The 128,389-nt window shown below is 44.5% G+C and overlaps 3 protein-coding genes across 4 annotated transcripts in view; 1 reads left to right on the forward strand and 2 right to left on the reverse strand.

Annotated features, from left to right (window-relative positions):
- The window catches only part of LOC141121934 (uncharacterized), a 103,538-nt gene extending 97,283 nt beyond the window's left edge, over nucleotides 1–6,255 (reverse strand). The window contains exons 1-6 of the mRNA XM_073611686.1: nucleotides 5,456–6,255; nucleotides 4,212–4,334; nucleotides 3,998–4,095; nucleotides 3,712–3,918; nucleotides 3,447–3,588; nucleotides 682–1,675 (exon numbers count right to left, since the gene is read on the reverse strand). Coding sequence (XP_073467787.1) covers nucleotides 682–1,675; nucleotides 3,447–3,588; nucleotides 3,712–3,918; nucleotides 3,998–4,095; nucleotides 4,212–4,245 — 1,475 coding nt within the window. The 5' untranslated portion in view covers nucleotides 4,246–4,334; nucleotides 5,456–6,255. The remainder of the gene's footprint in view (nucleotides 1–681; nucleotides 1,676–3,446; nucleotides 3,589–3,711; nucleotides 3,919–3,997; nucleotides 4,096–4,211; nucleotides 4,335–5,455) is intronic.
- Nucleotides 6,256–21,068: 14,813 nt separating this feature from the next.
- LOC141121948 (uncharacterized) lies at nucleotides 21,069–33,605 on the reverse strand. Its single transcript, XM_073611711.1, has 6 exons — nucleotides 33,522–33,605; nucleotides 25,111–25,233; nucleotides 24,897–24,994; nucleotides 24,611–24,817; nucleotides 24,350–24,488; nucleotides 21,069–23,246 (listed from the first exon to the last, which is right to left on the reverse strand). The coding sequence occupies exons 2-6, from the start codon at nucleotides 25,142–25,144 to the stop codon at nucleotides 22,168–22,170; spliced, it is 1,557 nt and encodes a 518-aa protein (XP_073467812.1). The 5' UTR covers nucleotides 25,145–25,233; nucleotides 33,522–33,605; the 3' UTR covers nucleotides 21,069–22,167.
- Nucleotides 33,606–38,108: 4,503 nt separating this feature from the next.
- LOC141121939 (uncharacterized) lies at nucleotides 38,109–106,825 on the forward strand. 2 transcript variants are annotated; one of them, XM_073611702.1, is made up of 7 exons: nucleotides 38,109–38,225; nucleotides 98,929–99,054; nucleotides 99,141–99,264; nucleotides 99,381–99,478; nucleotides 99,559–99,774; nucleotides 99,898–100,039; nucleotides 102,657–106,825. In XM_073611702.1, the coding sequence occupies exons 3-7, from the start codon at nucleotides 99,180–99,182 to the stop codon at nucleotides 104,405–104,407; spliced, it is 2,292 nt and encodes a 763-aa protein (XP_073467803.1). In that variant the 5' UTR covers nucleotides 38,109–38,225; nucleotides 98,929–99,054; nucleotides 99,141–99,179; the 3' UTR covers nucleotides 104,408–106,825. The 2 variants fall into 2 exon arrangements, with proteins under 2 accessions (XP_073467803.1, XP_073467804.1); XM_073611703.1 differs by lacking the exon at nucleotides 38,109–38,225 and adding an exon at nucleotides 69,370–69,448.
- The last annotated feature ends 21,564 nt before the right edge of the window (nucleotides 106,826–128,389 follow it).

Raw genomic sequence — 128,389 nt, forward strand, 5'->3', positions numbered from 1 at the left:
AGGATAAAAATGTTTTATAGGTACAGTGTTACATGACCGCACAATTGTCATTCAAAATGTGAGAGTGCTGAAAGATGAAAATTGCCCCGGGGCAAGGGGTTAAATATGTGGGCAAAAAAAATGGCAAAACCGGCTCTGGCAGTGAAAGGTTTAAAGGAAGTGTTCACTTTCGGGAATATGTTACATGTTCCTGTTCCTGCAGCGGCTCAGAGATCCGAGTCCTCTGTGTGACAGCAGTGTGGGGAGAAGTTCCCCGTACCGGCTGTCACTTTATGAAAAGAGCGCGACTGTGCCATTCATTCACAGAGTTCTGTCCTTTGCCGAGGTCGGCTTGTAGTTTTCAATGAACTCCCACACCGCTGCTGAGCTCTCTGGTAGATGAGGAACAAGGAGATTGTCATAAGGGACAAGGAGATTGGGACCCGATTTAGTCCCTCGGACAAATCGTTTTTTCAAAAAAATGCCCACACCCCTGGAACTATTTCTTACATGATGGAGATCAGCCATGGAGTATATCTGAGGTGTATATCAGGGTGTGCTTCTTCCCCACATGAGAGATGTGATGTCCAGCAACATTCATATAGAAGACATTTCCCACACTCAAGGCACTAATACACCTCGAGGGTTGTGTGGGATCCCTGATGTACAGGAAGATAGGACTTCAGTGACGAACAATTCCCTCACTCAGGACAGGAAAGTGGCTTCTCCTCCGTGTGCAATCTCTGATGTTTGGAAAGATTGTACTTCTGTGAAAAACATTTCCCACACTTAGTGCAGGAATACGGCTTCTCCCCCGTGTGAGTTCTCTGATGTGTGGAAAGGCTGGCCTTCTGTGAAAAACATTTCCCGCACCCAGGACAGGAATACGGCTTCTCCCCGGTGTGAGATCTCTGATGGGTGTAAAGTTTGGACTTTACTGAAAAACATTTCCCGCACTCGGGACAGGAATACGGTTTCTCCCCCGTGTGAGATCTCTGATGTCTGTAAAGACTGGACTTGTCGGAAAAACATTTCCCGCACTCAGGACAGGAATATGGCTTCTCCCCCGTGTGAGATCTCTGATGTTTGTAAAGATGGAACTTCTGTGAAAAACATTTTCCACACTCAGGACAGGAATACGGCTTCTCCCCCGTGTGAGATCTCTGATGTCTGTAAAGATCAGACTTCACTGAAAAACATTTCCTGCACTCAGGACAGGAATGCGGCTTTTGCTCAGTGTGAGATTGCTGATGTATGACAAGGTCTGATTTTTGTATAAAGCATTTCCCGCACTCAGGACAGAAATACGGCTTCTCTCCTGTGTGAGATCTTTTATGCACATTAAGATGTGATTTAGAATGGAAACATTTCCCGCACTCAGTACAGGAATATGGCTTCTCACCTGTGTGAAATCTTTTATGCCTAATAAGATAGGATTTATAATGGAAACCCTTCCCGCACTCAGTACAGGAAAACCTATTCTCTGTTGGAAGGACAGTACCGTCCCTCACAGTCTGAGGTTCCTCAGGATAAGAGGAATACGATGGTCCATCTACACTGTGTGGTGCCGGATGGACATTTGAGGTAGTCGGGTTTTCTCCTGGACTATACTGTGTGATGTCCTCATCTTCTACTTTACAGTCTGGAGACAAAGTGAGACAATCCTCTGAGGTTTTCCTCATCTCCCGTCCATCTACTAAAATAGAGATAAAAAGATTATTACTAGACATGAGCAGATTGGTTCCCCTAAACCAGGACTCCGCCCACATCAGACAGCTTTGTCTCTGAAGATCTTACAATTCCACCCTCAAGGTAACTAGTAAATGGGTCCTCTGTAGGGCGGCAACTAATGATTATTTTCATAATTGATTCGTTGGCCAATTATTGTTTTGATTAATCAACTAATTGGATAAAACCCTCAAAAAAAGGTTGGTGTATAATTGAGTTAATATTCTTGAATATCTATATACAGCGGTAAATATAAATATCCAGATATATAGTTGGATATTTAATCCACTCTGAGAATAACAGACAGATAGATGTATTATTAGAGGGAGAATCTGCTACATATCAGAATCAGAGATCAATATTATTAAATTGTAAAAAAGACATAAAACTCTGTTTTGCAGATGATCAGACAGGAGTGTAATATAATATGATGGATGACAGACTCCCTTGTCATAGACAGGTAGGTGGGTACAAGCTCCCTGCACCTGATGTCACTTATGCTGGCTGTATATAAACTCATTTTTCTTTAAAAAATGTTTTGTTGTAAGAAGTTTACAGTCTGGAGACAAAGTGAGACAATCCTCTGAGGTTTTCCTCATCTCCGGTCCATCTACTAAAATATTAATAAAAAGATTATTACTAGACATGAGCAGATTGGTTCCCCTAAACCAGGACTCCGCCCACATCAGGCAGCTTTGTCTCTGAGGATCTTACAATTCCACCCTCAAGGTAACTAGTAAATGGGTCCTCTGATCTCCTACCAGTTCATTTCTTTATTCATGGACCTTAGTCAGAGTGCCCCCACCCCCTCTATCACTCATTACCCTCTTCCCAACACAAGAAGTCCTGCACTTCCTTATTTAGTCCATGATTTAATCATAAATAACAGCGGGGCTGAGCCCCACCAGAGGTCAGAGAGTGAGGATGGGGGAGAACAACCAAGATGAAGACTGGACTGATCCTGAAGACCACCATCATTGGGTTATTGACTCCTCCCTCATTATCACTTACGTTATTACATCAGGTATAAAATGTGCAGCTGGTAGAAAATGGGTGTAACAAAAGAGAATACATATTATGTATATATAGCAGTGGGTAGAGGGAAGAGAGTAGAAGTCAGGACTATGTAATGTACAACATATTGTATAAGATACAACAGATAGTATGTCATAGTATCAGAAGTATGTAATGTACAACATAGAGTATATAGTGCAGGGGTCAGGAGTATGTAATGTACAATATAAATTATACAGTGTAAGGGTCAGGACTCATAATATTGGTATTCATTGGTAGATTCATTTTTTTATATGAGACAAGGTTCAGAGGTCCCACACCGCTGCCTCCCATCTCCTGAGACTGCACTCAGTGACTTGAGTCTGAGACTATACAGACATATCCCTCCACTTGGCACAGCCAGCAGACAACAGATTAAGTAACCCTGGGAGAATTATCTGTCAGAGATCTTGCCATACCCGGGTATGGTGCAGAAGACCCAAAACACATACCCCAGCTTCCAGCTGAACCCCAGAATCTCCATAAATCCAGTCTAGATACATAAATTGTGTCTGCAGCACAGAGAAGGAAGATTATCCGAGAGAAATACAGGAATACAGGACAGGGAACACAGCTCAGGAAAGTGATCAGGGGATTACAGGCTGATATCACCCAGTCCCCGCCCTACTCTGGACCAATCAGTGAGCAGTATGGGTGGAGGAATGTATTTAGTGTTAATGACCCACCTGTACTGATCTCTGTAGGAGTGTCCTCCTCTATAAATGTCCCCGTTATTCCATCCTCCTCCATAGACTGCTGATCATCCCTCACATACCTCTCTTCTTCTTCTGCTTTAACCTCAAATTCTATATCGATTGGATCTCCACTCTAAATCAAGAAAATGAGAGAAAATATCATCTGTAAGATATATGGTTTAATATTGTGACATCACATATAAAATCCACCCATTGTATCTATAAGTCTGTGCTTTATAAGCTCCGTCCCACCAACCTTGTAACAGTGAGGGATGGTGTGATCTTCCTGTGTGGAATCCCGGGAATACAGAGGACGGGGACATCTCTCTGGTGGGTTCCTGGTATTTGGTGGCTCCATCATATCCTTGTGTCCTTCTAATAACTCCTCCATCACTCCATACTCCTCATCCTCCTCTTTATACTCTTCTTTAACAACAATATTATCATCTCCGAGGTTTCCAATCTGAATATATAATAAAACATTCATTGTAACAAACATGCTGTGTATAAATCAGAACTACCAATAATTGTCAATCATCTACCTGATGATGATGAGGGATGGTGTGACCTTCCTGTGTGGAATCCCGGGAATACAGAGGACGGGGACATCTCTCTGGTGGGTTCCCATTACTGGATCCATCTGTAGGAAACACACACACTGACTGAATACATTGTTTCTATGTGTTTATCAGATGATGGGGGATCTAGGTGGATCCTCTGTACTGCTCTCTCCTTTACAATAAAGTCTCCTCTTACCCGGTGATGTGAGGGGCGGCCGATTCTCCATCATGACGTCCTTCCCAGCACCACTCACATCTCATGTCAGTAGCTCGATGATCTCTCTGGTGACTTCTAGAATCTTCTTCCTATTTCTCTATTCTATCAGAAAGGGAGGGAGGTGGAGGCAATGTGATTATCATAAGATCTTCAGACTTCACAGAAGGAAAACTCTAGATTTGAACACATTATGTAAAATTAATTGACAATCCCAGAATCCTCCTCACCTCACCAATCAGTTCACAGTTTTTATCAAAACCCCACTGTGATATAATTTACCCAGACAGGGTCCCCCACTCTGTAGGTTAAAAGCTTGTTGCAAGGAATTTTGGGACCAACAATCTTGCTTTGCTTGTGAGAGAAACATTGGGAGGAGGAGCTGTGAGGTCATTGTGATGTCATAGGATTCTCTGACTCTGGATGGAGGGACATTGGGAGGAGGAGCTGTCAGGCCAGTGTGATGTCATAGGATTCTCTGACTTGGATTGGAGGGACATAGGTAGAAGGAGCTGTGAGGTCAGTGTGATGTCATAGGATTCATTGACTCTGGATGGAGGGACATTGGGAGGAGGAGCTGTCAGGCCAGTGTGATGTCATAGGATTCTCTGACTTGGATTGGAGGGACATAGGTAGAAGGAGCTGTGAGGGGTGCTCTGTGAGGTATCTGTACACACAGAGTCATTTCTCCCGGGTGCGTCACACCTCTCCTAAATAAAAGATGAACGTTGTCTTTAGGCTTTGCCAGGACACATCATATTCCTGTGATCTCCGTGTACTCCGGAGACTTTGCTGACCACATTTTAGGATAAATATCTGAGACTGGGATCATTATGGAGACATTTGTTTTCAGGACATTTACTACAAAATTATATATTTTCCCTCATTCTTCCTATTTGAATCTTATAAAATAAAGACATACATATTCCAATCCTCCCTAAATAACCCCCCCCCATCACTAATAAAAGTCATATAAATCATTAGTATAGACTGATGAGGTGAGAAGGTGATTGGTGGGAAAGGTGACACATCTCCAAAATGAGGAGAATGTTCCGGCCCCACAAGTGGAGAAATGTTCTGCCCCTGAAGGGGTTAATCTAGGTTTCCACACTATATATGTGTGTATCATCATCTGCTGGAGATAAAAGACATCACAGTGACTATGGAGGAAGAGGACGGACATGACGGGGGTTACTGGGTGTAAATAGAAAATAAGATCTTATTACCTCCTCTGCTGCTTCTTCCAGCAATGTCTTCTCTCTACTTCCTCCCGACTCACCTCTCACCCGGAACTTCCTGTCTGTACCTGACATCACTTCCTGCCTGTTCCATAATTCTTTCCATCTTCCATAGAGACTCCTGTGTAGAAGTGAGATCTCCACCTTGTGGAGCTCAGAGTAACTGCAGCCCCGAGAAACATCTCACTTTCTTTTTTTTTTTTCAACAATAATTTTTATTTATTTTATCAAACAAATACAAATCATTTGAAGTTGCTGCATATATTATACAACATTTGTAATACAAAAACTGAGAAGGCATAAAGTATAGTACTGATATAAACTTTGATGGCCTAGTCCAGCCTACCCCGGTTGGGTTCAAGCTGTAGGACTGGAAGGTCACCACTTTAACTATGCTTCTTACAGTATAAACTATGAGTATGGAAATAATGTTGGGAAGGGAAATTAAAAATAATGAATAACCAAAAAGTAATGAATATCAGAGATATTGCTCTACACCGACTAATTGCTTAGGTGAATTTCAGCCTGAAGGGTAAATTTAAATTTTACATTCTTTTAGGTAATTGGAGGCTCTGGGAGGGGATATCCAAATTTTCCATTTTTTACTGAAAGTGGTTATGAAGTGGTTTTTATAAGCTAGCATTAATTCAAAGTGTGCCGGGGTATTCAATCTAGTTATGACAGTAGATAGATTGGGAGCTTCCGTAGATTTCCAGAGATAAGCTATTGTAAGTCTTGAGGCTATAAAAATGTGGAGCACAATTGTTCTATGTATAGTGGGTAGGGATGAGCTCCGGCGTGTTCGCATGGCGCACGTGCCGAGCCCGCCAGGAAGTCGGCACGGCGCAGCGCTAATCACAAGCAGTGAGACATTTCCCGATGTGCGGCTGCAGAGATCGGGAAATGTCTCCCTGCCTGTGATTAGCGCTGCGCCGTGCCGACTTCCTGGCGGGCTCGGCACGTGCGCCATGCGAACACGCCGGAGCTCATCCTTAATAGTGGGGTATTTCTCAAGGTCTATATCTAGTAGGGCTGAGGCGGGAGTAAGCGTGGAAAGGTTTCCTGTAATATCTGCTATAAATGATAAGATTGAGTTCCAAAAGCTTTTCAGGGTTTTGGAACTCCAGAGGGTGTGTATAAGATTTCCAGTTTGCTCATTACACCTCCAACAAATGTCGGGTGTGGAGGGGTAGATTTTGGATAATTTATACGGGGTTAAATACCACCTGTTAAATCTCTTTCCCATTTTAACATGTGAGCATTTTTATTACCTGGATGGAGGAGAGTACCCCATAGAAAAAGGAAATGCCTTTCTTTGTATGGTCCTCATGATAAGACAGATATTCCCATATTATCGATGGAAATCACATCATCAGGATTGAAATCTTTTAAATGTTTACACTTTCCAAGCTTACTCCTAATAACTTCCATAAGGTTGAAGGGTAGATTTTTATATAATCTGATTCCCTGTTTGATCCATTCATCTACTGAAAAGCGGATTCTGCAATAGTTCATCATTTCTGTAGGGAGGCATATTTTAGATTTTTTTTTTAATATGTCTAGTTTTAGAAAGTATGTGTTTCCAAGCAAATAATGTAGTTTTAATAGTCAGTAGATTTGGAGTGATTACTTTAGGGAGAATGGCTGTGGCTATTGCTAGTGGATATAAGTCAGAATTTTTAGTAGATTCTTGTTCTATGTTTGGCCATAATTTATCATTTTTAGGATAGAACCAATATTTCATCTGGTCTAAAATGGATGCATAGTAATAGTTCCTGACATCTGGTAGATTCCTTCCTCCATTAGCTTTAGTGGTGGTGAGGATTGAGAATGCGACTCTAGGTTTTTTTTTATTCCATATAAATTGTTTAAGTTTGGTATTCAATTGCGTGAAGAATTTGGCAGGTATAGGGATAGGGAGACATCTGAAATAGTATAGAATTTTTTGTAAGGTTTGCATCTTGAACGCAGCTATTTTGCAGACCCAGGATAGATGTAATAGATAGGTCTCGATCAATCTGTTCTAAAAGGGTAGGGAAGTTTACATCATATATTTTAGTTGGAGGTGAAGCCTAATTTCTGTACATCTTGGCCAATGATAATACCTTTGATTTCTGGGGAAGAGCGTATATATTCTGCTAAAAGTTCTATCGCTAGGGAAAATATTCGTGGGGATAAGGGGCAACCCTGTCTAGTCCCGTTGGTTAAAGAGAAATTTCTAGATAGCATACCTGTTGAGAAAATGTTTGCAGTGGGATGGGTGTATAATGCCATAATGGCAGAGTGTATGAATCCTTGGAAGCCAAATTTGGTTAGAGTTTGTGAAATATATTCCCAATGTATTCTGTCAAATGCTTTTTCAGCATCTAATGCTAGTAGTAGAGAGGGTGTTTTGTCATTGTGTATTAGGTTGATAATATTTAACATCCTTCTTGTGCTGTCGGGTGCTTGCCTACCTTTGACAAAGCCTACTTGGTCGGGTTTAATTAATAAGGGGGTTATGTTGACTATTCTATTGGCCAGTATTTTGGCGTATATTTTAAGATCAGAATTTAATAAAGATATGGGTCTATAATTTAAGGGGGGCGTGGGGTCTTTTCCTGATTTTGGTAATGTTATTATTATGGCTTCTAAAAGTTCTTTTGAAAAGGTGTTTGAATTTGCTGCTTGGTTAAAAAACATCTCACTTTCAATAAATTTTTCTTAGTTCAGAAAGGGAATACACATTACAGAAACATGTGTAGGACCATTCCTCCAACTAAGGCCAACATGGCCAAAAAAAACATTAATCTAACAATTGTAGAAAAAGATAGGATTCATTTCAATTATATAAAGAAAAAATATATATACCTTCACAATTATTTGGCAGAAAGTACGATTGCCAATGGCTATTTAGCCTTTAAGACTGTAAAGAAAGAGTTTGGCTCAGGGGTCCTGGGGAGCATTCCAACCACCCCTAATGAGAGCATACTGTGGCTGGATATCCTACCCCCCGAGCTCGAGACTCCTAGGTGAAACTTGGTCTCATTCAGTCTAATTACACGTGTGAATACTCTCATAGGTTATGCCAAAGCATATATCTCATAGTAGATGAATAGGTGTTAAAGGAAACACCTTGTGTTAACTAACAACGATCCCACATGTGTGGATAGGACATGGCAATTATCGTTAAGTGACCCAACCTCAGATGGTTGTGTTCGCGAAGGTGTGGGCCTAAGCCCGTCGCCCTCGGAGAGATGAGAAAGAGAGAGGAAAGAAGAAAAGTAAGGAAAGGAAGAAAAAGAAGGACGAGAGGGAAGAAACCGACTAGAGAATAGCTAGAGGGAGAGGGGTTGGGTAGGAGTCGGGATGCAACTGGACCTTAATGAAGGTGGCCCATGGTTGCCAAATTTGTTCGAATTTCTCTGTGCTGTCCAGGAGTAGGCTTGCTATTTTCTCTTGTGTCATAAACCAGGAAATTTTTCTCTTTGCTAGTAGTGCTGATACAGTTGGCTTTTTCCAGGCTTTGGCTAGTTAGTTTGGCACCTAAAAAAGAAAATCAAGCTTTGCTTACTCCTCGATACTACCCCGACCTGAAAGTTTAGAAGGGCAATTAGGGGAGATGTTGGGGTGGGTGATTTGGTAATCTTACGTTTCCAGGAGAAGACTTTGTTCCAGAAACTCCTTATTCTGGGGCATCCCCACCACACATGTAACATATCTCCCCTAAGGTCACATCCCCAAAAGCACAGGGGGATGTCGTCGGGTATGCCTTGGCTAGTCTTGTGTAAACCAGATACCATCTGGAGAGGACCTTTATACTAGCTTCCACAAGGCTGGAGTTGAGAACGCCTTTGTAGGACTGAAAAAAGTTTCTATTCCTAGTCTCTAATTTCCATTGTTGGGAGAAATCTTCCTCCCATGCTAGCATGAAGGATGAAGGAATTCTTGGAGCGAGTGGATGAAAGTGCCCTGTATATTACTGTGATTCCCCCCTCTGCTCATGGGCCCGACCACACCATTGTTCGTATGATGTAACTCGGGGACTATTAGTGTGTGCTTTCCATAGTTTAAGTAGGAGGTTTGAGATCTGGGCTTAGCAAAAAAGATCCAACTGAGGCATGTCCAGTTCATTAAAATAATATGCTTTAGGGTGAGGGCCCATGGGTCTGAGGAAGTGTCCTATTCTATAAAGCCCCTTATCAATCCACCATCTGAAAGCTTTTACATTTAGCCCTGGAGGGAATGCAGGGTTTTGGAATAAGTGTTTTAGTGGGGCAATAGGTGATGTCAGCTGCACATTGTCCTTTAGACTGTCCCAGAGGGCAAAATAGTTGGAAAGTGTTGGGGACAATATAGAGGGTCTCATTTTTTTATGGCACCACAAGAGATAGTCTAGGGTGTGGAGTGGAACCGCCTGGCGTTCCATATGTATCCAATCAGGTCATTCCCAGCGGGAGTAAACCGCCGAGATCTGAGCAAGTTGAGCCGCCTGGAAATACTGAAGTAAGTTCGGGAGGCCCAGGCCACCCTCCTCCCTTGGCCTGAATAGAACCGATTTCGAAAGCCTGTGGCCTCCTCCTCCCCAAATGAATTTAATCATTTTGTTTTGGTATTGTTTTAGATGTGCCTTGACCAGGGAGGTGGGAAGTGCCCTAAAGTAGTATAAAATACGCGGGAGTAGTGTCATTTTTATCGCATTGATTCTGCCCAGCCAGGAAAGAGATAACTGCGACCACCTGAAGAGATCTGCCTCTAGTTTTTGAAATAGTGGGGGGTAATTAGCTTGATAAAGGCGTTCCACCTTGGAGGTCAGCTTAATCCCCAGGTACGTGATGAACTTGTCGCTTCATGTCGGAAGTCCTCCCTAATCCCGGTTAGCAGAGATTCCGGAATATTGATGTTAAGTGCCTGGGATTTACTGAAGTTGACTAAAAGCCCCGAAACTTTCCCGAAGTCATCTAAAAGCCGGCATATGTTAGGGAGGGATATTAGAGGGATGAGATGAAGAGGAGTATGTCATTGGCGAATAGCGCACATTTATGGGACCGAGGACCACATTTAATGCCGTGAATATCCGGATTATTTCTAATGGCTATCGCTAGAGTCTCGATTGCTATGGCGAAGATTAGGGGCGAGAGCGGGTGACTCTGAATATTTGGAAAGACTCTGAGTAAAATCCCTGCAGGCACACCTGGGCCTCTGGGGTGGAATATAAGGCATGTAAGGTATTGGTGAAGGATTCTCCGAATCCCCAGCGCTTCAGGGTAGCAAAAATATAGGGCCAATGCACAGAGTCGAAGGCTTTTTGGAGATCTAGGGAGAGGAGACATCCCTGCCATGGAGAGTCATTATTCCAGTTTGAGTTTTGAAGGGATACAATGTCCATTGCTCGACGGATTTGGTCTGGGCCCTGTCTCCCTGGGATGAAGCCCACTTGGTCCTTATTTACATAAAGGCTGATGAAGGAGGATAGGCGGTCCGCAAGGATTTTAGTCAGAATCTGCAAGTCATTGTTTATGAGCGATATTGGTTGGTAGTTGCTTACTGAACTAGGGTCTTTCCCTGGTTTAGGGAGAACAGTAATATAAGTTGAGTTACTTGCATTGTATAGTGGGTCTCCACGTCGCAGAGCATTGAAGAAGTGTGCCATATAGGGTGCAAGTGTCGTGAAGAAGGTTCTGTAATAAGGGACGGAGAATCCGTCCGGGACGGGAGCAGATTGTGACTTTAGGTTTTTGATAACCGCGAATACCTCTTCAGACGAGATAGGGGCTTCTAATTTCAAGCGATGTCTATCTTCTAATCTGGGGATCTGGATATTATCAAGGAACTGGTCTACCATGTTTTGGGAAGGGTGTTCACCCGTGCTATACAGCGATTTGTAGAAGGATTGGAATTCCTCCACAATACGCTTTGGATTCTGGGATAGAGTGCCACCATTAATTTTAATTTTGGGGAGAGCAAAGGAACAAACTTTCAGTGTGAGCCTACCTGCAAACATGGAACGTATCCCATCTCCTTGGCAGTAGAATCGGGCTCTATTCCAACGCAACCACTTCTCAGCTTTTGTAGTTAGGACTAAATTCAGGGCCTTGCAGGCCGAGTCAAGACGTTCTATGGGGACAGATCTGGGATTTGCTTTGTGTTTTCTTGCTAGAGTAGAAAAGTCTTGTTCTAATTTTGCTATTTCGAGTTTTCTGGCCCTGTATATCTGGGAATCTATTTGAATGAGTTTTCCCCTGATTACGGCTTTATTAGCCGCCCAGAGACAGGAAGGTGTAGTGTCGGGGACATCATTTGTTAGAAAGTAATTTTCGATTGCGCTTTTAATTTCTTTCGTTCTGATCGGTTCACTCAAGATGGACTCATTCAGTCTCCAGCGACCAGGTGACCGTTGGCCTGAGGGGCGCTGCAGGGTTAGGAAAACTATAGAGTGATTTGACCAGACGGAGTCTCTAATGTATGACTTGGAGGCCAGAGGGACTGTAGTGGTGGGAATAAATATGTGGTCTATCCGAGCAAAGGAGCTGTGAGGGCTAGAGTAATGAGTGTAATCTCGCATTGTCGGGTTGATTTCCCTCCAGATGTCAACAAAGTCGTGATGAAAAATGAGTTTAGCAATATGTAAACTCTGTTTAGTGGGTCTAGTGAGGCATCTGCCTGGGGGTTGAGATTTGTCTAGGCCCTGATCAAAAGCAGTGTTGGAGTCTCCTCCAAGTATTACCGTACCCTCCAAAAAGGGGGAAAGGGTTTTCATAATAGATTGAAAAAAGGGGAGTTGGCCCTTGTTAGGGGCGTAGTATGAAAGGAAAGAATAGGTATGGTTATCTAGTTCCCAAATAATCAAAATGTACCTGCCCTCCGGGTCTTTATGTTCCAATTTAATGGAGAATTTGCATTTGTGGGAGAAGAGAATGCCCATCCCTTTTGTTTTATCGTCCACATTGGCCAGAAAAAAAGGTAAGGAGTTTGGAATGTATAAATGTCGGGCAGTAGCATTTAGGGAAGTGTGTTTCTTGTATGAGGGCTACGTCTATTTTTTGGGAATGAAGGTATTGCAGGACTTTTTGCCGTTTGACTGGGGAGTTTAGGCCTTGAACATTTCGGGACACCACCCTCAGGGGGGGCAACTCTGGGGGGTCGTCAGCCATAGAGCAGAGGGGTGGACCCTACTAGCAAAACAAGGGCACTTACCGTAACCTCTCCACAAGCTGCAAAGCATTCCTCCTGCAAGAAGACGGTCTCCAACTTAGCTGGTGTGAGATGTAGGGCCCTTCCCAAGTCGGTCACTGCAAAAGAACAATCATTAGTAAGGTGCAGATGAAAGGAAGAAAAGAGAGAGGCGAAAGAGCCGAGAAACAAGAGGGTTTCCCGGGGAGTAGAGGAAATGGGGTCCTCCATCCTAAAGGTGAACCAAAGTAATGATCCCCTCCGCATAGAGGGGAGCAATCCTGTCGAGAGAAGGGTGTAATACCTGTTCTACAAGACAGGATGGGGTGCATGAGCACCGCTCCAACAACCGTGAGGCCAATTCAAAACATATATATAACCAATTAAAGCGGGCCTAGTGTCCGCAAACATAACGAGCACCCCTAGAAAAAATAACAATAACAGAAAAATAAAAAACTAGAACCGTAGCCTGGATCGGCTAAACTTCCTGAGTCCTGTGAAAAAGGTAGAGAGGGAAGGGTGGAGGGAAATGGGCTGGGATGGGTGGATGGGAAGGGGCAGGGATGGGGTAGGGAGAATCGGCGGAGGGGTGGTGGAGAGGGGAGGGGGGTAGAGAAGGAGTTGAGGCCAACCAAGTGTTCAGGAGCATGTAGAGTGAAAAAATGGAACTAATTCTCCCCTTCCCTCGCCTCACCAGTCAGAGTGTCATTACCTGTAAAAACGGATATATACCAAGAAAATGAGCCCTTAGGGGCGAAGGCCTTATGAGTCTGCCTCAGCTGAAGCAAGAAAGGGTACACGGGGTCAATTTAGCTCAGTGAGATCCGAGAGGAGTCTGAGCTGTCCCTGCTCTCAGGGAAAAACACAAAGAAGGTCCCAGAGACCCGAGCGTCTCAGGGTGGAGAGGTTTCCTTGGACTTCTTGATTTGGTGGTTTCCCAGGCTGGCTGTAGAGGGATAGTAGGTAGCTGTCTTTTCGACGAGTTGAGAGCATGTCCAGAAGGCTGAAAATTCAGGTCTTGTCTGATGAGGCCTAGTTTCAATAGAAGGTTTTCTCCCTCCTGCAGGGAGGCAAATGTATAGGGTTTGCCCTCGTATATGAGCTTTAGTTGGAATGGGAAGAGCAACCAATATTTGATTTCTTTTTCTATCAAGGTGTTGAGCAGTGGTTTGAGGGCTCTTCTCTTTTGAATGCTGGCGGCGAAAATTTGGAGCTCATGTCCCTGGAATGAGAGCTTAGACATGGCTCGTGATTTGCGCATTACCTCTTCTTTAGCAGAATAGAAGTGTGGCTTCACCACAACGTCCCTTGGGAGACCGTCAGACTGTGGTGGCCGCAGGGCCCTATGGGCTTGGTCCAGCTCCAGGCTGTGGAGAGGGATATCAGGAATCAGTTCCTTAATGAAGGAGCGAATTGTGTCAAGGACATCTTTATAGGATTCTGGGAGACCTCTAACCCTAAAATTGTGGCGCCTGTTTCTGTTCTCAAGATCGTCAATTTTAGCATTGGCTGTCTCGAGGTGATCCTAAAGGGTCTGGATGCAGCTGGTATTTTGGTTTGTTCTGGCAATGGTGGTTTCCAGATGGTTTTCAATTATCTCGATGTGGGAACCTATGGTGTGGAGTTCCGCTTTAATGTCTTTTGTGATTTTGGCAGCTGTATTGTGTAAGCCCCTGTCCAGGAGCTCAGCAAATCCCAAGGACATATCTGCCACTGACACAGGCAGAACTAGGCCCGAATCCCCGGGCTGTAGTAGAGCTGCTGGGGTTGGGGGGGACGGCTTCCATGGGGGAGAGACCAAGTTCCTCCAGGGTCTAATCCAGCAGAGACTCTATGGAGGCAGGGGAGACGGGACACAGGGAAGCTGTACTTGCAGTGAGGCCGAGCAGCTGTAAGTGAGATGGAGCTGCTGCCTGAATGCCGGACAGGCGATACGGGGGCTGTGTGAGGAGGAGCGGCCGCCATCTTAGGACTTGTGCCCCCCTTGTTCTCGTTCAAAAAAGTTGTTGAGGCTTCTCCTCACGGTCCCTGAGTACATCGGGGGGTCTGCAGGGTGTCCGCTGCCTGTGGGGGGCGATTTGTGCAGAGAGCGGGGGGTGCTCGTGGCGCTGGAGGCCTCGGTCGGCTGGAGTGGGACGAGCTCTCTGACTAGACGTCCATGTCAGGAGCTGCTGTGCATGCGCCTCCTGAGAAACATCTGGTAGTGTGAACACGGCCTTGTGCTGTGTGTGTATGTACTGTATATCCTTATAGATGGGTCATCTCCACTCCCACCAAGGGAGATAGAGATATATTACTGCCTAGTCCAGCCTTTCTCATCCAGGGTTCCTTCAAAGGTTTCTAGGGGTTTCTTGAGCAATAAACAATTTCTGTAAATAATAATGGTCTAGAACTAGATGAGGGTGTGTTTCCCTGCGCACCAAAAGGCCACTTAACTAAAACTTAACCTTTATTGTAAATCATAAAAGGTATGTAAATGACCATATCACGTATACCTATAGGATGAGGTCAATGCCATTATATATGAATCAACGTTTTTATCTCTATCTTGTAATGTTATCATCTACCAAGTTTAAATAGTGAAACTTCTCTTGATATATACATATAGACAATATAGTTACATAGTAGGTGAGGTTGAAAAAAGACACAAGTCCATCAAGTCCAACCTATGTGTGTGATTATATGTCAGTATTACATTACATATCCCTGTATGTTTTGGTCATTCAGGTGCTTATCTAATAGTTTCTTGAAGCTATCAATGCTCCCCGCTGAGACCACCGCCTGTGGGAGGAAATTCCACATCCTTGCCGCTCTTACAGTAAAGAACCCTCTACGTAGTTTAAGGTTAAACCTCTTTTCTTCTAATTTTAGTGAGTGGCCACGTGTCTTAAACTCTCTTCTGCGAAAAAGTTTTATTTCTATTGTGGGGTCACCAGTACGGTATTTATAAATTGAAATGATATCCCCTCTCAAGCGTCTCTTCTCCAGAGAGAATAAGTTCAGAGCTCGCAACCTTTCCTCATAACTAATATCCTCCAGACCCTTTATTAGCTTTGTTGCCCTTCTTTGTACTCGCTCCATTTCCAGTACATCCCTCCTGAGGACTGGTGCCCAGAACTGGACAGCATACTCCAGGTGCGGCCGGACCAGAGTCTTGTAGAGCGGGAGAATTATTGTTTTATCTCTGGAGTTGATCCATTTTTAATGCCAATATTCTGTTTGCTTTGTTAGCAGCAGCTTGGCATTGCATGCCCATGCTGAGCCTATCATCTACTAGGACCCCCAGGTCCTTTTCCATCCTAGATTCCCCCAGTGTATAGATTACATTCATATTTTTGCCACCCAAATGCATTATTTTACATTTTTCTACATTGAACCTCATTTTCCATGTAGTTGCCCACCCCATTCATTTGTTCAGATGTTTTTGCAAGGTTTCCACATCCTGCGGAGAAGTTATTGCCCTGCTTAGCTTAGTATCGTCTGCAAATACAGAGATTGAACTGTTTATCCCATCCTCCAGGTCGTTTATGAACAAATTAAATAGGATTGGTCCCAGGACAGAACCCTGGGGAACCCCACTACCCACCCCTGACCATTCCGAGTACTCCCCATTTATCACCACCCTCTGAACTCGCCCTTGTAGCCAGTTTTCAATCCATGTATGAGGGTTATAATCTCCTCCTACATTCAATATAAGGCTCCAGGCTGTATAGAGGAGATGTAAATTCAAGGTCTACTCACCAACACCAACTGGTATCAAGAGATGGGGGTATATCTGTCTCTCCTCCCATCTATTGCCCTCATATAAAAATGAGATGAACAGTAAAAGATAAAGTATGCCAGTAAATAATGTCTTACTGAAGATATGGGCTATCTGTCTTCTGCCCTATGAAATGATCATCTCTCAGATATGTAATACGGATACAATTCATCCATGTGGACACAAATAACCACTGATGGACGAGCCCCATATATCTTCATATCCACAAAAAACTTCTCTCTTAATCAAGACTGCATTGACACAAGGCATGGGGTGAGATATGCCTTGTATATATACCTCGGGGGTCTGTGTGATATTTTTGCAATTATAAGTGTATGAGTATGATCTCAGTTATCTGTAGGAAGACATGTCTGATGAAAGAAACTAAGGGGTCTACTTATAGAACATTCATGGGATGAATGTGACAATCACTCATCCAGTCATTACATATTCTGGCCATAATGTAACAAAGTGATTTCCTATGATGATCAGCTCCCTCTAGTGACCATAATGGGATATTTTTCCTGACATACCTCCATTAGTAAAAATATCACAATACTGAATTATGACCACTAGATGGAGCCAAGGAAATCAGTGTATGAAATAAAATACATCCAATATTCATCACAGCCGGGTGAATGCCGCTCACATTCATTTAACTCATTTTTTAATAGACCTCTAAGTGTTTGTGAAATTTTACATCACAAAATGTACTCAGCCAATGAAAGGTAATGACTCCATTTTTATTTTTCTACTGCAATCAATGGCCAACACGGTACAACACTTCATCCATGTCTTTGGTGATCTCTGATCTCCTTATGAACTCAGGGATGTACAATTCCTATCGCCTGACACCCGGGACATGCAGTTCTGAGGGCCGGATAGGTAGGTTTTTTTTTTTTTTTTTTTTTTAACATTTAGTCCTGCTGTGGGCGAGCAAGGAGCAGGTTTACTTGTTGGATGGAAGCATTCAGGTGGCTGAGCGAATGTTTCCACCCCCGGTGAAGTGCACCCCCAACACACACCCGCTATGTATCCCAGGCTCCTCTTACCCATCTGTGGACCCGGGACCAGCATAGCGGGTGATGATGGGTAGAGGGGAGGGAGGAGAGAGAACACACATCCGCTCTCCTCCCCTTCTTCTTCATGACCAGGAAGTGACATGTATGAGGTCACTTCCAGGTGCTCGTTGACAGTTTCCTGGCCATCAAGGCCAGTGTTCCGTCAGATTAGGGGACCCTTCAGAATGTGTAACGGAAGTGATGTTGCGTCGCTGCCATCTTGCTACACCCCGCACTCCTCCATAGTAAGGATACACTGAGAAGGGGGCAAGTGGCCATCTTGTTACACCCACCGAGGTTTTGCATTTTAATTTTTTTTTTAACAGTAAACTCAGTTTATATTGTGAAATACAGTACTTAGAACTCTGTGTAAATGTTTAGATGTTGAATTATAAAATCAGCGAACTTCTATCAGATTAGCAAACCTGTAAGATCACCGGGCTTGCTGCTGCTTTTAAAATTCAACATCTAACCAGTCAGATGGAGTTCTAAGTACTGTATTTCACTATATAAGTTCAGTTTACTGTTAAAAAAAAGTTTAAAATTCAAAACTCCGGTGGGTGTAACAAGATGTCCGCTTCCCCCTTCTCAGTGTATCCTTACTGTGGGCGAGTGCTGGGTGTAGCAAGATGGCGGGGATGGAACGTCACGTCCGTTACACATTCTGACGGGTCGCCTAATCTGATGAAACACTGGGAAAGAATATAATGCAGTGTGGTCTGTAATACATTACATTCAGTGGAGCACAGGGGAGACATTGGGGGTCTTTTATACCCTGGATGTCTCATTAAAGAGAACCTGTCACCAAAAAATCATCACGTAGGGGACATTTTGTCCTCTATGTCAGTGTTCAATCTTTTTTCAGTCAAGGCACCGTCCAAAAATATTGACAGTCTTGTGGCGCCCTCCAAAATTATGGACAGTCTTGAGGTGCCCTCCAAAATTATGGACAGTCTTGAGGTGCTCCAATCTAAAATGTAAAAACTATTCTAATAGTTCTACATAATGAAACAACATCCACACACATAGAACACCCAACGTTATAAGTGATTTATTCTTCCAGAGCAAATACACTTTTGCAAACTGGTACTGACTAGTATTCCAATGTTTCTCTTCTCCCTCAGTTTTTCTCCATCACTCAGCTAATGAGACCCAAAAAACTGATGGAGAGAGGCGGGGGAGGGTCACACAAGGATGATATTCAGACAACTGACATCCTCCTTATCAGCTCATGATGTCATTGGTTGTTAGGAGGTTGGCAGCTAGAAGGTTGTAATGGTGTACAATGAAAACCTGAGGCTTTGTGTAACTAAAAGGCTTCATCCACCCTCCGGATTGTATACAATTTTGGGGCAATTGATCTGCATTTTGCCAAGGCACCCTGGTTGAAAAAGGCTGCTCTATGTGATAAAAAAACATATTTTTTTAATTGTACAAATATAAATTTATAAATTTAAACCCAGGCACATAACCCTTCCCTGCCCCCAAAAAATCTGAGGCCCCACCCCCACAAGTATAAACATAAACTCACACATTGGAGCGCCTCCACCTAAAAACGTTGATTGCGATACACCTGTTACATATCGCCACACAGGCCGGAATGAGAGAAATAATTCTCCAGAAATAATCACCAGACCTCCTGCGTAACACTAAACTGATGACCTATAGGGGGCTTTTAAAGCATCACCTATAGAAAATATAGAGTACTGAAGTCTGTCACCATTTCACAGGCGCCTACGTCTAAAAACGTTGATTGTGATACACGTTGTATATCACCGTGCAGACCAGAACAAGAGCAATAATTCTATCACCAGACCTCCTCCATAACACTAAACAGATGACCTATAGGGGGCTTTTAAAGCGTCACCTATAGAAAATATAGGGTACTGAAGTTCATCACCATTTCACAGGAGCACACAAATTTAAGTGTAGCACCTTCTACCATAGGTAGGTGCTAGAGTGAGGATTTTTTGTAAGGGAAACTGTCAGGCAGGTAAATTTAGGCAGACCTATGCTTCAGGCTAGGCCTGCTTGTTTTGATCTGGGGGGCAGGGAGTGGTTAGTGCAGCAGTGGGAGTGACCACCTGTGCTTCAGTTCTGAGGCGCCTCCCCTGCTTCCAGGTCATAGATGAAGGAGCCTCATCCTTACACGGTCATAGATGAAGGAGCTTCATCCTTACACGGTCATGAATGAAGGAGCTTCATCCTTACACGTTCATGGATGAAGTGTTCTGGGACAGAGGGGTTGGAGAAGCTGCCGGAACGTATGTCCAGTTAAAGTTCTCCATCATGGACTCGGGGCAGAAGAAGGTCGGTGAGTGGACCACACTGGAGTTCTGGATGAGGCATGCCAGGGGAGCTGGGTGCGAGGCCAGAGAAGAGACTGTGGGGACAGGATTTGCAGGCTGGACTAGCTGGGAACAGTAGTCCATTAATCAGCACAGGCTACTAAATTACTAGGCCACCGGGGAGAGGTACTGCAGACCTCTGGCCTAGTACCAGCACAACCAATTCTAGCCAGCAACTGAGACTGTTCAGAGTGGCCTCTTGTCAACAGAGGATGATGTGACAGGAAGAATAATAATCAACAGCGGAAGTTTGTGCAGAAGGGTAGAAGTCCTGGGAGCAACAGTCTGCAAAAGATACGCAGAGGAGGAGAAATAGTCTGCATGGTGTTATGCAGGGGAAGCAGGTGTAGTCCAAGGACCATGGCTATAGAAAGCTCTACCCGCGGACATCAGCTCGGAAGAAAACCATCTGGCCTTCAGGAAGAAGGTCAAGACCCATCTCTTCTGAAGACCCAGAAGGACACTGGCGGCAAAAGCGCCTTGAGGCGATTTAGTTCCCATATGTAGCGCTATATAAGATATTCATTCATTCATTCACAGCTCAACCTTTCGTTCTAATTCATAAATATGATGGCAAAGCATTTGTTCTATGGGCATCTCATATTTCCTTTCCCCCAACCAAGTTATATCACCCAATAAACAAAAACAACACAAATGACTGTTCATTGTCTCAGAAGGGATAGATGGAGGTCTGGTCTGGGAACGGGGTGACATGGGGGATGTTAGTTACTAGTAGCAACATAAGGTTGGACATGTTGGGTATCTATTTACTCGGTGCAACCTCTGCTTTTATATTTTACCAAAAAAATTGGGTAATTTATTGTGTTTTTGTGGCCCCTAAAAAAAAAATTTAGTTTGGTGTGTTTTTTGCTGAAATTTTGCATTTCCTAGACTTTTGCGATAATATTGTGTGACATAAAAAATTGGAACAACCACTATTTTATTCTCTAGGGTGTCTGCTTTCAGAAAATATATCATGTTTTGGGGGTTTTATATAATCCTCAGGCCTAAAATGATTTTTTAACTCCTTCCCCCCCGGCCTATAGCAGAATGACAGCCAGGCAGGAGTTCCATTATCCTGACTGGATATCACGACATCTAGAATAAGCCGCTCAGGCGCACGGCGATCGGTGGTGCAGTGAGTCCCTCTGACACACCACATCTCCAATCTCGGTAAAGAGTCTATGACGGAGGCTCTTTACCATGTGATCAGCTGTGTCCAATCAAAGCTGATCACATGGTAACCAGGAAGTGCCGGTTATCGGCTTTCCTTTATTCATGCTGACAAGGTGCGAGTAGAGGAGAGACGATCAGTGGCTCACCTGACAGGGGGGATCTGCACTGATATTTAGTATTGATTATCAGTACAGGTCCATCAGTGATGATCACCAATGATGACCAAAAGTGTGTGCCAGTGATGCCAATCAGTGCCCATCAGGGATGCTTGTCAGTACCTCCTCATCAGTGAAGGAGAAAACTTATGTATTTACAAAATGTTATAACAGAAACAAAGAGAAAAACTTTTTTTTTTCTAAATTTTCTGTCTTTTTTTATTTGTAGCACATAAAAAAAACCTCAGCAGTGATCAAATACCACCAAAAGAAAGCTCTATTTATGAGGAAAAAATATAAAAATGTAATTTGGGTACAGTGTCACATGACCGCACAATTGTCATTCAAAGTGTGAGAGTGCTGAAAGATGAAAATTGTCCTGGGCAGGAAGGGGGTGAAAGTGTCCATTATTGAAGGGGTTAAACATGTGGGGGGGGGGGGGGGCGGACCTGCAAAGCCAGCTCTGGCAGTGAAAAGGTTAAAGGAAACGTTCACCTTCGGGAAGATGTTACATGTCCCTGTTCCTGCAGAGGCTCAGCGATCCGAGTCCTCTGTGTGACAGCAGTGCGGGGAGAAGTTCCCCGTACCGGCTGTCACTTTATGAAAAGAGCACGGCCGTGCCATTCATTCAGAGTTCTGTCCTTTGCCGATGTCGGCTTGTAGTTTTCAATGAACTCCCACACCGCTGATGAGCTCTCTGGAAGATGAGGAACAAGGAGATTGTCATAAGAGACAAGGAGATTGTCATAAGAGACGAGGAGATTGTCATAAGGGACAAGGAGATTGGGACCCCGATTTAGTCCCTCAGACAAGTCGTTTTTTCAAAAAATGTCCACACCTCTGGAACTGTATCTTACATGATGAAGATCAGCCATGGAGTATATCTGAGGTGTATATCAGGGTGTGCTTCTTCCCCACATGAGAGCTGTGATGTCCAGCAACATTCATATAGAAGACATTTCCCGCACTCAAGGCACTAATACACCTCAAGGGTTGTGTGGGATCTCTGATGTACAGGAAGACAGGACTTCAGTGAGGAACAATTCCCTCACTCAGGACAGGAAAGTGGCTTCTCCCCCGTGTGAGATCTCTGATGTTTGGAAAGATTGGCCTTCTGTGAAAAACATTTCCCACACTCAGTACAAGAATATGGCTTCTCCCCGGTGTGGGATCTCTGATGTGTGTAAAGTTTGGACTTTACGGAAAAACATTTCCCGCACTCAGGACAGGAATGCGGTTTCTCCCCCGTGTGAGATCTCTGATGTCTGTAAAGACTGGACTTGTCGGAAAAACATTTCCCGCACTCAGGACAGAAATATGGCTTCTCCCCCGTGTGAGATCTCTGATGTTTGTAAAGATCAGACTTCACTGAAAAACATTTCCCGCACTCAGGACAGGAATACGGTTTCTCCCCTGTGTGAGATCTTTTATGCACATTAAGATGTGATTTAGTATGGAAACATTTCCCGCACTCAGGACAGGAATGCGGTTTCTCCCCCGTGTGAGATCTCTGATGTCTGTAAAGACTGGACTTGTCGGAAAAACATTTCCCGCACTCAGGACAGTAAAATGGCTTCTCCCCCGTGTGAGATCTCTGATGTCTGTAAAGACTGGACTTGTCGGAAAAACATTTCCCGCATTTAGGACAGAAATATGGCTTCTCCCCCGTGTGAGATCTCTGATGTTTGTAAAGATCAGACTTCACTGAAAAACATTTCCCGCACTCAGGACAGGAATACGGTTTCTCCCCTGTGTGAGATCTTTTATGCACATTAAGATGTGATTTAGTATGGAAACATTTCCCGCACTCAGGACAGGAATATGGCTTCTCACCTGTGTGAAATCTTTTATGCCTAATAAGATTGCATTTAAAACGGAAACACTTCCCGCACTCAGTACAGGAAAAGCTCTTCTCTGTTGGAAGGACGGCACCGTCCCTCACAGTCTGAGGTTCCTCAGGATAAGAGGAATACGATGGTCCATCTACACTGTGTGGTGCCGGATGGACATTTGAGGTAGTCGGGTTTTCTCCTGGACTATACTGTGTGATGTCCTCATCTTCTACTTTACAGTCTGGAGACAAAGTGAGACAATCCTCTGAGGTTTTCCTCATCTCCCGTCCATCTACTAAAATAGAGATAAAAAGATTATTACTAGACATGAGCAAATTGGTTCCCCTAAACCAGGACTCCGCCCACATGAGGCAGCTTTGTCTCTGAGGATCTTATAATTCCCCCTCAAGGTAACTAGTAAATGGGTCCTCTGATCTCCTACCAGATCATTTCTTTATTCATGGATCTTAGTCAGAGAGTGAGGAAACAACGAGAACTGTCTTTTATAGGAGTGACAGTGATGAACGGATTATAGGACGAGTGCCCCCACCCCCTCTATCACTCATTGCCATCTTCCCAACACAAGAAGTCCTGCACTTCCTTATTTAGTCCATGATTTAGTCATGAATAACAGCGGGGCTGAGCCCCACCAGAGGTCAGAGAGTGAGGATGGGGGAGAACAACCAAGATGAAGACTGGACTGATCCTGAAGACCACCATCATTGGGTTATTGACTCCTCCCTCATTATCACTTTCTGTTTAAGGGTCCAAAGTCTGAGGATGTTATCACATTATTATGAACATGTAAAAGTCTGTGCTCCAATCAAATCATCAGATATAAAATGCCCAGCTGGGAGAAAATGGGTGTAACAAAAGAGAATTCATATTGTTTATATATAGCAGTGGGTAGAGGGGAGAGAGCAGAAAAACAAGTTGCAGAGGTCCCACACCGCTGCCTCCTATCTCCTGAGACTGCACTCAGTGACTTGGGTCTGAGACTATACAGACATATCCCTCCACCCGGCACAGCCATCAGGCAACAAACAAGTTACCCTGGGAGAATTATTCTGTCAGACATCTTGCAATACCCGGGTATGGGGCAAAAGACCCAAAACACATACCCCAGGTGCCTAGATCTAGTAACGTCTATGGTGAAAATGAACATTTTGCTGCCAGCTGAACCCCAGAATCTCCTTAAATCCAGTCTAGATACATAAATTGTGTCTGAAGCACAGTGAAGGAAGATTATCCGAGAGAAATACAGGAATACAGGACGGGGAACACAGCTCAGGAAAGTGACCAGGGGATTACAGGCTGATATTACCCAGTCCCCACCCTACTCTGGACCAATCAGTGAGCAGTATGGGTGGAGGAATGTATTTAATGTTAATGTCCCACCTGTACTGATCTCTGTAGGAGTGTCCTCTATAAATGTCCCCGTTATTCCATCCTCCTCCATAGACTGCTGATCATCTCTCACATACCTCTCTTCTTCTTCTGCTTTAACCTCAAATTCTATATCGATTGGATCTCCACTCTAAATCAAGAAAATGAGAGAGAATATCATCTGTAAGATATAAGATTTATTATTGTGACATCACATAAAAAAATCCACAAATTGTCTCTATAAGTCTGTTTTTTAAGCTCCGTCCCACCAACCTTGTAACAGTGAGGGATGGTGTGATCTTCCTGTGTGGAATCCCGGGAATACAGAGGACGGGGACATCTCTCTGGTGGGTTCCTGGTATTAGGTGGCTCCATCATATCCTTATGTCCTTCTAATAACTCCTCCATCACTCCATACTCCTCATCCTCCTCTTTATACTCTTCTTTAACATCAATATTATCATCCCCGAGGTTTCCACTCTGAATATATAATAAAACATTAACAGTAACAAACATGCTGTGTATAAATCAGAACTACCAATAATTGTCAATCATCTACCTGATGATGGTGAGGGATGGTGTGACCTTCCTGTGTGGAATCCCGGGAATACAGAGGACGGGGACATCTCTCTGGTGGGTTCCCATTACTGGATCCATCTGTAGGAAACACACACACTGACTGAATACATTGTTTCTATGTGTTTATCAGATGATGGGGGATCTAGGTGGAGCCTCCGTACTGCTCTCTCCTTTACAATAAAGTCTCCTCTTACCCGGTGATGTGAGGGGCGGCTGATTGTCCATCATGATGTCCTTCCCAACACCATTCGCGTCTCCTGTCAGCAGCTTGATGATCTCTCTGGTGACTTCTAGAATCTTCTTCTTATTTCTCTATTCTATCAGGGAGGGAGGTGGAGGCAATGTGATTATCATAGGATCTCCAGAATTCACAGGAGGAAAACTCTAGATTTGAACACATTTAGAAAAATCAATTGACATTCCCAGAATCCTCCTCACCTCACCAACCAGGTCTCCATTTTAATCAAAACCCCACTGGGATATAATTTACCCAGACAGGGCCCCCCCACTCTGTAGGTTAAAAACTTGTTGCAAGGAATTCTGGGACCAACAATCTTGCTTTGTTTGTGAGAGGGATATTGGGAGGAGGAGCCGTGAGGTCAGTGTGATGTCATAGGATTCTCTGACTCTGGGTGGAGGGACATTGCGAGGAGGAGCTGTGAGGGCAGTGTTATATCATAGGGTTTGCTGACTCTGGTTGGAGGGACATTGGGGGAGGAGCTGTGAGGTCAGTATGATGTCATAGTATTCTCTGATTCTGGTTGGCTGGACATTGAGAGGAGGAGCTGTGAGGTCAGTGTGATGTCATAGGATTCTCTGACTTGGATTGGAGGGACATAGGTAGAAGGAGCTGTGAGTGGCGCTCTGTGAGGTATCTGTACACACAGAGTCATTTCTCCCGGGTGCGTCACACATCTCCTAAATAAAAGCTGATCTTTGTCTTTAGGCTTTGCCAGGACACATCATATTCCTGTGATCTCCGTGTACTCCGGAGACTTTACTGATCACATTTTAGGATGAATATCTGAGACTGGGATCATTATGGAGTAGAGCTGCACAATTCTGGCTAAAATGGGAATCACAATTTTTTTGCTTAGAATAAAGCTCACGATTCTCTCACTGTAACAGCTTTCACATTATACAAAAATATGGGATAAATTTACTGTTTATTTATTTTTTTAATTCATTAAAGTGTATTTAAAAAAAAAAAAATTGCGTTTGAAAGACTCCTGCGCAAATACGGTGTGACATAAAATATTGGATAAAAATAACGTACCCCTGAAGATGTCAGTTGTGACCAAATGGTCATAGGGTCGTCACGTATATACGCACTGCGCATGCGCGAATTGTTTTTATACATACTAGCAGAGCTTTTTACATTTGTCCTTGCAAGGAATGCTTTCTATGTATTTTTGGAAGTTTTAATAAATCTTCAAAGGAATCTCTGCACTATTGGAGTCTCTTTTTTCTCCTCTTTTTGGATAATCCACTGGATGCTCATGCCTGATCCATGGAAGCGCGCGTCCATTGGTGTATAGCGATTGTCTCCTTGAAAGTGCGCCATTGAGGATGATCTTCATTGAAGCTGACCGGTCACCTATTTAGGAGGTCTGTGAGATCCTAGCAGCGTTCCTGTTGCTCTACTAAGCCTGTTTAGACCCCCCTGAGTAAGGGCGGTCGCAGGCTTTCTGGTACACCTCTTTTGGATATTTTCATTTATGAATTGTTTTGTCACCAATTTTTTTTTTTGTGTTTTTATATGCATGTTTATTGCCAATGGAGTAATTACATATGGACTATTTTTTCACTTGACTTTTCATTTTTGCACTGAATTATTGATCACTATTGTTATACTGGTAATATACTGTATACATTATCATTACACATATCACACTCACTTTTAGTATTTATCTGGCTCTGCACTCTTATTTTTTATCTATACCTTTTTGTGCCCTATATCAGGGTTATAGTGTCCAGCTGCAGGATATCCTTCACGGCCCCTTTTATATAATTTTTCACATATATCACGCACCTAGCGCAATTCTTCTTTTTTGTTTTTTGACATAAAATATTGCAACAACCACCATTTTATTCTATAGGGTCTCTGCTAAAAAAAAAATTGATATATCATGTTTGGGTGTTCCAAGTAATTTTCTAGCAGAAAATAATGATTTTTACTTGTAATCAACAAATGTCAGAAAAGGTTTGGTCTTTAAGTGGTTAAACGTCCCTCATTTAGGCCTCATTCATACGGGGCGGACTCCGTCTCCACGGAGCCTGCCTCGGTCCGCCGGCTCGGCGGGAGATCTCTCCGTTGATCTCCGCTGACCTGGCGGATGACAGGTCCCTCTCTGCTCACTGAGCGGGGAGGGGCTTGTCAGGCGCCGCTGCTTCCTATGGAGAGATCGGATGAAAACGGACAGCGTGTCCGTTTTCATCAGATCTCACCTGATCCGATAGCGATGGATCTGGATGTAGGGACATCCGTCTGCTTTTTGCGGATCGGACCGGGTCAGATGTCAGCGGACATGTCTCCGCTGACATCCGTCGCTCCATAGGCTAACATGGAGCGCCCGTTCAGGTCCGCCGTCAAAACTGACAGGCAGACCTGAACGGGCCGATCGTGTGAAAGGGGCCTTACACGCTGGAATTCTTTCCTTTGATAAAAGAACAAAAAATTGACAGTTACTTACCGGTAACTGTTTTTCTAGGATATCTTCCAGGACGGCACACCTGAGATGAGAGGCTCCTCCCTACAGGAAACACAATCAATCAACAGCTGTTTTAAGTCCCCACCCTTCCCCTTGATCCTCAGTTTGTAGAGAAGTAACTCCTGAATCTGGTTCACAAGGGAAATCATTCCTCATAGGTACTCACCTTCTAGTGTTCTACAATTTTCCCTCCTCCAACGGGCGGGAAGTAGGCCTGCCGTCCTGGAAGATATCCTAGAAAAACAGTTACAGGTAAGTAACTGTCAATTTTCTCTAGTCATCTTCCAGGACGGCACACCTGAGAGGATAATCAAGTACCTCAGGCCTACCTTAGGGTGGGACCACTGCAAGACCCTCTTGGCCAACCTTGGTTCTGCAGTGAGTTTTACCTCCACTCCATATTCTTGATGAAGGTATTATAGCTGGATCATGCGGCTGGTCGGCAGGTCTACTCCACCGATGTCCCTGCCTTCTCCGCTTCGGATGCAGGATCTAGGTGGAGTGGGCTCTTAAAGATTGAATCAGAAAACATGTTAAACTTGTAGATTAGCAATGTTGCCTGTCTCACACATCTAACAACCATGGCCTATTGTGCCTGTAGGTGCTACTTAAAACCCCTAAAGATTAATCGGAGACCTGTGTTGTAAGACAAGGACACTACATTGATCACTAAGAGGGCCTGTCTTAACACTACCCTGTTCAGGGAATTAAAACTGCAAAAAAAGGTGGGCCCCTAACAGACAACCTTTTTTGTTCATTTTTATCTTTACGTCAGCAAAGACTAAAGGGAAGTCTACTTAAGGGTAATAGATTAACCGAGGCTTGATCCCTGGGTTTAAGGCATGCCCACTCTGTGGCTTTACTTACGCCTGAGTGCCTACTTCAGGAGAATAAAGTCCATAGCAGGAGTAGAACACTTATACTGCTACATCTAGTTCTGCTAGAAGGGTGAGATGAAGGCCATGTACCGAGCCGTAACCTATTCAGTCGGGTATACATCTTTATACTTCATCTTTAGGTCATAATACTCCTCTGAACAGAACTTCCCAAGTTCTTACTAAGCAGGGTGATTCTTTATCGCCTTCCTCCTGTGTCCTATAACCCTACTGGGCTTCAACCCTAGGAAATGGTTCCAGCATTCCTGAATGTAAGGGGCTGAGGCTTTCTGACATGTGACGTCTGCAGCCAGAACTCCTGGCCCCTCCACGGAAAAGAGGGCTGAAATAAAAAAGGTGATACATGCATTATTAATATCACAAATTAAAAAAGATCATAGATTGTGGGCACAGCACAATGGATTTAGACAGAAGGGACACAAGCATAGACAATAATGTTGTGTATCCGAGTGTGGCTAGCTAAACCAACATATCAAATATGGGAAGAGACCCAAATCTGAACTTCAGTGTAGACAAACAGTCCTCACAGTCTGGTTTTCTGATGTGCAGCCAATCTGTAAAAACATTAAGACACACGCAAACCCTCAGTTCACACTGGGACGACTTGTCAGGCGACCTAGTCACCTGACAAGTAGCGTCCCGTTCTGTGCAATGGAACCGTTCTAATTGGAGTGACGCAAGGTTCCTGTATGACTTTGGGGGCGACTTGCATTGACTTCTATACAGAAGTTGTTTTGCAAGTCGCCACTGAGTTGTGTCCTGGGTCGCTTGAGGCAGTCGCGATGTAAGTCGTGCTGCCTCAGTGTGAACCGACCCTCAATGCTGCGTGTTTCTGAAGTGCAGCTTATCTACCAGGTCCCCCCCTTCGCTCTATTCATCCCTACTAATGTACCACAACCGGACATGTAGGGAGAGGCTGGCAACCTACTGTTGTGATAACCACAGTGTCTCTGCTGTAAGAGGGAGCTGTGGTCGGTGGTTTTAGCAGTAGCTTCTGGGCTATTTTGTTATGGAGACCCCAGGTCCTGCACTGCACCACTCAGTAAATACAGGGGGAAGGGGAAGAAATGCCTTACCTACCTCTTTCCCATCTGAGGTGGTTTAGGCACACTCGCTCCTCTGAACCATCTCTGATGTAAGAGGGAGCTGTAGCTGGTGTTTTTAGCAGAAGCTTCTGGGCTATTTTGTTACCAGACCCCAGGGGAGATTATCTCAAATGCCCAGAAACCATCTGGCTGGGATTGGGGATTTTGCAGCTAAATTCCCAAGGTAAAGGAAAGTACTCACCGTTGTCGTCTTCCCCTTTTGCCACAGCCACCGGGCTTGCTTTTCCATCCTTATGGTCCACACACAAGGAGGATAGCCGCCAAAGTGCCCCCCCAACTGCTGTCCTCGTAGGGAGCTGCAAGGTTAGGCTGTGTCCTGCCAGTCAGTATATACACCTGGGGGGGGCAATGCCGTACGTTCCTCATTCCATTCTGAGGTGGTTTAGGCAGACATCCACCGTAGTGAACTGGTGCCTCCTCGAAAGGAGGATGTGGGCGCCTGCTCCTGCTGACTCTCAGCCTTCCCTCCTGGGTAAGAACGCGGGTCGTTCAGGCGGCGCCCTCCCCAGCAGCCCACGAGAGCTACCAGGGGCCCAGGAGTCGGGGCCCTGGAAAGAACCGACGGCCAGCACCCCTGTCTGAACGGACGCCTGGACAGGTAAGGGGGGGAGACACGAAAAAGGCCCCTGAAGTTCTGGGGACACCACTGTAACCAGGGGCCTTCAGCTCTCAGGGGGGCTCTTCCAGTTTCTGCTGCCCCCCCTGAGGAAAGAATAGGGGAATCCCCCAGGAACGATAAATATCCAGCCAGACCCAGAGGCCCATCAGGTACTAACCCGGCCCGACCCTGCTTAGCCTCCGAGATCAGACGAGATCGGGCAGGCGGCGCCCTCATTCGCTTTCAGGGTGATGTGGCCGTAGGCCTTCCCAGGCATTTGGTCCAGCTCCCAGGGGGGGACCACCAGCCCCAGGCTTCGGGTCATTTGGAAAAAAACAAACGGTTTCGCTGTGTAGGGAGAAACACAATCAAAAACTGAGGATCAAGGGGAAGGGTGGGGACCTAAAACAGCTATCGATTGATTGTGTTTCCTGTAGGGAGGAGCCTCTCATCTCAGGTGTGCCATCCTGGAAGATGACTAAGAGAAAGATACTTTGCTTCTACTTATTCGAGTGTTGTGATTAAACTTGGCAGGCTGCCCGGATTTTTTTTTTTTTATTTTTTTTTCCCCAGCTGTGAGAACTCTCTGCATATGTTAGAAAGAATCGTGACTTGCTGTTTTGAAGATTGGGAAGAGAAAAAGATTGCGATTTAGATTCTTAACGATTAATTGTGCAGCTCTATTATGGAGACATTAGTTTTCAGGACATTTACTACAAATTATATATTTTCCCTCTTTCTTCCTATTTGAATCTTATAAAATAAAGACATACATATTCTATTCCCCCCTAAATAAACCCCCCCAATCACTAATAAAATAATCCATTAGTATAGACTGATGAGGTGAGAAGTAGAGGTGCGCATCTTCACTGGCCTAACGATTCGATTCCGATTATCAGGTCAACGATTCAATTCCGCGATGCCTCACAATGCATCAAGATTACTGCACGCGGTTTTCTTAATAAAAAAATTCAAGCAGTCAGGAGAACTCTTTTTTTTTTTTATCTGTTCTTAAAAAAAAAAAAACAAAAAAAAAAAAAACACAACAGACACGATACAGGAGATGGTCAGAGACTGCAGACACGATACAGGAGATGGTCAGAGACTGCAGACATGATACAGGAGATGGTCTGAGACTGCGAACATGGTACAGGAGATGGTCAGAGACTGCAGACATGGTACAGGAGATGGTCAGAGACTGCGGACATGGTACAGGAGATGGTCAGAGACTGCGGACATGGTACAGGAGATGGTCAGAGACTGAGGACATGGTACAGGAGACGATCAGAGACTGCAGACATGGTACAGGAGACGATCAGAGACTGCAGACATGGTACAGGAGATGGTCAGAGACTGCAGACATGGTACAGGAGATGGTCAGAGACTGCAAACATGGTACAGGAGATGGTCAGAGACTGCAGACATGATACAAGAGATGGTCAGAGACTGCAGACATGATACAAGAGATGGTCAGAGACTGCAGACATGATACAAGAGATGGTCAGAGACTGCAGACATGGTACAGGAGATGGTCAGAGACTGCAGACATGGTACAAGAGATGGTCAGAGACTGCAGACATGATACAGGAGATGGTCAGAGACTGCAGACATGATACAGGAGATGGTCAGAGACTGCAGACATGGTACAGGAGATGGTCAGAGACTGCAGACATGGTACAAGAGATAGTCAGAGACTGCGGACATGGTACAGGAGATGGTCAGAGACTGCAGACATGGTACAGGAGATGGTCAGAGACTGCGGACATGGTACAGGAGACGGTCAGAGACTGCGGACATGATACAGGAGATGGTCAGACTGCGGACATGATACAGGAGATGGTCAGAGACTGCAGACATGATACAGGAGATGGTCAGAGACTGAGGACATGGTACAGGAGATGGTCAGAGATTGCAGACATGATGAACCAAGTAGCCAGCATTGCGTACTAATATGCTGCTGCCATGGAGACAGAGACCAGCGCTGTCAATAGCGGTGCGAGGACAGCAACCCTGGTTGTTCGCCCACTGGTCCACTGTCAGAGGATTCCCCCATCCACCTGGAATGTGTAGATGGGGGAATTGGATCATATTTTTTTTTCTAGTGTAATGACCAAACAAAAAATAAAAAAAAAAAGATCAATATATGGGCTGCATAAGTGGCTTAGTGCTAACTGGATCTTGGAAGAACAGAGTGGGGGAGGGAGACGGATAGGGATAGAAAGGGACAGTTCAGTGATCAATGTGTAATGCAACATGCAATGCTCACTCATTCAGGGACGAGGCTGGAAGTTCACACAGCTTGGAATGTGGAGCTGCTGACTGTTCTTCATATCTCCCGCGCACACCCCCCCTCCCCCCCTCTCCTCTCTCTCCTCTCTCTCCTCTCTCTCTCCTCCACAGCTGTACGTCAGGATAGGAGAGTGCGCAGGCCGGGCAGACACGGGGAGAACGGGGGCTAGAGGAGGAGGAGGGGCAGCTGTATGCATCACTCATCTTCTGTCCGTTGCTGGGAGGGGAGTGAACTTCGCTGGGCTGTGTGAGACGAGTGTCAGAGACACACCGCTCAGCTGCAGCCACCGGCCCCTAAATGTACACAATGATTCTCCTGTCCTACGGATGGGAGAAATCAGTCTGTTTTCCCAAAATGTCACATGGATAATAGGAGGCTGGAAACACTGCATTGCCCCCCACAGTGCAGGATCTCCAGGGACTTTGGCAACCCTGATTGTTCCGCCACTCCCATGGATGTGATGATAGCTACAGTGATCTGTCTCACATATCCGTGGAGCTCTGCGCCCCGCACATCGGGGAGATGAGAGGGGTCCTTGTCCAGTGTCTGAGGAGGGGGAGAGCGTGGGTGGGAGCAGCATGCTGAGGCTACATCACCCATTGACGGGGAACGGCGCCAGGCTCAGCCAGCTGATCGGTGGCTTGTAGCAGACACTGCTGTGCGGGGGAGGAGTCAGAATGACATCATGCATTATTGATTACGCTGGATACCGCATCGATGCTGAATCGGGAAGGGCAGAATCGTGATGCATCGATGCGCGATCATTTTCAACACCCCTAGTGAGAAGGTGATTGGTGGGAAAGGTGACATCTTCAAAATGAGGAGAATGTTCCGGCCCCATAAGTGGGGAAATGTTCTGACCCTGAAGGGGTTAATCTAGGTTTCCACGCTATATAAGTGTGTATCATCATCTGCTGGAGATAAAAGACATCACAGTGACTATGGAGGAAGAGGACGGACATGACGGGGTTACTGGGTGTAAATAGAAAATAAGATCTTATTACCTCCTCTACTGCCACTTCCAGCAACGTCTTCTCTCTACTTTCCCCGACTCACCTCTCACCTGGAACTTCCTGTCTGTACCTGACATCACTTCCTGCCTGTTCCAGAACTCACTTCCCATCTTCCATAGGGACTTCCTGTGTAGAAGTGAGATTGCCACCTTGTGGAGATCAGAGGAACTGCAGCCCTGAGAAACATCTCATAGTGTGAACACGGCCTTGTGCTGTGTGTATATGTACTGTATATCCTTATAAATGGGGTCATCTCCACTCCCACCAAGGGGGATAGAAATATATTACTGCCTAGTCCAGCCTTTCTCAGCCAGGGTTCCTCAAAAAGGTTTCTAGGCGTTCCTTGAGCAATAAACAATTTCTGTAAATAATAATGGTCTATAACTAGATGAGGGTGTGTTTTCCTGCGCACCAAAAGGCCACTTAACTAAAACTTAACCTTTACTGTAAATCATAAAAGGTATGTAAATGACCATATCAGGTGTACCTATAGGATGAGGTCAATGCCATTATATATGATTCAACGTTTTATCTATATGTGGTAATATTAACAACTTCCCACCCGCCATATAACAGAATGATGTGCGCAAAGTGGTTGTTATCCTGACTGCACGTTTTATGACATCCAGCAGGATAAGCCACGATCTCGTGCCCGTGGGGGCGTGCAGCACAGTGATCGTTGGTGTGGTGTGTCATGGTTATGCAGTAATCTTTCTCTGTCAGCTTACCTTCTCCTCATGTGTTCAGACTAAGAGGCCAGCCACTCACACCTGGTTGGTTTTATAACCTCTCCTCTAAGCATGGCCCCACCCTAGGCCCTATCAGGGAACCCTATATTAACCTGTGCACTGCAAGCCAGCAGTGCTGATCAACCATTGTGTGTTAGCTTTCGTGTGTACTTGCTGTGTTTCCTACGGCTGATTCCAGTTACCGACTTTGGCCTGTTCTCGACTTTCCCTGTCTGCTTGTGACCCTGACCTTTGGCGTGTCCCTGACTATCCCTGTTTGCCTGTGACCCTGAACCTTGGCGTGAACTCCTTGTTGTCCTTGTCTGCTTGTGGCCCCGACCTTGGCTTATTCCCTTACTATCCCTATCTTCCTGTTGCCTACTGTGGGTGTGAGCTGGGGACCCTGGCGGTCGCGACCTGGAGCCAGTTGCAGCCCAGTCCATCCTCACCACTAGAGGCTCTGGTGAACACCTGCTGGCTCTTAGACTCCGCGCCCCAGGGAATCTTACGCTCTAACCCCGGTGGGATCCGTGTTGGCTTTCCAGCGGCCCTGCCTTCCTTACTACTCTGACTCCCATCCGCAGCAATCAGCCGTAGGGTCCACTACCTTGCGGTGTACTCCTGAACCCAACGGTGTGCATCTGTCACCTAGCCTCAAGGTGACCTGACAAAGAGTCTCTGACGTAGGCTCTTTACCATGTGATCAGCTGTGTCCAATCACAGCTGATCACAGCATAAACAGGAAGAGCCGTGTATCGGCTTTTTCTCCACTTGTGCTGACAGGCGCAAGGAGAGGAGAGCCGATCGGGTGCTCTCCTGATGGGGGGGTATGCACTGATTATCAGCACAGCCCGCCTGAGGATGCCCACCCAGGACCACCAGGGATACCACCCGGGAATGCCTCCCAGGACCACCAGGTATGACCATTAGAGGTGCCAATCAGTTCCCAGCAGTAATGCCTGCCAGTGCCTCCTCATCAGTGCTGCCTATCAGAGCCCATCAGTGCCACCCATCTGAGCCCATCAGTGTTGCCTATCAGTGCCACCTATGAGTGTCCATCAGTGCCGCCTATCAATGCCCATCAGTGCTGCATATCAGTGCCCATCAGTGCTGCATATTAGTGCCTTATCATCATTACCCATCAGTGCCACCTCACCAGTGCAGATCAGTGCCTCCTTATCAGTGCCTGTCAGTGCAGCTTCATCAGCGCCCATCAGTGAAGGAGAAAACGTACTTATTTACAAAATTTTATAACAGAAACAAAGAAAAACTTTTTTTTTTCAACATTTTCGGTCTTTTTTTATTTGTTTAGCAAAACAACCCCAGTGATGATCAATTATCCCCAAAAGAAAGCTCTGTTTGTGGGGAAAAAAAGATTAAAATGTCATATGGGTACAGTGTTGCATGACTGAGCAATTGTCATCCAAAGTGCGACAGCCCTGAAAGCTGAGGCGGGGGGGGGTTGGGAGTACCCCGTATTGAAGTTTAAATAGTGAAACTTCTCTTGATATATATACATATAGACAATATGAGGGTTATAATCTCCTCCTACATTCAATATAAGGCTCCAGGCTGTATAGAGGAGATGTAAATTCAAGGTCTACTCACCAACACCACCTGGTATCAAGAGATGGGGGTATATCTGTCTCTCCTCCCATCTATTGGCCTCATATAAAAAAGAGATGAACAGTAAAAGATAAAGTATGTCAGTAAATAATGTCTTACTGAAGATATGGGCTGTCTGTCTTCTGCCCTATGAAATGATCCATCTCTCAGATAGGTAATACGGGTACAATAAATCAATATAAATCATGGGGCCCCATACAGCATACCTGACGGGGGCCCCCTTGGCCCCGCCCACAACCCCCCCTGGCTCCACCCCTGACCCCACGCTGTCTGGAAATCTAGGAGGAATGGTGGCAGGAGCTGAAACATGTAACATGTTCCAGAAGGTGAACCTTTAATAACCATTATTATTCTAAACTTTTTACACTATGATAAAGTAGCAGAGATGTCTTATTTCAGAACTTTTTTGACAACAACTAATTAGCTGGGATGAGCTCAGGCGTGTTTGGACCGTAGTCTGAACCCACCTTAGCTATACCACCAGGAAGCTTTACAGCACCCACCAATCAGAACTGGATCTGCATGGGAGGGATGTCAGTGTTTTGACATCTGTGCCCGTTCAGTTTGTGTCTGCATACTCCACAGACTTGTGTCCATTTACATCAGGCTACCTCCGATCTGTCAAATTTAGGTCTGGAAAAAAGAAAAGCATGTTCTATTCCATTTTTTGACCTGAACGGACACGGAGGTAGGCGGATCTAAATGCACACAAGTCAATTTATAGCTGGACTCCTGTAGACCTACATGGAGCTTTCAATCAGGTCTGCATGAAAAACTGACAGGCGGACCTGATTGCAAAGCTTGGATGAAAAATTCTCAAAGGGGAGTGGTTTGGGGTGGTAAAAATGCAGCTTGGCTGTGTGTTTTTACCGTCCCTTCTCCCCCAAATAGGGTTGCCATCGGTATAGGAGTCACCCATACAGTCCAGGATTTGAATCATGTGCCCGTTTTGAGCCCCCCTGAAAATTGGACACATTATCCCCTTGCCGCCGAGCATACACAGATGTGCGTACTCGGCTTTCAGGGGTTATACCGGGATGATACCCGCAGCTGAAGGCATCATCCCGGTACTGTTTTTTAGAGCTGGCGATCGGCTTTCCAGTGATAACAACCGATGTGGCTAAAAGCCGCTCGGCTGTTATACCGGAGGAGCGGGATGGGACGTCTCCCCCTCCTGCCGCCTCCCGCCGCCTCCCGCAGCTCTTACAGGGCCTCCCGTTCCACCAGGAGGCCCGATCAACAATGCACCGCCTCCGGCGGCTGGGGAAAGTCTGGAACGAAGCCATTAGCGGCTTCGGTCCAGCCTCCTAATTGTAAACACGGGAGCGACGTCATGACGTCACTTCCTGTTTACTCAGCTGGCAATGGCGCCGGTTTTAGAAAAATATACAGTATTCAGAATCGCCAAAAACGGCGATCTGAATACTTTGAAGTACAAAGGAGGGATCGGGGGTCTTTTAGAGTACCTGTCACCACCTATTACTGTCACAAGTGATGTTTACATTCCTTGTGACAGCAATAAAAGCGATCATTTTTTTTAAAAAAAAAACAATTTATTAATATTAAAATAAATAAAATAAATAAGAATTTTTTTTTTAAATCGCCCCCATCGCCGCGAGCTCGCGCAGCAAAGAAAACGCATACGGAAGTCACGCCCGCATATGTAAACGGTGTTCAAACCACACATGTGAGGTATCGCCACGATCGTCAGAGCGAGAGCAATAATTCTAGCACTAGACCTCCTCTGTAACTCTAACCTGGTAACCATAAACATTTTTTAAAATGTTGCCTATGGAGATTTTTAGGTACCATAGTTTGTCGCCATTCCACGAGTGCGTGCAATGATAAAGCGTGACATGTTTGGTATCTATTTACTCGGCATAACATCATCTTTTACATTATACAAAAAAATTGGGCTAACTTTACTGTTTCGTTTTTTTAAAATTCATGAAAGTATCCCTTTTCCCAAATAGAAAAAAACACCGCTGCACAAATACCGTGTGACATAAAATATTGCAACTATCGCCATTTTATTCTCTAGATTCTCTGCTAAAAATATATATATAATGTTTGGGGGATCTAAGTAATCTTCTAGCAAAAAATATGGATTTTAACTTGTAAACACCAAATGTCAAAAATAGGCTTAGTCATGAAAGGGTTATTCAGATAGGATCGTGGCTCATAGCTGGAGAGAGGATTAGGCGTTCTCCTCCCTCTAGCCTGCAGGTGACAATAGAGCGCGGCACTGACTGAAAAGTCTCAGCAGCACTGCCGAGAAACGAACATGGAGGGTGTGGAGCCTGGAAAGAGAAATGAGGAACTTCTTTGCAGTTTGTGATCAGTGAGTACAGGGGGAAAGGGGGGGGCTCTGGTGTTATATCTGATGTAAGGGGGCTCTGGTATCATATCTGATGTAAGGGGGGCTCTGGTATCATATCTGATGTAAGGGGGGCTCTGGTATCATATCTGATGTAAGGGGGCCCTGGTGTCACATATGATGTAAGGGGGGGCTCTGGTATCATATCTGATGTAAGGGGGCTCTGGTGTCATATCTGATGTAAGGGGGGCTCTGGTGTCATATCTGATGTAAGAAGGGCTCTGGTGTCACATCTGATGTAAGGGGGGTCTCTGGTATCACATCTGATGTAAGGGGGGCTCTGGTGTCATATCTGATGTAAGGGGGGCTCTGGTGTCATATCTGATGTAAAGGGGGCTCTGATGTTATATCTGATGTAAGGGGGGCTCTGGTATCATATCTGATGTAAGGGGGGCTCTGATGTCATATCTGATATAAGGGGGGCTCTGGTGTCATATCTTATGTAAGGGGGACTCTGGTGTCATATCTGATGTAAGGGGGCTCTGGTGTCATATCTGATGTAAGGGGGGCTCTGGTGTCATATCTGATGTAAGAAGGGCTCTGGTGTCACATCTGATGTAAGGGGGGTCTCTGGTATCACATCTGATGTAAGGGGGGCTCTGGTGTCATATCTGATGTAAGGGGGGGCTCTGGTGTCATATCTGATGTAAGGGGGGCTCTGGTGTCACATCTGATGTAAGGGAGGCTCTGGTGTCACATATGATGTAAGGGGGGGCTCTGGTGTCATATTTGATGTAAGGGGGGCTCTGGTATCATATCTGATGTAAGGGGGGCTCTGGTGTCATATCTAATGAAAGGGGGGGCTCTGGTATCATATCTGATGTAAGGGGGGGCTCTGGTATCATATCTGATGTAAGGGGGGCTCTGGTGTCATATCTAATGAAAGGGGGGGCTCTGGTGTCATATCTGATGTAAGGGGGGGCTCTGGTATCATATCTGATGTAATGGGGGCTCTGGTGTCATATCTAATGAAAGGGGGGGGGCTCTGGTGTCATATCTGATGAAGGGGGGCTCTGGTATCATATCTGATGTAAGGGGGGCTCTGGTGTCATATCGAAATGAAAGGGGGGCTCTGGTGTCATATCTGATGTAAGGGGGCTCTGGTGTCATATCTGATGTAAAGGGGCTCTGGTGTCATATCTGATGTAAGGGGGGCTCTGGTGTCATATCTGATGTAAGGAGGCCCTGGTGTCACATATGATGTAAGGGGGGGCTCTGGTGTCACATCTGATGTAAGGGGGCTCTGGTGTCATATCTGATGTAAGGGGGCTCTGGTGTCATATCTGATGTAAGGGGGGCTCTGGTGTCATATCTAATGAAAGGGGGGGCTCTGGTGTCATATCTGATGTAAGGGGGGGCTCTGGTATCATATCTGATGTAAGGGGGGCTCTGGTATCATATCTGATGTAAGGGGGGGCTCTGGTGTCATATCTGATGTAAGGGGGCCCTGGTGTCACATATGATGTAAGGGGGGGCTCTGGTGTCACATCTGATGTAAGGGGGCTCTGGTGTCATATCTGATGTAAGGGGGCTCTGGTGTCATATCTGATGTAAGGGGGGCTCTGGTGTCATATCTAATGAAAGGGGGGGCTCTGGTGTCATATCTGATGTAAGGGGGGGCTCTGGTATCATATCTGATGTAATGGGGGCTCTGGTGTCATATCTAATGAAAGGGGGGGGCTCTGGTGTCATATCTGATGAAGGGGGGCTCTGGTATCATATCTGATGTAAGGGGGGCTCTGGTGTCATATCGAAATGAAAGGGGGGCTCTGGTGTCATATCTGATGTAAAGGGGCTCTGGTGTCATATCTGATGTAAGGGGGGCTCTGGTGTCATATCTGATGTAAGGAGGCCCTGGTGTCACATATGATGTAAGGGGGGGCTCTGGTATCATATCTGATGTAAGGGGGGGCTCTGGTGTCATATCTGATGTAAGGGGGCCCTGGTGTCACATATGATGTAAGGGGGGGCTCTGGTGTCACATCTGATGTAAGGGGGCTCTGGTGTCATATCTGATGTAAGGGGGCTCTGGTGTCATATCTGATGTAAGGGGGGCTCTGGTGTCATATCTGATATAAGGGGGGCTCTGGTGTCATATCTGATGAAAGGGGGCTCTGGTATCATATCTGATGTAAGGGGGGCTCTGGTGTCATATCTGATGTAAGGGGGGCTCTGGTATCATATCTGATGTAAGGGGGCCCTGGTGTCACATATGATGTAAGGGGGGGGCTCTGGTATCATATCTGATGTAAGGGGGGGGCTCTGGTGTCATATCTGATGTAAGGGGGCCCTGGTGTCACATATGATGTAAGGGGGGCTCTGGTGTCATATCTGATGTAAGGGGGGCTCTGGTGTCATATCTGATGTAAGGGGGCCCTTGTGTCACATATGATGTAAGGGGGGGGCTCTGGTGTCATATCTGATGTAAGGGGGGCTCTGGTGTCATATCTGATGTAAGGGGGGCTCTGGTGTCATATCTGATGTAAGGGGGGCTCTGGTGTCACATCTGATGTAAGGGGGTCTCTGGTGTCATATCTAATGAAAGGGGGGTTCTGGTGTCATATCTGATGTAAGGGGGGCTCTGGTGTCATATCTGATGTAAGGGGGGCTCTGGTGTCATATCTGATGTAAGGGGGGCTCTGTTGTCACATCTGATGTAAGGGGGTCTCTGGTGTCATATCTAATGAAAGGGGGGTTCTGGTGTCATATCTGATGTAAGGGGGGCTCTGGTGTCATATCTGATGTAAGTGGGCCCTTGTGTCACATGTGATGTAAGGGGGGGCTCTGGTATCATATCTGATGTAAGGGGGGCTCTGGTGTCATATCTGATGTAAGGGGGGCTCTGGTGTCATATCTAATGAAAGGGGGGTTCTGGTGTCATATCTGATGTAAGGGGGGCTCTGGTGTCACATCTGATGTAAGGGGGTCTCTGGTGTCATATCTGATGTAAGGGGGGCTCTGGTGTCATATCTGATGTAAGGGGGCCCTTGTGTCACATGTGATGTAAGGGGGGGCTCTGGTATCATATCTGATGTAAGGGGGTCTCTGGTGTCATATCTGATGTAAGGGGGGGCTCTGGTGTCATATCTGATGTAAGGGGGCCCTTGTGTCACATGTGATGTAAGGGGGGGCTCTGGTATCATATCTGATGTAAGAGGGGCTCTGGTGTCATATCTGATGTAAGGGGGGCTCTGGTGTCACATCTGATGTAAGGGGGTCTCTGGTGTCATATCTAATGAAAGGGGGGTTCTGGTGTCATATCTGATGTAAGGGGGGCTCTGGTGTCATATCTGATGTAAGGGGGTCTCTGGTGTCATATCTAATGAAAGGGGGGTTCTGGTGTCATATCTGATGTAAGGGGGTCTCTGGTGTCATATCTAATGAAAGGGGGGTTCTGGTGTCATATCTGATGTAAGGGGGGCTCTGGTGTCATATCTGATGTAAGGGGGGCTCTGGTGTCATATCTGATGTAAGGGGGCTCTGGTGTCATATCTGATGTAAGGGGGGCTCTGGTGTCATATCTGATGTAAGGGGGCTGTGGTGCTTTTGTTTATAGCACAAAAAATAAAAACTGCAGAGGTGATCAAATACCCCCAAAAGAAAGATCTATTTGTCGGAAAAAAAGGGCATCAATTTTGTTAGGGTACAACGTCGCACGACCGCGCAATTGTCAGTTAAAGCGATGCAGTGCCGTATCGCAAAAAATGGCCTGGTCAGGAATGGGGTAAATTCTTCCAGGGCTGAAGTGGTTAAAGTGTTCCGGTTTGACTTGATGAAAAGGTGGCAACCCTACCCCCAACCCACGTGTAAAGTAGCATCTCGCTGTGTGCTCATGGTCATTATCATTGCGATGATTAGAGCACAGGAGGTGCTGTATGGCTCTGTCAGTGTAACAAGCTGTTGGGTGCTGACTTTGTTATGTCTGTGCTGTGTTATAGTCTGTAACACACAGTACAGCCATATATTAACAAAGTCAGCACCACACAGCATGTTACACTGACAGAGCCATACAGCACCTCCTGTGCTCTGATCATCGTAATGACAATGACCATAAGCACACAATGGGGAGTCTGGGGACTGAGCCTCAGCCTGTGTGATGTGTCAGTGTGTGTGCAGGAGGGTTGCTTCCCTGTGGACCGGCGTCAGGATTACTCTTTGTGCACTACTGTCTCAGCCTCCTCAGAAGTTACATAGTTACATAGTAGGTGAGGTTGAAAAAAGAGACAAGTCCATCATGTCCAACCTATGTGTGTGATTATGTGTCAGTATTGCATTGTATATCCCTGTATGTTGCGGTCATTCAGGTGCTTATCTAATAGTTTCTTGAAACTATCAATGCTCCCCGCTGAGACCACCGCCTGTGGAAGGGAATTCCACATCCTTGCTGCTCTTACAGTAAAGAACCCTCTACGTAGTTTAAGGTTAAACCTCTTTTCTTCTAATTTTAATGAGTGGCCACGTGTCTTGTTAATCTCCCTTCCACAAAAAAGTTTTCTCCCTATTGTGGGGTCACCAGTACAGTATTTATAAACTGAAATCCTATCCCCTCTCAAGAGTCTCTTCTCCAGAGAGAATAAGTTCAGTGCTCGCAACCTTTCCTCATAACTAAGATCCTCCAGACCCTTTATTAGCTTTTTTGTCCTTCTTTGTAGTCGCTCCATTTCTAGTACATCCTTCCTGAGGACTGGTGCCCAGAACTGGACAGCATACTCCAGGTGCGGCTGGACCAGAGTCTTGTAGAGCGGGAGAATTATCGTTTTATCTCTGGAGTCGATCCCCTTTTTAATGCCAATATTCTGTTTGCTTTGTTAGCAGCAGCTTGGCATTGCATGCCATTGCTGAGCCTATCATCTACTAGGACCTCCATGTCCTTTTCCATCCTAGATTCCCCCAGAGGTTCTCCCCCCAGTGTATAGATTGCATTCATATTTTTGCCACCCAAATGCATTATTTTACATTTTTCTACATTGAACCTCATTTGCCATGTAGTCGCCCACCCCATTAATTTGTTCAGGTCTTTTTGCAAGGTTTCCACGTCCTGCGGATAAGTTATTGCCCTGCTTAGCTTAGTATCGTCTGCAAATACAGAGATTGAACTGTTTACCCCATCCTCCAGGTCGTTTATGAACAAATTAAATAGGATTGGTCCCAGCACAGAACCCTGGGGAACCCCACTACCCACCCCTGACCATTCTGAGTACTCCCCATTTATCACCACCCTCTGAACTCGCCCTTGTAGCCAGTTTTCATTACATGTACTCACCCTATGGTCCATGCCAACGCACCTTATTTTGTACAGTAAACGTTTATGGGGAACTGTGTCAAATGCTTTTGCAAAATCCAGATACACCACGTCTACGGGCCTTCCTTTATCTAGATGGCAACTCACCTCCTCATAGAAGGTAATAGATTGGTTTTGGCAAGAACGATTCTTCATGAATCCATGCTGATTACTGCTAATTATTTTTCCAGCTTTGTTTTTCAGCAGTGGATCATGCTCATTGCGGTTTCCATGAAGCAAGGCATCTTTGACTTGTCTGAAGTACACACTGATCTGACTGCCACTTCCATCTCTTGCATTCCAGATGGGCTTGTACTCCTTGTATTTCCTAAAAGGAGGGGGGAAAAAAAAGAAAAAAAGAAAGGGAAATATGGCAAGCTGTTTAAGAGTCGGGGGCAAGTAGATCTAGAACAAGAGTAGGGAGTGAAAGCCAATGCCAATCCAGCTTCCATTATGAAGTTGTCACAGAAACCACTTCCATTGTGTCGTCTCAGAAGGTGGCAAATTATGCCAGCAAGTCTCTTTTGCACTACAGACAGAGCTGGAGCACTCACCTGTACAGAAGAACACCAGCCAATGTTGCAACGAGGACCACCAATCCAAAAATAGTCAGGACTACAGAGGTAGTCTTTTTTCCAGATCCTAGAGGACAAAAAGGCTTTAAATGTATTGCTTAAAAAAAGGCACAAGTAGGATTTTGATTCTTAAATGAACTAAACTTGTTTTCAGTGAGTTATGCAAGGCCATGGAGCTGTATCCTTGCCCTCCTTGACGGCAACCAATAGGACCCAGATAACACTGCATCTTTCTCACATCCGAAGCGAGGGGCTACAAACCTGCATGCACCTTGGCAATACTTGTGACAACAGTGAATTTAATTTTGCTTTCAAAGATTCAAATCTACAACTTCTCATAATTGCCAGTGTTCCTTCTCTAAGCCCTATTTATTAACTAGCCAAGACCTGCAGTGCGGATTTCAGGTTTTGGGATTTAGAGCATGTTAGAACACCATGCATTGCCATTTGTTATGGCTCCCCAATGCACCTGCACGATAGCAGATTAGATACAAATGCTGTGTGTTAATTGTGCAGCCATTATTTCTGCACGATGAGGACCCATGCAAAGTCATTCAGTTGCCTTAGTAAAATGTACCAAACATACGCACCCTATAGATAAGTCTTTTCACCTGACTGTACCCACATTTGCAAGTACAAGCTGAAGGATTATTTATTATTAAGTCCTATTCCCTTATTGGGCCTTGGAAGAGGGCCATACATGCATCTCTAGCCACCAACTGTCTTTAATGAATGCCCAGCATAACACTAGTCTGTGCTCCAGTACTGTCTGCAACATTGTGGGAAGGATTTGTTGGCAAGTCCTGCAATTACCTGCATCTACATAGACCAGGGTACTGGCAAAAGCCAGACTTGCATCATCACTAGGGATGAGCTTCGAGTTTGAGTCGAACGTAAGATCGACTCGAACATCGGGTGTTCACCTGTTCACCGAACAGCAAATTTTATGGGGCGTTCGTGGCAAATTAGAGTGCAGCGGAACGCCCCATAGTACACTGCGTGACCGCAGTGCATTGCTGTATGATGACTGGCCAAAGCATACACCTGACCTGCATGCTTTGGCCAATCACAGTGCGCTCCTCTGCGAGAGCCATAATTGGGCAAAGGCAGGGTGCTTTTGGCCAATCATGGCTCAGGGGGACTAAGTCCACGCCCCACACTATATAAGGCTGCTTACACAGCGCTGTATAGTGTGTTATAGTGGACGGAGATAGAGAGATTGAGCTAGATTAGGCAAGCAGGTTAGTCAGTTAGTGGCAGTTTATTTGATATATATATATATATATATATATATATATATATATATATATATATACAGTCAGACTGGTGTGTGTGTGTATATATATATATATATATATATATATATACATAGCAATAACTCACGGTGGAGCTGCTCATTTCAAGCGGGCTGTTACCGTCACCTTTTTACCTGTAATTTCACCAACACCAAACTTAGAGTCCACGCTGAGCTTATTATCAGACAATGTAGGCACCAGTCACTTGAGCATTTTTCCAATGCTTTAATGGGAGATAACTGGAAGAAGTAGCAGGGAAGAGGTAGAAGAAGAGTTGCAGGGAAGCTCAAATACCTTTTCTTGGTGTAGCACTAAGAAATTGAAGTCTCAGGGATGAATGTATTTTCCTTTTAGAGTTATATCTTTTGCCCGCCCGGATAGGTCTCTCTCACCAACCTAGCAGCCGGAGCGCAGCACGAACAAAAAGTCTCTGCCACAGACTTGAGTAAAGCAAAACCCGTACGATCCTCTGCCACAGGATGTCGTAGTTTTCGATGAACAGCAAACACAGTACCAGAACCTTTAAGCCGACCCGGCAGTACTTGTGCGGTAGATTCATTTAAGATGCGTCCTCCAATCGAGTCACCAGGCCCTTCTTAAGACCAGCCTTGCATGGTCTCTTTCAAAATGGGTCCTCCCCTGGATCTTCCCGATTGTCCGGCTTCTTCCCGCAGGATGGACAGCACAGGACCATCCCAGCGGCAGCAGACCCCAGACAGGCTTCTGGGTCTACCCGCACGGCTGCAGCAACGCAACCCTCCAGGCCGGAGGGCTACGAGGTAGAACTCACTGACACATACTTCTAGGCCAGGAGGGCCACGAGGCGAAAAGAACTAACTCCAAAACATGGCATCTGTCCCATAAATACCCTCTCCCAGAATGCAACTCGGAGGACCACCTCCGCCGAGTTATCTCCGGGACAGAAGAGCACTCATACACTTCAGCCTGTTGCTTTTCCAACACCGACCTATGGTGACAACGACACCCACAGGCGCAATGTGAAACTACACGCAACACAGCCAATTTGGAACAGAGGCTAAATCTGACAATAAACTAAATCTGAACTATGTACAGAACAGATGACCCACTAAATTTACCTATAAGCGGTAGATTGAAAAATCTACCAGCGCTATATATATATATATATATATATATATATATATATATATATACTCTACATGCAGCGTAGCCTATATATGCAGTGTAACCTCTTTATTCAGTCAGTACAGGCAGTGTATTTGATATATTCAGTCAGTAAAGTGATTCAGTGATCTGCAGTGCATTAAATATATATACAGTCTCCAACATATATATATCCACTGCATTCCAGTCTAGCCAAGCCTATATCTGATTGCAGGCCATTGCTGGTGTACGTTTCCAAATACACTTTCAGGCAGGCAGGCAAGTGATTCAGTGATCTGCAGTGCATAAAATATATATACTGTCTCCTACATAAATATCCACTGCATTCTAGTTTAGCCAAGCCTATACCTGACTATAGGCCATTCCTGGTGTACGTTTTCAACGACACTTTCAGGTAGGCAGGCGATTCAGTGATCTGCAGTGCATAAAGATATATATACAGTCTCCTACATATATATATCCACTGCATTCTAGTCTAGCCAAGCCTATACCTGACTATAGGCCATTCCTGGTGTACGTTTTCAAGGACACTTTCAGGCAGGCGATTCAGTGATCTGCAGTGCATAAATATATATATATACAGTCTCCCACATATATATCCACTGCATTCTAGTCTAGCCAAGCCTATACCTGACTGCAGGTCATTCCTGGTGTAATTTTTCTAGTAAACTTCAGGTGGTGTTTTGCTAATCCAATTTTACAGCATGTTTGGAAGGCCACCAAGGAAAGGCAGATGCTCACAGGCCACTAAAAGAGGGCAAGCAGGCTCTGTGTCTACAGCCAACAGTGCTGGTCATGGACACGGTGCATCCTCAGCACGTGGCCGTGGGGCACGCTTGTCCTTATTTTCAACAGCTGGCCACGTTGAGCCACAACATGCAGAAGAGTTGGTAGAGTGGATCACAAAGCCATCCTTGTCCTCCTCATCCTCTGTCACCCAGGCTAAGACAAGTTTGGCTGCCAATGCAGGTGCCAAAGTGGCCTATTCCATCGGCTCAATGGCATCAGTCACTCCTTCCCTAGCCCCACCATCATGTCCTGAGGAGTTCCCCTAACTGTTCGACCACAGTGTCGGGTACATGCTGCTGGAGGATGCACAGCATTTTGAAGGCTCCGATGATGGTACCCAGGTTGAGGATTAAGGCAGTAACGTGAGCCCAGAGAGAGGGGGTGCCCAAGAAGGACAAGAAACTGGCAGTCATGTTCCAGCTGCAGCATACTGCCAGGTTTGCTCCAGTGGCGGGGAGGGAGGGGATGATGAGGTCACTGACTCTACGTGGGTACCTGATAGAAGAGAGGAGGAGGAGCAAGATGCCCTCCAGGGGCCAGCTTAAGGACAGCCAACTGACTGCATCACACCGCAGAGCTCCGCATGTGCAGGGCGCTGCTGACTCTGCACGTTTTTTCAAAAGTTCTTTGGTGTGGTCCTTTTTTGAGACATGTGCAGCAGATCGCACCGTTGCTGTTTGCAACATATGTCTGAAGCGTATCAAGCGTGGCCAAAACAGCAGCTGCTTGGGCACCACATGCTTGACATATGTCGAGCTCCCATACAGTTTGCTGGCAACAGTACTTAAAAGACCCACACCAAGGTGGACCTTTCCTTGCTCCTCATCAGCTGGGATCTCCAACCCCACTATACCTTCAGTCCTCTCAGAGACCTGCACTGAGAAGAATGAAGGTGTAGAATTAGGTGTCCCAAGCACTTGTGGGCAATCTGCTAGCGGTACATCTAAATCCGAATGTAGCAGGCAAATTTCCCTAACCCAGTTGCTAAACCGTCAAAAGAAATTCAGTCCCAGCCATCCTCACGCTCAGCGGCTGAATGCTAGTTTGGCTAAATTGCTAGCACTCCAACTGCTGCTGTCACGTACCTTACAGTGGAGTCCGAAATGCTGAGGGTGGCCTCTGGTAGTGAGGACAGGGAGTAGGGATGAGCCGAACACCCCCCCCCCGATTCGGTTCGCACCAGAACCTGCGAACGGACCGAAAATTCGCAGGAACATTAGAACCCCATTGAAGTCTATGGGTCCCGAACGTTCGAAATCAAAAGTGCTAATTTTAAAGGCTAATTTGCATGGTATTGTCCTAAAAAGGGTTTGGGGACCCAGGTCCTGCCCCAGGGGACATGTATCAATGCAAAAAAAACTTTTAAAAACGGCCGTTTTTTCGGGAGCAGTGATTTTAATGAAGCTTAAAGTTTAAAAAAAAGTGACATATTCCTTTAAATATCGTACCTGGGGGGTGACTATAGTATGCCTGTAAAGTGGCACGTGTTTCCCATGCTTAGAACAGTCCCGGCACAAAATGTCATTTTTAAAGGAAAAAAAGTCATTTAAAACTGCTTGCGGCTTTAATGTAATGTCGGGTCCTGGCAATATGGATGAAAATCAGTGAGACAAACGGCATGGGTACCCCCCAGTCCATTACTAGGCCCTTTGGGTCTTGTATGGTTATTAAGGGGAACCCCGCACCCAAATTAAAAAAAGGAAAGGCGTGGGGCCACTAGGCCCTATATACTCTGAACAGCAGTATACAGGCGGTGCAAACAAGACAGGGACTGTAGGTTTGTTGTTAAGTAGAATCTGTTTGTAATTTTGAACTGGTACATTTTTAATAGGGATGAGCCGAACACCCCCCTGTTCGGTTCGCAACAGAACATGCGAACAGGAAAAAAGTTTGTTCGAACACGCGAACACCGTTAAAGTCTATGGGACACGAATAATCAAAAGTGCTAATTTTAAAGGCTTATATGCAAGTTATTGTCATAAAAAGTGTTTGGGGACCCGGGTCTTGCACCAGGGGACATGGATCAATGCCAAAAAAAAGTTTTAAAAATGGCAGTTTTTTCAGGAGCAGTGATTTTAATAATGCTTAAAGTCAAACAATAAAAGTGTAATATCCCTTTAAATTTCGTAGCTGGGGGGTGTCTATAGTATGCCTGTAAAGAGGCGCATGTTTCCCATGTTTAAAACAGTCTGACAGCAAAATGACATTTCGAAGGAAAAAACCCATTTAAAACTACTCGCGGCTATTGCATTGCCGACAATACACATAGAAGTTAATTGATAAAAACGGCATGGGAATTCCCCACAGGGGAACCCCGAACCAAAATTTAAAAAAAAAAATGACCTGGGAGTCCCCCTAAATTCCATATTAAGGGGAACCCCGGCCAAAATTTTTTAAAAAAATGACGTGGGGTTCCCCCTAAATTCCATACCAGACCCTTCAGGTCTGGTTTGGATTTTAAGGGGAACCCCGCGCCAAAAAAAAAAAAAAAAAAAACGGCGACCAGAAGAACCAGAAGAAGAAGAAGATGAAGGAAGATAGAAGAAAGAAGAAGCATTTAAATAAAGGAATTGTCAAAAACTGTCTCTTGTCATTTTTAACATTTTTGACAGTTTTTTAGTGAAATGGTAGGGGTAAGTACCCCCTTACCATTTCACACAGGGGGGGGCGGGATCTGGGGGTCCCCTTGTTTTTTTTTTGGTGCGGGGTTCCCCTTAAAATCCATACCAGACCTGAAGGGTCTGGTATGGAATTTAGGGGGAACCCCACGTCATTTTTTAAAAATTTTTGGCCGGGGTTCCCCTTAATATCCATACCAGACCTGAAGGGCCTGGTATGGAATTTAGGGGGACTCCCACGTAATTTTTTTTTTTTAATTTTGGTTCGGGGTTCCCCTGTGGGGAATTCCCATGCCGTTTTTATCAATGAACTTCTATGTGTATTGTCGGCAATGCAATAGCCGCGAGTAGGTTTAAATGGGTTTTTTCCTTCGAAATGTCATTTTGCTGTCAGACTGTTCTAAACACGGGTAACATGCGCCCCTTTACAGGCATACTATAGACACCCCCCAGCTATGAAATTTAAAGGGATATTACACTTTTATTGTTTGACTTTAAGCATTATTAAAATAACTGCTCCTGAAAAAACGGCCGTTTTTAAAACTTTTTTTTGCATTGATCCATGTCCCCTGGGGCAGGACCCAGGTCCCCAAACACTTTTTATGACAATAACTTGCATATAAGCCTTTAAAATTAGCACTTTTGATTTCTCCCATAGACTTTTAAAGGGTGTTCCGCGGCATTCGAATTTGCCGCGAACACCCCAAATTGTTCACTCTTCGGCGAACTTGCGAACAGCCAATGTTCGAGTCGAATATGAGTTCGACTTGAACTCGGAGCTTATCCCTAATTTTTAACGTGTTTAGCTCCAGCCAAAAAATATTTTTTAAGCTTTTTGGAAAACATAGGGAAGGGTTATCACCCCTGTGACATTTGTTTTGCTGTCTGTGCTCCTCTTCAGAAGATTTCACCTCATTTTTTGTCCCGATGACAAATGTTTTTTGAAAATTTGGGTTTTTTTGTGAAACAAGGATTGGTGATAAAGTCAGTGGAAAGGAGAAATGTTTTTCCCATATTAACTCTTACAGGAGAGAATTTCCCTTCCTAGGGGTAGATTTCATCTCACTTCCTGTTGTCTCCTTCCGTTTGCAAGTAGGAGTCGTTTGTAAGTTGGATGTTTGAAAGTAGGGGTCTGCCCTATATACTCAGCAGAAATTTGGGCCTTAGGTGTTGTTGTGGCCACAACACTGTAAGCCCTCACAGGGCCCTGCTGTGAAATATTAGATCAAGAATTGTAATTACATTCCCCTGTTGAAAAGGGGCAGAAAAATTGGGCCTTTGGTAGTGGTGGTGCTAGTGCCACAACACTGTAAGTCCTCACTCGCTTTTGGTGGGCGCAGAAATGGGCCCTGCTGTGAAATATTAGATCAAGAATTGTAATTACATGCCCCTGATGAACAGGGGCTGAAAAATTGGGCCTTAGGCACTGGTGCTGGTGCCACAACACTGCAACCCCTCACAAATACTCTAGTTGGAACGCAGGAATGAGCCCTGCTGCAAAGTATTGCAGCAAAAATTGTAATTACACGCCCCTGTTAAACAGGGGCTGAAAAATTGGGCCTTAGGCACTGGTGGTGGCGCCCAGAACCAAAAATGTTCTTACAAGCTATCAGCGTGATCATTGAGGAGGAAGAGGATAATTACTCAGGATAGTCACTCAGCATCAGCATAGGCAGTCTTTGAAAGGATCTGAGATTTAAAAAAAAAAAATTCGGTTACATCAGCATCAGGTGCTTGGTAGCTGGTGGTGATCCAAGACTGATTCATTTTTATGAAGATCAGTCGATCAACCGAGTCGGTGGACAGACGCAACCTGTGATCGGTTACAAAGCCTCCAGCAGCACTGAATGTGCGTTCCGAAAGAACGCTGGATGCAGGACAGGCCAGTAGCTCAATTGCATACTGTGCAAGCTCTGGCCAGTGATCCATCCTCAAGACCCAGTAACCCAGAGGATTTTCGGTGGGAAAGGTGTCCAAGTCAGATCTTGCCCCTAGGTATTCCTGCACCATGTAAAACAGATGCTGGCGATGGTTGCTGGAACCGATCATACCTTGGGGCTGCGGACCAAAAAAATTGTCTGAACGCATTGGTCAGACGGCCACCTTCTCCACCGCTCCTTCTTTGACTGACCGAAGCCTCAGCAACACGTTGTCCAGAAACAGGAGTTTGTAACCTCCCAGTCTCTGGGAACGCGTTGCACAGACCTTTCTGCAAGGCCTCCCGAAGATTTTTCATCCTCTGCTCCCTCTGCGATGGCAAGATAAGGTCCGCAACCTTACCCTTGTAACGTGGATCAAGGAGGGTTGCCAGCCAGTATTGGTCCTTCTCCTTGATACCACGAATACGAGGATCCTTACGCAGGCTTTGCAGGATCAGGGAGGCCATGCAGCGTAGGTTTGCTGAGGCATTCGGTCCGGAGTCCTCTGGGTCACTAAGGACGACATGGTCCGCAGCCACCTCCTCCCAGCTATGTACAAGTCCATGTGTTTCTTGGGACTGATCCCTTAAAGACTGCTGCTGATGGAATAGGAATAACGCGCAGAGACTGCAGCGCTCTGCACATGCGGAGCTTTGGGGTGTGATGCGGTCAGTGTGCTGCCCTTAGGCTGGCCCCTGGAGGGCATCCTGCCTCGTTGGTGATGTGCCGCCTCCTCCTCCTCCTCTCTCCTATCAGGCACCCACGTTGAGTCAGTGACCTCATCATCCCCTCCCTCCTCATCACTGGAGCACACCTGGCAGCATGCTGCAGCAGGGGGAGCATGACTACCAGATTGCTGTCCTTCTTGGGCACCCCCTCTGTCCGTGCTCACGTTACTGGCTTCATCTAGCTCAGTATCATCATCAGAGCCTTCCAAACGCTGGGCATCCTCCTGGAGCATGTACCCAACACTGTGGTCAAACAGTTTGAGGGACTCCTCAGGAGAACATGGTGGGGCTAGGGAAGGAGTCACTGATGACATTGAGCCGAGGAAAGAGGCCACTGCTTTGCCAGACAAAGTACCCTGAGCATGGGTGAGAGAGGATGAGGAGGATGAGGACGGCTTGGTCATCCACTCGACCAAGTCTTCCACATGTTGCGGCTCAACACGGCCAGCTGCCGAAAAAGAGGTCAAGCGTGTCCCACGGCCACATGCTGATGAGGATGCACCGTCTCCACGACCAGCACTGTTGCCTCTAGACACAGAGCCTGCTTGCCTTCTTTTATTGGCTTGTGACTGTCTGCCTCTCCTTGTTGGCACTCCAGACATATTAATGGCCTGTAGCTGCACTAAGCTGGGATATATATATATATATATATATATATATATATATATATATATATATATATCAACTGCCTGCCTGTAGTATGAGAACACCACCAACCTTCTACAGGTAGCTTTAGCTGAACACTGTGCAGAGCTCGCAAAAAAATAACTTGTAGGTTTAGCTGAACACTGTGAGGAGGACGCACTACACTAACTTGTAGCTTTAGCTGAACACTGTGTAGAGGTCTCACTATACTAACTTGTAGCTTTAGCTGAACACTGTGCAGAGGTCGCACTACACTAACTTGTAGTTTTAGCTGAACACTGTGAGCAGGACGCACTACACTAACTTGTAGCTTTAGCTGAACACTGTGCAGAGGTCTCACTATACTAACTTGTAGCTTTAGCTGAACACTGTGCAGAGGTCGCACTACACTAACTTGTAGTTTTAGCTGAACACTGTGAGCAGGATGCACTACACTAACTTGTAGCTTTAGCTGAACACTGTGCAGAGGTCTCACTACACTAACTTGTAGCTTTAGCTGAACACTGTGCAGAGGTCGCACTACACTAACTTGTAGTTTTAGCTGAGCACTGTGAGCAGGACGCACTACACTAACTTGTAGCTTTAGATGAACACTGTGCAGAGGTCTCACTACACTAACTTGTAGTTTTAGCTGAACACTGTGAGCAGGACGCACTACACTAACTTGTAGCTTTAGCTGAACACTGTGCAGAGGTCTCACTACACTAACTTGTAGTTTTAGCTGAACACTGTGAGCAGGACGCACTACACTAACTTGTAGCTTTAGCTGAACACTGTGCAGAGGTCTCACTACACTAACTTGTAGTTTTAGCTGAACACTGTGAGGAGGATGCACTACACTAACTTGTAGCTTTAACTGAACACTGTGCAAAGGTCGCACTACACTAACTTGTAGTTTTAGCTGAACACTGTGAGGAGGATGCACTACACTAACTTGTAGCTTTAACTGAACACTGTGCAAAGGTCGCACTACACTAACTTGTAGTTTTAGCTGAACACTGTGCAGAGGTCTCACTACACTAACTTGTAGTTTTAGCTGAACACTGTGAGGAGGATGCACTACACTAACTTGTAGCTTTAACTGAACACTGTGCAGAGGTCGCACTACCCTAACTTGTAGCTTTAGCTGAACACTGTGCAGAGGTCACACTAAACTAACTTGTAGCTTTAGCTGAACACTGTGAGGAGGACGCACTACACTAACTTGTAGCTTTAGCTGAACACTGTGCAGAGGTCTCACTACACTAACTTGTAGTTTTAGCTGAACACTGTGAGGAGGACGCACTACACTAACTTGTAGCTTTAGCTGAACACTGTGCAGAGGTCACACTACACTAACTTGTAGTTTTGGCTGAACACTGTGAGCAGGACGCACTACACTAACTTGTAGCTTTAGCTGAACAATGTGCAGAGGTCTCACTACACTAACTTGTAGCTTTAGCTGAACACTGTGCAGAGGTCGCACTACACTAACTTGTAGTTTTAGCTGAACACTGTGAGCAGGACGCACTACACTAACTTGTAGCTTTAGCTGAACACTGTGCAGAGGTCGCACTACACTAACTTGTAGTTTTGGCTGAACACTGTGAGCAGGATGCACTACACTAACTTGTAGCTTTAGCTGAACACTGTGCAGAGGTCGCACTACACTAACTCGTAGTTTTAGCTGAACACTGTGAGGAGGACGCACTACCCTAACTTGTAGCTTTAGCTGAACACTGTGCACTACACTAACTTGTAGTTTTAGCTGAACACTGTGCAGAGGTCACACTAAACTAACTTGTAGCTTTAACTGAACACTGTGAGGAGGACGCACTACGCTAACTGTAAATAGTCTAGCTGCCTGACTGTGGTACTAATAGGATCAAAAGAACACCAGCAATTTTCTTCAGGTAGCTGCAAATACTGTAACAAGACAAGCCTGCCTGTCAGTAGGAAGATAACAGGAAGGGATCTAGCTAAACTGAATACAGTGTGTATATATATATATATATATGCGCAACACCTGGGATGCATATATATACACAATACACTATAAGTACAGCTAACTCACTGACTGTCCTGCCTAATCTAGCTAACTCAAATGAAATGACACTGTCTCTCTCTCTCTATCTAAGCACGCCGGAACACACTGCACAGGGCCACCGTGCAGGCGGCCTTATATAGTCTGGGGCGTGTTTTAAACCCCCTGAGCCATAATTGGCTAAAGCCACCCTGGCTTTGGCCGATTACAGCTCTCTCTACCGACGGCGCTGTGATTGGCCAAGCATGCGGGTCATAGTGCATGCTTGGCCAATCATCAGCCAGTAATGCACTGCGATGCCGCAGTAAATTATGGGCCGTGACACACCACATGAATTTGGCGTGAACAGCCCATAACGTTCGCAATTCGGCGATCAATCAAACAGCCGATGTTCGAGTCAAACATGGGTTTGACTCAAACGCGAAGCTCATCCCTAACAGGGAGTGCTGGGGCAACAAAAGGGTGCAGGTGCCTGCAGGCTGAAGGCTGGAGCTTGGAGATACAGGGTCCTCTTGGAGGAAGGCGTGAAGACTGATCACCAGAACTGTTCAGTGGAAGCCAGGCAGGTAAGTATGGATTCAGAAATAACTGCAACGTCAGAAACAGGCAAAGGTTGGCAACTGGCTGGCAACAAGGTACATAAATGGAAGGCAAGTTCGTAGTCAAGGACAGGCAGAGGTTGGCAATGGGCTGGCAGTGAGGTACAGAATCAGGAAGCAGAGCCGTAGTAGAGAATCCAAGCCAAGGTAAAGTAAATAATAATCAGTAAAGGTAGATAACAGGCAGGGGTGATCCAGGAGAATGGTCAAGGAAGCTGGGTTTGTCAGGAGCAAGGTAACAGGTCAAACCACAATCAGGAACTCAGGAACAAGCTGAAGACGATCCAGCACTGGTATCAGGCAGAGACTCTGTTTATATAGGGCGCCATGCGCCAGGATTGGTGGACGTGAATGTCCTTGCGCGAGTGCGCACACACGTTAGCATGGGTGTGCGAGTGCGTGTACACGTTCGTATGGGTGCGCAAGTGCGCACGTTCATTCCAGAACTCGTTCGCCTCTGTTGGGGACACTGCGCATTGGCCATTGGCATTAGCAGAATGGGAATTAGCCACTGCTGCACGGAGACGGGCATTAGCACTGTGAGTTCTCTGACAATGTCCATTGGCATTAGCGGAATGGGGATTAGCCACTGCAGCATGGAGATGGGCACTAGCACTGTGAGTTCTCTGACACTGCCCTCTCCTTAAGGGCAGCCTCTGGATGCCTCTTCGAACCAAACCCTCTGGGCGGGAGCGATGAAAGGCCCGTATGAGTCTCTGGGCATGGAGATTTGTTTCAGGCTCCCAGGAATTTTCTTCTGGGCCAAAGCCTCTCCATTTGATTAAATACTGGTTCTGCCCTTGTCGTTTCCTATATTCCAAAATGGCTTTAATCTCGAATACCTCCTCCCCATTCACCATTATAGCTTCTGGAGGTCCACAAAGGAATTTGGTACATCGGGCTTAAGTAGTGAAGCATGAAATACAGGGTGGATCCTAAATGGGGGAGTTCAAGTTCATAGGCTACCGAATTGATCTTCTTAACTGGGAAGGGCCCCAAGTATCAGGGTCCCAGGTTCTTGGAAGGGCATGCCAGTTTCAGGTTTGTAGTTGAAAGCCATACACGGTCACCATCTTTTAAGTCCAATTCCCCCCTTCTTCTCTTGTTGAAGAATTTTTTTTTATCTTCCTGTGCTTTAGAGATGGTTTCTCTAAGCACCCGATTGTTCATGACAAAGAATTTTTTTTTTTTTCAAGATTCTTATTTATTTCAGAGAAAGGAATGTTGCATAACAGAGCCTCTGGGCATTCCCCGGCTCAAGGTGCATAAAAACACTAAGCAAGACATGTCCTACCTTAATTACTGGCCAAGACCAGTTAAACAAGTTGAACAATAACAAAACAACCCCATAGCTTGCTGCTAAAGAATAACAGGATAAGTGTAATGCTTAGAAATTTAAATAAAAATGTGATATACGACAGGTATCTTCCTAAAAAATGGTCTACGTCAAGTGGGCGGCTATAGGTGCGCGCCTAGTCAGAATACACCCCAGGGGGGAGCAGTCATAGGAGCTATCATCTCATCTGCAAGATCGAATCAGACAGATAGTCCTACAGGGTCTTCTTGTTGTACAGTTGTTGTTTCAGACTCAAGCCATATGTTCCAGACCTTTTGAAATTTTAGAGGGCATCCTCTATTGGAGTATGTTTCTTTATATAAGGGTACTGTAAGGTTGACTAATGATTTCCATGCATTTAGGGTAAGGGTAGACGTGGGAGCCCTCCACTTGAGTACAATAAGTTTCCTGGCATAGAAGAGAAGTAGTTCTATCAGTGTACGAACTGCCCTCGAGGGGGTAAGAGCATCCACCAGACCAAGCAGGCAAATCTCTATCTTTTGGGGTATGGGAATTGTGATCAGTTCAGTGATAAAGGTAGTGATTAATGACCAGTAATGCTGTACATCGGGGCATGCCCAGATCATGTGTAAGAAACCGGCAGAGTCAGCTTGACAACGCCAACACTGCGACGTGCAGTCAGGGTATATTTTGTGAAGCCTGTATGGGGTGTAATAAAACTTGTGTAATATTTTAAATTGGATCAATCGATCTCTAGAAGAGACCAGGTGTCCAAATGGGGAGTCCCAAACATCCTCTCAGTCCTCCCCATCCAATTCCGGCAGCTCCGACACCCAAAAGACATGGAGTCTCTCCAGGCCTTGATGTACGGTAGGCTGCAAAGCCTTGTAAATTGTGGATAAAGGTTTAATTAATGTCTCTTGACGTAGAAGAGACTCCATGTGACAAAGAAATTTAATCTATCCTGGACAGCTGGTACAGGAGAGTCTGGCAAGAAGGAGGGATGAAATCCATAATTGGAAAAGAATGGTGACTGATTTGTGGCAGAGTAAGTAGAGTTGTTGAATGCGAATTCTGCCAAAGGCAGTAATGAGGCCCAATCTTCCTGAGAAAAAGAGGAGAAGCAACGTAGGTACTGCTCCAACATTTGACCAGTACATTCAGTCTGCCCGTTGTTCTGGGGGTGATAGGCTGAGAAAAAACTGAGTTTGATGCTTAGTGCTTCACATAATGATTTTCAAAATTTTGATGTTAACTGTACTCCACGATCAGAAACAATGTCACTGGGGATTCCGTGGAGCCTAACAATTTCTTTAATAAATGTCCTGGCAGTCTCGGTTGCTGACGGGGTCCCTTTCATGGGGATAAAATGTGCCATTTTAGAAAAGCGGTCAGCTACCATGAAGATGGATGAAAACCCCTCAGAGGGAGGGAGCTCGACAATGAAGTCCATTGCGATCTTATCCCATGGCCTTTCAGGGATAGGCAGTGGTCTCAATAGTCCCCATGCTTTATTTTTACTGTTCTTATTCCTGAGGCAGGTCAGGCAAGAATTAACGTAGTTCCTGCAGTCCTTTGCAAGATTGGGCCACCAGAAGTGCCTTTGAACTAGGTCCATAGTCTTGTGAACCCTAAAGTGACCTGCCAAGGGATAGTCATGGCAGACCTGTAGGGTGGTGGTGCGCAGATTTTAAGGGACAAAAATGTTATTTCCTCGCCAGAAGAGCCCATCCTTTTCTTGGAGGTTTGTACCTGGGGGTAGCGATGTTTTTAGGGATGCCTGACGGATTTGTGACACAAAACTGAATTGGGTTAGTAAGAAATTCCCAGCTTGCAGGATAGTATCTGGTGGGGATAAAACCTCAGCCTCCGTGAACATGCGGGATAACGCATCGGGTTTGATGTTTTTAGACCCTGGCCGGTAGGTAATATGGAAATTAAAACGAGAAAAGAAAAGAGCCCATCTTGCCTGTCTGGGTCTGGGGCGCTTTGCAGTCCTGAGATATTCTTAATTTTTATGATCTGTGAAGATCAATATTGGGTGTGCTGCTCCCTCCAGGAGGTACCGCCATTCTTCCAAGGCCGATTTTATTGCCAAGAGTTCTCGGTTCCCTACGTCATAATTTCTTTCTGATAAACCTAATTTTTTGGAAAAGAAAGCCACAGGGTGCATTAAGGACTTAGGTCCTTGGTGTTAGGACAGGATGGCCCCCACAGCACTTTCCGATGCGTCCACCTCCAGGGTATAAGGCAAGGCAGGATCAGGATGTTTTAGCACTGGGGCGGAGGTAAATAACCCTTTTAATTTGTCAAATGCAGCTTGAGCTGCTGCAGTTCATTGAAAACGGCTTTGCTTCCTTGTGAAGAAATTGGAGAACCCAATAAAACGTTATACTCCTTTTTTATCGGTTGGGGGTGGCCAGGACATAATGGCTGAGACCTTCTGAGGAACCATTGCCACACCCCCAGTTGATATTACCAGGCCGATAAAGTGAATGGTCTGGCGCTCAAACTCACATTTCTCGGCTTTAGCGTAAAGTCCGTTTTGTCTCAATCTGTGAAGAACTTGTTTTACATGGTCACGATGTGCTTCTAGGGAGGTCGAGAATATCAAAATGTCATCCAAGTAAACAATCACGAATAAGTCCAAAAAGTCTCTGAAAACATTGTTTACAAAATGCTGGAAAGTAGCCGGTGCGTTACAGAGTCTGAATGGCATAACCAAGTACTCAAAGTGGCCAAAGCGTGTCCGGAAAGTCGTTACATAGTTACATAGTTAGTCAGGTTGAAAAAAGACACAAGTCCATTCAGTTCAACCATAAAAATAAAAAAAAAAAAACAAAAAAAAACAAAAAAAAAATATCGTACAATCCAATATACCCAATACTATACCCACAGTTGATCCAGAGGAAGGCAAAAAACCCCAGCAGAGCATGTTCCAATTTGCTACAGCAGGGAAAAAAATTCCTTCCTGATCCCCCAAGAGGCAATCGGATTTTCCCTGGATCAACTTTACCTATAAATATCAGTACCCAGTTATATTATGTACATTTAGGAAAGTATCCAGGCCTTTCTTAAAGCAATCTACTGAGCTGGCCAGAACCACCTCTGGATGGAGTCTATTCCACATTTTCACAGCTCTTACTGTGAAGAAACCTTTCCTTATTTGGAGATGAAATCTCTTTTCCTCCAGTCGTAAAGAGTGCCCCCTTGTCCTCTGTGTTGACCGTAAAGTGAATAACTGAACACCAAGTTCACTATATGGACCCCTTATATATTTGAACATGTTGATCATATCCCCCTATATTCTCTTCTTCTCAAGAGTGAACAAATTCAGTTCCTCTAATCTTTCCTCATAGCTGATCTCCTCCATGCCTCTTATCAGTTTGGTTGCCCTTCTCTGCACTTTCTCCAGTTCCCCGATATCCTTTTTGAGAACTGGTGCCCAAAACTGAACTGCATATTCCCGATGAGGTCTTACTAATGATTTGTACAGGGGGGCAAAATGATATCTCTCTCTCTGGAGTCCATACCTCTCCTAATACAAGAAAGGACTTTGCTCGCTTTGGAAACCGCAGCTTGGCATTGCATGCTATTATTGAGCTTATGGTCTACCAAAACCCCCAGATCCTTCTCCACCACTGATTCCCCCAGTTGTACTCCCCCTAGTATGTATGATGCATGCATATTCTTAGCCCCCAAGTGCATAACTTTACATTTCTCAACCATAAACCTCATCTGCCACATAGATGCCCAATTAGACAGAGCATTGAGATCGGCTTATAAATTGGAGACATCCTGTAAGGACGTTATTCCACTGCATAGCTTGGTGTCATCTGCACAGACAGAAATGTTACTTTTGATCCCAGACCCAATATCATTTATAAAGATATTAAAAAGTAAGGGTCCCAGCACTGAACCTTGGGGTACACCACTGATAACCCTAGACCATTCAGAGTAAGAATCATTAACCACTACTCTCTGAATTCTGTCTTTTAGCCAGTTTTCTATCCATTTACAAATTGATATTTCCAGGCCTGTAGACTTTAACTTACACATGAGCCGTGTGTGCGGAACTGTATTGAACGCTTTTGCAAAATCCAAGTATACCACGTCCACAGCCACCCCTCTGTCCAAGGTTTTACTTACCTCTTCATAAAAAGAAATCAGGTTTGTCTGACAACTTCTGTCTTTCATGAATCCATGCTGTCTGTTGCTTAAAATGTTTTTTTCCAGCAAGAACTCGTCTATGTAGTCTTTTATTAAACGCTCCAGTATCTTCCAGACTATAGAAGTTAAACTAACAGGTCTATAGTTACTTGGTAAAGACTTTGATCCCTTTTTAAATATAGGCACTAGGTTCACCCTGCGCCAATCCAGTGGTACTATTCCCGTCATTAATGAGTCCCTAAAAATTAGATACAATGGCTTTGAAATTACAGAGCTCAATTCTTTTAGGATCAGGGGGTGGATGCCATCAGGTCCAGGTGCTTTATTCACCTTTATTCTGTCTAAATATTTCTGGACCATATCACTTTTGAGCCATTGTGGATCATTCGGGGCTGTGTCATTACCACCCCCATTATGGACATGAGCTCCCCCATGCTCCTTTGTATACACAGAGCTGAAGAAAGTATTTAATAAATTTGCCTTCTCTTTGTCCCCAGTCACCCATTCCACACTTTGTAAAGGGCATACATGCTCAGACCTGACTTTTTTACTATTAATATATTTGAAGAATTTTTGGGGGTTTGTCCTACTATTTTTTGCGATCTGTCGTTCATTTCGAATTTTTGCATCCTTGATTTCCTTTTTACATATTCTGTTAAATTCTTTGTAGCATTTAAACGACACTAGTGTTCCTTCATTTTTATATTTTTTAAAAACTATTTTCTTATTGTTTATAGCTTTTCTAACTTTGACCGTGAGCCACATAGGTTTTATTTTTAGCCTTTTAAACTTATTGCCCATGGGAATATACTTTGCAGTGAGGTCCCAAACAGTCTTTTTGAAGAATTCCCATTTCTGTTCTGTGTTTATCGATGCCAATATTCCCTCCCAGTCTAAGTCCTGGAGAGCAGCCCTCATCTTTGGAAAATTTGCTCTCTTGAAGTTAAGTGTTTTTATCTTTCCCGTATGTATCTCTTGTTTACAGCTAACATCAAATGAAATCATGTTATGGTCACTGCTACTCAGGTGTTCCTTTATCTGAACATTAGTAATAAGCTCTGCATGGTTTGAGATTACCAGATCCATAATTACCAGAGCATAATTCCTAGTTGGGGCCTCAATAAACTGGACCATAAAATTGTCCTGTACTAGGTTTATAAATTTTTGCCCTTTAACTGTCCCAGCAGTGCCATTACTCCAGTCAATTTCTGGGTAGTTAAAATCCCCCATTATTACCACCATCCCAGCCCTTGCAGCCCTTTCCAGCTGTGCAAGGAGTCTCCACCTCCTCGTTAACATTGGGTGGTCTATAACAAACTCCAATGATTAACTTTGAACTACGCACATCTATATGCAGTTCCACCCATAATGCTTCAGACTCATCACACTCTCCATCAATCAGGTCCTCTTTCACACTTGCTTTGAGATCACTTCTCACATAGAGACAGGCCCCGCCACCTTTCCTTTTTACCCTGTCTCTCCGAAAGAGTGCATAGCCAGGAATATTAATAGCCCAGTCATGTGAGGATTGAAGCCAAGTTTCAGCAATACCGATTACATCATACTTCACCTCATGCACCAGAGCTTCCAACTCACCTATTTTGCTTGGCAGACTTCTGGCATCGGTGAACAAACACTTTAATGCATTATTACATTTTGCTCTGGTGTTTTTCATATAATTTTTAGTAGTAAAAATGGCACTACAGTCCTTCTGATTATATAATCCCCTATAACCACCAACTGTCTAGGCCTACCTGCACTCCCCTCACCACCTCTATTAGATGGGCTGCTCTCCCGGCTGTTAGGGGTAGCAGTGACATCTAGGGCTGCCACCTCTGTGTTTGCCACCTCCACATCTTCACCCAACTTGGCAAATTTGTTTTGATGCACAAACACAGGACTGGCCTTCCTATTCTGCGAGCCCCTTCCACTCCCTCTAACTACATTAACCCATCTTCCTATCTGATAATCCTGACTTGCCCCTCCACCCTCCACATCAACCCTACTGACCACCTGCTCAGCGAGCAGAGGACCCCCTTCAAGGTTGTCCTTTCTGCCCAGTGTTGCAACTTGCTCCTCCAGATCTCTAATGCGAGCTTCCAGAAGGGCAACCTGCTCACATCTGTCACAGCGGTATCCATCCTGGAGCTGTTGCACCAATTTTGCATACATGTGGCACACTGTGCACTGAACAAAACCTTCAACCCTGCTAGCACTCATTTCCCAGTTACAATACAATTACTTAAGGGAAGTTTAAAGTGGTGTTCCACCCTAAAAAAAAAAAATCAATGACAGTGCCTAAAAAAAAAATAAAAAAAAACATTTGGAATTTTTTTTTTTACTTACCTCTAAATGCCTGTTGCTAGGGGTCCCTCGTAGTCTGCCTCTTCCAGTGCCTGGGCTGGTGACATCACTTCCCCCTCGGCACAGGAAGGAGTCGGCTCTGCTCCCTCCCTCCTGTCAATCATCTGGGACCCGTTACAGGTCCCAGGTGACTGAGCGGCCAATCACGGCGCGTGGCGCCGCTCGTGCATGCGCAGTGGGTGCCAGGCTGTGAAGCCACAGCCCGGCACCCACAGTTGCAATGCCGGCGCCGCTGAACGGAGGGGGAGATGAGCGGGGCTTCGATCCCCCGCATCGCTGGACCCTGGGACAGGTAAGTGTCCAATTAAAAGTCAGCAGCTGCAGTATTTGTAGCTGCTGACTTTTAATTTTTTTTTTTTCATGGGCCACCATCAGCTCGGAGCAAGCTCCAGGGGAGTTTGTATAGACACTTTTATACACCTGGGAACAATTAACCACTCCCCTTAATTAGCAGGGAAAAAAAAAAAAAAAAAGATGTTTAAAAAGTGTCAGAAAAAAAGGAGGGAAAAAAAAAGTATTTTAAAAACTGATAGCAAAGGAAAAAAAAAAAAAAAAAAAACCCTAAAACAACACTTGCAAGCAGAAGCAGTCAAAAGCACAGCTCCTGTTTTTTAACTCTCCACTTTAGTTCAAAACTCCACTTGTGTTCACAAAATCCACATGCACGCCACCATCAGCTGGGAGCAAAGTCGTCTTCCGCTCACCCCCTTCATGGATTCTGATTAAATTGTAGGCACCTCGTAAATCCAGCTTTGTGAATATCTTCGCCGAACTAAGTCTCTGGAACAGTTCTGGGATCAGTGGGAGAGGATAGCGTTTTTTAACTGTTATTTTATTCAAGTCCCTGTAGTCCACACATGGGCTGAGGGAATGATCTTTCTTCTCGACGAAGAATATTCCAGCACCAGCTGGAGAAGAGGAGTGTCGGATGAACCCCTTTCTGAGGTTCTCGTCAATGTACTCCTTAAGGACTAAGAGTTCAGGTTCCAACAGAGGAAAGATCCTTCCAAAAGGAATTTCTGCCCCTGGTAATAATTTGATCGGGCAATCATAAACCCGGTGGGGGGGGGGAGAGTGTCCGCCTTCTGTTTATCAAATACATCCAGGAAGCTATGGTATACAGATGGGACCAGTTTTTGGGATTCAGATGCAGATTTTAAGCAGCCGATGATTGGGACCATATGGAGGAAGTCCTTGAGGCAGTTCTGGAGACAGTAGGTAGACTGGAAGACCACCTCACCGGTAACTCAATTAATTTGAGGGTTATGGGCTTGCAGCCATGGCATCCCCAGAATGATTGGAAATAGTGGTGAGGAGATGACGTCCAGGCATAGTAGTTCCTGATGGTCGGGTAGTATGTTAGCAGATAGTGGTTTGGTTTCATGAGTAATAGGCCCGGATTTGATATTTGACCCATCTGCTAGCTGTATGGAGAGTCGTTGCTTGGGCGTTAATGGAATGTTGTGTTGCAGGATGAAGGCATGGTCAACGAAGCAGCTGCAGGCTCCAGAATCAATTATAGCCTGGACCCGGAGTGTTCCTTCTGGAAGCTGTAGTGAGACAGGGACAGCAAAGTGAGCGGATTTGGTTAAAGTCAATGCACAAGGTTCATGAGGCAAAGAGTTAAACTTACAGGTCTTATTCGGGCACATATTTGCATAGTGGCCGGCTTCCCCACAATAGAGGCAGAGGTTGTTCTGGCACCCACACTGCTTTTCTTCTGGTGACAGTGGTGAACGGAGCAGGCCTATCTGCACTGGCTCCGGAGCCTCAGAGGTGGCAGCAGGTACATGGGAGGCGGGAATAGGAGGATTGGTAGGAACTTTAAGCAACATCCATGTGGGACGAATTTGGCTGGTTCTCTCAGATCTCCGTTCTTCTAGACAACGATCTATCTGGATGGACAATTGGATCAGGTCCTCCAAAGAACTGGGAATTCCAACATGGACCAACTCATCTTTCAGTGCCTCAGAAAATCCAATGCGGAACTGATAGAGGAGGGCGGTATCATTCCATAGTGTATCGGAACTCCACCGCCTAAAGTCTGTTACGTAGTCCTCCACTGGCCTTCGACCCTGCTGGAGGGCATGGAGACTGGCCTCCGCGGTTGTGGCACACTGAGGGTCATCATACAATTTGGCCATTTCATTCAGAAAAGAGTCCATAGTGTCAAACAGAGGGCTGGCCTGTTCCAATAAGGGGTGAGCCCAAGTTTGGGGTTCCCCCTGGAGTAGTGAGATGATGAACCCCACCTTTGTGCTCTCCAAAGAGAAGGTACGGGGTTGTAGCAGGAAGTACAGCTGGCAGGCATTCCTGAAGGCACGGAACTTGCTACGATCCCCCGAAAACCTCTCTGGAGTGGGAACCCGAGGCTCTGGGGGTGGCACCACCACTGCGGGTGCTGATGCTAAGGCTGCTGGGCCGGAGGGCCGAGATGCTGTGTCCGCCTGATGAGTTGAGGTGCTTGGAGACAATGACTCCACTCTCTGCTCAAGTTGACGATAGCCATCTTGCAGGCCCTGGACTGCCTGGGTAAGGGCAGCAATCTGCTGGCACAGAGCTTCCAAAGGTGAGGCCCCCCTTTCGGACTCCATTTTGGCTGGATCGTACTGTCACGTACCTTACAGCGGAGTCCGAAATGCTGAGGGTGGCCTCTTGCACGGTTCTGGTCCCAACACCCCTGGTAGTGAGGACAGGGAGTGCTGGGGCAACAAAAGGGTGCAGGTGCCTGCAGGCTGAAGGCTGGAGCTTGGAGATACAGGGTCCTCTTGGAGGAAGGCGTGAAGACTGATCACCAGAACTGTACCAGCGGAAGCCAGGCAGGTAAGTATGGATTCAGGAACAACTGCAACGTCAGAAACAGGCAAAAGTTGGCAACTGGCTGGCAACAAGGTACATAAACGGAAGGCAAGTTCATAGTCAAGGACAGGCAGAGGTTGGCAACGGGCTGGCAGCGAGGTACAGAATCAGGAAGCAGAGCCGTAGTAGAGAATCCAAGCCAAAGTCTGTATAATCAGTAAAGGTAGATAACAGGCAGGGGTCATCCAGGAGAATGGTCAAGGAAGCCGGGTTTGTCAGGAGCAAGGTAACAGGTCAAACAGCAATCAGGAACTCAGGAACAAGCTGAAGACGATCCAGCGCTGGTATCAGGCAGAGACTCTGTTTATATAGAGTGCCATGCGCCAGGATTGGTGAACGTGAATGTGCGTGCGTGAGTGCGCACACAAGTTAGCATGGGTGTGCAAGTGCGCGTACACGTTCGTATGAGTGTGCGAGTACGCACGTTCATTCAGGAAACTCGTTCGCCTCTGTCTGGGACACTGCGCATGGCCATTGGCATTAGCGGAATAGGAATTAGCCACTGCTGCACGGAGACAGGCATTAGCAATGTGAGTTCTCTGACAATGTCCATTGGCATTAGCGGAATGGGGATTAGCCACTGCTGCATGGAGACGTGCACTAGCACTGTGAGTTCTCTGACAGCTGCCTTTTCAGCTGGCATACTCTGCCCCCTTTCGAGAATTTGTGGAATGTGTGGTACCTCAGTGGCAGGTTCCCAAACACCATTTTTTTTCTCGGAAGGCCATTCCGGCTCTCTACCGGCATGTGGAAGGCAATGTCTTGGCCTCGTTGGACAGGGCGGTCATCGGTAAGGTGCATATTACCACTGACTCATGGTCCAGCAGGCATGGACAGGGACGTTACCTTTCTTTCACGGTGCACTGGGTAACCCTGCTGGCAGCTGGGAAGGATGCGGGACAGGGTGCAGTAATGTTGGAGCTTGTTCCGCCACCACCCCTCTAAAATGCTGGTAGTGGTGATTCTGCCACACCTCTCTCCTCCACCCCTCCTCTTCTTCTTCCTCTATGGCCTCTTCCTGTGCAGATTTGTCCTCAGAACCAGTGGTGCTCCGTAGGCATTCTAGGGGCTATGCAAGCACTCAGGCAAAAAGATGCCATGTGGTGCTTGAGTTGGTCTGCTTAGGGGACAGGAGCCACACTGGGGCAGAGATTCTGGCAGCTCTGCAGGGGCAGGTTCAGAGCTGGTTGACACCATGCCAGCTTCAGGCAGGAATGGTGGTTTGCAACAATGGCACCAACCTCCTCTCCACCCTCCGACAGGGAAACTTGACCAGTGTTCCCCGTTTTGCTCACGTCCTTAATTTGGTGGTGCAGCGGTTCTTGTGCAGGTACCCGGGTTTACAGGATCTCCTGAGGCAGGCCAGGAAAGTCTGTGGGCATTTCTGCCGGTCATATAACGCCAGTGCTCGTCTGGCTGACCTTCAAAAGGAATGCAACCTGCCCAAGAACCTGCCTCATCTGAGACTTAGTGACTTAGGTCACTAAGAGTAACTGTGAGGGCTTACAGTGTTGTAGCAACACCACCACCAAAGGCCAAATTTTTCTGACCCTGTTCAACAGGGGCATGTAATTACAATTCTTTAAATAATATTTCACAGCAGGGCCCGTTCCAGCGCCCACCAAGAGTAACTGTGAGGGCTTACAGTGTTCTGGTACCACCAACACCTAAGGCCCAAATTTCTGCAGAGTATATAGGGCAGGCCATATAGTATATACAGGCGGTCCCCTACTTTCAAACATCCGACTTACAAACAACTCCTATTTACAAACGGAGGGAGACAACAGGAAGTGAGAGGAAATCTACCCCTAGGAAGGGAAATTCTCTCCTGTAAGAGTTGATATGGGGAAAAAGGTGTCTCCACTGATGCTTTATCACCAATCCTTGTTTCCCTAAAACCCCCAAATTTTCAAAATCCAATTGTCATTGGGACAGAAAATGAGGTGAAATCTTCTGAACAGGGGCACAGACAGCAAAACAAATGTTACAGGGGTGATGGCTGGAGCTACACTTAAAAAATGTACCTGTTCCAAATTACAAACAGATTCAACTTAAGAAAAAACCTACAGTCCCTATCTTGTTTGTAACCCGGGGACCGCCTGTATACTGCCGTTCAGAGTATATAGAGCCTGGGGGCCCCATGCCTTTTCTTTTTTTAATTTGGGTGCGGGGTTCCCCTTAATATCCATACAAGACCCAAAGGGCCTGGTAATGGGCTGGGGGGTACCCATGCCATTTTGACATGACCCAACATTACATCACAGCCGCGAGCAGTTTTAAATGACTTTTATTCATTTAGAAATGTCATTTTGCTGTCAGATTGTTCTAAACACGGGAAACATGCGCCCCTTTACAGGCATACTATAGACACCCCCCAGGTACGATATTTAAAGGAGTATTTCACTTTTATTTTTTCACTTTAAGCGTAATTAAAATCACTGCTCCCGAAAAAACTGCCTTTTTTTAAAACTTTCTTTTGCATTGATACATGTCCCCTGGGGCAGGACCCGGGTCCCCAAACACTTTTTAGGACAATAACTTGCATATTAGCCTTTAAAATGCGCACTTTTGATTTCTCAAGTTCGAGTCCCATAGACTTTAATGGTGTTCGAATGTTCGTGCAAACTTTCGGTCCGTTCGCATGTTCTGGATTTGACCCAAACCGAGGGACTCATCCCTAATAAGGATATACAGTACATACACACACACAGCACAAAGCCATGTTCACACCACCAGACGTTTCTCGAGGCTGCAGTTCCTCTGAGCTCCACAAGGTGATGATCTCACTTCTACCCAGACAGAAAGTCTCTATGGAAGACAGGAAGTGATGTCACGAAGTTCCACGTACGAGGAAACATTATCTGGAACTGGTGGCAGAGGAGGTAATACGTAGATTAACCCTTGAGGGGGATCAGTTGATGATAAATATATCTTCCCTCCAAAGCTGGCCATACATGGTTCAGTTTTATCGTTCAGCCAGCGGGATGAGAGGAAAAAACTGAAGTGATTCCCCCATCCACACATTGGAGGGGGATGGGGGAATCCTCCCCGCTGCACTATTGTATTCTGACAATGGGGGGCGCTCCTCCGCTCTCAGAATACACAGATCAGTGATGAAGCTATTGGCTGCAGCCGCTGATGGAGTGACTTTTATCCGGCAGTGACCACACATGGATGGAAATGTGACCGATCCCTGCTGAACCAGCTGAATTTCCATGTCTCTATGGTCACCATAAGTCAGGGCTCAACAAATCCCAGGTCACCATGGTGACTAGAAATGGCGTCCTGGCCCCTGGGCTCTTGTCAGCCCATTCTCACTGTTGGTCTGAATAATGTTTCTGCCTGAAACTCGGACACATTATTCAGACAGGAATGTGGCTCGGAGCGGGGCCAGGCGGGAGGGTGAGGGGAGGAGGAGGAGATGATGACACCCGACCTGTGAAGCGAGGGGTGGACTGGACAGGACAGAGAGGAAGGAGCGGGACCAAAACTCCAACATGGCGCTGCCTTGGCACTGCCACAAAGATCCCCACAAGGTGCTGAGAAACAGGACTACAGAGTCCTTACAGGAGTAACCAGGACAAGCCTGCAAAGCAGCCAGCTAAGAAACCAGCCAGGGAGGGACATGCTGCTTTATGTACACAAGATGTCCTCTCCATCCACTCTGCTCTCACACACTGCTGGGGGAGATGTACAGGACATGCAGGAGGACACAGGGGAGGGGGGATTGGATTACTGTCCTGAATTCTGCACCCCATGTCCTGTGTTCTGCACCCTGAACTCCATGTTCTGCACCCTTCTCCTGCATTCCATGTCCTGCATTCTGCACCCTTGTCCTGCATCCTGAAGGTCCTGAGGTGACCTACACCCTATTCTGGTACCCTGTACCCCATGTGCTCCATTCAGCATCCTCTACTTTTCCCCTGCACTCCATGTCCTGCATTCTGCACCCTTCTCCTGTATCCCATATCCTGCAGTGACCTGCACCCTTCTCCAGTACCCTGCACCCCATGCCCTGCATTCTGCACCACATGCCCTTCACCCTTCTTCTGCACCTTGCTCCCCATGTCCTGCATTCTGCAAACTGTACGTTTCCCTTGCACCCCATTTCCTGCATTCTGCACCCTTCTCCTGCATCCCATGTGCTGTGTTGACCTGCACCCTTCTCTGGTACCCTGCATACAATGTCAAGCTGCAGCTACCAAAGCCAGCAGAATATTAGCATGCATAAAAAAGGGAATTTTCTGAAGTCGTCTTCCAGGGTGGCACCCTGGGAGATAACTGGTCCCATCTGACAGGAAACACAAATAAAGAAGAGGTCAAAAAACCCCACCCCTCCCTGTGCTCCTTAGTTTTTTGATTGTGTTTCCTCACAGCAAAATGTTTTGTTGTTTTCTAATAGACCTAAAGCCGAGGGCTGGTGGTCTCTCCCTGAAAGCCTGTGGGTCTGGTAGGCCTTGACCTTCCTGGGGGGTTTACCCATCTTCCTCGGGGGGGCAGCAGAGCTTGGAAGAGCCCCCCCCGAGTGCTGAAGGACCCTGGGTACAATGGGATACCCAGAACTTGAGGGACCATTGTTTCCTGCTTCCTCCCCCTTACCTGGCGGGTGGGCATTTAGTGGGGGGAGCTGGCGGTCGGTTTTCCTGCGGGGCACGCTATTGCATCAGGCCCCAACTCCTGGGCCTCCGGGTCATGCAGTGTGGCTTGCAGGGGAGAGGAGATGGCGCGGGCTGGTGCTCGAGTGACATCTTGATCTTGCTAGCGGCAGGAAGAGGAATGACGCAGTTTCCTCCCTTGCACCGGAAATTACGCCGCTGCGTGACCCACAAGGGCAGGTTACTTTTGGGTCTCTGAGACTTTGGCAAAATGGTGGCATCCTAGGACACCAGGAGCGGAGGTCTGGCCATCAGTGGAGGCAGGCGTTCACAGCCTGCTCTGGCCAGCATCAAGCACCACTCAGCAGGACAAGCTGCGCTGTAGAAATGGAGCGAGAGAAGGGGCAGCAGTGGCAACAGCAGTGGAGGAGACCACAGGGGGTGAGTCTACCTAGCTGGCAGGGTAATGAGGGGGGAGGGTCCCCCTAACTCTTATCCCTGCAGGGTACAGTAGCAGGTGATTTCTGTTTGAAGTAAGCATGAAAATGAGTCTCTTTCAGGGGAGGACATTGCTGCCCAGGTGGTCGCCAGCTGTCCTTAGTCTAAGACCCCTTCCCTTTCCAAGAGGTGTGGATACTGTAACGACAAGTTGTCACAGGACCACACAAAAGCCTTTTCCTACAAGTGTATCCACAAGTTAGCTGGGAAGGAGACCTCTCAGGTCATGAGGGACTTTCTCTCCATACAGACAGAGATTTTAACGGCTTTCCAGGCAACCCTGAAACCCGAGCCCCACTCTAACAGGGCCCAGGCAAGGGAAGTTTCATCCACACAGGAGGCCCCCCCCCACTAATAGAGCAGAAACTTGGGATCCAGGTGGCAGATTTAGACGCCTTGAACCTGTGCGGTTACTGCCCTCTCAGGACTCTGAGGATGAGGCAGAGGTCTATGATCGGAGCTACAGTGGAACCTCGGATTGCGAGTAACGCGGTCAACGAGTGTTTTGCTATATGAGCACTGTATTTTTAAAAATCATAACTCGATTTGCGAGTGTTGTCTCGCAAAACGAGGATGATTCAGGCCAAAGCGGTGTGCAGTACCGCTCTCGGCCCGTGGTGGGGGGGCGCCGGAGCCGAACGTCGCCAATCGCAGCTGATCAGCGCCGTTCGAAAATGCACGGAGGAAAGGCCCCAGGAGGAGGAAGAGGACTCCAGACCAGGCAGACACATCTTTTCCGCAGATGATATGGAGGGTCTCCTTGGAGCAGTGTATGCGTAAGGCTTCATGTACACAGAATGTTTTAACAACCTCTCCTGAACGATATAACTCGACAGATAGTAACCCACACTTAAAACGTCCGTTTTGCCGCGTCTACATGCCGCGTTTGCGTTTAGAAGCGTTTCCAAAAAAAAAATTTTTTTTTTTTAATGGCCAAAAATGCCTATAAACGAAACGCGGCTAAACACGGGTTACCGCGTTTGGCGTCGGAAACTTTGGCGTCTGAACTAATTTTTTTGCCTTCAAAAAAAGGACTATAAATGCAACTGCTTAAAAATAATGACAGTAAACAAACTTGTGTACATGTACACATAAGATAACATTAAATGAGTTCAGGGGTAGTTGAAAAAAGTGTCTAACTGCCTCTGAACATCCGTTTAGCAGCAGCAGTGTACATGGGGCCTTAGAAGAGATCCAAGAGCCTACAGCTCATTTTTCTGCCCAGGACAGGATGTATAGAGGCCTGGTTAAACCCCAATCCAGAGTTCTCCCAATCCACCAGACCTTCAAAGACATCATTTTGAGAGAATGGAAGGAGCCTGAGAGGAAGCTCTTAAAATTTAGGACCTGGAAACGCAGGTGCCCCTTCAAGGAGGAAGAGGAGGAAAGATTTTTTAAGACACCCAGACTAGATGCTTCCCTAGCTCAGGTGTCCAAACAACCTGACCTCTCCATCGAGGATGCAGGCAATATCAGGGACCAAATGGACCGACAGTCCGAGACCCTTCTGCGCAGGGCCTGGGAGGACAATGCTGCGGCCATGAGTCTAGCCTTGGCATTGGTTTGTGTTGCGAACTTCCAAGTCCAAACAGGTCTTGGACTCCTTGGAGGTGATTGGTAGAGCAGCGGCCTACTTGGCAGATGCAGCGGTCGAAAACAGTACGTACGACCGCTAAGCCTGAGGTTCATCTGAATTCTGGAAAGAGGGCCTTGTGGGTTAAGACCTGGGATCAGGACAACATATTTAAGATACGTTTTTGTAGTCTACCTTTTGGGGGTTCCCTACTCTTTGGTTTTGGGTTGGACCAGGCCCTTTCTAGGTCTACAGAGAAGGGCAAGAAGTTTCCGGTAAAGCCTAAGAAAGATAGGGGAAGATTTTTTTTGAGGCCCCCAGGATAAGAACCGGTTCAGGGATAAGAAGAAAGGCAAGAAATGGGGAGTTGGTAAGGGCAAGCAAGAAGGAGGCCCCCTCTTTTCCGGTCCAAAATCCACTGACAAAGATTCCAAGTGGCGTCAGGGTCTGGGGGGGCTCTTTCACTTTGTCACTCAGTGGGAAAGGATCACTCAAAGCCCCCACATCCTATGGATAATAAGCAAGGGCTACAGGTTGGAAGTACCCTCCTCACCTCCCCAAGCTTCCTTCTAACCCGCCTACCCAGGGATCAGCAGAAAGCGGTGGGTCTTCTTCAGAGCGTTAGGCAGCTGGCAGAGCAGGGTGTTATAGTACCTGTCCCAGTAGAGCAATGCGGTCGAGGGTTTTATTCTCACATCTTTGTGGTCCCAAAGCCCTCGAGAAAGTACCGCCTTATAATAAATTTAAGAAGGCTAAACAGGTTCCTACGGTATAAAAAGTCGGGAAGCATCTTCTGAAGGAGGTGTTTATGGTCACGATAGACTTAAAATATGCCTATCTTCACAACTCCATTTTTCAAGGGCACCAGGAATTTCTACGGTTTGCGATTCTCTCGGGTCAGGGCGTGGAGCATTGGCAGTTTTGCGCCCTACCCTTTGGGCTAGCAGCCAGCCAGAGAGTTTTCACAAAGATCCTTGCAGAGGTGGTGTTGTACCTCCATCTCTAAGGGATAGCGCTGATCCCCTATCTGGGTGACCTTTTGGTTTACAACCAGATTCGCAATCTACTACTGTCCAACCTGGACAAAGTAGTAAGTACCTTGTATTCCCTGGGGTGGTTAATCAGCCAGGAAAAATCCTCTCTGATTCCAGTGCAAACCAAGGTTTACCTAGGGTTCCTGGTAGATTTGGCGTCACAGAAGCTCGTGTTGCCCTCGAGGAAAGTAGAGGGCCTGATAGCTGAAGTCTCGTCCCTCCGAGAGGCAGAGGAGGTCTCCTTCAGAGGAGTTATAAGAGTCCTCGGGTTAATGACAGCTTGTATTTTTGTGGGGCTGTGGGCTCCACTCCAGGACTCTCCAGCAGTTCCTCCTCTCCTAGTGGGACGGAAAAAGGGGAACCTTAGACGAAAAGGTCTCCATTCCAGGATGGGTAAAGGAGTCTTTGCAGTGGTTGCTCAACCCTCAGAGGTAGGGAGAGGGTCACCTCTGGGCTCAGCTCCAACCCCTCAGGGTGACGACTGATGTGAGCGCCTGGGGTTGGGGGACCATCTGGAAGAGTGTGTCTGGAACCAAGTTCAGAGGGGCTCTTCCTCCAACTTCCCGGAGCTCTTAGCGGTCAGGGAAGCTTTAAAGGCTTTTGAAAAAAGAATCCGGGGGAAAGAGGTTCAGATCCTTTCTGATAATTCAAGCACGCTGGCCTTCCTGAATCACAGGGGGGGGGGGGCACCAGGTCCCGCGCTCTTTTGGGCCTGACTCAGGAACTCCTGGAGTGGGCGGAGCAGAGGATCCCCTCAATTTCAGCAGTGCATATAAAGGGGGTCTACAGTGTTGAAGCAGACTACCTCAGTCGACAGCCGATTCACCAGGGAGAGTGGGAGACCAGAGATCAATCTCTTCACACACAGAGGGAACAGGAAGGTGAAGAGGTTCTTTTCACTGTCCAGGGAGAAAGGATCCGAGGGGGTGGATGCGTTGGTCCAAGACTGGGACTTCCACTTGGCCTATGCCTTTCCCTCCTTTGCGCTAATCCCGTAGATAGTAAAGCCTGCGACAGAGTGGGTGTTCAGAGATAGTAGTTGACACCCTGTTACAGAGTATCACGTTGGTGTCAGGCGAGGGGGGCTTCCAAGCAGGAGATCTGGGATTTCCTCCAGGATGGCACAGATCAGGGTCTAGCTACTAAAACGCTCAGGGTCCAGGTGGCAGCCTTGTCCAGATTTTTGGACAGGAGACTGGTACTAAACCCACTGATCAAAAGATTTTTGTCGGCTTGGGAGAGGATATCCCCTGTGTAAATGAACCAATTTCCATGATGGGATCCTACCCTAGTCCTCGGACCAAGGCACCGTTTGAGTAGTTGGCTCATATTCTGCTTAAATTACTGTACTTGCCCTTAAGACAACCTTCCTGCTGGCCATTACAACATTACAAGATTGTCCTTCCTTCGTTTTGTGCCAATTCTCAGAATGAGAAGGAAAGTTCATTTCATTGTTTAGATGTCAGACGGTGTCTGTTAGTTTAGAAAGAGCAAAGGATTTTAGAAAGTCCAGTCACTTATTAGTTGGTTTTTGTGGCCAGAAGAAGTGTCAGCAAGCATCAAAAGCAACCATAGCAAGGTGGATAAGACACACCATTTCCGTAGCCTATGAGCAGGCTGATAAAGCGGTTCCCACTAGCCTTAAGGCACACTCTTTTTTTTTTAATCAACAAAAAGGTTTTTATTGATGAGGACACAAGGCATTACATGGTGTGTAAGACATATGTATGACATTTTAAGTACATATAACGAGAGTACCAGGAGTCTTAATTTTTCACACTAACATAAAATGTCTGCAACTTTAAGGTTAATACTGTTATCATACTCCCTCACAAAGAGGGCAATGTCACATCCTAGTGCTCACTCAATAAAAACAACAAAACAAAAACAAAACTAAGTTAGGAAATAAATGAAGAAACCAGTATTAAACCAACCATTGACATGTCACCATGGTTCAAATCCATCAGTCATGCAAAGCTCTCTTTATGTTATATATTTTAGCATATATTATACGACTCCAATTGTATAACCAGTCATCCAGTTATGCCATCAGTAGCCTATCCAGGGCCATTTGGGGCGGAGCCACCTCTGGGGAGCCCAACCAGTTCTGCCATATATTGAAAACATTTTTGGGTGATTTTCAATGTTGATATGTGTTTTTTTCCGGATAAGAGTGGTGTTGACCATTTGAATCCATTGCACCTCCTTTGGGGTACATTCCGACAGCCACAAACAGGCAATCAACTTCCTGGCCAAGTATAGAAGTCTTGTGAGGGCGATGTATACCGGGGGAAGGTACAGGTCTTCATCTAGGCTGCCCAGTAAACACACCAGTGGCTCCAGCCCAAGCTGGACCTGGAAAACATTATTTATTTTAATGATAACGGCACTCCAATACCTCACTAGTTTGGGATACCTCCAAAGCATGTGAATAAGATCACCCAGATGAGCCTGGCATTTGGGACATATGGGAGAATCACGTCTACCCCATTTGTGTAATTGTATAGGAGTGCGGTATACCCTATGTAGTATAAACAGGTGAGAAAGTCTTTGTGCCGCAGATACTGATACCACTAGTAGAAAAAAACAGAAAATCACTGCACTTTCAAAAAAAACCCCTTAAAAAGCAGCAGTTCAACTGTGCAATATACACAACAATTCAAAGAAAACAAAGAAAAAACTGCGCTATACCATGAATAATAATACGTGCATGAAAATCAATTGATGCAAATTCAAAAAATGTGAAAAAACATCAAATGTGAATATATACATTGATATTATATAGCAAGTCCATAGGTCAGAAATTCTAAGAATTTTCTGAATAATAAGAGTCCATAAGTCAGAAATTCAGAGAATCTTCTAGGGAGATGGGAAGAGTCCCCTAATAGCTCTTCATAGGGGCCAGTGTGGAAAGGTAGGAAATGAAAACACCCCTCACAGTGATCTTCCACCACCTAGAATGCACGCTTACCAGATTGCAAGCACAACAGGCACGTAGGTAGACCAAAAACCGGGTAGGCAGTTAGCAATAAAGCATCCCTCTATGCAGCGTGGAGGGTAGTAGGCAAACCGGGCACATATATAACCTCAAATCCTGATGTCCAGCCAGCAATAAGGCATCCCTCTAGCAGCGTGGCTGCGGGCATGTAATGGATGGTACAGCAATCCAAATCACGGACATAAGGGCAAAGAAAGGGTGGCCATAGTGTAAATCCAATAAAACTATTTATTTGTAATAAGGTAGAAAACTTACAAGATAGCAGTGTAAAAAGAGCGATTCGCCGGCCGTCTGGCGAGTGCCCGTTGGAGACAAGATGCGATGACGTCAGAATGTCAACCTCCCGACGTACGTTTCATCTGTAACTGACGTTGTCTGGGGAACGGGCGACGCTCTGACTCATCGCAAATAAATAGACAGATGAAACCACGCCTCATTGTGATCTCTCAAAGGCGTAGAATGTATACAACAAATCTGTGAAGAAGATCGAACCAGGAATTATCCAAACAGCAGGAAGTATCCCTTAAAGGTAGTGCTAAAATCTTGTGAGCCACAAATGGGTTAATGCCTTCAGTGTGAATAAATGAACCTAATTCAGCTGCACACACTAACCACGTTCCATACCGTGTATATGCCAAAAATAAATAAATATATGTGTATGCGCTAAAGGCTATAAATACGTGAACAAAGAATATAATAAATCTATACAATATTAAAAATTATTATAAATTATAAACAGTGTCACACACCTGTGAAGAAAGTGACTATAATCCACAATTGAATATATGAAAAATGGTAACATGCACCATGCAAAAAAATGTGAGGAAAAAAAAAAAAAAAAAATCCTTTAAATGATTAAAAAAATATATAAGTGCTACTTGATAAATAAAGTGTCCGAAACCAATTCATACAAATGAATATATCTCAGTCCAAGCCATTCATAAGAGTATATAAATCAAAGTGCACAATAGTGTCCAAACAAATAGCAGGCAATCCTCATGCTGGTTTTTTTGAAAAAGTGCTAAATATTCCTCATGCTCTTCTTATGAGATGTGCACATTAAGGCATGCTGCAGTGCTCTCCAGTGACCCCCAATGGACAATGCGCTCACCTTAGAGCGTGTGACACAGTAGCTAAACAGTGTCAAAACACGCATTAGAGCCACTCCAGGGCTCACACAGGGTATGCTGGTGATGATCTGTATCTCGCTCAAATGGTGACATATATGAAAGAAAGGAGACTCATAGCATAATACCGCCAGGAATTTATTTGAAAAGCCCTAAAAACAATCCCTCCAGGAGGGTACTCACAATGCTTGGGTGCGTCAGTGCACCATCCTATCCAAAACATGCAATACAGATGAATCCTGTGGCGTGCGGTGCGGTGTTCAATCCTCTGGGGGATCCCCCAGATGAAGGCACGTATACCCTGTGCCGAAGACGCGTAGGGGAGGGGCAGGACGGAGCTTTCTACACACAAACAGGCAGAGGATTGAACACCGCACCGCACGCCACAGGATTCATCTGTATTGCATGTTTTGGATAGGATGGTGCACTGACGCACCCAAGCATTGTGAGTACCCTCCTGGAGGGATTGTTTTTAGGGCTTTTCAAATAAATTCCTGGCGGTATTATGCTATGAGTCTCCTTTCTTTCATATATGTCACCATTTGAGCGAGATACAGATCATCACCAGCATACCCTGTGTGAGCCCTGGAGTGGCTCTAATGCGTGTTTTGACACTGTTTAGCTACTGTGTCACACGCTCCAAGGTGAGCGCATTATCCATTGGGGGTCACTGGAGAGCACTGCAGCATGCCTTAATGTGCACATCTCATAAGAAGAGCATGAGGAATATTTAGCACTTTTTCAAAAAAACCAGCATGAGGATTGCCTGCTATTTGTTTGGACACTATTGTGCACTTTGATTTATATACTCTTATGAATGGCTTGGACTGAGATATATTCATTTGTATGAATTGGTTTCGGACACTTTATTTATCAAGTAGCACTTATATATTTTTTTAATCATTTAAAGGATTTTTTTTTTTCCTCACATTTTTTTGCATGGTGCATGTTACCATTTTTCATATATTCATTTGTGGATTATAGTCACTTTCTTCACAGGTGTGTGACACTGTTTATAATTTATAATAATTTTTAATATTGTATAGATTTATTATATTCTTTGTTCACGTATTTATAGCCTTTAGCGCATACACATATATTTATTTATTTATCCCTTAAAGGTGTAAACAATAATCATGTCAAATATAATAAAAAGAAAAACAAAAAGAAAAACTGGAATGGGTGTATTAAACCCTTAAAATACTAGACAAACTAGAATTGGCCACGTGGGTATTCAGCCATTGAGTGGAAACCCACACTACCACATACCTATATTAACGTGGAATGTGCCATAAAGCGACATGGCGCCATCTTGTGGGGAAAAGAAAAAGAAAATGAGGAAAGCACATACCAAGCAAAGAAAAAACTAAATACATAAATAAATAAACAAAGGGAATAGATAGACGCATCCAAAGTGGCCATATCAATACCCCATATTTTATATTTGAGTAAACCCACAATGGCACCCATATAGGCGTGGAGTATATGCCACACATCACCACGCCATCTTATAAGTACATAAGGAGTTGTCACTTCTAAAAAGTGGTCCAGTGGTAATAAATGAGTAAAATAAAAATAATAAATGGTAAGTGTCTCCTATAACCCAAAAAAACTTTTTTTTAAATATAAAACAAAAATTAAAAATGTAAAAGATATGCATATATTGAATAATATGCATAAACATATCGAATAACGCCATTGAGACATCACAACAAGTACACATAAACATAAAACTGGGCACCAACATAAAATATCAATAGGATATACAGTACAAGGAATGGCGTTACTAGGCATTATCGATGAACGCATTCAAATCTGTCTCTACATTCGATCCAAATGGTGTGTAACACTTAATCCTATATATCCATGCCATTTCTAGGCGCGATATACCTCGCACTAAGGAACCACCCCTCCAAGGACAGGTAAATTTGTCTATCCCCAAAAAAACTGTTTTATCTGGATTCCTATTATGGACTTCCAGATAATGCCTAGACACAGGATGCTTAGGGAAACCATTCAGAATATTTGTCACATGCTCGTTGAGTCTAACCATAAGGGGTCGCTTGGTCCTGCCCACATACTGTATCCCACAAGGGCATTGGAGCAGGTATACGACCCCCTTGGTGGAGCATGTGATAAAAGGCCTAATCGCTGTAGTGATCGAGTATATTAATATTATATTGGGTTATTATAGATAATTAATTAGTAAGTATTATTATAATGATGATGTAAGTACTCTTCCGCAGCAACCCAATTCTTCCAGAGAGATGCACTTTATTGACTTCCAACACAGAACAAAGTCCAAAGTCCACAGATGACAAAGAAATCCGACAGAGGAAATATAATTCAGAAACCCATCTCCTAGGCCTGTGCGTTCCCAGCCATGCACAGACAAGCCCCACTCATACACATACAAGCCTCACTCACCCATACACAGATGAGCCTTACTCCCACACTAAATGCCAGCTTGAATGTCCTCTATGAAATACTAGTCCACTAGGAGGGAGTTTCTGCTAGGTCAACCCAAAATACTCTTTGATCTTATTGTTACCCCGTCAAGTCTAATTACCATCAATAAATACTTCTACTATGGTCCTTTAAACAATGTACCCTTTGAAATGTTCAATTAGGTTTCCAGACCATACCTCACCTCACACACCTAGGTAGACTTGCATATGATTAACACATCAAAGAGTCTTCAGCTGTTCCCTTGCTATGTTAAAATTCAGTTGGACAATGCAACTGAATTTCTGGTCAGCATGGTACTCCAATACAATATTATACATAAATTGGCCAACATATTACAACAATCGCAAACTCAACCTGTGTACTGTTAGATCTAAAGGAATGAGTTCTCCTCTGGGTGCATCCGTTCAATGAGCATATCCTGCATCTCCTACATTGATAAAATCCCGTAAGACTATCAAAAAATCCCCTTTTAATAATAGGGGGATTGATGATATTGTTGGCAACTGTAACCCCTGAGGGTAGGTGCCCCTCTATAGACCAACTGAGGTTTATAAGGGAGAATGGTGTTAGGAGTGGGATCACTGGTGAGAATGTGCCAATGTTTTTTAATCATTTGGCCAACCTTCCTATGCTGAATAGAATATGTTGTTATAAAAGGAGTGGATAGCACCCTATTGGATTGGGCATCTTCTCCTTAAGTAGTTCGCTTCTATCGATAGATAATACCTCCTCCAGAGTATTTTTGAGGTGTACATTCGAATAGCCCTTCTCCAAAAAGCGTTTGGTCAGAACGTCTGCTTGCATGAGAAACTCACCCCTATCGGAACAGTTACGTCTCAAACGGACGTACTGGCTCTTAGGCACCGACCTAATCCAAGCCTCGTGGTGACAGCTGCTGGTGGGGATATAAGAATTATGGTCGGTGCTTTAAAGTAGGTGGCAGTAGTAAACTGACCCTCTTTCACCCGAATGGTGAGATCTAAAAAAATGAATCTCATGCTGGCTGGCTTCGTAGTTAAGGAGAATGCCCCTGGTGTTAATATTCAGTTCTCCAAGGAAAGAGTCAAGATCAGACCTGTCTCCATCCCAGAGGAGGAGGATGTCGTCTATATACCTGGCCCAGACGACGTCAGTCTTGTCTCAAACGGGCGCTTCGCTCTTTTTACACTGCTATCTTGTAAGTTTTCTACCTTATTACAAATTAATAGTTTTATTGGATTTACACTATGGCCACCCTTTCTTTGCCCTTATGTCCGTGATTTGGATTGCTGTACCATCCATTACATGCCCGCAGCCACGCTGCTAGAGGGATGCCTTATTGCTGGCTGGACATCCGGATTTGAGGTTATATATGTGCCCGGTTTGCCTACTACCCTCCACGCTGCATAGAGGGATGCTTTATTGCTAACTGCCTACCCAGTTTTTGGTCTACCTACGTGCCTGTTGTGCTTGCAATCTGGTAAGCGTGCATTCTAGGTGGTGGAAGATCACTGTGAGGGGTGTTTTCATTTCCTACCTTTCCACACTGGCCCCTATGAAGAGCTATTAGGGGACTCTTCCCATCTCCCTAGAAGATTCTCTGAATTTCTGACTTATGGACTCTGCCATATAATATCAATATATATATTCACATTTGATGTTTTTTCACAATTTTTGATTTTGCACTAATTGATTTATATGCACTTATTATTATTCAGAAAATTCTTTGAATTTCTGACCTATGGACTTGCTATATAATACCAATGTATATATTCACATTTGATGTTTTTTCACATTTTTTGAATTTGCATTAATTGATTTTTATGCACTTATTATTATTCATGGTATAGCACAGTTTTTTCTTTGTTACCACTAGGCCCCCCCCCCAGGATTTGATTCCACTGCTCACCATTGATGGGGCCTACATCTTGCTCCCACCCCTCGCTGTATGGCAAAAGGTCTGGGGCTTGTATGTGTGATAGGAGCTGGACATAAATTCTGGAGATGATTCCCTTCTTCTCCGGGTCGGAGTATATGGATTCGAGGAACGTGGAGTCCTCTAGCTGCAAGTTTGAGTGTCTGCTCTGATATCTAATGGCATGTTGTAGTCGTGTATACTGAAAGTGGTGTCCTTTGAGTGCAGGGAATTCATTCAGCAGCTGGGTGAACGGCTTTAAGACAGATCCGTTCAGTACTGGGGCGAGGTATCTTTTTTTTTTTTTTAAATCAAAAAAGGTTTTATTGAACATTCACATATTTTCCAACAATAATCACTGCTCATGTTGCAATTACAGTTACATCATTAATGCCATTTTGGTTCACATACATGTATGCAGTAATTGTTCCAACTATTCTATCAACTGATTGCATTTCTCCAGACATCAAGAATACACCTCTCCCTGTTTTCACCACCACAGCCCGCACTTTATATATTATACAATCTGTCTTGCTTCCTCTCTTCCTGTTTAAAGAGATTACAGGAGCCTGGACATCACAAGCTCTCTCGGGCTTAATCCCGGTGTGTCTAGCCATTTTGACCAGATACGTTCAAACCTACTTGGGCATCCCTTATGTTGATATATATATATTTTTCCCTTATAAGGGTTTGTCCCATGTGTTCCACCCAGGAGCCACTGGTGGGTGGCAGCGTAGATTTCCACCCCATTAGAATAAGTTTCCTGGCCTGGAATAGAGCCCTGGAGAACGCAACCCTGACCAACTCCTCTGGGATCTGCTCCTCCAGGACCCCCAGCAGACAACATTTAGGATCAGTGGGAACCTTTGTCTGAAATACTCCATTGAGCGTGCCCATCACCTCATGCCAATACCGATGGAGCTTCGGGCAACGCCATAGGAGGTGAATAAGGTCCCCGTCGTGTTGTCGACAACGGGAACATAAAGGATCTGCCGCCCTGCCCATCTTGTGCAACTTTTTCGGGGTATAATGCACTCTCAACGCTATGAACAGTTGGGAAACCTTTTGTACAACATTAAGGGAGCAGGTAGATATGGACTGAAGAGCCTCTTCCCACTGTTCATCTGTGATCTGGCCAAGGTCCCTCTCCCAGGCAGATGCCGCATTGCATGGATAAGCCCTCAAGTATCTTGCTAGTAACATCTGGTAGCATTGGGATATAATTCCTTTAGTTATACTACTAGACTGCAGTACATGGAACACAGGAGTGGGTGACAATGTCCACTCCCCGGCGTCTCCCTGCGCAGTGACAGCATGTCGCAATTGAAGGTACAAATAAAGCATGTTGGGGCGAGGTATCTAACCCCAGCTCTTTCCCACACCTATGGGTCGGGCACTCTAGTCAGGTCTGCATAAAAGTGATTCCGCCATATAGGGGTCTGACGGAAATAGCCTGTCAAACCCTATATGGTCTTGACCCTTCTTCCAAATTTTCATTTTTTTTTTTTTAACAAAAAAGTTTATTTAGGTTTTCCAAAACAAACAGTTTAAAGCGGATTAGACATAGATAGAGACATCTTTCAAAGGTTTCTTACATTTCTTAACAAATGCCGGAGTAGCAGTGAATTCAACAGTATATTAACAAGAACATTACACCCATCTCGGGTGGAGGTATAAGAGGTCACATTGATTGCCTTTAGTTCGTACACCTTAATCCCACACTCTCACAGGTAGACCCAGAAATTCATTTATGAGGACCAATTTATATCAGTAATCGTGAGCCACAACCCGGGAGCCTCAGTCAATAGTTAGATGTTTTGCCTTCACCCATGCTGCCCAAATCTTCCCAAATTTTTTGGGGCAATTTCTTCCCATAGTTGTCATTTTATATAATCTCCAAATTTTCATTAGTGACCGAACTGTGGGGCAAGTGGAGGGAACTCTAGGGAAACCCATCTCCATGTTGGATAAAGCAGTGTAGTTTGTGTCATTACCCAGGAGGAGACCCTTAGATGGATCTAACCCTGTTCCGAGGCCCAGCCAGTGAAATGCTGCAGATGTGCAGATAAGTAGTACATTTGAGGGTGCGGGACTGCCATGCCCCCTGGTCCTTAGGGAGCTGTAGAGTAGCCAGTTTGATTCTCGCCACTCCACCTCTCCATATAAGAGCTCTGAACTGTGAGTCCATGCGCTGGAACCAGTATTGTGGTATACAGATTGGGGCATTGTGTAAAATGTATAACAGCTGCAGCGCCCAGATCATTTTTATGAGATTAACGCGGCCGGTCACAGACAGCGGCAACTTGCTCCAACTAGCCTGCTTCTGCTGGAACGTTTGCAGTATAGGTTTTAGGTTCAGGGCTATATAGTCCCGTGTGTCCCTAGTCACCACTATTCCCAAGTATTTAAATGAGGAAACTACTTGTATGTGGGAAATGTCATTGGGCAAAGGTAACGGATCCAGTGGCAACAGGGCTGACTTATGCCAGTTAATGGCAAATCCCGATAGCTGTCCAAACCGGTTTATTAGTTGCATTACTGCTCTCAGAGAGCGGTCAGTATCTCCCAAGTATAGCAGAGTGTCATCCGCGTATAAGGAAATCTTTTCCTCCCCCTGTCCTCTGCGGAAGCCCGTAATTTCAGGGGAGGCCCATACCATAGCCGCAAGTGGCTCCAATGCAAGGGCGAACAGCAGGGGTGACAATGGACACCCCTGCCGCGTGCCTCGAAACAAAGGGAAGGGTTCCAATAGGGAATCATTTATCCTCACTCTGGCCATTGGAGCAGCGTACAGCAGCTGCACCCAGGAGATAAATTTATCTCCCAGACCAAAACGCCGCAAAACCTCCCACAGATATTTCCACTCCGCGCTGTGAAAAGCTTTGGCAGCATCGAGGGAAAAGATGGCCCTATTACCCAGGTTATCTACTGGTATTTGGGTATTAAGGAATAATCTTCTAATGTTCAGTGCCGTAGATCTAGCCGGGATGAAGCCAGACTGGTCAGAATGGACCAGTTCAGCCACAACTTTCGAGAGTCTAGTAGCTAATACTCTTGCTAATAGTTTGACGTCTGCATTAAGCAGAGATGTAGGCCTATCAGAGTCTGGCTGCAGTGGGTCTTTGCCCGGTTTCGGTAATACAATAATAATAGCCTCATTCATAGAGGTTGGTAAGTTACCTTCCTGTAGGGCACTGTTTAGTGTTTTTAGAAGATTGGGCAATAGGGTATCACCATATTTCCCGTATGTCTCTGTGGGTAGACCGTCAGCCCCCGGGGATTTATTGTTGGCCATCTGTGCTACTGCCATTGTCAACTCCTCTAATTTCAGTGGTGCATTTAGGGCAGCAAGTCCCTGTTGTGTTACCCGGGGAAGAGAGCACTGGTCCAAAAAGTGGGCCAGATCCTCTTGTGTGGGGTGTACCTTTAGATGTATAAAGGTCTTTAAAGAATTTTGAGAACACGTCGAGTATGTGGGTCTGATCAGTAACTGTTACTCCGTCCGTGTTTTGAATGGCCTCTATATGGGTCGTACTCTGCTGGGTTTTAGCTATCATAGCTAGTAGATGACCTATGTTTTCACCTTCGTTAAAGTATTTTTGCTGTAGGAAGAACCTTTTGTTCTCTGCAGCAGAGGTGGATACTTGTTGGTATAGGGCCTGTGCCTCCTGCCATCTGCGCTCTGACTCTGAAGAAGGTGCTGATATATATCTCTCCTCCTGTCATGAAGATCCTGCCAGTAATCAGTGATCCAGACGCAGGGAGACACGGCCGCGGGTTCCACTGCGCATGCGCGCGCGTTCATGGGTGCTGTCACGCACGGGCACGCGCGCGCGCACTCCCGCTAGTGCCAGGCGGGTTATTTAAACCGGCCTGTCACACTCTATCCCCGCTGTCTGCTCTACAGCGTTCCGTGTGCCTTAACCTGATCTGACCTGTGTACTCTGCTATCTGACCCGGCTTCCTGTTAGACCATCCTGCTATCCGCCTGCACCAGACCCTCTTGGCTTGCCTGACCATCCCTCTGTGTTGTCCCTGGTACCTCTGCTGATCGACCGATACCGACCTCCGGCTTGTTTGACCATCCCTCAATCTGATACCTGTATCCAGTCTGCTACCTGCTGCCTTGTTCCTGGTTCCAGTCCAGCGTTCCAGGCTACTACCTGCTGCCTTGTTCCTGGTTCCAGTCCAGCGTTCCAGTCTACTACCTGCTGCCTTGTTCCTGGTTCCAGTCCAGCGTTCCAGTCTACTACCTGCTGCCTTGTTCCAGGTTCCAGCCCAGCGTTCCAGGCTACTACCTGCTGCCTTGTTCCAGGTTCCAGCCCAGCGTTCCAGGCTACTACCTGCTGCCTTGTTCCTGGTTCCAGCCCAGCGTTCCAGGCTACTACCTGCTGCCTTGTTCCTGGTTCCAGTCCAGCGTTCCAGTCTACTACCTGCTGCCTTGTTCCAGGTTCCAGTCCAGCGTTCCAGGCTACTACCTGCTGTTTTGTTCCTGGTTCCAGCCCAGCGTTCCAGGCTACTACCTGCTGCTTTGTTCCTGGTTCCAGTCCAGCGTTCCAGTCTACTACCTGCTGCCTTGTTCCAGGTTCCAGTCCAGCGTTCCAGGCTACTACCTGCTGCTTTGTTCCTGGTTCCAGTCCAGCGTTCCAGGCTACTACCTGCTGCTTTGTTCCTGGTTCCAGTCCTGCTTACTTACCTGCTTACTTACCTGCTTCCTTATCTGCTGTGGCTCCGGGTCCTCTCTGCATTCCAGCTTCCTCTTCAGCTTCTGGATCCTGAGGGTGCCACCACTCCTGAACTTCCGGTGACTGTCGATCCTGCCAGGCACCCATACCACTCCTCACTCCTGGCCTTCTGTCTCCATTCCAGAGGAACAGGAGTGGGAGCTGTAAGGGAGGTCCTTCTCTGCACTTCAGGCTCAAAACCTACCAGGTACGTGACACCTCCGCTCTAGCGGCCTCATCCATCACCCTATTCTCCCATTCTTTAGTTTTAGTTTTAATTGCATTGATCTTTTTAATAATTAGGCCCCTAAGGTGTGCTTTCAATGCATCCCAGACCACCGCCGGCTGAGCTGTGTCCTGATTATGATGCATAAACTCTATCAAGTCCCTGGGAGTAGAATCAGTACTCAGAAATATTGTGAACCAGAAGGGGTTTAACCTCCAGAGCTTGCGCTTTGGACTCGGCAATACCATAATGGTAACACTGACAGGGGAGTGGTCAGAGATGTTACGCAGGGCATATTTCACAGATTCAGTCAGCGCATATGCCAATTCATTAGTCAAACAGAGATCTATACGGGATAAGCATTTGTATGTTGCTGAGAAGCATGAGTAACACCGCACCTCAGGATTTTGATCCCTCCACACATCTCGCTAGGAATTTAGCAGGATTTAAGGGAGTGGGACCACCCGATTGGGGAGCACTACCAGTCCTGGATGGGAATTTGTCTAGTTTCTTGTCCATTACATTATTGAAATCTCCCAACACCCAAACCCAGATGTTGGGACATGTGGCCATAATTTGAGCTAATTGTTTCAAAGAGTCAAATGAGAAGGGTGGAGGGATATAAATATTTGCAATCATGCATGTCAAACCTGAAAGTTTGCATAGTAGGAACATAAACCTCCCCTGCCCGTCAATCATGGAGTGCACTAATTGGAAATTGGCTGCCTGCGAAATAAGAACACTGACGCCCCTCAATTAAGTCGTGTGAACGGAGTGAAACTGAGTGGGGTATCCACATTTTTTGAGCATAGTTATAGAATTGTCCTGCAGGTGGGTTTCCTGCAGGCATATCACTGAAGGTCTATAGGCCTTAACCGTGGAAAAAAGTGCAACCCGTTTCAAACCGTCACCCAGCCCCCCCACATTCCATGAAACTATGGTACAAGCACTCGACATGGTAAAGCATATAAGTAATCATGCAAAGGAAGCCTTGTCAGGTGCAGAGGCTCACCATTTGGTGCTTCAGGTCTCCACCTGACAGCTTCAAAAAGAGACCTGGCCTTCCAGGTAAAACACGGGTATGAGCATGGCGGCATCAGCCACTTAGTTACAACTCTGGTTGGTAAAATAGAAAAAAAAGTTATTGAACTGTGTACATTGCCTTCAAAATGGAAGAAGCACCATACATTGCTTGAACAAACGAAAGAAGCACCACCTAATGTGGAGCAAAAAAACAACAAAAAAAAGCAAGGAAAGGAAAAAAAATGTCTGTGCAACCTGTAAACAGTAAGGAAGCTTGGCAGAAAAAAGCGAAACATGTCCATGCAGGACGAGTGTAGGGGGGGCCCCCAATGTCTCAGTTCAACTCAGATTCAAAGGGACTTGCGAGTCCAACTCGGTAAAGAATGCTGCAAGTTACATTCGTCATCTTCTCCGCCTGTCAGGAGATTCAAGAGAAAGTAAAAAACATGTCCAAAGCTTCTTATATGGCATCTACTTCTCCTTGTTGATAGTGGATAAAGGCAGGTCCCCTTCAGACCGTAGGTGCTGGTGCTTTCTTAAGTGTATGCTCCATACAGTCCAGCCACACAGATGCATTGACCAGGTTATCAAAGAACTGCATTTCACCGTTGGCTGTGATTCTTAAGTTATAACTAACTGGAAAAACTGCGCTACGGAGCCTCAATAGAAAACAGAATGATAGCTGCACTAATAAAACACCAATATCCGTGTAAAAAATCCAAAGCTATGTAAAAAGTGCACTTACAATCTGTATACACAAGTGATAAATGAAAAGATAAATGAATAAACTTGCATGAATCAAGATTAAATGAAGTAAAAATTACACATGCCTGAAACAAAAACGAAAAAAATACATACAAGTGAAATAAAATGAAAATGTATCTAATCATAGATGATATGATATGTGAAATATATACTGATATACCAAACACTCATATGGGAAGCACAAATGTGAAATGTCAACCAATACAAATCAATCAAAAATGAGTGTGACAAAAAAAATAACTAAAAAAGTGAATAAAAAATATGAAAATATATAAATTGTGACTACAGTCCATAAAGTGAAAAAAATGAAAGAAAAAGTTCATCAGCATGAGGAAACACCATCTACCTTACATCAGACCATCATCCGTATGGTTGAGGAAGAAGAGAGAGGGATAAATAGATGTGACTCCACTTGTGGTGAATCCAGAAAGGAAATACAAAAGATGGACCCTTACCCTCGATGGTGGACCCCCTATTAGCGAGGTCTAACGAGCACGCAGATTTCGCCCTCTGCAGGGACCATGTAAAGATAGCGCCCGCAACAGCTGATACATCCAGCGTCTCCTGTCCGGACTGATCCAAGTCTTGATCCTGGAGGGGGGAGAAGCGCTCTCTTGCTTCCAAGGTGGTGAAAGGAAAAACGCAAAAAAAGGCTCCAATAGTGTAAATAAGTTTGGGGTTTATTAAAAAATGTATATAACACAGACGCAGAAAACACACTCCGTGAAAGCACTATTAATAATAGTAAAATTATGCCGGCATTAAAATAAACGAACACCCGTGCAGGTCATGGGGCGAACAATGTGACGGCTTACAATACATAGCCACGCCCTACATGTTTCGTCACAAGCTGACGTCTTCAAAGGGGCAAGGGCGACGTATTGAGCCATCACCTAAATAGTCTTAGACGTGAACCAAGCCTCGTTTTCGACTCAGCTCTAAAGCAATGTCATTCTTACTGCGAAGGGATCCAAGTGGAGAAACCAAGCCTCTACCTGGTGCTCTCCACTAGATGAATGTTACCATAGTAACCAACTGATACAAAAATACTAAGCGGAGACAATTAGTCCATCAGAGAGTGGTAATAGATCCGCCACTCAGACGATCTCACAAGTATTGCTCTCAGATGTTAATATTTACTCCTCTGAAAGACAATCAAGGTGGTTTGTCAAGATCATTAAGCGGAAACTATATATATCACCGGAGGGAAGTGTGTTCTAAATATAAAAATAATTAATGTTCTATTTAGCAAGATTAAAATTATAATTAATAAACGGTAAAAAATTATACCCTATAAATGATGATACAAAAAATCTTTCTATCTCCATCTATACCCAGAGGCCCATTCATTGGTGTGAAGAGCACCCAGTATCACAAAATGCAGCCAAGTTTAATATTAGATCATACATGTTTTGAATAGATAGATCAATAAAACCTACCACCATTACAAGTCCCCAAAATCCTTCCAAACAATCGAAATAATGAATTCTCGACAGATATAAAAAATAAAAATGAATACAAATAAATGATAAGTACAAATTACCATTATCCCATATTCTTCTCAATTGATATAGAGATTGTGAATAGATGGAGGGGGAAGGGGGAAGGCAGAAAGGCTATCTTAGGAATTGTCAATGAATGCGTTTAACTCAATATCCACATTTAAACCCAAAGGCCTGAGAAAACGGATCTTATAAATCCATTCCATTTCAAGCCTGGAAATGGCACGTCTCTTGGAACCCCCCCTCCATGGAAGTTTGAGTTTGTCGATCCCTACAAATGAGGTCCCCGTAGGATCTTGTTTATGTGTTTCCAGATAATGTTTGGAGACTGGGTGACCCAAAAAACCCCTCTTGATGTTTCCAATGTGTTCTCCAAGTCTTACCTTTAATGAACGAACCGTGCGGCCCACATAATGGAGCCCGCACGGGCAGGCAAGAAGGAGCACGTAATAAATGATTTAATAGGGAAATTATGAGGGGAATTATTGGAATGAAACTGGCACACCTTCCTTTCAGTTAGGGCATTGATAGAACAAACTTCACAATTCCTGCATTTATAATAACCTGTTAGATGTTGAAAAAACATAGGTTTGTGAATGGGAGGGTCACATACAGCTGACACCACACGTGATCTAATTGAAGGGGCGCCCCTAAAAACCAGCTGGGGTCTGTCTGGAAGAAACGGTCCCAACAGGGGGTCATTTTTAATGATGTGCCAGTGTTTATTTAATATTTTCCTGATGGAAAAGTGGTGTCAGGAATATCCAGTTATCAGGGGACAGACTACCTTGCTGTCAGTATGTGCCCTGGGTCTATCCACCAAGAGAGAATCTCTGTCTAATGATTTAACCTGATCTAATTTTTCTTCAAGAAATCGCACATCATAGCCTTTCTCCAGGAATCTGTCTGTCAAGACCCTAGATTGGGCCAAGAAGTCAGCAGTGGTGGAACAATTCCTTTTCAGTCTGATGTATTGACTCTTGGGGACAGAGTATAACCATGCTTTGTGGTGACAACTGTCCCGAGGAATGAACGAGTTCCGGTCTGTGACCTTGAAGTGAGTGGAGGTGAGTAAAAGATTCCCTTCACTCCGAATCTCCAAATCAAGAAAATTAATTTTTTGTTGACTGGCCTCATATTTAAAGCGGGGGTCCACCCACACTGCCAAAAAAAAAAAAATATTAAAAGCCAGCAGCTACAAATACTGCAGCTGCTGACTTTTAATACATGTTGAAATGTTGAGAATGTTAAAATGTTGAGAGAATTACAGCTTGGCCTTGATTCATTATGTGAACGTAAAGATCTTGTAATAAGGCCGGCTGACAAAGGGGGCGGAATAGTAGTCCTAGACAAGGCTGATTACCTCCAGGAACTTGAGAAACTGGTGAGTGACAGGGACACCTATCAACCCTTAAGGTCAGATCCCAGAATTAGATTCAAAAAAGATATGGAAAGGATTGTAGATAGAGGGTTTCAATCCGGTATTATCAATAAGAAGGAGAAATCTTTTATAATCCCGGTTGCTTCGAGAATTCCTGTCATGTACTACCTGCCCAAGGTCCACAAGGACCCCGTTCACCCTCCGGGCCGTCCTATCATTAGTGGAATAGATTCCATCACATCCAGGGCAGGTAAGTACATTGACAGTTTTCTCCAACCACTAGTACAACTTTTACCAGCATATATTAAGGACACTAGACATACCATCAACCTACTCAAAAATAGTGGTTTCAGAGAAGGACATTGGCTTGTTACGGCCGATGTCACGTCCTTATATAATATTATTCCCCATCATTGGGGTATCAAATCCGTTAAATACTTTCTGTATAAGGATTCCTCAATACTAAAGAAACAGAAACGCTTTATCATGGAGCTTTTGGAATATGCCACAACACATCATTTCTTTTGGTATAATAAACAATTCTTCCTACAGACCAAGGGTGTCGCTATGGGGGCCAAGTTTGCCCCCAGCCTGGCGAACCTTTTTATGGGGAAATGGGAGGAGGACGTCATCTATGCCCACCGGAGACCAGAATTGGTCTTGTGGGCCAGACACATAGATGACGTCCTCCTCCTGTGGAGGGGTTCCCATGATTCACTTTGTTCGTTTATGGATGGTCTCAACAGGAATGAGAGGGGTATAATATTTAAATATGAGGCCAGTCAACAAAAAATTAATTTTCTTGATTTGGAGATTCGGAGTGAAAGGAATCTTTTACTCACCTCCACTCATTTCAAGGTCACAGACTGTAACTCGTTCATTCCTCGGGACAGTTGTCACCACAAAGCATTGTTAGACTCTGTCCCCAAGAGTCAATACATCAGACTGAAAAGGAATTGTTCCACCACTGCTGACTTCTTGGCCCAATCTAGGGTCTTGACAGACAGATTCCTGGAGAAAGGCTATGATGTGTGATTTCTTGAAGAAAAATTAGATCAGGTTAAATCATTAGACAGAGATTCTCTCTTGGTGGATAGACCCAGGGCACATACTGACAGCAAGGTAGTGTCCCCTGATAACTGGATATTCCTGCCACCACTTTTCCATCAGGAAAATATTAAATAAACACTGGCACATCATTAAAAATGACCCCCTGTTGGGACCATTTCTTCCAGACAGACCCCAGCTGGTTTTTAGGGGCGCCCCTTCAATTAGATCACGTGTGGTGTCAGCTGTATGTGACCCTCCCGTTCACAAACCTATGTTTTTTCAACATCTAACAGGTTATTATAAATGCAGGAATTGTGAAGTTTGTTCTATCAATGCCCTAACTGAAAGGAAGGTGTGCCAGTTTCATTCCAATAATTCCCCTCATAATTTCCCTATTAAATCATTTATTACGTGCTCCACAACACATGTTGTTTACCTTCTTACCTGCCCGTGCGGGCTCCATTATGTGGGCTGCATGGGTCGTTCATTAAAGGTAAGACTTGGAGAACACATTGGAAACATCAAGAGGGTTTTTTTGGGTCACCCAGTCTCCAAACATTATCTGGAAACACATAAACAAGATCCTAGGGGGACCTCATTTGTAGGGATCGACAAACTCAAACTTCCATGGAGGGTGGTTCCAAGAGACGTGCCATTTCCAGGCTTGAAATGGAATGGATTTATAAGATCTGTTCTCTCAGGCCTTTGGGTTTAAATGTGGATATTGAGTTAAACGCATTCATTGATAATTCCTAAGATAGCCTTTCTGCCTTACCCCTTCCCCCTCCATCTATTCACAATCTCTATATCAATTGAGAAAAATAGGGGATAATGGTAATTTGTACTTATCATTTATTTTTATTCATTTTTATTTTTTATATCTGTTGAGGATTCATTATTTCGATTGTTTGGAAGGATTTTGGGGACTTGTAATGGTGGTAGGTTTTATTGATCTATCTATTCAAAACATGTATGATCTAATATTAAACTTGGCTGCATTTTGTGATACTGGGTGCTCTTCACGCCAATGAATGGGCCTCTGGGTATAGATGGAGATAGAAAGATTTTTTGTATCATCATTTATAGGGTATAATTTTTTACCGTTTATTAATTATAATTTTAATCTTGCTAAATAGAACATTAATTATTTTTATATTTAAAACACACTTCCCTCCGGTGATATGTATAGTTTCCGCTTAATGATCTTGACAAACCACCTTGATTGTCTTTCAGAGGAGTAAATATTACCATCTGAGAGCAATACTTGTGAGATCGTCTGAGTGGCGGATCTATTACCACTCTCTGATGGACTAATTGTCTCCGCTTAGTATTTTTGTATCAGTTGGTTACTATGGTAACATTCATCTAGTGGAGAGCACCAGGTAGAGGCTTGGTTTCTCCACTTGGATCCCTTCGCAGTAAGAATGACATTGCTTTAGAGCTGAGTCGAAAACGAGGCTTGGTTCACATCTAAGACTATTTAGGTGATGGCTCAATACGTCGCCCGTGCCCCTTTGAAGACGTCAGCTTGTGAAGAAACATGTAGGGCGTGGCTACGTATTGTAAGCCGTCACATTGTTCGCCCCATGACCTGCACGGGTGTTCGTTTATTTTAATGCTGGCATAATTTTACTATTTTTACTAGTGCTTTCACGGTGTGTGTTTTCTCCGTCTGTGTTATATACATTTTTTAATAAACCCCAAACTTATTTACACTATTGGAGCCTTTTTTTGCGTTTTTCCTTTCACCACCTTGGAAGCAAGAGAGCGCTTCTCCCCCCTCCAGGATCAAGACTTGGATCAGTCCGGACAGGAGACGCTGGATGTATCAGCTGTTGCGGATGCTATCTTTACATGGTCCCTGCAGAGGGCGAAATCTGCGTGCTCGTTAGACCTCGCTAATAGGGGGTCCACCATCGAGGGTAAGGGTCCATCTTTTGTATTTCCTTTCCGGATTCACCACAAGTGGAGTCACATCTATTTATCCCTCTCTCTTCTTCCTCAACCATACGGATGATGGTCTGATGTAAGGTGGATGGTGTTTCCTCATGCTGATGAACTTTTTCTTTCATTTTTTTCACTTTATGGACTGTAGTCACAATTTATATATTTTCATATTTTTTATTCACTTTTTTAGTTATTTTTTTTGTCACACTCATTTTTGATTGATTTGTATTGGTTGACATTTCACATTTGTGCTTCCCATATGAGTGTTTGGTATATCATTATATATTTCACATATCATATCATCTATGATTAGATACATTTTCATTTTATTTCACTTGTATGTATTTTTTTCTTTTTTGTTTCAGGCATGTGTAATTTTTACTTCATTTAATCTTGATTCATGCAAGTTTATTAATTTATCTTTTCATTTATCACTTGTGTATACAGATTGTAAGCGCACTTTTTACATAGCTCTGTGATTCTTAAGGCACACTCTACACAGTCTCTGGCGACCTCTTATGCAGAAAGGGCTGGAGCATCGGTAGAACAGATCTGCAGAGCAGCTACGTGAACAAGCCAAAACACTTTCCTGAGGCACTACAGGGTGGAACTGCTGTCACCTCAGGATTTGGCATTCGGTAGAAAGGTTCTACAGGCTGTTGTTCCGCCCTAAGGTATGCCTGAGCTACTTGCTATTGTCTCAGGGTGCCGTCCTGGAAGACGACTTGAGATAATGACCAATTACACTTACCGGTAACGGTGTTTCTGGGAAGTCTTCCAGGGCGGCAGGCCTACTTCCCACCCGGTTTTTGTGTGTTGGTGTTGTATGAACATTTGGGGTGGTTCTAAATATGAAAAAAGGGAAGCGCTAATATTGCAAAACAAATAAATGTGTAATATTATACATATACACCTCTAATTAGTAATAACTCAAACAATATTATAATATGAGTCCACCGGAGGAAAAGTGAAGTGAAATGTCACTGTGCTAGTGTAGTGACTACACCGCAAACAAAGTCCAAAGCATAAAAATAAGATGAAAAATCCAAATATATATGTGATCCAGCAAACATGTAGAAATCCAAACCCCTGTGTGATCCCTATGCTGGGAAGATAGCCCAAAACATCATCATGATGTTCCCATATTCCTTACCCAATTTAAGTTTTGATGTTGATCAACTGACGTGGATCCAGGACCAGCTGTCTCCACTGGGTTCAGTGAACCTAACAAGCCTTTTAGACCTGGGTGGTATACGCCTTCCTAAGTCACTGCGATCTGGTAAGCCTCCCCTTATCTACGGTGGTGGGGTTTCTGGCTATCTTCCCAGCTTAGGGGTCACATCGGTGGTTGGATTTCTACATATGTTTGCTGGATCACATATATATTTGGATTTTTCATCTTATTTTTATGCTTTGGACTTTGCGGTGTAGTCACTACATTAGCACAGTGACATTTCACTTCGCTTTTCTCCGGTGGACTCATATTATAATATTGTTTGAGTTATTACTAGAGGTTTATATGTATAATATTACACGTTTATATGTTTTGCAATATTAGCACTGCACTTTTTTCATATTTACACTACTGCTTTTTGTCTATAGCTGTGCTGGCTGCTAGTTTGTATTTTTTCTTATTAGGGGTGGTTCTCACTCTCGTGCACTGGTGTGGGTCAATACCTTTTCACAACTGAGGAGCATAGGGAGGGGTGGGGGTTTTTGACATCTTCTTTGATTGTGTTTCTTATGAGGTGGGACCAGTCATCTCTCAGGGTGCTGTCCTGGAAGACTTCCCAGAAACACTGTTATCGGTAAGTGTAACTGATCATTTTCGCCAGAGATAAAACTAAAATTCTACCACTTTATAAAACTCTGGTCAGGCCACATCTGGAGTATTCCATCCAGTTTTGGTCACCAGTCCTCAGAAGGGATGTGCTGGAGCCGGAGAGAGTCCAAAGAAGGGCAACAAAATAAATTAGCAGGCTGGAGGACCTCAAATATGAGGAGCGACTACAAGCGCTAAATTTATTCACGCTGGAGATATGATGGCTATTTACAATTATCTCAGTGGTGATCCCAGTATAAGAAAAAAGCTATTCAATCTCAGGGGTTTTGGGAGGACACGGGGACACACAATGAGATTGGAGGAGAATCGGTTAACCTTAAGCTGCGTAGGGGGCTTTTTCACTGTCAGGGCGGTAAGAATGTGAACTCTCTTCCACAAGTGGTGGTGGCTGCGGGGAGTATTGATATGTTTAAGAGACTCTTGGACGTGCATCTTAAAGAACACAACATACAGGGATATGGGAAATGATTATTGACACTGACACACGTGCACCTACACAGGTCGGACTGGATGGACTATTGTCTTTATTCAACCTTACCTACTATGTAACTATGTCCTGCATTCTGCACACTGTACCCTTCATCTGCATCTCATGTCCTGTACTGACCTACACCCTTCTCTGGTACCCTGCACCCCATGTCCTGCATTCTGCACCCTACACCACATGTCCTGCATTCCGCACACCGCACAACATGTCCTGCACCTTGCACCCCAAGTCCTGTGTTCTGCACCTCACACATTACTTGCCCTGCGCCGATAACCCACACTTGCATTAAAAACTCTCCAAACTTTCTTAGCTGGCTCCTAGATTGAAAGCAAATTTGTCAAGCCCCGCCTTAAGTGACTTCCTCCCCTCCCCCTCATCTCCTTCATTATGTAAGTCATGCTGAGATAATCTCCCATTGGCTGAGCAATATTCTCATTTGTCTCTGAGCTCCTTCTTGCTATTCCTCGTCCTGCCTGTTGTTTCCTTGAATTGATTTTCTGTGTAGTGACCCCGGCTTCATCTCTTGGATGCGCTCGTCTGTTGCTTGTCCTGACCTTTATCCTGATTCCTGGATCTCCTCCTCATCTCTCCTCCATATCCTCTTACACAGCTTTTCTCCACACCTGCAGTGATCCTGGGGGGGGAAACTTGGCACCAGCACACAGCAAAATCCATCCCCACCATTGGGAGCTCTGGAGAAAATTGTCTGCTATTTACACTCCATTCCTCCGCACATCACCTGATCACATGAGAGCTTACTTTCACAGATTCCTGTATGGTAAAGGTCGAAGTTCATTCTTCAGTTAAAGAGAGGTAGGACACACCCAGAAACAAAGATTTGGTTTTGTACGTGAGCCTTATATAGAGGGCCCCTCAAATCTTCCCATCCAAATGTCCCTCTATCCAGAGTCATTATGTCCTATGACATCACACTGACCTCACAGCTCCTCCTCCTCCTAATGTCCATCTATCTGGATTTTTTTCTGATGCTCCTATGATGTGGGCAAACAATTGGCATCCTCACTTGCAAAGTGGGACTGTTGGTCCTGCATTGTATGTAATGACATAAGAATGCCTGCAACAAACTTTTAACCTATGTAGTGTTTGGGTCCTGTCTGGGTAAATTATACCTCCGCCTGAAGTGGGGCTTTAATAAAATGGAAACCTGAATGGTGAGGTGAGGAGGATTCTGGGAATATTGATTGAATTTTGCTATTTGTGTTTAGATCTAGTTTTCCTCCTGTGAAGTCTGGAGATCATATGACCATCACATTGCCTCCACCATCCTCCCTGATAGAACAGAGAAATAAAAAGAAGATTCTAGAAGTCACCAGAGAGATCATCGAGTAGAGGTAAGCGGTGCTGGGAATTCTGGGACATTATCCAGTAACAGACAAGGGATGTGTCTGGATGGTGACTGTATCATTGTGTGTGTCAGGTTCCTATAAGATGTCAGGATGTCACTGTCTATTTCTCCATGGAGGAGTGGGAGCATTTAGAAGGACACAAGGATCTCTACAAGGACCTCATGATGGACAATCAGCCGCCCCTCACATCACCGGGTAAGAGGAGACTTTATTGTAAAGGAGAGAGCAGTACGGAGGCTCCACCTAGATCCCCCATCATCTGATAAACACATAGAAACAATGTATTCAGTCAGTGTGTGTGTTTCCTACAGATGGATCCAGTAATGGGAACCCACCAGAGAGATGTCCCCGTCCTCTGTATTCCCGGGATTCCACACAGGAAGATCACACCATCCCTCACCATCATCAGGTAAATGATTGACAATTATTAGTTGTTCTGATTTATACACAGCATGATTCTTACAATGAATGTTTTCTTATAACATACAGTATATCCAGAGTGGAAACCTCAGGGATGATAATATTGATGGTAAAGAAGAGTATAAACAGGAGGATGAGAAGTATGAAGTGATGGAGGAGTTTTCAGAAGGACACAAGGATATGCTGGAGCCACCAAATACCAGGAACCCACCAGAGAGATGTCCCCATCCTCTGTATTCCCGGGATTCCACACAGGAAGATCACACCATCCCTCACTATTACAAGGTTGGTGGGATGGAGCATCTAGAACATGGACTCCTAGAGATGATGTGTGGCTTTTTATGTGATGTCACAATAATAAATCCTATTGTTTACGGAATACTTTTCACTTTCATTTTCTTGAATTAGAGTGGAGATCCAATCGATATAGAATTTGAGGTTAAAGGAGAAGAAGAAGAGAGGTATGTGAGGGATGATCAGCAGTCTATGGAGGAGGATGGAATAACGGGAACATTTATAGAGGAGGACACTCCTACAGACATCAGTACAGGTGGGTCATTAACACTAAATGCCTCCCTCCACCCATACTGCTCACTGATTGGTCCAGAGTAGGGCAATGACTGGGTGATAATCTTCCTTCTCTGTGCTGCAGACACAATTTATGGATCTAGACTGCATTTATGGAAATTCTAGGGTTCAGCTGGCAGCAAAAGGTTGATTTTCACTATAGATGTTGCTCTACCTAGGCACCTTGGGCATGTGCTTTGGGTCTTCTGCCCCATGCCCAGGTATAGCATGATCTCTGACAGAACAATTCTCCCAGAATTACTTGTTCTATTGTTTGATGGCTGTGTCGGGTGGAGGGATATGTCTGTATAGTCTCAGACCCAAGTCACTGAGTGCAGTCTCAGTAGATGGGAGATAGCGGTGTGGGACCTCTGCAACTTGTCTCATGTAAACATTTAAGCTTCCACTATATTATGAGTCTTGACCCTTACATTGTATAATTTATCTTGTACATTACATACTCCTAACCCCTGCACTATATACTCTATGGTGTACATTACATACTCCCAACCCCTGAACTATATACTCTGTTGTACATTACATAATTCTGATACTATATAGTGCTATCGGTTGCATCTTATACAATATGTTGTATATAACATACTCCTGACCCCTGCACTATATACTCTATGTTGTACATTACATACTCCTGACCACTTCATTATATACTATATGTTGTACATTACATACTCCTGACCCCTGCATTATGTACTCTATGTTGTACATTACATCATTCTGATACTATATAGTCGTATCTTACATAGTAGGTGAGGTTGAAAAAAGACACAAGTCCATTAAGTCCAACCTATGTGTGTGATTATATGTCAGTATTACGGTACATTGTATATCCCTGTATGTTGCTGTCGTTCAGGTGCTTATCTAATAGTTTCTTGAAACTATCGATGCTCCCCGCTGAGACCACTGCCTGTGGAAGGGAATTCCACATCCTTACCACTCTTACAGTAAAGAACCCTCTACGTAGTTTAAGGTTAAACCTCTTTTCTTCTAAGCGGCCACGTGTCTTGTTAAACTCCCTTCCACAAAAAAGTTTTCTCCCTATTGTGGGGTCACCAGTATGGTATTTATAAATTGAAATTATATCCCCTCTCAAGCGTCTCTTCTCCAGAGAGAATAAGTTCAGTGTTCACAACCTTTCCTCATAACTAATATCCTCCAGACCCTTTATTAGCTTTGTTGCCCTTCTTTATACTCGCTCCATTTCCAGTACATCCTTCCTGAGGACTGGTGCCCAGAACTGTGCCCAGAACTGGACAGCATACTCCAGGTGCGGCCGGACCAGAGTCTTGTAGAGTGGGAAAATTATCATTTTATCTCTGGAATTAATCCCCTTTTTAATGCCAATATGCTGTTTGCTTTGTTAGTAGCAGCTTGGCATTGCATGCCATTGCTGAGCCTATCATCTACTAGGACCCCCAGGTCCTTTTCCTTCCTAGATTCCCCCAGAGGTTCTCCCCCCAGTGTATAGATTGCATTCATATTTTTGCCACCCAAATGCATTATTTTACATTTTTCTACATTGAGCCTCATTTTCCATGTAGTTGCCCACCCCATTAATTTGTTCAGATCTTCTTGCAAGGTTTCCACATCCTGCTGAGAAGTTATTGCCCTGCTTAGCTTATTATTGTCCACAAATACAGAGATTAAACTGTTTATCCCATCCTCCAGGTCGTTTATGAACAAATTAAATAGGATTGGTCCCAGCACAGAACCCTGGGGGACCCCACTACCCACCTTTGACCATTTCGAGTACTCCCCATTTATCACCACCCTCTGAACTCGCCCTTGTAGCCAGTTTTTAATCTATGTACTCACCCTATGGTCCATGCCAACGGACCTTACTTTGTACAGTAAATGTTTATAAGGAACTGTGTCAAATGCTTTTGCAAAATACAGATACACCACGTCTACGGGCCTTCCTTTATCTAGATGGCAAAAAATGTCCCAACAAAGGTACTATCTGTTGTATCTAATACAATAAGTTGTACATGACATAGTCCTGACCTCTTTTGCACCCATTTCCTACCAGCTGGATATTTTATATCTGATGATTTGATTGGAGCACAGACTTTTACATGTTGATAATAATGTGATAACATCCTCAAACTTTGGACCCTTAAACAGAAAGTGATAATGAGGGAGGAGTCAATAACCCAATGATGGTGGTATTCAGGATCAGTCCAGTCTTCATCTTGGTTGTTCTCCCCCATCCTGACTCTCTGACCTCTGGTGGGACTCAGCCCCTCTGTTATTCATGACTAAATCAAAGACTATGGAAGTGCAGGACTTCTTGTGTTGGGAAGATGGCAATGAGTGATAGAGGGGGTGGGGACACTCGTCCTATAATCCCCCTCATCACTGTCACTCCTATAAAAGACAGTTCTCATTGTTTCTTCACTCTCTGACTAAGGTCCATGAATAAAGAAATGAACTGGTAGGAGATCAGAGGACCCATTTACTAGTTACCTTGAGGGGGGAATTGTAAGATCCTCAGAGACAAAGCTGCCCGATGTGGGTGAAGTTCTGGTTTAGGGGAACCAATCTGCTCATGTCTAGTAATAATCTTTTTATTTCTATTTTAGTAGATGGACGGGAGATGAGGAAAACCTCAGAGGATTGTCTCACTTTGTCTCCGGACTGTAAAGTAGAAGATGAGGACATCACACAGTATAGTCCAGGAGAAAACCCGACTACCTCAAATGTCCATCCGGCACCACACAGTGTAGATGGACCATCGTTTTCCTCTCATCCTGAGGAACCTCAGACTTTGAGGGATGGTGCTGTCCTTCCAACAGATAAGAGGTTTCCCTGTACTGAGTGCGGGAAGTGTTTCCGTTTTAAATCCCATCTTCATATGCATATAAGATCTCACACAGGAGAGAAGCCATATTCCTGCCCTGAGTGTGGGAAATGTTTTTCACAAAAGTCCTATCTTTGCACACATGAGAGATCTCACACAGGGGAGAAGCCATATTCCTGTCCTGAGTGTGGGAAATGTTTTTCAGTTAAGTCCAATCTTGACACACATCAGAGATCTCACATGGGGCAGAAGCCATATTCCTGTCCTGAGTGCGGGAAATGTTTTTTAGTGAAGTCCAGTCTTTACACACATCAGAGATCTCACACAGGAGAGAAGCCGTATTCCTGTCCTGAGTGTGGGAAATGTTTTTCAGTGAAGTCCAATCTTGACACACATCAGAGATCTCACATGGGGCAGAAGCCATATTCCTGTCCTGAGTGCGGGAAATGTTTTTCAGTGAAGTCCAATCTTGACACACATCAGAAATCTCACATGGGGCAGAAGCCGTATTCCTGTCCTGAATGCGGGAAATGTTTTTCACAGAAGTGCAATCTTTACACACATCAGAGATCTCACACAGGGGAGAAGCCATATTCCTGTCCTGAGTGCGAAAAATGTTTTTCACAGAAGTCCACTCTTTACACACATCAGAGATCTCACACAGGGGAGAAGCCGTATTGCTGTCCTGAGTGTGGGAAATGTTTTTCACATAAGTCCAGTCTTTACCCACATAAAAGATCTCACACGGGGGAGAAAAAGTATTCCTGTCCTGAGTGCGGGAAATGCTTTTCAGTGAAGTCCAGTCTTGACACACATCAGAGATCTCACACGGGAGAGAAGCCGTATTCCTGTCCTGTGTGCGGGAAATGTTTTTCAGTGAAGTCCAATCTTGACAAACATCAGAGATCTCACACGGGGGAGAAGCCTTATTCCTGTCCTGAGTGCAGGAAATGTTTTTCACAAAAGTCCAGTCTTCACACACATCAGAGATCTCACACAGGGGAGAAGCCGTATTCCTGTCCTGAGTGCGGGAAATGTTTTTCAGAGAAGTCCAATCTTTATGCACATAAAAGATCTCACACGGGGGAGAAAAAGTATTCCTGTCCTGAGTGCAGGAAATGTTTTTCAGTGAAGTCGCATCTTGACACACATAAGAGATCTCACACGGGGCAGAAGCCATATTCCTGTCCTGAGTGCGGGAAATGTTTTTCAGTGAAGTCCAGTCTTGACACACATCAGAGATCTCACACAGGAGAGAAGCCGTATTCCTGCCCTGTGTGCGGGAAATGTTTTTCAGTGAAGTCCAATCTTTACACACATCAGAGATCTCACACAGGGGAGAAGCCATATTCCTGCCCTGAGTGTGGGAAATGTTTTTCACAGAAAATCCATCTTTACAGACATCAGAGATCTCACACAGGGGAGAAGCCGTATTCCTGTCCTGAATGTGGGAAATGTTTTTCACAGAAGTTCAATCTTTACAGACATCAGAGATCTCACACAGGGGAGAAGCCTTATTCCTGTCCTGAGTGAGGGAATTTTTCCTCACTAAAGTCCTGTCTTCCTGTACACCAGGGATCCCACACAACCCTCAAGGTGTATTAGTGCCTCGAGTACGGGAAATGTCTTCTATATGAATGTTGCTGGACATCACAGCTCTCATGTGGGGAAGAAGCACACCCTGATATACACCTCAGATATACTCCGTGGCTGATCTCCATCATTTAAGAAACAGTTCATAAGGAGATCAGAGATCACCACAGACATGGATGAAGTATTGTAAAAATACAATGGATGGGCGGCTCACACAGGTCTGGTAATGTTCTTTTATGTCATGGCTTTCTTCCGGGTCTGCACCAATGCACACGCACACCCAGAAACCTCTACTGTCATTGGCTGTAGGACAAGTTTGTCAGCAGGTCCAAGCCAATGATTTTTCCCCATACCCTGCTGATCACCTGCAGCCAATGACAAATCACACCTGTGTTTTATTTTGTAAACACGGGGAGCTATCTTGCGATTTTTTTCTCTTCCCAAGTCCTTTTTGATTCAGGAAGAGAAGAGAACACCACACTGTGAGTATAATCGCCACACTTTACACCCACACACCTTAGATTGGCACATTTAACCCCATTGATTGCCCTCATTCACCCTTTGATCACCCCTGTCACCCAACCAGTGCCATTAGTACAGTGTCAGTGTACAGTATTTTTCACCAATCACTGTATTAGCGTCACTTCTTACATCAGATAGCGCCAGGGTTAGCTAGCATTAGATTGCCCGCACACTATCGCATTCACGCTATGGGATCCTGATCACCACCATTACTAGTATAGTGTCTGTATGGATCAATATCCTGATCACCGCCATTGCTAGTATAATGTCTGTATGGATCAATATCCTGATCATGAAGAGAACTATATTGGTGTCCCCCCCCCTTAGTATAGTGTCTGTATGGATCAATATCCTGATCATGAACAGAACTATATTAGTGTCCCCCCTTAGTATAGTGTCTGTATGGGTCAATATCCTGATCGTGAACAGAACTATGTTAGTGTCCCCCTTAGTATAGTGTCTGTATGGATCAATATTCTGATTGTGAACAGAACTATATTCGTGTCCCCCCTTATTATAGTGTCTGTATGGATCAATATCCTGATCGTGAACAAAACTATATTAGTAAAAATAAGTGGAACTACCACCAACCTGCGCAAATGGCAAAGAAATTGTGTATGACTAAGTATAAATAACAATTTTTTTTTTCTATTATTTAATATGGTGGATTAATTTATATATAATAGATAACGGACACATTGGTTGCAATGTTAGAATTAAAGAGTCATTATTTTGAAGTTGAAACAATGTATTAAACACTGGGATTGTATGCATATTTGTGGTTGAAGGGAGAAAAAAAAAAGGGAAAGAGAAAGAATATTTTTTTTTGTTTGTTTGTTTGTTTGTAGGTAATAAGTAGGATCTGTTTAGGGTGGAAAATGTATACATATTAGATAACCAGTATATCCGGCTGCAAATTTGGAATCAAAGAGCAATAATATTGAAGATGTAATAATGTATCAAACACTGGGATGGTATGAACATTTGCGTTTCTTTTTTTTTTTTATACTGTGCAATAATATGGTTGGTTATTCTGTGACATATTATAGGGAAATCAAGGAAAGTTCACATATGGTTTATTAGTGAGGTAAACCCCAGTCCTATCCCAGTCCCCCCCCCCCCTTTTCCTCTCCCGCTTCCATTTTTCCCTGACCCTGACGTTCTTGGTAACCCTGTGGGATTGGCGGGGAGGGGGTGATGGAACAAAGGGAATAGAAATTGTAATAAGAGAAACGGTAATAATAAAGGTTGAGAGGAGAGGGTTAGCTGGTGAAGAAGTGAGGAAGAAGGGGAAAATCAGAGAAGATAAGGGATTTAAGATAAGAGAAAAAGAGGAGGGAAACGGGGAAGGAAGGGAAGGGAAAAAGAAAAGACAAAAGGGAAAAAAGAAAAATGTAAAAAGGAGGTAATGAAAGTAGGATTAAGAAAAATAGAAAGATAGGCAAAAATTAGCATTTAAAATGCAGCATGGGGCTAATGCTTGAGCGATAAATCTTGATCATCAGTCTCGGTTTCCCCCAAAATAGGGAACTTACTTTTAGTAAGGTAGACTTTATATGTCAAGTAGATTTGGGGTAGTTTGAGTGTCGAGTGTGATTGAGTGTGTATGGTGGGAGGTGTTCAGTGCTGAGTGGTAGGAGTTACAAATTTTTTATTTTTTATTTTTCTATGGGTGGGGTCAAATTCTGTTCTTTCAACACAAGAGGCCTAACTCGCCTTTTAAAAGAAATCAAATTTTAAATTAATTTAATAAACAAAAAATAGATATTATTCTGTTTCAAGAAACACATTTTCGTTCAGATCACATTCCGAAAATAAATAATAGGAATTATGTCACTTGGGTCCACGATACGTTTTCTTATTCTAAATCTAGAGGGGTATCTATTGCATTCCACAGGAATATACCCCATCAAATATTGCAAATCCATAAGGGTAAAGATGGCAGATCTTTGGTTTTGAAAGTAACATTATATGGGAAAACCTTTACAATTGTTAATTTATATCTGCCAAATTATGATCAAATCAGGAAAGGGTGGAGAGCCCTGATGAGTGCAGTGGAAAAAGCGGAAGGTATAGTGATTATGGGGGGGGGGTTTAACTTTATTATGGATACAAAAAAGATACAACTAACACCCATATTCATAGGAGTAACAATTTAAAGAGTTGCTGGCAAAATACCAACTGGTAGATTTATGGAGGGCTCAACATCAAATGGAAAGGAATTATTCATATTATTCAAACGTACATGATTCTTATCATAGAATAGATTATTTTTTTGTTAACTATTCTGAAATGTTGATGACCCCAGCATCAGATATAGGTGAGTTTTTATGGTCAGATCATGCCCCGATATATTTGGAAATTAAAGTAATAGATCAGGTAAAAACAAGGTGAAATTGGAGATTAAATGATAACTTGTTAAAAGATAAAGAGTGTGAAGAGGACATACGTAAAACTATATGGGAGTTTTTGATAACTCATGAAAACGATGAAACATCAGTTCCCATACAGTGGGAAACACTAAAGTGTGTGTTACAGGGGGATACTCATCAAGCATGGCTCAAGATTTAAAAAAAAAAAGAGAACAAAAAAAATCTCAACTGACAATGGAAATTGAGAAGTTGGATAAAAAACATAAACATAGTCTTAATTCATTAGATAAAATAAAATTAAAAGGCAAAAGAATGGAATTACAAGCCGTGCTTGATGAGGAATTTCTTAAGATTAAGGGATAAAAATAGAGCACAGTGGTATCAGTATGGAAAAAAAACTGGGAAAATATTGGCTAAAATAATAAAAGACCAACAACCCTCAACCTCCATTGTAAAACTTTTAAAAACTGACGGGGACTTGACATATGATCCAAAGGAAATATTAAAAGAATTTTATACATACTATTCAAACTTGTACAATATTAAAACAAATCAAGGGAAAAAGGAAAAGGAAAAAGAACGGGAGGGGATTAAAAAATATATTGAGGAAACAACCCTGCCTATGTTCCCTAAAGAAACAGCTGAGGATTTAGAAAAAGAAATATCAATAGAAGAGATCCAGCAAGCTATTGAACCGGTCCCAGGGAAAAGCCCAGGACCTGATGGGTACACTGCTAGATTTTATAAGACTTTCCAGGATATAATCACTCCCATTCTCAAGGAAACATATAACTCTATTTCTAGTATACAAAGTTTTGTACCACAAAGCACAGAAGCTCACATCATCCTAATCCCAAAGTCAGAGAAGGATCACACACTATGTAAGAACTATCGACGAATTTCCAAAACTAATATAGATATAAGGTTATATTCTAAAATCATCTTGAATAGATTAATACCAATCCTACCTAATCATATAAAGTTAGAGCAAACGGGGTTTACGAAAGGAAGAGAAACTAAAAATAATATCATAAAGACCTGTACACTGGTGGAATATGCAGACGTCCAAACACGTCTTCTGGCGGTTGACGCAGAAAAGGCATTTGATAGGGTAGGATGGCAGTTCTTAGAAGAAACACTAATGCAAATAGGAATGGGCCCAAAAATGTTAAGTAGGATTATCGCACTGTACTCCATCTCAAGAGCTAAAGTGAGAATAAATGGAGTATTATCAGAAGATATAAAAATATCAAATGGAACCCATCAGGGATGTCCCCTTTCCCCTTTGTTATTTATATTGGTAATGGAAATTACGGCAATAAGAAAAAAATGAAGATATAAAAGGGATAAAGGTGAAAGATAAGGAATATAAGACTGCTGTATATGCAGATGATCTTTTGCTATATATAACTAATCCTATTATAACAATCCCAAATTTAATGAAGGAATTTAAAAGACTTGGAGAATTAAGTTATTTTAAAGTTAATTATGACAAATCAGAGATGTTGAATATATCGCTAACTGAAAAAACATACTTTTGCAAAAAGATTTTCTATTTAAATGGAAACAAAAAGCAATCAAATATTTAGGAGTTTTTAGGATCTAAAACAACTACAGGAATTGAATTACGAAGCGACAATCTGAAAAGCTATTGAACTATTACAGAAATATGAAAAGCTAACTTATACATGGACGGGAAGAATTAATATAATAAAAATGGATATATTACCAAAAATACTGTATATTTTTCAAACTATAACATTAGCTCCTCCTAAAAAATTGATGATGGAATTAAGAAAAGCTGTGGTAGATTTTATATGGGCTCATAAAACTCCCCGGATAAAAAGAGAAAACCTAACTAGAAAAAAGAGTAAAGGAGGGTTAGCACTACCAGATTTTGTAAAATATTTACAAGCAGCATCACTGTCTAGCATCATAGATTGGTATCATAATAAAGATATTAAGCAATGGGTTAATCTAGAAGAAGACATAATAGGTCGCCAATTAAAAGTTCTCCCATGGATAAAATCTCAGCTTAGACCAAAAAGTAATGAATTAACAATTTTTGTAAATGCCACATTAAAAATATGGGACACAATAATAAAAAGGGGGAAACTATCCACAATGATTGGACCTATGACACCTCTGTTTTCTAATCCCAAATTCCCCCCAAGCTATGGATGCTGCAAGTTACTTAAAATGGAATAAAATGGAGTACATAAGAATGGTACCAGAGCTGCAGGATATGGGATTTGAAAGCAAGAATAAATGGTTACAATATCAACAATTAAGAACATTTATAGAGGCGAAAATATCTAAAATAAACAGATCTTTAAAGAAATTTTAAAAAATACTCATTGAAGAACAAGCTCCAACTAAAAAACGTTCGAGAATCTATGATGAGTTACTCCCTTCTGGCCCCCTCAGAGAGATAACTGGATTAAAGAAATGGGAAGCGGAAATGGGTAATCCTCTATCGGAGGAAGAATGGGAAAAAATCTTCGAAATTATACATAAAACTACTATAGCGAGTAAATATCAAGAGAGAAATTATAAGATTGCAATGAGATGGTACAGGTGTCCAACGGCTCTGAATTTAATTAGCAAAGAAAATTCAGAGTTCTGCTGGAGATGTAAGACAGAAAGAGGAACGATGGATCATATATGGTATGGCTGTCAAGGGGTGAAAGCATTCTGGAATAATATATTTGGGATCTATTATAAAGTGTCAGGAGTAGAAGTGACCCCAAGTATGAAAATTTCGCTATTATCTCTGACATCAAATTCAATAAAATCAATTAAGACAGATATTCTCCACCATATGACATCCGCAGCTAGAACACTAATAGCAAGAAAATGGAAAGAAATAAGGGGTCCAACAATAGAGGAATGGATTTGTGAAATGAACAAAATTCAGTATATGGAAAAACAGATAAGAGATGAAGGGTATATAATAAATCAAATGCCAGAAATATGGCAAAAATGGGACGAGTTTTGGTCATCAAAAGAAATGTTAGGATTTTTATAAGTGGAAGGAACGGGGGGGGGGGGTTGGGTGTGAGTATGTATGGTAAAGCGGAAGTGGTGTGGGTAAGAATATAGAATTAGAGAATTAGAGGGATAATGATCAAGTTTTTATTATTTATAAATGGGTATGTATAAGAAAATTTCATTACATGTATGCTAAAGGGTGTTAAGATGTATAGATGTTATTGTACATTTTTTTTTTAAAGAGAAAATCTAATAAAGAGAGATTGAAACAAAATATAGAATATATATAATATGTGTATATATATATATGTGTGTGTCGTCCAAAATGTATCTAGTTGAAGTGTCCAAGATACTAAATCAAATGTTCAGAAATTCAAAAAATCAGAAACAGAATCAAAAAATCAAAAACCACAGATTGATGTGCAAAATAAAGTGTCCAAATGAACAATTTTGTGTATATGAATCTTCCAATACTCGGCAGACAGCAAAGGAGTAGATCTTCCACCACCATCACCTGCCACACATCCTACTCACCAGAATACAATGACCCCCATTACAGGTAGTCATAAGCGCTTTCGAAAGATGCCAATGAAGAATCTCACGACTAGGGATGAGCCGAACACTGCGAACGGACCGAAGTTTTGCGCAAACTTTAGAACCCCATTAAAGTCTATGGGACTCGAACGTTCGAAATCAAAAGTGCTCATTTTAAAGGCTAATATGCAAGTTATTGTCCTAAAAAGAGTTTGGGGACTGGGGTCCTGCCCCAGGGGACATGTATCAATGCAAAAAAAGTTTTAAAAACGGCCGTTTTTTCGGGAGCAGTGATTTTAATGATGCTTAAAGTGAAAAAAAGCTGAAATATTCCTTTAAATTTCGTACCTGAGGGGTGTCTATAGTTTGCCTGTAAAGTGTTGCATGTTTTCTGTGCTTAGAACAGTCCCTGCACAAAATGACATTTTTAAAGGAATAAAAGTCATTAAACCACTTGCCGACCGCCACACGCCGATGTATGTCCAAAGTTTGCTGGCGGATATCGTTGTTAAGGCAACAGCTAGCTGCCATAACCCCGGTATCCCCATTTTCGTGCGGCGGTCAGCTTTCATATAAAAGTGGTCCCTGCGGCAGATTCGCTGCAAGATCACTTTTATTGGTGGCGGGAGAGGGGCCCCTCTCCCGCCGCGATCCGGTGCCCTCCGCCGCTTACCGGAGCCATCGGTAGCGGCGGGGGCGATCGCGTCTGTCTCCCTTCTGTGCCTGGAGACGAGTGAGGCTAAGATGGCGCCCACTCGTCTCGATGACACTGCTGGGAGGAAGCGACATCAAAACGTCACTTCCGCCCACGCCTCTTAAAGGAACAATTTTTTTCAATGTCGTTTTTTTAAATGACTTTTTTTTTTTTTTTAATTGCATTTAAGTGTAAATATGAGATCTGAGGTCTTTTTGACCCCAGATCCCATATTTAAGAGGACCTGTCATGCTTTTTTCTATTACAAGGGATATATATATTCCTTGTAATAGGAATAAAAGTGACACAATTTTTTTTTAAAACAGTGTAAAAATAAATAAAATCATCTAAAATAAATAATAAAAATATATATTTTTTTAAAAAACCCCGTCCCGACGAGCTCGCGCGCAGAAGCGAACACATATGTGAGTAGTGCCCGCATATGAAAACGGTGGTCAAACCACACATGTGAGGTATCGCCGCGACCGGTAGAGTGAGAGCAATAATTCTAGCCCTAGACCTCCTCTGTAACGCAAAACATGCAACCTGTAGAATTTTTTAAACGTTGCCTATGGAGATTTTTGAGGGTAAAAGTTTGACGCCATTCCACGAGCGGGCGCAATTTTGAAGCGTGACATGTTGGATATCAATTTACTTGGCGTAACATTATATTTCACAATATAAAAAAAATTGGGCTAACTTTACTGTTGTCTTATTTTTTTATTCAAAAAAGTGAATATTTTCCAAAAAAAGTGCGCTTATAACCGCTGCGCAAATACGATGCAAAAAAAAGTATTGCATTGACTGCCATTTTATTGTCTAGGGTGTTAGAAAAAAAACAATATATAATGTTTGGGGGGTTCTAAGTAATTTTCTAGCAAAAAAAACTGTTTTAAACATGTAAACACCTAAAATCCAAAACGAGGCTGGTCCTTAAGTGGTTAAAATTGCTTGCGGGTTTAATATAATGTCGGGTCCCGGCAATATGGATGAAAATCAGTGAGACAAACGGCATGGGTACCCCCCACCCCCCAGTCCATTACCAGGCCCTTTGGGTCTTGTATGGATATTAAGGGGAACCCCGCACCCAAATATAAAAAAAGGAAAGGTGTGGGGCGTACTCTGAACAGCAGTATACAGGCGGTGCAAACAAGACAGGGACTGTAGGTCTGTTGTTAAGTAGAATCTGTTTGTAATTTTGAACTGGTACATTTTTAAAGTGTAGCTCCAGCCAAAAAATCTATTTTTAAGCTTTTTGGAAAACATAGGGAAGGGTTATCACCCCTGTAACATTTGTTTTGCTGTCTGTGCACCTCTTCAGAAGATTTCACCTCACTTTCTGTCCCAATGACAATTTTTTTTTTGAAAATTTGGGTTTTTAGTGAAACAAGGATTGGTGATAAAGCATCAGTGAAGAGGAGACATGTTTTTTCACATATTAACTCTTACAGGAGAATTTCCCTTCCTAGGGGTAGATTTCATCTCACTTCCTGTTGTCTCCTTTCGTTTGCAAGTAGGAGTCGTTTGTAAGTTGGATGTTTGAAAGTAGGGGCCTGCCCTATATACTCTGCAGAAATTGGGGCCTTAGGTGTTGGTGTTGCCACAACACTGTAAGCCCTCACAGTTACTCTTGGTGGGCGCCGGAATGGGCCGTGCTGTGAAATATTAGATCAAGAATTGTAATTACATGCCATTGTTGAACAGTGGTAGAAAAATTGGGCCTTTGATGGTGGTGGTGCTGGTGCCACAACATTGTAAGTCCTCACAGTTACTCTTGTTGGGCACTGGAACGAGCCTTGCTGTGAAATATCATATCAAGAATTGTAATTACATGCACCTGTTGAACAGGGGCAGAAAAATTGGGCCTTTGGTGGTGGTGGTGGTGTTGCTACAACACTGTAAGCCCTCACAGTAACTCTTGGCGCAGGAATGGGTCCTGCTGTGAAATATTAGATCAAGAATTGTAATTACATGTCCCTGTTGAACAGGGGCAGAAAAATTGGGCCTTAGGCTCTGGTACCACAACACCGCAACCCCTCATAGATGCTATAGTTGGAGTGCAGGAATGAGCCCTGCTGCAAAGTATTGCATAAAAAATTGTAACTATACACCCCTGTTAAACAGGGGCTGAAAATTTGGGCCTTGGGCACTGTTGCCACAACACTGCAACCCCTCATAGGTACTCTAGTTGGAGAGCAGGAATGAGCCCTGCTGCAAAGTATTACATCAAAAATTGTAATTACACGCCCCTGTTAAACAGGGGCAGAAAAATTGTGCCTTGGCCACTGGCTGCAGTGCCCAGAACCAAAAATGTTCTTACAAGCTATTAGCATGAAAATTGAGGAGGAAGAGGATTGTGACTCCCTATAACAGGATAGTCACTCAGCATCAGCATAGGCAGTCTTGAAGGGATCTCACATTAAAAAAAAATCAATCGGTTACATCAGCATCAGGTGCTAGGTAAGACTGATTCATTTTTATGAAGGTCAGCCGATCGGCCGATTCGGTGGACAGGCACACCCTGTGATCGGTTACAAAGCCTCCAGCAGCACTGAATGTGCTTTCCGAAAGAACGCTGGATGCAGGACAGGCCAGTAGCTCAATTGCATACTGTAAAAAAGGAAAAAATAACTGCGCTTCAAAAGTATATAAAATGAAGTAAATAAAGCTGCGATGTCCTAAATGTGACACAAACACACAACATAAGTAAGAAAAATTGGTGACTCGCGCTAAACAAATTAGTGGATGTGTGGCTAAGAAGTGCCGCACCAGAAAAGTCTAGATACAACAGATATTTAGTGGATACATAAACAGTGCAATAATATATCACAATTAGTGCAAACAAATTTCAAATTGAGTCCATGTGTAATAAATGTAAATTAGGAAATGGATGTGAATGGTTAAAGGAATAGTCCATATGAAAAAAAACCCAAAACAGTGATTGACAATCCCGAGTCTGTCAACCACATGGAATCGTAGATGTGTGGGTCCACCACCAAAAGTAAGAGCCTGGCCGCTTACCAGAACCCCATGACCCCCCGTTACAGAGGGTCTAGATGGGCTTTGAGATCCTGCTAGTCCGGAACTTCCAGGAGCGAAGATGGAAACTGGAAAGGACGTCAGGGACTATGATGGAGATGGATGGGTCCACAGAAAAGGGCTCAGCCCTCAGCATAGTGTTGTCATCATAGGAAGAAAGAAAGAGATTGCTCCTCTGCTGTTACTTCCAGCAAGGAAGTAACAGCTGGGAGTAACAGCAGATGAGCCCTCCCTTTCTTTCTTCCTATGATGACAACACTATGCTGAGGGCTGAGCCCTTTTCTGTGGACCCATCCATCTCCATCATAGTCCCTGACGTCCTTTCCAGTTTCCATCTTTGCTCCTGGGAGTTCCTCTGCGATGGCAAGATAAGGTCCACATCCTTACCCTTGTAACGTGGATCAAGGAGGGTTGCCAGCCAGTAATCATCCCTCCCCTTGATATCACAAATATGAGGATCCTTCTGCAGGCTTTGCAGGAGGCCATGCAGCATAGGTTTGCTGAGGCATTCGGTCCAGGGTCACTAAGGACGACATGATCCGCAGCCACCTCCTCCCAGCCACGTACAAGTCCATGGGTTTCTTTGGACTGTAAATGATCCCTTGAAGACGGCTGCTGATGCTGAGTGCCAGGCTCCACCTCCATGCTGACACAATCCTCCTCCTCCTCTTCCTGTGTGATCGGCGGGCATGCAGGAACACTGTCTGGATAAAGAGGGCCTTGAGAGGTAAGGAAGTCCTCCTCTTCCTCCCTCTGTTCTGCCTTTACGTGCCCTGTCCATTATTCCACGCAGCGTGTGCTCCAACAGGTGGACAAGAGGGACAGTGTCACTGATGCATGCACTGTCACTGCTCACCATCCTCATGGCCTCCTCAAACGGTGACAGGACAGTGCATGCATCCCTGATCATAGCCCACTGGCGTTGGGAAAAAAACCAAGGTCCCCTGACCCTGTCCTGGTGCCATAGTCGCATAGGTACTCATTGATGGCCCTCTGCTGCATTTTCAGCCGTTGCAGCATGGCCAACGTTGAGTTTCACCTGGTGGGCATGTCACAGTTTAGGCGGTTCTTGGGCAGGTTAAATTCTCTTTGAAGGTCAGTCAGCCAAGCACTGGCATTATATGACCTGCGGAAATGCACACAGACTTTCCTGGCCTGTCTAAGGACATCCTGTAAGCCCGGGTACCTGCCCAAGAACCACTGCACCACCAAGTTAAGGACGTGAGCCAAACAGGGCACATGGGTCAGTTGTCCCTGTCGGAGGGCGGAGAGGAGGTTGGTGCCATTGTCGCAAACCACCATACCTGCCTTAAGCTGGCATGGCGTCAGCCACCTCTGAACCTGCCCCTGCACATCTGACAGAATCTCTGCCCCAGTGTGGCTCCTGTCCCCCAAGCACACCAGCTCAAGCACCGCATGGCATCTTTTTGCCTGCGTGCTTGCGTAGCCCCTTGAATGCCTGCAGAGCACTGCTGGTTCCAAGGACAAATCGGCACAGCAAGAGGCCATGGAGGAAGAAGAAGAGGAGGGGGTGGAGGAGAGAGGTGTGGCAGAATCACCACTAATAGAATTTTGGAGGCGTGGTGGCGGAACAACCTCCAACACTACTGCGCCCTGTCCTGCATCCTTCCCAGCTGCCAGAAGAGTCACCTAGTGCACAGTGAAAGATAGGTAACGTCCCTGTCCATGCCTGCTGGACCATGAGTCAGCAGTAATATGCACGTTACCGCTGACCGCCCTGTCCAGCGAGGCCAAGACATTGCCTTCCACATGCCGGTAGAGAGCCGGAATCGCCTTCCGTGAGAAAAAGTGGCGTTTGGGAACCTGCCACTGAGGAACTGCACATTTCACAACCTCACGGAAGGGGGCAGAGTCTACCAACTGAAAAGGCAGTAGTTGAAGTGCTAGCAATTTAGCCAAGCTAGCATTCAACCGCTGGGCATGTGGATGGCTGGGAGCGAACTTCTTTCGGCAGTGCAGCAGCTGGGTCAGGGAAATTTGCCTGGTACAATCTGACGTCGGTGTACCGATAGCAGATTGCCCGCAAGTACTTGGCTTGACATACCTAATTCTACACCTTCATTCCTCTCGGTGCAGGTTTCAGAGAGGACTGAAGGTATAGTGGAGTTGGAGATCCCAGCTGATGAGGAGCAAGGAGAGGTCCGCTTTGTTCTTTGGTGTGGGTCTTTCAGGTACGTTTGCCAACTAACTGCATGGCAGGTCGACATATGTCTGGTCAAGCATGTGGTGCCCGAGCGGGTGATGTTTTGGCCATGCGAGATACGCTTGAGACATATGTTGCAAATAGCAGTGGTGGGATCTGATGCACTCATCTCAAAAAAGGCCCACACCAAAGAACTTTTGGAATAACGCACAGAGACAGCAGCGCCCTGCACATGCGGAGCTCTGCGGTGTGATGCAGTCAGTGTGCTGCCCTTAAGCTGGCCCCTGAAAGGCATCCTGCCTTGTTATAGATGTGCCTCCTCCTCTCTCCTATAAGGCACCCATGTGGAGTCAGTGACCTCATCATCCCCTCCCTCCTCATCACTGGAGCAAAGCTGGCAGTATGCTGCAGCTGGGGGAACATGACTGCCAGATTGCTGTCCTTCTTGGGCACCCCCTCTCTCTGGGCTCACGTTACTGCCTTCCTCTAGCTGGGTACCATCATCGGAGCCTTCAAAATGCTGGGCATCCTCCTGGAGCATGTACCCAACACTGTGGTCAAACAGTTCAGGGGACTCCTCAGGAGGACATGGTGGGGCTAGGGAAGGAGTGACTGATGCCATTGAGCCAAGGGAAGAGGCCACGTTGGCAGCTGCTTTGCCAGACAAAGTACCCTGAGCCTGGGTGAGAGAGGATGAGGAGGATGAGGACTGCTTGGTCATCCACTCTACCAAGTCTTTGGCATGTTGCGGCTCAACGCGGCCAGCTGCTGAAAAAAAGGACACGCGTGGGACAAGCGTGTCCCACGGCCACGTGCTGATGAGGATGCACCGTCTCCACGACCAGCACTGTTGCCTTTAGACACAGAGCCTGCTTGCCCTCTTTTCCGACTTCGAGGGTCTTCTTCCGACTTCTCCGCTCTCTCCGGCCTCTTCTCCCGGTGTCCGTTTCTTCTCCCTGGATCTGGCCTCTTCTCTCGGTGTCCGGCCTCTTCTCTCGGTGTCCGGTTCTTCTCCCGCTCTTCTGCCGGGCTCCTCCGCTATCTTCTGCTCTTTTGCCGGCTCTTTTGTTAGCAGTGACCCGGTCTTCTTCGCCATCTTGTTCCTTCTTCTCTTCTTCTTCCGATGTTGACATGATGCTCTCTCCCAATTGCTGAAGACAGCAATTTTCTTCAGGTAGCTTTAGGTGCACACTGTGCAGAGGACGCACTACACTAACTGTAAATAATGCAGCTGCCTGCAGTACTAATAGGATCAGAGGAACACCACCAATGTTCTTCAGGTAGCTTTAGGTGCACACTGTGCAGAGGATGCACTACACTAAATGTAAATACTGCAGCTGCCTGCAGTACTAATAGGATGAGAAGAACACCACCAATTTTCTTCAGGTAGCTTTAGGTGCACACTGTGCAGAGGACGCACTACACTAACTGTAAATACTGCAGCTGCCTCCGGTACTAGTAGAATGAGAAGAACACCACCAATTTTCTTCAGGTAGCTTTAGGTGCACACAGTGCAGAGCATGCACTACACTAACTGTAAATACCGTACCTAATAGGACTAACAGGATCAGAAGAACAGGTAGCTGTTAATACTGTAAAATCACCTGCCTGCCTGTCAGTAGGAAGAGAATAACAGGAATGAATCTAGCTAAACTGAATACAGTGTATATATATATGTATATACAACACCTAGGATGCATATATATACACACAACACTGTAAGCGCAGCTAACTGACTCGCCTGCCTACTCTACCTAATCTAACTTAAATCAAATGACACTGTCTCTCTCTCTATCTCTCCACCGCCGCCGCAACACACTACACAGAGCCACCACGCAAGCAGCCTTATATAGTGTGGGGCGTGTACTAAACCCCCTGAGCCATAATTGGCCAAAGCCACCCTGGCCTTTGCCAATTACGGCTCTCTGTACAGACCGCGCTGTGATTGGCCAAGCATGCGGGTCATAGTGCATTCTTGGCCAATCATCAGCCAGCAATGCACTGTGATGCCGCAGTGAATTATGGGCCATGACGCGCCACTCAAATTTGGCGCGAGCAGCCCATAACGTTTGAAATTCGACGAATGGTCGAACATGCGATGTTCGAGTCGAACATGGGTTTGACTCGAGTCGAACATGGGTTTGACTCGAACTCAAAGCTCATCCCTACTCACGACCATGACTTCAATCCAAACGATTGGATACCAGGATTTCAGTGGACCTATTCAGGTACTTGTAGATGTATTGCGGGGAACTCAATGTGGAAATGATCATATCAAAGCATCAGTACCGTAGGTAAAAAGAAGAAAAAATCTTCCATAGTGAAGTAGGTCAAAAATGTATTCAAAAATTTAAGTAAATAACAGGTAAAATCTTCATAGCAGCTAAACAGTAAAACACAACCATGTGTTTGGAGACACCGTTGGCATTCCAGCTGCGTTTCAAACAGCGGAAGTGACGTACCACGCTCAAGCCACTTACGCGTTTTGCCTTCTTTCCGCTTCAGTTACGTCAGTTCCCCGGAAGCGGAAAGAAGGCTAATCGCTGATTGGCTACATCGAGTGCAGCGTGTGTATGGTGCAGGCGGTGGGTGCTCGGAGTGTGCCAGCAGCAGCAGGTTGAGGCTGAGTACCGGCACCCCCCATACCACTGTGATCTGGGACTGTATCGCTGCACCCTTAGGAGGAGCACTGCCACATCTACTACCCAGGGAGGCCAGTGGAGAACCCAGATGGTGATTGACTGCTATCTATAGCATTGAGGTGAGAGTTCTGGGAGACTTTAATATTTAAGAAGCCACAGCAGGATCATTTTATGGATAATCATCTCCATCAATCCTAACAGCAACTGGATTTTATCACTTTTTAATTCACCCTAGGAGGTCTTGGACATTTATTGACACTTATATTATTTTTATTTTATTTTCTCATTTTATTTGGATTTTTGACATTTTGAATATTTATTTATTTTTGATTTTTGTTTCTTTCCTTCACACAAGGTGTTGCATACCTTTTTTCACATGAGTTTATATAAGGACACATTTGAAATATACACGGCATGATTGAGGATTATGAAATATATGATCTATATGTGTAATTTTGTATATTATACATTGTCACTTCAGTTAGGTGTTTTAATACACGTTTGCATTTATTTATATATCCCATTTGGGACGATCTATTCAGAACACTCCATTACAATTTGCGCAAAATCACTTTACCTACCTTTACTGTTTAGTGTTATGTGATACACTTAATGATTTTGCTGCACTTTACTTGTACTTTTTTATTGGTTTAGTTTACTGCCTTCAAGTAGCGTCTAAGTCTTGTTTGAAAAAAGCATACAAGAGGGCATGTAACAAAACCCGGCAAGACCTATTGTACAATCCATCCTCTAAAACTCGAAAAGAGAGCCCAATATCAATCATCACAGGATTTTCCAATCAACACAAAAAAAGTCAAAACAATTGTGAATAAATACTGGCATGTCCTAACGATGGATCCAACTGTAGGCCCCTTCGTGCCAAATACCCCCTCTTTCTTTTTTTTTTTTTTTTTTTTTTAAATACTTTATTTAATATTTTTCCATACAAAAACCAATCCCCTCAAAATATAAAAAGAATACAAGGTCATTGACAGAGTACCTCATATTACTAACCATCGTCCTACCCCCCCCGAAACCCCATACCCACCCCTCCCCCGTTCCTGCAGAGGGATCTAAAGTAGGCCAATGGTACATTCATGAACACCTAATCTTGTCCGAATCACCCACCCCTTAAGTATTGTTTATAAATTCCTCCGCATAGCTCCAAGTCTTTTTATACCTTTGCCAGCCTTCCCATTTACCATCCCGTACCACCCCCTCCCCAGGAGCCCATCCCCTACTATCCAAAATTTCGACGTTATACACCTCATTGACGCAGAGGAGCCAGTCCCGAATATTAGGGCAAGTAAGGTCAAACCATTTTATTGCAATCTGCTTCTTAGCTGCATCTAGCAATATAGGTACAATAGAGGAACGATAACTCCTCAGCGTCTTTGACGTGCCGTGAAATAGACACACCCATGGATCTACCGGGATAGCCTCCCCTGTTATTTCCTTGATCAAACTTATGATTTTTCCCCAGAAAATTTTTATATTGGGACACTCCCACCACATGTGGGCCATAGTACCCACGGAAATACACCCCCTCCAACATGAGTTGGATTTAGTGTTGTCTATTTTGGCTAATCTGTCTGGGGTGGCATACCATCTTGCCAAACATTTATAGTGAGTTTCAATTCTCCTGGAATCCAGTGCTGCCAAGTGTACCAATTTCAAAATCTTCTCCAAAATGACTTCACTACATTGTGATCCTAATTCCCGTTCCCACTTTTTGACGTACGGGGGCACCTCCCGCTCCGACCTCCTACCCAGAATCCTATAAATTTGTGAGATAGCCCCAGTCAGCTGCTCCCTCACACAGAGCTGCTCGAATGGTCTATATTCCTCTTCACCTCTGAGTGGCTTCGGTAATTTTTTGATGAAAAACGAGAGCTGGAGGTACCTCCACGCGTCCAAAGCCCCTACTCCCGGATCCGCTCTTAACTCGGAAAATGTGCGTAAACTCCCATTATTAAGGACATTTTTAAGTTGAATTCCCTCATCTTTTAACCAATTCCCTCCCACCTCCCTCCTCCCTGGCTCAAAAAAAAGGTTGTCTTACATATAAATTAAAGGTGAATTATATGTCCACTTATTCTGAGTGTGTACCAAATCCCAACATTAAAAAGTGTTTTGTGTCGGAAGTGCTGTATTTGTGCCCAGTGCTCTATATTTTGGTGGGTTCCATATATTCCTACATAAATCAGTGTTGCTCATATAGTGTTCTAAGTTGACCCATCTCTTTTCGGAATCCTTTTTTGACCATTCAATAACTCGTGATAATGTGACTGCTAAGTAATAATTATAAAAATCCGGTAGGGCCAATCCCCCCTTTTTTTTCCCCTGCTCAGAACCACGTAGGAAATGCGTGGTTTTTTGCCACCCCAGACGAACTTTGCCACCAATCTCCTTAAGACTCCAAAATAATACAAAGGGAGTGGAATAGGCAGCATCTGAAATTTAAACAGTATTTTTGGGGTCAGTATCATCTTAACCGCACTCACGCGCCCGCACTCACGCGTCTCGACGCCAACCTTCTAGTTTCCTGCCTAATCTCGTCCAGCAACGGTATATAATTTTTTAGATACATTTTATTAATAGAATTGGAGAGTTTTATACCTAGGTATTTGATTTCCTCTTTCCATGGAAATGGGAATACCTGAGAAAGTTGGGCTGCCTCTTCTTTTCCCACACTAATGTTCAGGATCTCCGACTTCTTCAAGTTGACTTTGAAATTAGATAATTCCCCATAACCTCTGATTATTCGGAGCAGGTTCAGGAGGGTGATTCTAGGATTGGTAATGAAAAATAATATATCGTCGGCAAACGCCGCGAGTTTATGCTCCTCCCCTCCCGCTCTTACCCCGTTACAATCTGGGTTGTTGCGGATGGTAGCTAGGAGAGGCTCCAAAGACAGTACAAACAAGAGAGGGGATAGAGGGCACCCCTGCCTGGTCCCATTTTTCATTACAAAAGGTTCTGAGAGAACCCCGTTGACCCTAACTATAGCCGTAGGGTGGCTATACAGGGACTTGACCCAAGAAATATACCTCGGCCCCACCCCCATAACTTCCAACGTTTTAATCATGAACCCCCAGTCTACCCTGTCAAACGCTTTTTCCGCGTCTACTGACAGGAATAGAAATGGGGGTCCCTTACGTTTACCTAATTCCAGGAGGAGTGCTGCTCGAACCCCTTTATCTCTGCTCTGTCTCCCGGGTATAAAACCTGCCTGGTCTGCATGTACTAGGGATGCCATTTTCTCCTTCAATCTACTTGCCAGAACCTTTGCATAAAGCTTCACATCTGCGTTCAACAGCGAGATGGGCCTATATCCCCTCTTTCACCTTTAGAAGGGCAAGGTCACTTCGGGATCAATTGGTGGCCAGTGAGTTTAAGGAAGGGGGTCGTAAGGATCCATGTAAATGCTTTGGTTGCTTTACATGTGGGGGTTGTGGTTATTGCCGCTTTATGAACACCTCTAGGAATTTATTACTCCCTAACGGTGAGAAATACTCACCACGACACTTTGCAAATTGTAATACGTCTGGTGTAGTCTATCTTCTTCTATGTGCCTGCGGGTGCTTTTATGTTGGCAAAACTGCCCAAGAATTTTGGCGACGTGCTTATGGCCATCTCGCATCCATGCAGACGTGCAATCCCAGTCTCCCCCTGGGACGACACGTCACTAATGTCCATGATGGTATTTTTCCCAGAGTCTCTTTTCTGATTCTTGACCGTGTCCATCCCGGGATGCGAGGTGGTGATTGGAACAGAACCCTGCTCCAACGAGAGCATAGGTGGATTTTCTGCCTAAACGCCACCTCGCCACCCGGTTTAAACGGGTCAATTTCTTATAGGCCCTTTTTGGAGGGTTTCTCCTCTGGAGGGTCAGAATGGGAACCACCAGACCCGACTTAAACAATTCAGAAACATTCGGCTCATTTTTACTGTACGTATTAATACCTCGGTCTCTGGTTAACTTTTCCATCAAGTATCTCAATTCCTTTTCCACCACTATGTTCTCTCTCCCTTTCTCCTTTCCATTTAACTGTATTGGTTGATGAATGTATATAATGTGTATTTAAGACCTCAGGTCCTATAATCATTATTCACTTTGTCCTTCGCTTCCAGCAACCATATATGTTTATCTAGGCCATGATCAGCATTGTTAATAATGTAATCACCCCCATCATGATGTGAATTCTATTTCAGTCCATTGCACTGCTTAGAATGTATATACATACTGTCTATTTAGGCTAGGATGTGCATCGATAATAATGTCAATATCACCATCATGATGTAAACTATATTTTAATTCATTATTGTGTTTAGAAAATATATATATATTGCTGTTTGTCATTAATTATGCTGCTCCTTCTTTCGCTCTGGGGCATGCCTATGTAGTGATGTCCCCTCAGGTTGGTGTGCCATCTGATCGGCCTGTCTGTGCCCCGTGTGCGGCGGTGTGTCTGTGCAGCGACACATTAGGCCCACGGCAGCTTGAGTACCACACTCGGCGCACGGGGGCCGTCCACTGCCGGCCGGCATGGGCGGCCTCCTATTGACATGATATCACTTGCCCGGCTTCATCCCGGGTCACGTGATCTATGTTTTGTGTGCCGCGGGAGGACGATGCGCAGCGGCACAGCTGGCGCACTTAGGTTTCCCCTGCCACTCATGGGATCTCAGGGCCTGATATCACTGCATCTTCCCAGAGCAGTGCGTCACCATCCACGCCCCCTGGTGTGCTGAGAGGCGCCGTCTGCACGCTGCTGTCTCGGGGCACGCCCCGGGTAGCCCCTCCAAGCGTATGCATGAAGTGATTGGCTACTCGCCAGTCACTCGTGCCTTTTAAACACCACCAGCTGATGTCTGTTCGCTGTGAGGGTGGACACAAGCCAGGACCTGCATCACTGTGCTCTCAGACTTACCAGGTAACATTTTTTTGCTTTTGAACTTTGTTACTTCTTACGTTTTTCATGACTTAACTAAGGAGGCGCCCAGGCTTTATGCCTTGTGCACTCCAATGGCTGTCAATTATGGTTGCCCCTTTTTTGATACACTGTCTTTGGCCTGTTACTATAGATCAATCTCTTGTTCGTCTTCGGGCGTTACCAAAGTTCCCTGACTCATTTGTCTGCAGAGCTATCCACAAGCAGGTCCATGCCCGTTGGTTTCTGCTTCTGTCCCCTCCTTCCACTTGATCTCCATCCGTCAAGGTACATACCATTAATATTACCAATTACTCACTATTGGAATTGCCTAGATGCAGGGCTTTATCACTTTGTATGTAAGGGGTTTTTTTTGTCAAATGCTTCAATTATCGGGGACAGCAATATGTATTTAAATGGGGACCAAGGGGTCTTCTTTCCCCTCCACCCCCCCCCTGATGACTACATATATGCATATGTGTATGCATGTATATGTGTGCATGTATGTATATATGCATGCATATTTAATCATATTTTTGCTGGGTGGAGTTATGGTGGGTGCCAGTCCTATGAAGCAATGTAACAGACCCCACCTTTCTGTTTTTCCTTTTCTCCATACTTTTACAGTAAGGGGTATACCTCGGAGGGCCAACCTGGGTTGTCCTTTGTGTGGGACTCAGTTCTCTTTCCCCCTCCTGCTGCCGTTGGACCCACCCACCTGTGTTGGTGCATTGACCTACCCCGCCGGGCTGGGGGCCTCGCAGGCTGACAGCTGCAACACACTCTGTTTTTAAATGACAAATTCTGGATAGGAAACTAACTCAAGAACCACACAGTTTGCACGGTCAGTTTCCAAAACATTTACATGTAAAGTATGGTGTGACTATATACATATCTACTTTCTAAAACTGCATTTTTTGTATAACTAATCTTATGCATTTAATTTGTGCTAATTTGTTTAAATTGCAGACGTTTGTATGTTCTGCGATAAAATCGCATACACCCCTGATGAAGAAATAGCAATTTTGAAACGCGTTGGGCTTTTTCTGTTGTGTCCACTATCAACCCAACAGATCTTTGTGATTACCAGCTGTCTTTTTTGAACTGTTACTGTATGACTAGTCTTGTCCAGAATCTAATTGTGATTTTTGATATGTGTATTGTTCATACGTGCTCATTATTTTAAACAAATGTTTCTTAATAAAATCTTATATACTTTTTACATATCGTTTTCATACCTCATTGTGCTATCTGCCCCTTTCTAAAAGTCCCACTCAGAGGAAACTTGACTTTTTTAATGTACTGTAACTAGGGATGTGGGGCAGGTTAGCGTGAACTCTGTGACATCTAGCACCTTTTCAATTATTCAAGTAGCGTGAGAGGTCTTTTTGAACAGTTATTACTCTGGATACTGCCATCTTGTGGCCAAAAAGCTGAATTAGAGTAGCATAAAGAGGAATGGAATTTTGGAGCCATCTTGTGGCAAAAAAGTAGATAGGATTCAAATAGAATGGATTAATGTAAACATATGTTCCTAATAATTAGACAAATAGCAATTTAGGTCTATATCAACATTAATACCCACAGGCATGAGTGTATTTAATTTATAAATCCATTCATTTTCATTTTTGGATATTCTCTGGATCATATTTCCTCCCCTCCAATCTGCATCTATTTTATCAATCCCAAAGAATTTAGCTACACTAGTATTATTATTATAATATATCCTAAAGTGATTGGAAAGGCTATGTTTTAAGAACCCATTTTTAATGTTGTTAAGATGTTCATTGATACGGGTGCATAGTGCGTCCCAGGTATTGCAACCAGCAAGGGCAAATAATGAGATATGTTACATGGGTCGATTTGCATGAAATACATTTTTCGATTTTATATTCACTCCCCGTGATGAAAGATGTAAAATTCAGTACTTTGCTAGCATTTTTCCTCGTCGATTTACATGCCTTGCATTTCTTACAATAAAAAACCCTGTTAAATCCAAAAGATACCAGCTTTCCTTGGTGGGTTCAATACATTGGGGGCTAGTCTATTTCTTAAATTAGGTGCACGTCGATATATGATCCTTGGACATTCAGGCAACAGTTTTGACAATGTCCTGTCTCTTAACAAGACTGGCCAATATTTCAGAAATATCTTCTCTAAACTTTTATAGTCTTTACTGAAATTAGTCAAAAAAGCTACAAAGTCTAAATCTTGTTTCTTTTTAGGTTTGTCTTCCAAAAGTTGTTGTCTATCCATCTCCATGATTTGTGATTGGATAGATCTAAGCTCCTGACCCCGATAACCTTTTTCTTTAAATTTATCGACCACAATATCAGACTGATATAGATAATCCAACATAGTGTCACAGTTATGCCTGATTCTCATGAGTTGACCCATAGGGACCCCACCAAGCCACCTCAGATGGTGACAACTAGCGGTGGGGATATAACTATTTCTATCAGTGCCCTTGAAATAGATCTTGGTCTAAATGTGCCCATTAGTCTTCACCAAGACCAGATAAAGGAAACTGATCTCATTCAAATCCCAATTACCTATATATTTTAGCACATAACAGTTGTGGTTAATGTTATTCAAAAATGTTTCCAGTGTCTCCACTGTACTATTCCAAAAGAATGACGATGTCGTCAATGTATCTTTTGTATAAAGAAATCTCAGGTAAAGGGGCTCCAAATATGCTATGTTCCTCCCATTGGCTCATAAGTATATTTGCCACACTGGGAGCATATTTGGCTCCCATACCACTCCCTTGATCTGCTTATAGCATGATCCCTTGTGCCAAAAATAGTTGTTAGACATAGCTAACTCCAATGCCACAATCAGGAACCCCTTTTGTTCCCTTTTAAAGTCAGATTTGGAATCAAGGGCTCTTCTAGTAGTTGTTAAGACGTCCTTTTGTATGAGGTTGGTATAAAGTGATTTAACATCAATTGTCACAATTAATGTATTATCATGGATTGGAACGTCTTTAAGAACAGCCTATTGTTCAAACTTACCCCTCTTACCTGAGAGATAGTAAGCATCTCATGAATCTTCTTATGTTCCAATCCATGCTAATACATATCTATCAGTCTGATATTGTGGTCGACAAATTCAAAGAAAAAGGTTATCGGGATCAGGAACTTAGGTCTATCCAATCACAAATCATGGAGATGGATAGACAACAACTTTTGGAAGACAAACCTAAAAAGAAACAAGATTTAGATTTTGTAGCTTTTTTGACTAATTTCAGTAGAAACTATAAACGTTTAGAGAAGATAATTCTGAAGCATTGGCCAGTCTTGTTAAGAGACAGGACATTGTCAAAACTGCTGCCTGAATGACCAAGGTTCATATACCGACGTGCACCTAATTTAAGAAATAGATGGCACTAATGCTTTGATATGATCATTTCCACATCGAGTTCCCCACAATACATCCACAAGTACCTGAATAGGTCCACTGAAATCCTGGTATCCAATCGTTCGGATTGAAGCTGTGGTCGTGAGATTCTTCATTGGCATCTTCCGAAAGCACTTATGACTACCTGTAATGGGGGTCATTAGATTCTGGTGAGTAGGATGTGTGGCTGGTGATGGTGGTGGAAGATATACTCCTTTGCTGTCTGCCGAGTATTGGAAGATTCATATACACAAAATTGTTCATTTGGACACTTTATTTTGCACATCAATGTGTGGTTTTTGATTTTTTGATTGTGTGTTTTTAATTTTTTTAATTTCTGAACATTTGATTTAGTATCTTGGACACTTCAACTAGATACATTTTGGATGACACATATATATACACATATTATATATATTCTATATTTTGTTGTGTTTGTTGTCACTGGTCTATGCAATTTCAGCACATTTTGCACTTGCACTTTTATTAATCTTATAGAGAGTGTGGTTCCAATTAATTATTTTTTAATTAATTTCTCCACAAGAACTATATTACTGTCCCCCCTTAGTATAGTGTCTGTAAGGATCAATGTCCTGATCATGAACAGAACTATATTAGTGTCCCCCCCTTA

The sequence above is a fragment of the Aquarana catesbeiana genome, unplaced genomic scaffold (assembly GCF_042186555.1).
Source record: "Aquarana catesbeiana isolate 2022-GZ unplaced genomic scaffold, ASM4218655v1 unanchor235, whole genome shotgun sequence".
NCBI classification, from domain to species: domain Eukaryota; kingdom Metazoa; phylum Chordata; class Amphibia; order Anura; family Ranidae; genus Aquarana; species Aquarana catesbeiana.

Bases quoted from the DNA above. Each gene is read 5' to 3' on its own strand.
- LOC141121948 (XM_073611711.1), bottom strand. From the start codon at position 25,144: ATGATGGACAATCAGCCGCCCCTCACATCACCGG. The intron at 24,995-25,110 runs GTAAGAGGAGAC...TGTTTCCTACAG, and splicing joins GCCGCCCCTCACATCACCGG to ATGGATCCAGTAATGGGAAC. The intron at 24,818-24,896 runs GTAGATGATTGA...TTATATATTCAG, and splicing joins CCATCCCTCACCATCATCAG to AGTGGAAACCTCGGGGATGA.
- LOC141121939 (XM_073611702.1), top strand. From the start codon at position 99,180: ATGGAGGAGTGGGAGCATTTAGAAGGACACAAGGATCTCTACAAGGAC. The intron at 99,265-99,380 runs GTAAGAGGAGAC...TGTTTCCTACAG, and splicing joins GCCGCCCCTCACATCACCGG to ATGGATCCAGTAATGGGAAC. The intron at 99,479-99,558 runs GTAAATGATTGA...TATAACATACAG, and splicing joins CCATCCCTCACCATCATCAG to TATATCCAGAGTGGAAACCT.